General features: G+C 43.0%; 3 protein-coding genes across 4 annotated transcripts; 1 reads left to right on the top strand and 2 right to left on the bottom strand.

Moving 5' to 3' along the window:
* Nucleotides 1–7,843: 7,843 nt before the first annotated feature.
* Nucleotides 7,844–13,215, bottom strand: snrpe (small nuclear ribonucleoprotein polypeptide E). Its single transcript, NM_001140694.2, has 5 exons — nucleotides 13,040–13,215; nucleotides 12,722–12,748; nucleotides 12,483–12,545; nucleotides 12,282–12,360; nucleotides 7,844–7,956 (listed from the first exon to the last, which is right to left on the bottom strand). Exons 1-5 carry the CDS (start codon nucleotides 13,091–13,093, stop codon nucleotides 7,901–7,903), a joined length of 279 nt encoding a protein of 92 aa, NP_001134166.1. The 5' UTR covers nucleotides 13,094–13,215; the 3' UTR covers nucleotides 7,844–7,900.
* A 19,228-nt stretch (nucleotides 13,216–32,443) lies between these two features.
* Nucleotides 32,444–84,829, top strand: cdc42 (cell division cycle 42). 2 transcript variants are annotated; one of them, XM_014166955.2, is made up of 6 exons: nucleotides 32,444–32,526; nucleotides 73,046–73,186; nucleotides 73,270–73,342; nucleotides 73,748–73,857; nucleotides 73,967–74,164; nucleotides 82,735–84,829. In XM_014166955.2, exons 2-6 carry the CDS (start codon nucleotides 73,082–73,084, stop codon nucleotides 82,822–82,824), a joined length of 576 nt encoding a protein of 191 aa, XP_014022430.1. In that variant the 5' UTR covers nucleotides 32,444–32,526; nucleotides 73,046–73,081; the 3' UTR covers nucleotides 82,825–84,829. The 2 variants fall into 2 exon arrangements, with proteins under 2 accessions (XP_014022430.1, XP_014022431.1); XM_014166956.2 differs by lacking the exon at nucleotides 82,735–84,829 and adding an exon at nucleotides 79,639–81,820 and having other exon boundaries at nucleotides 32,445–32,526.
* An 11,680-nt stretch (nucleotides 84,830–96,509) lies between these two features.
* wnt4 (wingless-type MMTV integration site family, member 4) lies at nucleotides 96,510–121,172 on the bottom strand. Its single transcript, XM_014166957.2, has 6 exons — nucleotides 120,417–121,172; nucleotides 100,224–100,305; nucleotides 98,365–98,518; nucleotides 97,886–98,017; nucleotides 97,552–97,694; nucleotides 96,510–97,454 (listed from the first exon to the last, which is right to left on the bottom strand). The coding sequence occupies exons 1-6, from the start codon at nucleotides 120,491–120,493 to the stop codon at nucleotides 96,984–96,986; spliced, it is 1,059 nt and encodes a 352-aa protein (XP_014022432.1). The 5' UTR covers nucleotides 120,494–121,172; the 3' UTR covers nucleotides 96,510–96,983.
* Nucleotides 121,173–144,179: the final 23,007 nt, after the last annotated feature.

Raw genomic sequence — 144,179 nt, 5'->3', positions numbered from 1 at the left:
GACATTACAGAGTATTTTGTGTAGATCAGTGACAAAAAATGACAATTCAATCCATTTAAATCCCACTTTTTAACACAACAAAATTTGGAAAAAGTCAAAGTGTTATGAATAAAACCTGAAGCCTTCAAAATGACACAATACATTATTTACCATTCATTTCAATTGGGCACAAAATAATCTGAAACACAACCAAAACAAACAGCAAATGCATCCCAAAAAATCACTAACTTGATGTCGTCATTGCATGCTATGAATATGGGACCAAATACTTAACTTTTTACTACATTAATACACATATAATTTCAGTTTTATCCTACAGAAAAGATAGAACAAATATTACAACAAATGTTATGGTTAAACTCAAATATACTGATTAATAAAAAAACATTCTTAATGGATTTATTTTATTATATTTATTAATGATATTATGAATAGAAACAGAGTTGTCACATATGCAGCTGTCAAAAATATATGGGAATATCTGCTCAATCCAAATTTACAAGCAATTGATTGCAGCATTACCACAAAAATGGAGGCAAGTGGAAAAGGGAGAAGGTAGGGAACTTGTTTGCCTGCCATATTTTAAAGATACAAATTGGCTGAAAGGAATTGGCATAAATAGAAAAATCTACCAGTTTCATCTGAGGACAACAATGTTGACAGATGCGCCATACAGGTTGTAAAATAAATGGGAAGAGATTTTCTATGAACCGATTCCATGCCACATGGTTTATGAACTGGTTCAAAAAACACTTGATTCAACACGAGTTTTTCAATTTAAATTATTATATAAAATTCTTTCCACCAACAGAATGCTATATATGTGGGGCATACAACAATCTCAGCTCTGTAGATTGTGCTGCGAAGAAACAAAATCAATAGATAATTTATTCTAGTATTACCCTAAGTAGCTTGTTTCTAGTCACACGTTCAGGAATGGTTAAAAAAAAATCACACCACGCACTTACAATTAACCTAACAAAATAGAATTGCTGGGCGATTTGGAAAAACATAGTCGGTCAATAAATAATGTAATAATACTTGTAGCTCACAATATGTGGATACTATATGATTAGAAAGGTAAAAAAAAATTGGTAAAGCATCACAGGTCAATTGAAAAATATATGGCTCATGGAAACCAAATGTAGCAGAAAAGCTGTAAAAAAATATATATATATATATTTGTCCTCCAAAGAGGGGGGGATGGGTTAAAACATTTTCTTTATTTTTCATTAAAACATTTTAAAAAAAATACATACAAGTGAATTAGTCCCAATACTTTTGGTCCCCTAAAATGGGGGGACTACGTACAAAAAGTGCTGTCATTTCTAAATGGCTCACCCGATATGGATCAAAATACCCTCAAATTAAAGCTGACAGTCTGCACTTTAACATCATAGTCATTGTTTGATTTCAAATCCACACCTCCAGAGTATAGAGACAAAAGAAGAAAAAAATACTTCACTGACCCAATAATTACGGAGGCACTGTATATAAAAGTCGAGGGCCCCCTCCCCACGACTTGTGGGAGCTGTGAGGGTGTGTGTTACGCCAGCGATAGGGGGGCAGGAGGGGTACAGTCTCTCGGCAGGGATGAGGGGGATGGTGGGGTTGAGGGGAGGTGAGTACGGCACTGCCCCATACAAAGGCAGCCCTGAAATAGCCCCTCACACAATGAAACCTGCCACTCTGTCTATGAGATAATGTCTAATTGAAAACACTGCAGCCATTGTGCTCCTGTCACCGGCTTTATTGTCCAGATAGCCCTCCCCCACCTCTCTTTTTCCATTGACGCGGCACGATTGTTCCCTGCCATTGTGGCACCCGCACCCTACTCTCTTTCTCTTTCCCTCTCTCCGTATTGTTATAATTTCATTACTCTGCTTCTCCTTTCGCTCCCCTGCAGATCTTTTGTTCGACACATTTAGGCACTTCATTTGGAACCACTGCCAGTGTGTATGCGTGTGTGTATACAGTATGTGTGCTAAACAGCTGTCAGTTTCATGAGATAAAACAGGAAGTAAATCATCTGAAGAGATATGTCTCATTCTGTAACATCATGGGACGCTATAAAGCTATATATACCTGCAGATGTCAAGAGAAAATGTAGGAAATCCATTTTTTGTAATGAAACCACATGGTAGTTATGAAGAGATAAGTAGTAGAATCTATTCACAAGTGAATCAACAAACCTTGTTTGAACACAGTAAACCACATCAGTGGTCACCAACTCTGGTCCACTAACTCTGGTCCAGAAGAGCTACTGTGTCTGTGCTGCCCTTCATCCCAGCAAAGCACTAATACATGAGATTCAATAAAATATCAAGACCTTGATTAATTGATCATCAAGATTCGATAAAGCATCATAAGTAGCTGAATCAAGTAGCCTGTGTTAATATGATTCCTGCAGCCTATTTTCCCAAAACCCTGGGATGACTTTCCATCGCCTCTGGTACAGGTTTGGCCTCAACACCCTGCCACTGTAGATCAGATCCTGTGTGTTACAGCCAAAGAGTCACACAATGAAAAATTCCTGCACATTTCCTCATTTTCACAAACCCTATTTCAAACAAAAAGGCCTTACCGGACCTGCGTATTATTCACCGTGTTAATTGGGGGGAAAATAAGTGTTTATTGTGCATTGCAACAGCCCTGTGAAAACAAGATAAGAGCCTTATGAACAGGTCCAAGACGATGGCCATTCAATGGCTTGTTTGTTAGAAAGTGTGAACAAGTTGAAAACAGGTTATTTTCCCTTTTTGCTATGACCAAGTCTGTCTGCCTGAGGTGAACGGTCTGGAAGTTCCCCAGGTCTGTTCTGAGAGCTTCTCCTGGATGCTGTCAGAGATGGTGAGAGATGGCTGTTTGACACAAAACATCCCTGCATAGGTCAAAGGTCATACATATACCTGTACATTTGATTGACTTGACAGAGTCATCCAAGGTACAGTATTTACAAATTTTCTCAATTAATTATTGTCACTCCATCATGCTAAGCACTAGCTAATTGGATGTTGTTTAATGTTACAGACTTACACACATTCTCCCTTTCTCTCTCTCACACACACATACATGTGCATGCACATGCTCGCAAGCTAGCACACACACACCACAGATTTGTGTGAGGAATAACGCAGCCCCCCTGAAGACAGAGATGGCTGTCTCTTTCTGCTGAAACCGTCACCATGCAGTAACCAGACACAGTAAGCACTATTTGCATTACCACAAGCTATCGCTAGCTGCAGCTGCTGCTCCAGTTTGATTTAGGAATGGATAATAGCAGTCTGGTTAGATTCATTTTAATGCTTTATTTGTGAGGAACATATTATTCAATTTCCATTACGAAGACATACCAAAACATTTACTTCCTCTACTGTAGAGCCTTCCTACTTTCTTTTTTTGTTTCTGACACAGATTTAAAAAATGACTGCATGTGTTCACACAAACCCTCTGTATTTGGAAGGATTGTGGTGGAAGCATCATGTTATGGGTATGGTTGTCACCGGCATGGACTGGGGAGTTTGTCAGGACGGAAAGAAATATGAAAAGAGCAAAGCCCAGATAAAAAGTTAGAAGAAACCTTGCCTTAGTCTTCTGAATACATAACCTTGGGATAGAGTTGAATTATTTTTATGCCAAAAACACAGCAGAATGGCTTTCCAATAGGTGTTGAGTGGTCCTGAGTGGTCCAGTCTCAATCGGACTTAAATGTTCTTCCAACTAAGATTCTAAGTTGGTAGAATCTTATTAAAAATTATTCATAGCTGTAGGCTACCAAAGTAGCTTCCACCAAGTATTAACTCTGGCGTGTGAAAACATACGCAATAAAGACATCTTCGTAATCCCTTTTTACATTTAATTTGAAGGCAGCAAAATGTGAAGACTGTGCTAGGGGTGTGTACACATTGACTCGGTACCGGTACCCCTGTATATAGCCTCGTATCGTTACCTTCTTTTTACTTTACTTTACTTAGTAAATATTTTCTTAAATCTTATTTTTCTTAAAACGGCATTGTTGGTTAAGGGCTTGTAAATAAGCATTTCACGGTAAGGGCTACATGTGCACCTACATTCGGTGCATGTGACAAAATGTTATTTGATTTGGGTAGACTTTCAATAGGCACTGTATGTTCATACAGTAAGCTAAAGGCAAAAAAAAATTCAATTTCAATGTGTGCTTTTTTTGGGCCAGTGACTGATGTCATGAGGCTGACACATTTCTGTGTAATTGTTTTCCTTCCTTTTCCCCTTGTAAGTCCAAATACATAATACCACCCACCCACCCTATACACACATAAGCAATAAACACACAAAAACCCAAAGAAAGTACCCTGAACATTTTTTTTTAATAAACCAACCAACCAAACATCTCTGTTTTGAATAAACAAACAGGCCTATAATAACAATGTATCAAGTAGCTCTTGGTTCTATTCTTTCCTAGTCTCTCAGTCCAGGTCATGATATGATGCTATCAATGGGTGCTGGCTTTACAGGGACACAGACTAACAAACAAACTACCCTGAGATTCAGAATAGGTACCAAGGCCACCCAGAGTTTGAAATAACAATCCCATTAGAATACATCTGCCTTGATGTATTTGAACTTTTGGCATAACATGTATTCATGGAGTTTTGATACAGGCCACAGACAGAGCGGAGGTTGAAAGAAATAACCACACAAGAGTCTGTGCCCCAAAACATGTTCAATGAGGGCGCTATGAATAGACAGACAGAATGAGAGAGCGGGAGGTGGGCAGGATACAGACCCACACCTGGCAGAGCCAGGCCGAGGTAGGAGAGGGGTCAGGTGTCTTAGGGATGGTCAGACAGATGAGAAGGGGGAGAAAAGACAGACACACACACACACACAAACACAGCAACAGGAAGTGGTCTCTGGAGAGAGAGGGGGGTTGGTTATCTGACCCAGGCACTGTTTCCTTTGTCTGAAAGGGGGGAGACACAGGAAAGACTGGGGAAAGACGGATGAGATGTAGGCCTACGTATGTATGAGTGTGTGACTGTGTCTGGTGAAGACCTTTATTGTTGAAAGATCACCAAAAATAATTTCAATTGGCTTACTACGTAGAGAAATCCTCTAGTAAAACTTGTTTGCTAGAACCGCACCAGTGCGACGGTCAATTGCCAACGTCTGTAGTCTCACTGTTCTAAGTCGGACATAAGAATGTGTGGGAGGTGTGGCATTGAGTCAGCCCATTCCTCCTCATAGCACAATGAGGGTCATCGGGCACTTGACAACGATGCATGTTGCCACAAGCTGTGGCACCCCTTCCTTTTAAGATGAGGCGCAGGGTTCCCGTCCTGTAAGACGACACCTCAGCCCTCGCTGCCTAGGCTACTTGCTCCTTTTCTTTCTCCCACTTGTGGACTCCGGTCTGTCTTCGGCTGCTTGTTACCATCACACTTCCTCCACAGATAGCCGTGTTGTATGTTTATATTATTGTAAACTGCAAAATTAAAGGAAAGGCTCACACATCTGGAATGTTATATTGTTTTGTGCATCTATGAGTGATGTTCTATCTTTTACCTGGGTCATTTCGTATTTTCATATGCATCTGAGTTATTGGAGAAGAGCAGGCAGAAATCCGGCCGGTATGACGTAGCACTGTGATAAAGTCACCCACACTACACTGGAAGTTAATAGGAATACAACGTTTAGATCGTGAAAACGTCTAACATACATGTTAGATTTCAATACTGGTCGATGTCATTACTCGGGAAGATGTCTTCTCTCGAATGAGCCATTGATCATATTTTTGCGATAGTTCTACCTCGAGAAATGTGTCATTTAACAGAGGGTATAGCACATTTTTCCTACTTGTCTGCTTCTTTAGTCCAGGGTGCATTGCATGGTACTGTTGCCAGAGATATTATACAAAGGAGATAGGAAGCAAATGAATGACGGAACGTATAATGCCCCACCCAGCACACTGTGACCAATCGCTTTCACGTTGTCATGCTGCATCACGCGGTTGCTAAACTAATCGTCACGCAATCGCTTTCAATCAGTGTACATGTCTAGAAACGCGCCTATTTTCCTCAAAAGTACGTAATGTCACAATTCCAAAACTACATGGTATTACAGACAGCAAGATAATCTCACGCCACTGAAAAAAAATGTAATGTTGTACTTCTTGTTGATGAAATTTGTGCTAATGTTGGGTTTTTGAGCTAGCGCCCAATAGATTCCCATTCACTCCATGAAGGAGGGCGCTCCTGGTCCCAGAATTGCCCAGAATGCACCGCGATGCCCATTGACGTAACATGGGCAACGTTTCCCATCTCCTCAAAAGTATCTGCCGTTGTGAATGTCAGACTACACTCTGTGAGGCACATCGATCTGCAGGTTGAACATGGTGAAATTGTAGACTCCTAAATTGATAGTACAGTTTGTTTAGGCGATTTTACAGCTTTGCATGCTGATATTGTATTTGGGATTGTGTGTAGCTACGTTTGCTAGCTACCTAGTGAGCCCATAGAGTGCATTGAGGATTTTGTAGCTGCGACTTGAGCTGCAACAGATTTCCACAACGATGTTTCATCTTGCTACCAAAATGAAACATTTGTTCACAAATAATATTGTTGTCATATGTGTTATTTAACACTGTCAAAGGTTGGGTGGATTTTTCCTTTAAGGCTGGCCTTCCTGACCTACTTAAGATCATGTGTTACAGGTATATTGTACACAACAGTGAAATGGCCAAGTCGTGCTTTATATAATAGTCTATTAAAACCGTATGGGAATACTTTGGCCATTTATGGTAAGATGCGTGGAAATGATGTTTGACATAATGGCAGTCAGCACTGTTATGTTTCTCACGTTGCAAGCAACATTTCCTGGATTCTCAAAATGAAATGAGAAAAAGTATTGCATCCCTGTTGAAAAATGTATCCATACATTTATGCAAGTTTCATTGAAATACTGTATGGGCATATCACCTCCTGGTGGACCATCGATGTATTGTCACAGTCCAGAAATACACAGAGTGTACAAAACATTAGGAACACTTTCCTAATATTGAGTTGTACCCCCTTTTGCCCTGAGAAAAGTCTTCATTCATCGGGGCATGGACTCTAAGGTGTTGAAAGCATTCCATAGGGATGCTGGCCCATGTTGACTCCAATGCCTCCCACAGTTGACTGGATGTCCTTTGGGTGGTGGACCATTCTTGATACACACAGGAAACTGTGTAGCATGAAAAACACAGCAGCGTTGCAGTTGAGACACTCAAACCGGTGTGCCTGGTACCAACTACCATACCCCATTCAAAGGCACTTAAATGTTTTCTCTTGCTCATTCAACCTCTGAACGGCTCACATTCCCACAGCATATCTCAAGGCTTAAAAATAATTATTCAACCCATCTCCTCCCCTTCATCTACACTGATTGAAGTGGATTTAACAAGTGACATTAATAAGTGATCACAGCTTTCACCTGGATTTTTCTGGTCAATTTAAATCATGGAAAGAGCAGGTGTTCCTAATTTTTTTTGTACACTCAGTGTATGTGGCTATGAACGTCAATATTGATGGAGAAGAAAATACACCTAGAAGCATATCAGTAGCCCATGCAACCCAACAGCTGCACTCATTTCTATTTGTTGTTTTTTGCAATTCTTAAAAAGTTACAGGTAACCATGTTCCCACTGAGAAACTAAAGAGTAATTGGGTTGAGTAGATATTTCAGATAACAAAACATTTATTACAGAGGAATAGTTGGCAAAAATAAACAATTACATTATTCATGTAACACGAACACCATTGAGCTTCAATATTGTTAGCAAAAAATCTAACGTAAAAAAAAACCTACCAAAAAGGGGAAAAAATATCCTAGAAAATGTATGTCGGCTGGAGATGGATGGACTTGGTCCTGTTGGGTTGAGTTAGGTGGCTACACTCTGTAGCAGGGTGATGTTATCTCCTTTCAGCATGATCCTCCCTGAGAGAGATGGATGGAGAGATACAGGGAGGAATTGAGAGTAGTGGTCGACCGATTAATCGGAACAGCCGATTAATTAGGGCCGATTTCAAGTTTTCATAACAATCGGTAATCGGTATTTTTGGCCACCGATTTGCTTTTTTTTTTACACCTTTATTTAACTAGGCAAGTCAGATTAAGAACACATTCTTATTTTCAATGACGGCCTAGGAACGGGGGTTAACTGCCTTGTTCAGGGGGGATTTGGGGATTCGTTTTTGCAACCTTCCGGTTACTAGTCCAACGCTCTAACCACCTGCCTTACATTGCACTCCACGAGGAGCCTGCATGGCAGGCTGACTACCTGTTACGCGAGGGCAGCAAGAAGTCAAGGTAAGTTGCTTGCTAGCATTATACTTATCAATCTTAACATAATCACTAGTTAACTACACATGGTTGATGATATTACTAGTTTATCTAACGTGTCCTGCATTGCATATAATCGATGCGGTGCCTGTTAATTTCTCATTGAATCACACCCTACTTCGACAAACGGGTGATGATTTAACAAGCGCATTTGCGAAAAAAGCACTGTCGTTGCACCAATGTACCTAACCATAAACATCAATGCCTTTCTTTAAAACCAATACAAAGGTATATATTTTTTAAACCTGCATAACATGAAATTGTCACTTATCTTGGGTTCATTGCACGCAGTCAAGGTATATGCAACAGTTTGGGCCGCCTGGCTCGTTGCGAACTAATGTGCCAGAATTTTACGTAATTATGACATAACATTGAAGGTTGTGCAATGTAACAGGAATATTTAGACTTAGGGATGCCACCCGTTAGATAAAATACGGAACGGTTCCGTATTTCACTGAAAGAAAAACCTTTTGTTTTCGAGATGATAGTTTCCAGATTCGACTATATTAATGACCTAAGGCTCGTATTTCTGTGTGTCATTATATTATATTAAGTCTATGATTTGATATTTGATAGAGCAGTCTGACTGAGCGGTGGTAGGCACCAGCAGGCTCGTAAGCATTCATTCAAACAGCACTTTCGTGCGTTTTGCCAGCAGCTCTTCGCTGTGCTTCAAGCTGTTTATGACTTCAAGCCGGGTGGGTATAATTTGTGGAACGTTCCAACAGGAATCTATTCCAAAAACTTCGTAAATAAGGTTGCCAAAAAACAACGCATACAAAGTTGTATAGCGGCAGAATAAGATACCGGGTAGGGAGTGGTCTATTTCATTGTGTTTTTCACTCATCACGTTTATTTCAAAAAATGTCTGTCCTCACTCTGGTTGCCTATGGACAAACATTAAGAATAAGCTACGTGGTGAGTTGATGCCTATTCGGCAGCTAGTTAGCTAGGTTTGTATGCGTTGCTACTTTGTATGCGTTGTTGGTTGGCAACCTTTTACTTTACGTTTGTTGGAACGTTCCACAAATTATACCCACCCCTTCAAGCCTATCAACTCCCAAGATTAGGCTGGTGTAACTGATGTGAAATGGCTAGCTAGTTAGCGGGGTGCGCGCTAATAGCGTTTCAAACGTCACTCGCTCTGAGACTTGGAGTAGTTGTTCCCCTTGCTCTGCATGGGTAACGCTGCTTCGAGGGTGGCTGTTGTCGATGTGTTCCTGGTTCGAACCCAGGTAGGAGCGAGGAGAGGGACGGAAGCTATACTGTTACACTGGCAATACTAAAGTGCCTATAAGAACATCCAATAGTCAAAGGTATATGAAATACAAATCGTATAGAGAGAAATAGTCCTAAAATTCCTATAATAACTACAACCTAAAACTTCTTACCTAGGATTATTGAAGACTCATGTTAAAAGGAACCACCAGCTTTCATATGTTCCCATGTTCTGAGCAAGGCACTTAAATGTTAGCTTTCTTACATGGCACATAATGCACTTTTACTTTCTTCTCCAACACTTTGTTTTGCATTATTTAAACCAAATTGAACATTTTTCATTATTTATGACACTAAATTGATTTTATTGATGTATTATATTAAGTTAAAATAAGTGTTGATTCAGTATTGTTGTAATTGTCATTATTACAAATAATAAAAAAACATCTATAATTATATATATATATATAGTAAAAAAATGGTTTATTAAATCGGTCGATTAATCGGTATCGGCTTTTTTTGGGGGGTCCTCCAATAATCGGCATCGGCGTTGAAAAATCATAATCGGTCGACCTCTAATTGAGAGAAGTGAGGATAGATGAAGAGACTGGTGATAAGCCTACAGTAAGTGACACTTCCGCCAGCAGTCATGATGACCAGACTGGTTGAAAGGACACACTTGCTCAGACTACCAACAAAGGAAAGTTGTATGATCATCATCAACATATGAGAAGTAACTAGAGAAAAGAGAAAAGTGTTTAAAAAAAAGAAAGTATACAGCTTTTTTATTAAGTCCTTACTCAACTAGTGGTTTTTGTCAATCCGATGGCATTAATAATAGGCCCTATAAGACAAGCGTCACCTATCTGGTATGGAGTGTCAACAACAGCATGCTATTACTCCAAGGTGCAGGACAGGGCTGCTTACCATGAGTTGGTCACAGACTAGTCTTAAGGGCTATCCTTCCTAAACTTATCTCGTTGACTTCAATATTGAATAATGCATTTTAATGGCAGTGCTGTCTGTTAAACACCTGCATTTGATTGGCTCTGGGCAATGACGTAGATATTGCGTTTCCCCTCAGAAGAGGCATTTGCTTGTTTTGTCCGCATCCCTTTTCTTAAGGCGGGTCGGCCAGCGTTTTAGTAGCCCATCTTACACCACCTAGCTGGTTCCAAGTCGGAAAAATGTCCAGGATCCGGTTTCCCAGAAGCACCGAGGCCAAATTCCCCAAACTATAATTATTAAACGTGCATTTGAAAATGATCTAAATCTAACGCCTAAAATATAAATACAGTAGGCTATAGGCCCATTTCAATCATATTGAAATACATTTCATGTTCAATAAATGTAGATATATTTTTCTACTTTTAGGCTACCGTCTGTAGTTTGTCTCAATATATTTCATGTGTAGCCTAACGTGCGCAATCATGTGCCAAATGAGTAATTTAGTGCATTTTTAATCGGGTAAGCATTAGAATAAGCCGCCTCTATTTGCAGCTGTAGGTGGAAATACCGCTCTAAGAGCTGATCCATCGTCAGTATTTTGAAATAATTATAATGTTAAGGCAAGATTTGAATTGGAAACACTGATCCGAGGGCAGCACTGCCTTTCTTTTGATCCTATAAGTATTGACACACGCTCCAACAAAGCACTTAGTGACTGTTCTCCCGTGTGGTGTTTTGGGAAACACATGTTACATATTTGGCCTTTGTAGGAAAGATGCATCATTAAAACTCATGTTTTTCAGTCACATGCAAAAGTACAGTGAAATGCTTTTGTTGCAAGCTCTAAACTCAACAATGCAGTAATCATTAACAATGAAATACAAAAAAATAACAAGGTAGAACAAAAACCAAAAAATAAACCTAAGTTATATTGGGAAACTGGGCCCAGAAACAACCCGTTTGGAAAAATCCACTTGAACGTCCCTCCAATTGGTAATAACTAGTGGGACACTCGCCTATAGTCGCTGAGCTCCGACTTCTCCCACATGCTGAACTCTGACTTCACAGACTAGTTCCTCGATTCCACCGACAGCATTATTGCATTTTGGTACACCAGAAGTACATTCATTTCCAAAGGAATGCTGCGTTGGCCTTGCAACACTGCAGAGGCAGTTGCAGTGTGCTGTGTGGTGCATACGTTGGATTTATCAAATGTATGCGTAAAACTGTATGCGTAGACAGCTTGACAAAAATAGTAGCAGAAGGCGAATGAACTTTTGTTGCACACATATCCAGATGATGCTGCGTACCATTTTGACTAATGACGCTGTAGGTATGATCGAGGCATAAGGCAATGAACTCAATAACAGCATTTACATTTTATTTATTTAACTAGGCAAGTCAGTTAAGAACAAATTCTTATTTACAATGACGGCCTATCCCAGCCAAACCCTCCCCTAACCCGGACAACGCTGGTCCAATTGTGCGCCGCCCTATGGGACTCCCAATCACGACCGGTTGTGATAGAGCCCGGGATTGAACCCAGATCTGTAGTGACGCCTCTAGCACTGCAGTGCCTTAGACCGCTGAGCCACTCGGGAGGCAACAAAACATTTATTAATATGGTTTTTGAAAACGATCATTTGTTTTCAAAATACACACAACTTCTTCCCAGCTTACAAGTAGTATTTTCCAAGTTTCCCACTTGTTATGAATGCAGCATCACAACCACTTGCGCACACACACTGACTTACCCAAGGGCTTCCTGTTCTTGGTCTTCATGTGAACCTCCTCAGCATCATCCAGAACCAGGTTCATGTATTCATCAAAGCCCTGAGAGAGAGAGGTTTGTTGCTTTCAACTACACATCTTGCTAGGTGTCAGCAGCCCTGGTGTAGTTTCAGGTGCTTTGGCTAAGAGAATAAAGGAGGAAATACCGAAGGATGATCACTTACGATGATGCAGCCTTCTATCCGCATGTTCACCTGTTCATACAGCCACACCTGGATACGAGAGCGCTGCAGGGAGAAGAGGGAGAGAGGCTGTGATTATATTTGAGGAGAGATTGCTAGCTAGCTAACTTGGCTAGGCAATGTATTGTAAAAGCATAAAGTCTATCACATTTGCAACTCGCAAGAACCACGACCATCAGATCATGTGACAAATGCAGAAAATATGAAAGGATTAAACTTACGTTCTGTAGATACCTGAAAATAAGGTTCTGGTGGACATAGGGTCAAGGAAATGTGTCAAACATTTAGTTAGCAAACTGGCTGATTTGACTGCACATGTTTTCTTGAGTTACTGCATCATGGGTTACACTATTTGTGTTCCTGGACACGCTAACCGCTTTCGGAAATATGCAATTAACGTTAATCAAACCAATGTTTAGCGGCAGAAAAGTAATAGTAGGTAGCTAACTACTACTAATAGTAGGTAACGTTAGTTAACGATGAATTAAACGTTGCCTAGGGCAAAATATTGTACTAAGTATTTCATCAAGAAAGGATACAATTGGCTGCACCATAACCTTCTGGACTTTCTGTCCTTGTCCTCTGTACGCCATCCTCGTTATGGGTTTACGCTTTGTTGTCCTAAAAACAATTGTCAAAACGTTTCACTCGAAGGAAGACAAGGAACTCGAAATCTTCACGTTGTGGTTCTTCAATGGCGCGCTTCCTCCTTTCCGCGTGCGCAAGCAAAGAGGTGACTCTCCTCAAAGTTGCAGCGCCCCTATAGGCGGGAGGCAGAACTGTGTTGGAGGAGAACGTTACACCTCCCCTGGTTCATTAGGAATGTATTGCCACCTTTTCTTCCTCAGGAGGCTCAATAGATGTTGCATGGACCCACAGATCCTCAAGAGGTTCTACAGTTGCACCATCGAAAGTATATTGACTGGCTACGTCTGGTACGGCAACTGCACCACCCTTGACTGCAAAGCTCTGCAGAGGGTGGTGCGAACAACTCAGTATATCACTGGGGCGTGCTTCCTGCCATCCAGGAAGTCTATATCAGGCGGTGTCAGAGGAAGGCTCGGAATATTTCCAGACTTCAGCCACCCAAACCATGGAATTTTCTCTCTGTTAACGTCTGGCAAGTGGTACCGGAGCATCAGGTTCCAACAGGCTCCGAGACAGCTTCTGTCCCCAAGCCATAGGACTACTGAATAATCAAATGGCAAACTGGACGATCTGCACTAACTCTGCAAACTCACAGGACTATCCACACACTCACAAACACGGACTCTGGATTAAAACCGAATTACAATAAAGTGCATCATTTTATGTATTGGATCTAAAAAAAAAAAAAACGTTTAGTTTACCAATAGAATGGTCCAAAGGTGAAGTCGACATACTCAGTATTCATATCATGAAAGAAAGAAATTCTCACTACAATACATTTAAATAGAATGTTAGCCAAATTACATGAAAAATGTTGCTATCATGGAAAAGACAACACCTGTCTATTTGTGGAAAAATCACCCTGATTAATTATTTAGTAATATCCCAGTTTACCTATTTTCTTATGGCCCTGCCTAAACCTAACGACTTGTTTTTTAAATTATATGAGCACCAATATTCCACTATTTGGAGCAGCAAACCAGACAAAATTTAACGGTCCTATTTATATAATGAGTATTGAATTCAGACGGCAGAAATGATTAAATATTAAAGCGTTGGACCTCTCACTAAAGGCTTCAGTCATACAAAAACGATTAGTAAGAATGGTTCACCCCGTGTTCAAGAATGGTCTTTTTCCCTTCATTCAGATTACAACCTCTCACTTTCAGTTACAGTGCCTTCAGAAAGTATTCAGTCCCCTTGACTTTTTCCACATTTTGTTACGTTACAGCCTTATTCTAAAATTGATTAAATAAAAAAATGTCCTCAGCAATCTCATCACAATACCCCATAATACCAAAATTAAAACAGGTTTTAGAAAATGTTGTAAATGTATTAAAATAAAATACAGAAATACCTTTATTTACACAAGTATTCAGCCCCTTTGCTATGAGTCTCGAAATTGAGCTCACGTGGATCCTGCTTCCACTGATCATCCTTGAGCTGTTCCTACAACTTGATTGGAGTCCACCTATTGATTGGACATGATTTGGAAAGGCACACACCTGTCTGTATAAGGTCCCACAGTTGACAGTGTATGTCAGAGCAAAAACCAAGCCATGAGGTCAAAGGAATTGTCTGTAGAGTGCTGAGACAGGATTGTGCTGAGGCACAGATTTGGGGAAGGGTACCAAAACATTTCTGCAGCATTGAAAGTCCCCAAGAACACAGTGGCCTCCATCATTCTTAAATGGAAGATGTTTGGAACCACCAAGGCTCTTCCTAGAGCTGGCCGTCCAGCCAAACTGAGCAATTGGGGTCAGGGAGGTGATCAAGAACATGATGGTCACCTTGACAGAGCTCTAGAGTTGCTCTGTGGAAATGGGAGAATCTTCCAGAAGGACAACCATCTCTGCAGCACTCCACCAATTAGGCCATTATGGTAGAGTTGCCAGATGGAAGCCACTCCTCAGTAAAAGGCACATGACAGCCTGCTTGGAGTTTACCAAAAGGCACCTAAAGACTCAGACAATGCGAAACAAGATTGTCTGGTCTGATGAATCCAAGATTGAACTCTTTGGCCTGAATGCCAAGCATAATGTCTGGAGGAAACCTGGTGCCATCCCTACGGTGAAGCAAGGTGGTGGCAGCATCACGCTGTGCAGATGTTTTTCAGGGACTGGGAGTCAGGATTGAGGCAAAGATGAACGCCGCAATCTACAGAGAGATCCTTGATGAATACCTGTTCCAGGACTTCCGACTGGGGTGTAGGCTCCACTTCCAACAGGCCAATGACCCTAAGGACACAGCCAATACAACACAGAAGTGGCTTTGGGACAAGTTTCTGAACGTTTTTGAGTGGCCCAGCCAGAGCCCGGACTTGAACCTGATCAAACATCTCTGGAGAGACCTGAAAATAGCTGTGCAGCAATTCTCCCCATCTAACCTTACAACGATTGAAAGGATCTTCAGAGAAGTATGTGAGAAACTCCCCAAATACAGGTGCGCCAAGCTTGTTGCGTCATACCCAAGAAGACTTGATGCTTTAATCGCTACCAAAGGTACTTCAACAAAGTACTGAGTAAAGGGTATTCATACTTATGTAAATGTGATTTCAGTTAAAAAATTTTATAAATGAGAAAATATTCATAAACTTATTTTTGCCTTGTCATTATGAGGTAGTGTGTGTGGGGGGGGTTGATGAGGGGAAAACATTATTTAATACATTTTAGAATAATGCTGTAACATAACAAAATTCAAGGGGTCTGAATACTTTCTGGAGGCACTGTATTTGAAAATGATATCATCTCCGAAATATTGCAATAGAAAGCTAGTTGCAATTTCACTTTAATCCACCAGAAATTACAGAACAAATATTATGGTTAAAATCAAATGTACTAATTGATAAAAAAATAAGTTATATATTTTTTTACTGTTGTCTTTGTAAATGATATCAGTAGGACTGGTGGAGTTAACAAAAATATGGAAATGCCTGCTCTGTCAAATTACAACCAACTGATTGCAGAATTACTGCAAAAATGGAGGCAAGGGGAAGGTAAGAAATCCTGCATTAAAGACCAATTGGTTAATGAAAATTGTGATAAAGTATTCCAGTTTAATTTAAGGACCAAAAAACAGACTGCTGTGCCATACAGGTTGCAAAATAGTTGGGAGGAGATTTCCCATGTACCGATTCCATGGCACATGGTTTATGAACTGATACATAAAATGACGCCGGATTCAAAACGTACGTTTTTCAATTGAAATCATTATGTAAAAATAATTGCAACCAATATGTTATATATGGGGATACAACCATCCTCTGCAGATTTTGCTGCGTAGAGACAGAATCATGAGATCACTTGTTTTGGTACTGCCCATATGTAGCTTATTTTTTTGTATTAGGTTCAAGAATGGCCAATAAATGCAATATTTACATGGAGCTAACTCTACAAATAGCAATGCTGGGTGATTTTTTTGAAAAGTCATAGTCAAATCAATCAATAAAATTTGTGCTAAGAGTTATCTCAGATAAAGATGAAATTAAAAAAACTTTAATGTACAATATGTAGAGACTATAAGAATAGAAAGGTTCAGAACTTTTGTGGAACTGCACAGTGGGAGAAATATGTCAGATTGAACTCAACTGGATGGTCTTCAGAAATAGATGGGATGGGTTGAGGATAGCTGAAGGCTGGGACTAAAAACAAACAAAAGACAACTCATGTAACATATACTCTTTGTAAAATGTATATAGTATGTACAGTACCAGTCAAGTTTGGACACCTACTCATTCAAGGGTTTTTATTTTTACTATTTTCAACATTGTAGAATAATGGTGAAGACATCAAATCTATGAAATAACACATATGGAATCATGTAGTACATAAAGTGATAAACAAACCTATATCTATTTTAGATTCTTCAAAGTAGCCACCCTTTGCCTTTGACAGCTTTGCACACTCTTGGCCTTCTCTCAACCAGCTTCGTGAGGAATGCTTTTCCAACAGTCTTGAGGGAGTTCCCACATATGCTGAGCACTTGTTGGCTGCTTTTCCTTTTCTCTGGGGCCCAAACCATCTCAATTGGGTTGAGGTCGGGTGATTGTGGAGGCCAGGTCATCTGATGCAGCACTCCATCACTCTCCTTCTTGGTCAAATAGCCCTTACACAGCCTGGAGGTGTGTTTTGGGTCATTGTCCTGTTGAAAAACAAATGATAGTCCCACTAAGCACAAAACAGATGGGATGGAGTATCGCTGCAGAATGCGGTGGTAGCCATGCTGGTTAACTGTGCCTTGAATTCTAAATAAATCACAGACAGTCACCAGCAAAGCACCCCGACACCATCACATCTCCTCCTCCATGCTTCACGGTGGGAACCACGCATGCGGAGATCATCCATTCACCTACTCTGCATCTCACAAAGACACACGGTTGGACCAACAATCTCAAATTTGGACTCATCAGACCTGACCTTCAAGTCTAAAGTAATAATGGACTGTCATTTATCTTTGCTTATTTGAGCTGTTCTTTAAATAATATGGACTTGGTCTTTTACCAAATAGGGCTATCTTCTGTATACCACCCCTACCTTGTCACAACACAACTGATTAGGTCAAATGCATTAAAAAGGAAAGAAATTCCACAAATTAACTTTAAACATGGCACACCTGTTAATTGAAATGCATTCCAGGTGACTACCTCAAAGCTGGTTGCGGGAATGCCAGTGTGTAAAGCTTGTCATCAAGGCAAATGGTGGCTACTTTGAAGAATTTCAAATATAAAATATATTTTGATTTGTTTAACACTTTTTTGTTACTACATGATTCCATGTGTGTTATTTCATAGTTTTGGTGTCTTCACTATTATTCTACAATGTAGAAAATAGTGAAAATAAAGAAAAACCCTTGAATGAATAGGTGTCCAAACTTTTGACTGGTACTGTATATAGTATGTATAAGCTGGAAGTAGAAGCCTAAGTATTGTTGTCCATTAGTTTACTCCAATTAGGGGAGGGTTAGGGGAAAATAATAAAGAAGGAAAATATATAAAAAATGATGTATATATTTACAAAAACAATATGGGTGATTGCAATGTGTGCAGACAATTACATTGATAGAATCCACAATCTGCAAAAATAAAGCTGATGTTTTGGCAATGAGAAGATAAGAATTCCAGAGTTCGGTACCAAAAATAATTTACCGTTGAAAACACTGGTGCAGATCAAGTTCTCACAGAGATACTTTACTATTTAGTGACACTTGAATACACCAAAAGGACACAAGAATAAGAAAATAGACAATTCTTTACACAGACAAGCACTTTGGGTTCACATGTTGCAGCATTATGAAAGATTGGCAAAATGTCTGCATTCAGGCTAGGGTCCCAATTTGGTTCATGCAAGACTTGTCAGTAGTTTGCACTCATTGGAGATAAGAGAACACTTACCACACATTTTCACATATCATATGTATTTTAGATCAGTGTTTCCCAAACTCAGTTTGTGCAATACTGCCACCTAGCGTGTTAGGTTCACGCTAAGTCAAATAATGCCTTGGATTGATTTACTGTGTGGAGCTCAAGTTTAAGTGGTGGCCAAGGCAACACAGATTTGTTAACCTCTACTGTATTCTATTAGGACCAAATAAAACCAAGCTGCACACCGTATCTGTAGGAGTAGCAGACAATGTATGTATGTGGAGGGATGGGTAGGCTGCTTGTCAGGCTTCGTGTGGTCCCATGGCCAGGTCACATACACAATTCCAGTAGTTAAATTAATAAGAATCTGAAAATACTAAACTATCATAATTGTCCATATTGTTTGCGTGACTTGTGTGTTGGCAGATTGTAAGTGTTGGTTGGGTCTTGCATTTCAATGGTCCATGACATACTTTAGTGTGTAAGAATGTGGCTGCAAGCGCTCTGAGCAGTTAACTCATTCATTAATGGCAACACTTTCCTTGACACCCAGCATCATAACACTTTATGACACTGTCATAACCATATCATAATGTCATAACCCCTGACATAACTTGTCATAACCTGTCAAAATATGGTCATAACACTGTCATGACAAATATATTTACACCTGTTGGGACTTACAGTATATTGCGTTATTTTATGGTTGATTATGACACCTACATAAGGGCAAAACCTACCACACAAGGTTAAACATTCCATTACACCATAGCCTACTTGTCAACAGTATGTTTATGGTGTAATGGAATGTTTTACCTTCTGTGGTAGGTTTTGCCACTCTTATGTAGGTGTCATAACCAGCCATAAAATAACGCAATATATTTCACAAGTCTAAATATGTGTCATGACAGTGTTATGACCATATTATGACAAGTTATGTCAGCTGTTATGATATCAAGTAAAGTGTTACCGAATTGGTAAACTAATTCAACTTGTGCTCAGACTCAATTATTTAAATGTTTGTACAAACTATGTAAACAAATACAGTCTTCACTTCTCTTCAACTAATTAACTTTCATTTCATACAAAGCCTGATACAATACATCACAATTTGTGTTTGGAACATCCTTCCATTAAAGCAACTTGAGAAATAGACCACATATAAGTAAGTTAGCTAGTAACACAAAAGTCGACACAAATACACAGATATACACATATACACATATTTTTTTCCCCAGTGTGACTGAACTGATGGTGTTTTAGATCACCATTTAATGTAAAACATTTCCCACACAATATGCACTTACACGATTTCTCCCCTGTGTGGGTCATTATATCCTTTGCCAGAGTTTAATTCCAGATGAAGCGTTTGACACATTCTTTGCATGGATGTGCTTTCTCCTGTGTGAATCGTTTGCCACATTATTTGCAACAATATGGTCTCTCTCCTGTGTGAACAGTCACATGCTTTTTCAGGTATGCCTTATTATGGAAGGTATCCCTTACTAGTTCGGTTTCTTCGCAGCATGGACTCTTTGATGCTTTTGTAAAAGACTTGCTTCCATAAAGCATTTACTGCATACAGGACGTGTGTGTGTGGTCCCTCCCTTGAACAGTCTGGAATTACTGCAGGAATTTGGGGCTGAGAGTCAGTAATTAGTTTTGATTCCCCATTGGACTCTCCATAGTGTTCTGTTTTGATTTGCACAGTTATGTTAGTGGGTAGAGTCCCTCTTTCTGTTCTCCACAGTTTAAGTTAGGTAAAGACGCAATGGGCTGGGGTGGATTCCTTTTCACACAGGGAGGAGTGAATATGAATTCTATTATATTAGACACTAGTCCTTGAAGCTGCTTTTCCTCCCGACTGGTTCTGAGCTCATGTTCCTCTGGTTCTGACTGGTTCTGAGCTCATGTTCCTCCTCAGGCGCTCTATGCTGGGCTCTGGGTCCTGCTGCCCTTGTCATGGGTCTCCAGTTCTGCTCACGGTGCTGCTGCTCAGGAGGAACAGCCTCAACTTCAGGGACACTCTGTCTAGGGTAATGTAGAGAGTGAAAATAGATAGCTAATATGCTTTCAGAAGATGTGCAATAATAATGTTAGGTCTGTTGACAATACAATAGCAAACAGCTAACTATTACACATATGGGCTAGTATTTGGAAGCTACATTTGGAAGTTCAAGAATGCACATCCTGATGGGCACCAATTTCTCTCCTAGCAGGGAGAGGGGAGTTTTATTTGTAGGTGGGTTATATGTGTCACGTCCTGACCAGTAAAGGGGTTATTTGTTATTGTAGTTTGGTCAGGAAGTGGCAGGGGGTGTTTGTTTTATGTGGTTCAGGGTTTGTTGGGCTATGTACTTAGGTAAGAGGGGTGTTTCTTTTATGTGTTCCGGGGTTTTTGGTTTATGTTCTATGTTAGTATATTTCTATGTTCTAGTCTAGTCCTTCTAGTTCTATGTTTAGGGTTTTGATTGACCTTCAATTGGAGGCAGCTGTTCCTCGTTGCCTCTGATTGAAGGTCCTATGTATAGGGGTGTTTTTGTATTGGGATTTGTGGGTAGTTGTCTCCTGTTTAGTGTCTGAGCACATGATAGGACTGTTAGTGTTGTTCGTTTGTTTTTCCGTCTTCACATTAAAAAGAAGATGAGTATACACGTTCCCGCTGCGTTTTGGTCTGATCATTACGACACCCGTGACAATATGTGGGTTCTTTTGGATAAAATGTGTGTGTGTGTATACACATAAAGAGGTAACAATACATCACAATACGTAATACAAAGTCAACAAAACTGACATTCATGTGCACAATCACTCATTCTTAAAGGCAGTTCGCTATACGAAAAGATGACAGAGGCACAAATGGTCTGTGTATTATTTCATAATAAAGATAACCTCCAGGTTCGAAATACACTCATAGCTGTCTGTTGGAAACAGCTCTATACACTCATAGCTGTCTGTTAGAAACAGCTCTATACACTCATAGCTGTCTGTTAGAAACAGCTCTATACACTCATAGCTGTCTGTTAGAAACAGCTCTATACACTCATAGCTGTCTGTTGGAAACAGCTCTATACACTCATAGCTGTCTGTTGGAAACAGCTCTATACACTCATAGCTGTCTGTTAGAAACAGCTCTATACACTCATAGCTGTCTGTTAGAAACAGCTCTATACACTCATAGCTGTCTGTTAGAAACAGCTCTATACACTCATAGCTGTCTGTTAGAAACAGCTCTATACACTCATAGCTGTCTGTTGGAAACAGCTCTATACACTCATAGCTGTCTGTTGGAAACAGCTCTATACACTCATAGCTGTCTGTTAGAAACAGCTCTATACACTCATAGCTGTCTGTTGGAAACAGCTCTATACACTCATAGCTGTCTGTTAGAAACAGCTCTATACACTCATAGCTGTCTGTTGGAAACAGCTCTATACACTCATAGCTGTCTGTTAGAAACAGCTCTATACACTCATAGCTGTCTGTTGGAAACAGCTCTATACACTCATAGCTGTCTGTTAGGCACTGTGGGTTTTCTACAATACTCTATGTCGTTTGTTCATAACTTGTACCTTATTCAACCAAAAGGGTATGTCCTTCTAATGGTGTCAGTTACCCTGTCTTAATATCTCCTGACTGAAGCATGTGCCTCACAGAGCACTATTATGTTTCTCCCTGTGTCTCCTTACATGAGCTGCCATTGTCCTCTTAATAGTGAATCCTTTGCCACAAACACAACAAATATATAATTTTTTTCCCCAGTGTGGGTGAACTGATGGCTTTTTAGTTAGAGCATTTTTTGGATCCTCATATGCATTGTCAAGGTGCCCTTGTGGGTCATGCATTTTCCACGTTCTTTGCACTGATATGATTTCTCTCCAGTGTGCATTCACTGGTGATCTTTTCATTCACCTTTTGTTAGAAAGACATTTCCAAAAATATAGTCCTTATGTGGTCTTTCCCCTTTGTGAATCATCATATGCAATGTCAGGCTCTCATTTGAGGTATTTACCACATTCTTCATACATATGGCTTTTCTACAGTATGAAGTCGCTGGTGGGACGCTTGTTTATTGGTTGATTTAAAGCATTTTCCACACAATGTGCACTTGTATGGTCTCTGCCCTGTGTGTCTCCTCATATGCATTATTAGGCTTGGATGTTGAGTAAAGCTTTGGCCACATACTTCACACTGATATGGTTTCTCTCTAGTGTGAGTTCTCTGGTGGATGATTGGTTGAGCATGTGCACTTAAATTATTTCCAACTGTGTGTCTTCATATGCCACTCCAAATGTGATTTTGGTTGAAACATTTGCCACAATCATTGCATCTATTTCATTTCTCCCCTGTGTGAATCATTATGTGTGTTTTTAAGCATCATTGTTGTCTGAAGCATTTGCCACATTCTTTGCACCGATATGATCTATTTCATGTTAATCAACATATGCTTTTGCAGGTTTCCTGTGTTGTGGAAGCATTTGCCACAAACATTGCATTGGTTTTGTTTCTTTCCAGCATTTATCCTTTTATACTTTTGTAAAAGACTTGCTTGCACAAAGCATTTACTGTATACAGGACATCTGTGCAATCCCTCCCCTGTGTATGCCCAGAATGGTACTTTAGGCCTACTGTCACGACTTCCGCCGAAGTCGGTCCCTCTCCTTGTTCAGGCGGCGTTCGGTGGTCGACGTCGCCAACCTTCTAGCCATCGCCGATCCACTTCTCATTTTCCATTGGTTTTGTCTTCCATCACACCTGGTTCCAATTCCATCAATTACATGTTGTGTATTTAACCCTCTGTTCCCCCCCCATGTCCTTGTCCGTAATTGTTTGTTGTCAGTGCTTGTGCACGTTATGTTCGGGTGTGCGTCGGGTTATGTACCCATTTATTTCATTGTTCTGTATCCAATGGGTTTTGATGATTAAACTGAGCCGTTGGAAACACAGTTTTGCTCTCCTGCGTCTGACTTCTCTGCTGCCAGTACGCACCACTGAAAGAATTATGGACCACTACGATGGAGTCAGCAGGAGCAGGTGAAGGAGCACGTCCAGGAGCACGCAGCAATGCTCCAACATCTTGGCACCGCCATGGACCGCGTTGTCCAGACAATGGACCGCTGGGAGAGACAGGGAGTTCTTCCAACGCCTCCACCAGCACAACCGGGGTCTCCACTGAGTGCCCCTCTTCATCCTGGTTCCAATGGGATTCGTCTCCCTCTGCCCCAGAAATATGATGGGAAAGCTGCGAACTGCCAGGGGTTCCTTCTCCAACTGGACCTATACCTGGCCACCATCCACCCTGCTCTGTCGGGTCGTGAGAGGGTGTCCGCCCTCATCTCGTGCCTCACCGGGAAAGCCCTGGAGTGGGCCAACGCCGTATGGAGAGAGGGAGATGCGGCGTTGGACCAGTTTGAGGAGTTCACCCACCGTTTCCGGGCAGTCTTCGACCATCCGCCCGAGGGTCGAGCGGCAGGTGAGCGCCTCTTCCATCTGAGGCAGGAGACGAGGAGCGCCCAGGAGTTCACCCTGGAGTTTAGAACCCTGGCTGCCGGCGCGGGATGGAACGACAGGGCCCTGATCGACCATTACCGCTGCAGTCTGTGCGAGGACGTCCGTCGGGAGTTGGCCTGCAGAGACACCACCCTTACGTTTGAGCAGCTGGTGGACCTGTCCATCCGGCTGGACAACCTGCTGGCTACCCACGGACGTAGCCAGCAGACAACCTGCTGGCTACCCCCCGCACCCCCTCTCCGATACCTATGGAGCTGGAAGGGGCAGTGCGCAGGGAGACCGGAGGGGGTTCCAGCTCATGCACCATCTGTGTGCAGAGGTCACACTGCCGGTCGGTGCCGGGTTGGTTCCTCTGGGGATCGAGGTAACAGACAGGGCGCTCTGGTGTCACCCCAGGTGAGCCGGCACTATTCTCACCCAGAGTCCTCTGTTGCTCATATGTTTGTCTATGTTACCTTTTCTGAGTTTTCCCCGCAATCCCAGCATTAGGCGCTTGTCGATTCAGGCGCAGCTGGGAACTTTATAGATAGAGCGTTCGCCTATAGTTTAGGGATCACCATTGTTCCCGTGGCTGTGCCCTTCCCTGTTCACACCTTAGATAGTTGACCATTAGGGTCAGGTTTGATCAGGGAGGCCACCGGTCCTCTGGGCATGGTGACGCAGGGGGGGCACAAGGTAAGAATTAGTCTCTACCTTATTGACTCTCCTACATTTCCCGTGGTGCTAGGCCTACCCTGGTTAGCTTGTCATGACCCCACTGTTTAATGGCAATGGAGGGCTCTCACGGGGTGGTCGCGGGAGTGCTCGGGGAGGTGTTTAGCGGTTTCCGTTGGTGCTACTATGGCGGAGAGTCCAGACCAGGTCTCCACTGTGCGCATTCCCCCTGAATATGCCGATTTGGCTTTCGCCTTCTCTAAAAAGAAGGCGACTCAATTACCACCCCATCGACGGGGCGATTGTGCGATAAATCTCCTGGTAGACGCTGCACTTCCCAGGAGTCACGTGTGTCCCCTGTCACAGGTGGAGACAGTGACTATGGAAACATATGTCTCCGAATGTAACAGTTGTCTTCGTCGTCCGAAGAGGAGGAATCATCGGACCAAAACGCAGCGTGGTAAGTGTTCATGCTTTATTGATAAACTCAACACTAAAACAAAAATAACAAAGAGAATAACTGAAACAGTTCCGTAAGGTGCAAAACACTAAACAGAAATGAACTACCCACAAAAACCCTGTGGGAAAAGGCTACCTAAGTATGGCTCCCAATCAGAGACAACGATAGACAGCTGTCCCTGATTGAGAACCATACCCGGCCAAAACAAAGAAATACACAAAACATAGAAAAGGGCACATAGAATGCCCACCCTAGTCACACCCTGGCCTAACCAAAATAGAGAACAAAACCCTCTCTATGGCCAGGGCGTGACACCGAATCCCTGCGTCAGGAGTACATTCGGTCCTCCACTTCACCCGCCTCCTCAAATTACTTTTTTGTGAAGAAGGAGGGAGGTCTATGCCTGTGTATTGACTATCGGGGTCTGAATCATATCACTGAGGTATAGCTACCCGCTACCACTCATAGCTACAGCGATTGAGTCAATGCACGGGGTGCGCTTCTTCACCAAACTAGATCTCACAACCTGGTGCGTATCCGAGAGGGAGATGAGTGGAAGACGGCTTTCAGTACCACCTCAGGGCACTATGAGTATCTCGTCATGCCGTACAGGTTGATGAATGCGCCATCAGTCTTCCAAGCCTTTGTAGACGAGATTTTCTGGGACCTGCACAGGCAGGGTGTAGTGGTGTACATTGATGACATTCTGATATACTCCGCTACACACGCCGAGCATGTGTCCCTGGTGCGCAGGGTGCTTGGTCGCCTGTTGGAGCATGACCTGTACGTCAAGGCTGAGAAAGGCTTGTTTTTCCAGCAATCCGTCTCCTTCCTAGGGTACCGCATTTCCACCTCAGGGGTGGAGATGGAGAGTGACTGCATTTTAGCCATGCGTAATTGGCCGACTCCCACCACGGCAAAGGAGGTGCAGCAGTTCTTAGGGTTTTCCAAACTACTACCGGAGGTTTATCCGAGGTTTTGGTCAGGTAGCGGCTCCCATTACCTCAGTGCTGAAGGGGGGCCCGGTGCGTTTGCAGTGGTCAGTTGAGGCGGACAGGGCTTTTAGTCACCTGAGGGCTCTGTTTACATTACATTTACGTCATTTAGCAGACCCTCTTATCCAGAGCGACTTACAAATTGGTGCATTCACCTTATGATATCCAGTCAAACAACCACTTTACAATGGTACATCTATATCTTTTTTGGGGGGAGGGTGGGGGGGAGGGTTCAGGTGTCTCCGGAAGGTGGTGATTGACTCCGCTGTCCTGGCGTCGTGACGGAGCTTGTTCCACCATTGGGGTGCCAGAGAAGCGAACAGTTTTGACTGGGCTTTGCGGGAATTGTCCTTCCACAGAGGTAGGGAGGCGAGCAGGCCAGAGGTGGATGAACGCAGTGCCCTTCTTTGGGTGTAGGGACTGATCAGAGCCTGAAGGTACGGAGGTGCCGTTCCCCTCACAGCTCCGTAGGCAAGCACCATGGTCTTGTAGCAGATCCGAGCTTCAACTGGAAGCCAGTGGAGTGTGCGGAGGAGCGGGGTGACGTGAGAGAACTTGGGAAGGTTGAACACCAGACGGGCTGTGGCGTTCTGGATGAGTTGTAGGGGTTTAATGGCACAGGCAGGGAGCCCCGCCAACAGCGAGTTGCAGTAATCCAGACGGGAGATGACAAGTGCCTGGATTAGGACCTGCGCCGCTTCCTGTGTAAGGCAGGGTTGTACTCTGTGAATGTTGTAGAGCATGAACCTACAGGATCGGGTCACCGCCTTGATGTTAGCGGAGAACGACAGGGTGTTGTCCAGGGTCACGCCAAGGCTCTTAGCACTCTGGGAGGAGGACACAATGGAGTTGTCAACCGTGATGGCGAGATCATGGAAAGGGCAGTCCTTCCCCGGGAGGAAGAGCAGCTCCGTCTTGCCGAGGTTCAGCTTGAGGTGGTGATCCGTCATCCACACTGATATGTCTACCAGACATGCAGAGATGCGATTTGCCACCTGGTTATCAGAAGGGGGAAAGGAGAAGATTAATTGTGTTTTGTCTGCGTAGCAATGATAGGAGAGACCATGTGAGGATATGACAGAGCCAAGTGACTTGGTGTATAGCGAGAATAGGAGAGGGCCTAGAACTGAGCCCTGGGGGACACCAGTGGTGAGAGCACGTGGTGCGGAGACGGATTCTCGCCACGCCATCTGGTAGGAGCGACCTGTCAGGTAGGACGCAATCCAAGAGTGAGCCGCGCCGGAGATGCCCAACTCGGAGAGGGTGGAGAGGAGGATCTGATGGTTCACAGTATCAAAGGCAGCAGATAGGTCTAGAAGGATGAGAGCAGAGACGAGAGAGTTAGCTTTAGCAGTGCGGAGAGCCTCCGTGACACAGAGAAGAGCAGTCTCAGTTGAATGACCAGTCTTGAAACCTGACTGATTTGGATCAACAAGGTCATTTTGAGAGAGATAGCAAGAGAGCTGGCCAAGGACGGCACGCTCAAGATTTTTGGAGAGAAAAGAAAGAAGGGATACTGGTCTGTAGTTGTTGACATCAGAGGGATCGAGTGTAGGTTTTTTGAGAAGGGGTGCAACTCTCGCTCTCTTGAAGACGGAAGGGACGTAGCCAGCGGTCAAGGATGAGTTGATGAGCGAGGTGAGGTAAGGGAGAAGGTCTCCGGAAATGGTCTGGAGAAGAGAGGAGGCGATAGTGTCAATCGAGCAGGTTGTTGGCCGGCCGGCCGTCAGAAGTCGCAAGATTTCATCTGGAGAGAAAGGGGAGAAAGAGGTCAAAGCATAGGGTAGGGCAATGTGAGCAGGACCAGCGGTTTCGTTTGACTTAACAAACAAGGATCGGATGTCGTCGACCTTCTTTTGAAAATGGTTGACAAAGTCATCGGCAGAGAGGGAGGAGGGGGCGGGGGGGGGGATTCAGGAGGGAGGAGAAGGTGGCAAAGAGCTTCCTAGGGTTAGAGGCAGATGCTTGGAATTTAGAGTGGTAGAAAGTGGCTTTAGCAGCAGAAACAGAGGAAGAAATCCGAGGCTGGGATAGGAGCGGTGCTCTCTCAGTGCTCGGGTACGCCACCGAAGCTCCGCCCCTGTGCCTTCTTCTCGAAGAAGCTCAGCCCGGTAGAGCGAAACTATGACGTGGGGAACCAGGAGCTGTTGGCTGTCGTCAAGGCCTTGAAGGCGTGGAGACACTGGTTTAAGGGGGCTAGACACCCTTTTCTTATCTGGACTGACCACCACAATCTGGAGTACATCCGGGCAGCGAGGAGACTGAACCCTCGCCAAGCAAGGTGGGCCATGTTTTTCACCCGTTTTGTGTTTATCCTGTCCTACAGACCAGGCTCCCAGAATGTGAAGGCAGACGCATTGTCCCGGCTGTATGACACAGAGGAGCGGCCCATGGATCCAACTCCCATACTTCCTGCCTGGTGGTGCCGGTAGTGTGGGAGCTGGACACGGACATTGAGCAGGCGTTACATGCAGAGCCCGCTCCCGTCCAGTGTCCCGCTGGGCGTCTGTACGTCCCGTCTGCTGTTCGGTTGATCTATTGGGCCCACATGTCACCCTCTGGTCATCCTGGGATCGGTCGGACAGTGTGCTTTTTGAGCGGGAGGTGCTGGTGGCCTACCTTGGCTAAGGACGTGAGGGTTTATGATTCCTCCTGCTCGGTGTGCGCCCAGTGTAGTGGTCCCGTGTGGCTCAGTTGGTAGAGCATGGTGTTTGCAACACCAGGGTTGTGGGTTCGATTCCCACCGGGGATCAGTACGGAGAGAAAAATTATGAAATGTATGCATTCACTACTGTAAGTCGCTCTGTTCCACAGTGGCCTTGGTCGCACCTGTCGGTGGATTTTCTAACTGATCTTCCACTCTCACAGGGTAACACCGCGATCCTGGTCATTGTGGATTGTTTCTCCAAGTCCTGTCGTCTCCTTCCTCTGCCCGGTCTCCCTACGGCCCTACAAACTGCGGAAGCCCTGTTTACACGTCTTCCGGCACTACGGGGTGCCGGAAGACATAGTATCTGATCGGGGTCCCCAGTTCACGTCTAGGGTTTGGAAGGCGTTCATGGAGCGTCTGGGGGTCACGATCAGCCTTACTTCAGGTTTTCACCCTGAGAGTAGTGGGCAGGTGGAGAGAGTGAACCAGGATGTGGGTAGGTTTCTGCGGTCCTATTGCCAGGACCGGCCGGGGGAGTGGGCGGCGTACGTGCCCTGGGCTGAGATGGCACAGAACTCACTCCACACTCCTCCACTAACCTCTCTCCCTTCCAGTGCGTACTGGGGTACCAGCCGGTTCTGGCACCTTGGCATCAGGGTCAGACCGAGGTTCCTGCGGTGGACGACTGGTTCAGGCGTGCGGAGGAGACATGGGAAGCCGTCCGTGTCCCCCTTCAACAGGCCGTGACGTGCCAAAAGAAAAACGCAGATCGCCACCGCAGTGAGACCCCGGTGTTCGCACCGGGGGACCGGGTCTGGCTCTCGACCCGAAACCTGCCCCTCAGCCTGCCCTGCTGGAAGCTGGGCCCGCGGTTTGTGGGGCCATTTAAAGTCCTGAGGAGAGTGAACGAGGTTTGTTATAGGTTATAGCTTCCACCCAATTACCATATTAACCCCTCATTCCATGTGTCTCTCCTCAGGCCGGTGGTAGCTGGCCCGCTCCAGGAGTCTGAGGTGCGGGAGGTTCCATCGCCCCCTCTGTCTCCGAATCCCTGCGTCAGGAGTACACACTGCTCTATGGTGTCAGACTCCAGTTCTTAAAGCTGCTCTTCCTCCTGACTGGTCCTGAGCTCCCGTTCCTTTTTAATCTATATGGGCTCTGGGTCCTCCTGCCCCAGACTGGGGCTCCACTACTGCTCACAGTGCTGCTGCTCAGGGGAAACCTCCTCTGCAGGCAGAGCGCAACTGAGCTGCTGAGGGTCTGGAAGGAAAATATGGAATAGATAACTATGAAGACACATGTACAATAATTTATTCTAAATCACTGTAGGCTTGTGGTTTGATACTAGTTAAGATGTATGCAAAATAACAGATAGCCATAGTGACACGTGTGCCAGGCCTAATTTATCCAATAAGAAAGCAAGCAACCAATGGTACACAGAAACAAACTAATCTGTAGTGTTGCTTCACTGTTTCATCAACCATACACAAACCCTTCACATGCTTGCTAACCAAATATATTATAATGACAAGTTCAATGTACAATGTCATCGAAGCAACCGAGAAAACACCACTTCTTCTTTCCTAATCTGACCCTTGAATCTTCGTCCACCAACCTTTCTTTGGAGGGCATATAAATGCCGGCCCTTGCGCTCGGAGTCCTATCTCTTCTGCCACGCATCAATCATAATTGCACTAATCTTACATTTGGCCTCACCTATACCCAATGGAGCACGAATATAAATTATATCTCGTTTTAAAGCCCTTTTGGCTAACTGGTCTACTATTTCATTCCCGAATGGGCTGAGACCCAGCATAATCTCATTCACTACTACAGCCTCTTTCGATTCTTGCGGAATTTCCAAACAACCACTGCGGTATGGGGTTCGTCAATAGTTACCACAGCCACAAAGTCATAAAACCCGCCTAATTCTACAATTGGTCGTAAAATAAAATGTTATTTGAAACCCAACCCTAACCTTAACCTCACTGCTAAAATTAACCCTAACCTTAAATTAAGACCAAAAAGCATATTTTTGTTTTCATTAACTTTTACAACATCATAGACTATTTTGACTTTGTGGCTGTGCTATCTAGTGGAAACCCTTGGTATGTGTGGTCAAAGAGGAAGAAACGAAGCGAGATGTTTCACTCTCGACTAAATCTGTCCAAAATAAACCCAATGCGTTTCTATGGTTTTATTTTGGACCTAAGCTTTTCTCCTGTCTTCCCGCCTTTGGGACAACGACTCAGGGAGGAGACATGAGCATCTCGTCATTATATGCTGATCTCTGATATGGTGCACAACATGTGGTGCAGATGTAAGCACCATAGAGAATGATAGAGGCATCCAGTGGCCAAAAGGCTAAATCAAAATGGGCAGCGCCATTGAGGGCTTCCCTTGTTTTAATGTAGTCAACTCTTCCAACTTCATTGGCTGATCCCTCCTGGTGACCATGTTGGAGTCTTGTCCAACCGGGTCATCAGGAGGGATCAGCCTATCTTGAAGAAGAAAATTGACTACTTGAAAATGGAGATAGCCTCAATGTCACAGACACTACAATGGTACAGCTGTCACAGACACTACAATGGTACAGCTGTCACAGACACTACAATGGTACAGATATAAAGATGAGTCCTCTATCTAACTATCAACAACACAGCGGCCTACTTCCGCTGTGTGACCGGAAAATTGCATTTCCACCAATTACTGGACTTATTTTATTTTACTTTTATTATGAAGGCACCTTTTGTCATAAAACATTTTAATAGCCAAATCAAACAGCATATGGAGATAAAATATAGATAAAAAATTATGTTATTTTTTTTTATTTCTCTCTCTGTCTCTCTATCTCTTTCTGGCAGTCTCTCTCTCTAGCTCTCGCTCGGTGTTTTGAGTGTTGGCTGAGTAATAGACCTCTGTCAATCAAGCAGTATCAGAAGAACTATCAAGAGAGACACTGTAAACATCAACAGTATAACTTTACACAATAGTTTATGTTGCAGTCATTGTGTCCCAGATTGTAGAAGTGTTGGTTGGATATTGGTCAGGTAACCGGTTTGAGGACATAGTCCTGAGAGGGGAGACAGTGTTAGAATGCGTTTTGCATCTTATTCAAGGAACTCAGTCAGAGCTATGTGTTTTATGTAGCTGACACAAAACCATATTCTATAGGATCTTTTGGTTACAATTCCGTGCTTATCTGTCCATATGGCAGACACTGATTAAATGGTCAATAGATTTTTTGATGACACTTCACAGCAAAGACACAATCAGTTTTTAAACCACTATATTGATTATCTTTGACATAGTACTCTGCCATCTAACGGTATGCTACTGTATTGCAGCCCTTTGAGTAGTGGAGTAGTGGAGTAAAAATAATAATGACATTGTGTGAATGCAATATTACTGTAAAAACAGCTGTCCGTATTCTCCCAATCACTATAGCAGGTGATTGCGAAAAGTGGGAAAAGTCAGGTTTTCTCATAAAAAAAAAAGAATGTTCATTACCACAGAGTAAGATAATTCCAGTATTGTACTGCACTATTCTTACTAGGAATTATATATTCATGTTCACTGTTACTTAAATGTAAATAATTTGGAGTCAATCAATCAATTTTGTTATAAGTGATTTTTTATTAACATGTCACGCATTACGTTCTACGCACGTGCCCCTGCACTTTTGACTAGAAAGCCCCTAGCGTGAACCTGCCAACGCCCGCCGCAGAGACACAAATAAAGAGGATACGGTACGGAAAATGACTATTTTTATAAATTCTTTCTTCCCGTGTAGTAGCTAGTTACTATCGGTGTTATAACTAACATGTCACTATCAACGTATGTATCTGGTTGTTTACTTCATTCGAGATAAAATGTTTGATTTTGTCATCTCATTCAACAACAGCATCCGTTTGGTAGCCAATCTAACGTCTTTTACTACGGTAGCTACTGCAAACTAGCGAAAGGAAGCTGCTAGCCAAACTAACTAGCTAAATCAACGCTAATCAGACTTTTTCAATTAAATGATAGCTAACGTTATCTAAATGAGCTAGGGGATTAACATACTTTACTTAAAGCAGTCGATCTGACGGGGTTTGTATGAAAACAATTAAATAACGTTAATCTGTGTTTCTTCATCGTTGCTTGACACTGTTACTACTAGCTGTTAGCTAGCCAGGTTGCTAGCTAGCTAGAATGGCGATGGTCGCTCACTGCTTAAAACCGCCTGGGAGGGTAGTTAACGTTACTGCTAGGAGGAAGCCAGGAGGAATGCTTGAACGATGGTAGCCAGCACACAGAATGGTCCATTATTTCACGACAACGTAGTGTGTAATGTTACCTAGTCAGGTGTGTTATTTTGATTGTTGACCATTTCCCTACCATTGTTTTAGAATTGTCTGACAGATAGATTAGGCCATCGAATAGTAGCTACGAGCCATCTTTAATTAGCTAGCTGGTTAGCTCATGGTTAGTTAATAAATGGATAGCGGTACATCGGGTATATGGTTGTGTAGAGCTGATTTTCCCCCTTCCACAGTGCCATTCAGTCAGTGCTGATAGAAAAGCAATTCAACCAAACTCTGACTTTGTGGTATATTGATTTCATTTGTTTGGTGTACTGTACTTATTGACAGACTTCGTTACACTCAGAAAAAGGCATAGACCTTTGAATGGAGTATGGTTATGTGGGTTGGCTAGCAGTACGTGAGTCAGTGTGTTTTCTACATAGGCTGTAGGAAGGAAACAGGGAGGCTGTGAAAGATCACTAAAGCCTTTCAGAGTGAGTAAAACTGGTGTAATACCAGACACCGCCTTGCAGATCGAGCTGCTTTTGGTAGTCTATACTGCACAGCATTGTACTGTAAACCCAGACAGGAAAGTCCCTGAAAGTCATTGCATAGCTGCATTGTGTGTCCCCCTACCCCTTCTGCAAAAGTGTCCTAGTTGTGAGAACACCTGCATCTGCAAAGGGGTGGGATAGTGAATCTTAGTAGCTAGCATTAGTTCAACATTAGACACCTGTGTGTGTTTGGAGATGGAGACAACACTTTACTGTTGTGATAATGATTGCATCAGCCTTAATCCACTCATTTGTGTTTGTAGGCCAGCCAGCGCTCTGAAACAAGGCCAACCAGGGCAGTGAAAGTAGCTGACTGACAGAGCGGTGTAATCTGAGTCCACATTAGAGGTCGACCGATTATGATTTTTCAACGCCGATACCGATTATTGGAGGGCCAAAAAAAGTCGATACCGATTTTTTTCCCCCCCATTATTTGTAATAATGACAATTACAACAATACTGAATGAACACTTATTTTAACTAAATATAGTACATCAATAAAATCAATTAAGTCTCAAATAAATAATGAAACATGTTCAATATGGTTTAAATAATGCAAAAACAAAGTGTTGGAGAAGAAAGTAAAAGTGCAATATGTGCCATGTAAGAAAGCTAAAGTTTAAGTTCCTTGCTCAGAACATGAGAACACATGAAAGCTGGTGGTTCCTTTTAACATGAGTCTTCATTATTCCCAGGTAAGAAGTTTTAGGTTGTAGTTATTATAGGAATTATAGGACTCTTTCTCTCTATACGATTTGTATTTCATATACATTTGACTATTGGATGTTCTTATAGGTACTTTAGTATTGCCAGTGTAACAGTATAGCTTCCGTCCCTCTCCTCGCTCCTACCTGGGCTTGAACCAGGAACACATCGACAACAGCCACCCTCGAAGCAGCGTTACCCATGCAGAGCAAGGGGGAACTACTCCTCCGTCTCAGAGCGAGTGACGTTTGAAACGCTATTAGCGCGCACCCCGCTAACTAGCTAGCCATTTCACATCGGTTACACCAGCCTAATCTTGGGAGTTGATAGGCTTGAAGTCAAAAACAGCGCAATGAAGAGCTGCTGGCAAAACGCACGAAAGTGCTGTTTGAATGAATGCTTACAAGCCTGCTGGTGCCTACCACCGCTCAGTCAGACTGCTCTATCAAATCATAGACTAATAAACACACAGAAATACGAACCTTAGTTTCTGGATTCGACCATATTAATGACCTATCATCTCGAAAACAATACGTTTATTCTTTCAGTGAAATACGGAACCGTTCGGTATTTTATCTAACGGGTGGCATCCCTAAGTCTAAATATTCCTTTTACATTGCACAACCTTCAATGTTATGTCATAATTACGTAAAATTCTGGCAAATTAGTTCGCAACGAGCCAGGCGGCCCAAACTGCTGCATATACCCTGACACATTTTCCCTAGTTAAAATAAATTAATGTTAGCAGGCAATATTAACTAAATATGCAGGTTTAAAAATGTATACTTGTGTATTGATTTTAAGAAAGACATTTCTGGTTAGGTACACGTTGGAGTAACGACAGTCCTTTTTCACGAATGCGCACCGCATCGATTATATGCAACGCAGGACAAGCTAGATAAACTAGTAATATCATCAACCATGTGTAGTTAACTAGTGATTATGATTGATTGTTTTTTATAAGATAAGTTTAATGCTAGCTAGCAACTTACCTTGGCTTCTTACTGCATTCTCGTAACAGGCAGGCTCCTCGTGGAGTGCAATGTAAAGCAGGTGGTTAGAGCGTTGGACTTGTTAACCATAAGTTTGCGAGATTGAATACCCGAGCTGGCGAGGTAAAAATCTGTCGTTCTGCCCCTGAACAAGGCAGTTAACCCACCATTCCTAGGCCGTCATTGAAAATAAGAATGTGTTCTTAGCTGACTTGCCTAGTTAAATAAAGGTGTAAAAAAAAAAAAAAAATGGTGTCCAAAAATACCGATTACTGATTGTTATGAAAACGTGAAATCGGCCCTAATTAATCAGCCATTCCGATTAATCGGTCGACCTCTAGTCCACATAGGCGATACGTCCACATTGCTAGGTATTGGTTGGCAACTATTGAAGTTGTTTCCTTTTAACAGGCCAGAGGCCTACAGAAAATGATGACATTTTGGAGAGGTGTGTGTAACATATCTGGTGTGACCAGCTCTATCGGGATGTGATTCCATGTTCTCATGGGCCTACATGCAAGAAAGGTGGTGGCTGTTTAATTGAAAACCATGAGATCTGGGTTTGTCATGATGCTATTGGGAAGCATTATATTGCAGTAGGCATTAACCGTGTTGAGTCACACATAGTGAGAAGTTGAGACACCATTTTAGACCCAGCAAGCTGTTGGTTGAACATGCTCATTACTCTAGCAGTGGGTAGCAGTAGGCTTGGAGGGGCTGGATGTGGCAACTTTTGGAACACTGTCTGTTCTTGTCAGGCAGATGACCTAAACAGTGCTCTCTATCACGCTTTAACTTTGTCTCAGCATCACCCCAGCCAGTGTCCAGCTGCTTGGAGCCAGTGTAGGAGGAAAACACCCTGATCAGGCTGGTGTGTGTGTTGGAACAGAGGGAGGGTCAGCCCCTCATCCTCAGGTTGTTGGAGTGTGGAAGGAAGATGTCCATCTGTGCATTAGTTTATATTCACTCCCTCTCCCGTTCACCCTCTTGCTCACTTTGCAATATGATGCTGTCTTGCTTTCTCTCACTCCCCCTCGCTCTCTTTCTCCCTTACACTCGTCGCTCATCCTCTTGTCCTCATTGCTACAGAGCTCTGCGGAGGCTCCACACATACCCATCCAGTGTCCCTCTGCCCCCTTTGCCAGCCCGCCACTCCCTTTCCTGGGTAAGCAGTGGCCTAACCTCTGTTGAATAGGGCTGCAATGAGGGGTTCTGGAACTCGTGGTGATATGAAATATATGCGATATTACTATGCAACTTAGACATTCTATTTTTATTACCGAGATTGCACGTAGAGTCTAACAGATCACGTGACTTGTCTGTTACAGACCGCAATGCTGTATGGAATAATTTGTTTAACCCCCTAACTCTGGTATGTACACCGTCTTGTACCCTTGATGATATTTTCCTCATATCAGTTTTTGTAGTCCTTTCCAGTCATAGCCCCTGTCATCCCTTATACAGGTTGAAAATAGCAGATTTTGTCATTGATAAGTGCCTAAATTGGAACGTAGTGGCTGTACAGTAACATGCTATACATGTCAGAGCTCAGGTTCTCCGCTTCACAGCGCTTTAGGTTTTGACTGACTGCCGTTCTGAACTTGAGCACCGCGTGTGGCAAGATGACAACGCCCCCCATCCCTCCCGCTAATTGGGCTGCTTTTGCACATTTATTGTTGTCTGGGTGAGGGAAATGCTGTAAATTGAGAGGACTCTGTGTTCTGAAAGATGAGATGTTGAGGATTATAAATACTGCTTTGATGTCATACAAGCTAACCACACACCTATGAGTCAAAATGTGCATTTCACATTTCCATATTTGAAAAGTCATCTAATTTAGTGTCGAAGTTTATTATCGTTTAGTTTGTTCCACAGTTACAAGGAAGGCGTGTTATACCCCTGTTTGTCCTAAACAGAATTAACCTGTTTGTCGTATTGTGAAGAAAATTTGCCAAGGAACGCACACTTGAATGCACTCATCACTCTATGTGCACCAAAATCTGTTTGTCTGAAGTGCCTTTTTGTAAGCCCAACAGTGGAAGATTGTATTTTATAACTTAGTTAGCCATGTTGGCAGTAGAATAAGCTTTAAATTATGCCCGCCTGACCCAGATTGCGATTTATAATGGAACGTTTTTGTGTAGTGTAAACACCAGTAATTGTGTTATGGTGGGGATGCAGGGCTGTGTTCCAAACACACAACGACAAGTGTGCTTCCTTCAGTTCCTCAATGGCAAAGCTAGGAAAGCTATTAAAAAACAAACACCTTTTTAATCGTTTAGTCGCTAAAAATACATTTGACCGGTCATGCTTATCGGTCTAAAGGTTCATTTGCATAATTTAGTGGAATTAAATTGTTGTGTGGGTATTTTCATTAGTCATCTCATTTATCACACTCGCACAGCATACAGAGCCTTGTTTGTGGAGCAGAATAGCTATCACCTGTCAGACAGAGCGAGAGCACCTCCTCAAAAAGCTGGTACTGGAGTGAAATGTGTGTTTGTAAGCCCAGTCATTGCGCAACAAATAATTCTAAATTCATCCTGTGTTAACTGTTTTGATTTCTCCTGTTCTATTGGTTTTCAAATCAACTTTCTTTCCTTGTCCAGAAACCGAAGGCACACTCTTAGTCATTATTATCGTCCTAGTTATTGCTATTAGATTCCACCTCTTTCTAAGTTTTCTAACAGATTTATATCTCACATATGGAATCACTCACATTAGGTGCAGTGTTTAGAGCAGTACTTTCCTGCTAATTGTATTTTGGCAAATATTTGAAAATGTGGTTTTATTAGCTGCTTCATTACCAGAGCTGCATGTTCAATAATAGACTATAGCCTTTTGACTGTAAGATTATGTTTCCATTAAGTTTTTAATAAAGAATCTGTTTGTATGGATGCATAGTAAATTCTGTTGGTCATTTAATCTTACTGTATAGAATGTTTTACCATTTGTTCACCCGTTAATGAGGGTTTCTTAGTCGGCAGCAAAATGGACCGAAATGTCCATTCCTACACCTTATAGTTGATGGCGCTTTCCTTGAGACATAAAAAACACATTGATATTGCTTATTGACTGCAGTTTGGAGAGGTGTGGTCACTTGGAGACACCAGTTAGACCTCTCACGCAAACCCTTGTAATAGTTCTTTCTTATCTTGCACCTAGTCCAACATTTCTGTGAATATTGTTGTTACTGAATGTATTTTCAGATTTTTTTATTGACAAGTCCTGTGAAAAGTAAAACAAACATAAGTGTAATGTTTGGATTCAGTCTTGTGAGGTGAACTCTTGTCCTCACCTTTGGTCTGATTTTCCCATCTTCTCCAAAGTGTTCTCTTTCAATGGCTACCATGGTCATTTAATTTAACTTTTATAGTTCTGGTAGGGCCAAATTGAAATGTTTATATTTACACTGAACAAAACTATGCAACATGTCAAAAGTTGGCTTCATGAGCTGAAATAAAATACTCCAAAAACGTATTCCTCACAAATTGTGTGCACAATTTACACAGGTGCACCTTGTGCAGGGGACAATAAAAGGCAACTCGAAAATGTGCAGTTTTGGCACACAACACAATAGATATCTCAAGTTGAGGGAGTGGGCAATTGGCATGCCGACTGCAGGAATGTCCACCAGAGCAGATACCGGAAAATGTAATGGTCAAATCTCTACCATAAGCTGCCACCAATGTCTTTTTAGGTAATTTGGCAGTACGTCCTACCGGCCTCGCAACCACAGACCACGTGTATGGAGTCATGAGGGCGAGCAGTTTGCTGATGTCAACTTTGTCAATAGATTGCCCCATGGTGGTGGGGCATGGGCAGGCATAAGCTATCAAATTTTGTCACATAAACATGTTTAGCAGATTTTATTGCGAGTGTAGCAAAATGCTTGTTTCTAGCTCCAACAGTGCAGTAATATCTAACAATTCACAACAATACACATAACCTAAAAGTAAAAAAATTGAATTAATGAATCTATAAATATTAGGATGAGAAATATCGGAGTTGCATATACTAAAACACAGTCGAATAGAGTACAGTATATACGTCTGAGTAAAGCAAAATGATGTAAACATTATTAGTGGCCAGTGATATCAAGTCTATGTACAGTTGAAGTCAGAAGTTTACATACACCATAGCCAAATACATTTAAACTCAGTTTTTCACAATTCCTGACATTTAATCCTAGTAAAATTCCCTGTCTTAGGTCAGTTAGGATCACCACTTCATTTTAAGAATGTGAAATGTCAGATTAATAGTAGTGATTTTATTTCAGCTTTTGTTTATTTCATCACATTTCCAGTGGGTCAGAAGTTTACATACACTCAATTAGTATCTGGTGCGTTTAAATTGTTTAACTTGGGTCAAACGTTTTGGGTAGCCTTCCACAAGCTTCCAACAATAGGTTGGGTGAATTTTGGCCCATTCCTCCTTACGGAGCTGGTGTAACTGAGTCAGGTTTGTAGGCCTCCTTGCCTGCACTTTTTTCAGTTCTGCCCACAAATATTCTATAGGATTGAGGTCAGTGCTTTGTGATGGCCACTCCAATACCTTGACGTTGTTGTCCTTATGCCATTTTGCCACAACTTTGGAAGTATGCTTGGGGTCATTGTCCATTTGGAAGACCCATTTGCGACCAAGCTTTAACTTCCTGACTGATGTCTTGAGATGTTGCTTCAATATCTCATATCTCACATAATTTTCCATCCTCATGATGCCATCTATTTTGTGAAGTGTACCAGTCCCTCCTGCAGCAAAGCACCCCCACAACATGATGCTGCCACCCCCGTGCTTCACGGTTGGGATGGTGTTCTTCGGCTTGCAAGCCTCCCCCTTTTTCCTCCAAACATAATGATGGTCATTATGGCCAAACAGTTCTATTTTTGTTTCATCAGACCAGAGGACATTATTCCAAAAAGTATGATCTTTGTCCCCATGTGCAGTTGCAAACCGTAGTCTGGCTTTTTTATGGCGGTTTTGGAGCAGTGGCTTCTTCCTTGCCGAGCGGCCTTTCAGGTTATGTCGATTATAGCACTCCTTTTACTGATACTTTTGTACCTGTTTTCTCCAGCATCTTCACAAGGCCCCTTGCTGCTGTTCTGGGATTGATCTGCACTTTTCACACCAAAGTATGTTCATCTCTAGGAGCGATAACTCGTCTCCTTCCTGAGCGGTATGGCGGCTGTGTGGTCCCATGGTGTTTATACTTGCGTACTATTGTTTGTACAGATGAACGTGGTACCTTCAGGCATTTGAAAATGGCTCCCAAGGATGAACCAGACTTGTGGAGGTCTACAATTTTTTTTTCCTGAGGTGTTGGCTGATTTCTTGATTTTCCCTCCCCCCCCCCCATGATTTCAAGCAAAGATGAGCTGAGTTTGAAGGTATGCCATGAAATTAGAGGTTGACCGATTATGATTTTTCAACGCCGATACCGATTATTGGAGGCCCAAAAAAAGCCGATACCGATTTTAATCGGCAGAATTTTGTCCCGTCCCTCTCCTCGCTCCTACCTGGGCTCGAACCAGGAACACAACGACAACAGCCACCCTCGAAGCAGCATTACCCATGCAGAGCAAGGGGAACAACTACTCCAAGTCTCAGAGCGAGTGACGTTTGAAACGCTATTAGCGCGCACCCCGCTAACTAGCTAGCCATTTCACATCGGTTACACCAGCCTAATCTTGGGAGTTGATAGGCTTGAAGGGGTGGGTGTAATTTGTGGAACGTTCCAACAGGAATCTGTTCCAAAAAACGTAAAGTAAAAGGTTGCCAACCAACAACACATACAAAGTAGCAACGCATACAAACCTAGCTAACTAGCTGCCAAATAGGCATCAACTCACCACGTAGCTTATTCTTAATGTTTGTCCATAGGCAACCAGAGTGAGGACAGACATTTTTCGGAATAAACGTGATGAGTGAAAAAACGCAATGAAATAGACCACTCCCTACCCGGTATCTTATTTTGCCGCTATACAACTTTGTATGCGTTGTTTTTTGGCAACCTTGTTATTTACGATGTTTTTTGGAATAGATTCCCATTGGAACTCTGATCAGGCCCTACACCCAAACAAGGGCACTGCGTTCATCCACCTCTGGCCTGCTGGCCCCCCTACCTCTGAGGAAGCACATGTCCCGCTCAGCCCAGTCAAAACTGTTCGCTGCTCTGGCACCCCTATGGTGGAACAAGCTCCCTCACGACGCCAGGACAGCGGAGTCAATCACCACCTTCCGGAGACACCTGAAACCCCACCTCTTTAAGGAATACCTGGGATAGGATAAAGTAATCCTTCTAACCCCCCCTTAAAAGATTTAGATGCACTATTGTAAAGTGGTTGTTCCACTGGATATCATAAGGTGAATGCACCAATTTGTAAGTCGCTCTGGATAAGAGCGTCTGCTAAATGACGTAAATGTAAACGTTCCACAAATTATACCCACCCGGCTTGAAGTCATAAACAGCTTGAAGCACAGCGAAGAGCTGCTGGCAAAACGCACGAAAGTGCTGTTTGAATGAATGCTTACGAGCCTGCTGGTGCCTACCACCGCTCAGTCAGACTGCTCTATCAAATATCAAATCATAGACTTAATTATAATATAATAACACACAGAAATACGAGCCGTAGGTCATTTAATATGGTTGAATCCGGAAACTATCATCTCGAAAACAAAAGGTTTTTCTTTCAGTGAAATACGGAACCGTTCCGTATTTTATCTAACGGGTGGCATCCCTAAGTCTAAATATTCCTGTTACATTGCACAACCTTCAATGTTATGTCATAATTACGTAAAATTCTGGCAAATTAGTTTGCAACGAGCCAGGCGGCCCAAACTGTTGCATATACCCTGACTGCGTGCAATGAACGCAAGATGAGTGACACAATTTCATGTTAGCAGGCAATATTAACTAAACATGAAGGTTTAAAAATATGTACTTGTGTATTGGTTTTAAAGAAAGGCATTGATGTTTATGGTTAGGTACATTGGTGCAACGACAGTTCTTTTTTCGCAAATACGCTTGTTAACCTCTTACATCTAGACGTTCCGCTAGCGGAACACCTGCTCCAATATTCAATGATAGGCGTGGCGCGAATTACAAATTCCTCAAAAATACAAAAACTTCAATTTTTCAAACATATTACTATTTTACAGCATTTTAAAGACAACTCTCCTTTATCTAACCACACTGTCCGATTTCAAAAAGGCTTTTCAGCGAAAGCAAAACATTAGATTTCAGCAGAGTACCCAGCCAGAAATAATCAGACACCCATTTTTCAAGCTAGCATATAATGTCACAAAAAACAAAACCACAGCTAAATGCAGCACTAACCTTTGATCTTCATCAGATGACACACCTAGGACATTATGTTATACAATACATGCATGTTTTGTGTAATCAAGTTCATATTTATATCAAAAACCAGCTTTTTACATTAACATGTGACGTTCAGAACTAGCATACCCCCCGCAAACCTCCAGTGAATTTACTAAATTACTCACGATAAACGTTCACAAAAAACATAACAATTATTTTAAGAATTATAGATACAGATCTCCTTTGTGCAATCGAGGTGTCCGATTTTAAAATAGCTTTTCGGTGAAAGCACATTTTGCAATATTCTGAGTAGATAGCCCAGCCATCACGGCTAGCTATTTAGACACCCACCAAGTTTAGCCCTGACCAAACTCCGATTTACTATTAGAAAAGTTTGATTACCTTTGGTGTTCTTCGTCAGAATGCACTCCCAGGACTGCTACTTCAATAACAAATGTTGGTTTGGTCCCAAATAATCCATTGTTATATCCAAATAGCGGCGTTTTGTTCGTGCGTTCAAGACACTATCCGAAGTGTAAATAAGGGTCACGCGCACGACGCATTTCGTGACAAAAAAATTCTAAATATTCCATTACCGTACTTCGAAGCATGTCAACCGCTGTTTAAAATCAATTTTTACGACATTTTTCTCTTAGAAAAGCGATAATATTCCGACAGGGAATCTCCTTTTCGGCAAACAGAGGAAAAAATCCCAAAGGCGGGGGCGGTCGGGTCACGAGCGTAAGCCCAGTGTCCCTTGATCGGCCACTTGAGAAAGGCGATAATGTGTTTCAGCCTGGGGCTGGAATGACGACATTCTGTTTTTTCCCGGGCTCTGAGCGCCTATGGACGACGTGGGAAGTGTCACGTTAGAGCAGAGATCCTTAGTAAATGATAGAGATGGAAAAGAAGTTCAAGAAATGGTCAGACAGGCCACTTCCTGTAAAGGAATCTCTCAGGTTTTGACCTGCCATTTGAGTTCTGTTATACTCACAGACACCATTCAAACAGTTTTAGAAAATGTAGGGTGTTTTCTATCCATATGTAATAAGTATATGCATATTCTAGTTACTGGGTAGGAGTGGTAACCAGATTAAATCGGGTATGTTTTTTATCCAGCCGTGTCAATACTGCCCCCTATCCTAAACAGGTTAAAATCAATTTTTATGCCATTTTTCTCGTAAAAAAGCGATAATATTCCGACCGGGAAAGCGTGTTTACGTACAAAAGAGAGAAAATAAAAGCATGGGATCCCCTCGTGCACGAGCCTGAGTCTCATAGTACTGTGACTGGCCACTATCCAAACGCGCTAATGTTTTTCAGCCAGGGGCTGCCTCGATATCATTCAGCTTTTTGCCGCCTTCTGAGAGCCCATGGGAGCCGTAGGAAGTGTCACGTAACAGCAGAGATCCCCTGTATTGGATAGAGATAATCAAGAAGGCCAAGAAATGGTCAGACAGGGTACTTCCTGTACAGAATCTTCTCAGGTTTTGGCCTGCCAAATGAGTTCTGTTATACTCAGACACCATTCAAACAGTTTTAGAAACTTTGGAGTGTTTTCTATCCAAAGCTAATAATTATATGCATATTCTAGTTTCTGGGCAGGAGTAATAATCAGATTAAATTGGGTACGTTTTTTATCCGGCCATGAAAATACTGCCCCCTAGCCATAACAGGTTAAATCATCACCCGTTTGTCGAAGTAGGCTATGATTTAATGAGAAATTAACAGGCACCGCATCGATTATATGCAACGCAGGACATGTTAGATAAACTAGTAATATCATCAACCATGTGTAGTTAACTAGTAGTTAACGAGTGATTATGTTAAGATTGATAGTTTTTTTATAAGATAAGTTTAATGCTAGCTAGTAACTTAGCTTCTTGCTGCCCTCGCGTAACAGGTAGTCAGCCTGCCATGCAGGCTACTCGTGGAGTGCAATGCAAGGCAGGTGGTTAGAGCATTGGACTAGTAACCGGAAGGTTGCAAAAACAAATCCCCCCTGAACAAGGCAGTTACCCCCTGTTCCTAGGCCATAATTGAAAATAAGAATGTGTTCTTAATCTGACTTGCCTAGTTAAATAAAGGTCTAAAATATATATAATTTTTAAAAAAGGGGAAAAAATGAAAATCGGCAAATCGGTGTCCATAAATACCGATTGTTATGAAAACTTGAAATCGGCCCTAATTAATCGGCCATTCTGATTAATCGGTCGACCTCTACTTGAAATGCGTCCACAGGTACACCTCCAATTTACTCAAATGATGTCAATTAGCCTATCGGAAGCATCTATAGCCATGACATTGTCTGGAATTTTCCAAGCTGTTTAATGGCACAGTCAACTTAGTGTATGTACATTTCTCCCCCACTGGAATTGTGATACAGTAAATTATAAGTGAAATAATCTGTCTTTAAACAATAACCTAAAAGTGTATGTAAACTTCCGCCTTCAACTGTATATGAGGCCAGCAGCCTCTAGGTACAGGGTTACGTAACCGGGTGGAAGCTGGCTAGTGATGGCTATTTAAGTCTGATGTCCTTGAGAGAGAAGCTGTTTTTCAGTCTCTTGGTCCAAACTTTGATGCACCTGTACTGACCTCGCCTTCTGGATGGTAGCAGGGTGAACAGGCAGTGGCTCAGGTGGTTGATGCTCTTTATCTTTTTGGCCTTCTCGTGATATTGGGTGCTGTAGGTGTCCTGGAGGTCAGGCAGTGTGCCCCCGGTGATGCGTTGAACAGACTGTGCCACCCTCTTGAGAGCCCTGCGGTTGCGGGCGGTGCAGTTGCCGTACCAAGTGGTGATAGAGCCCGACAGGATGCTCTCAATTGTGCATCTGTAAAAGTTTGAGGGTTTTAGGGGCCAAGCCAAATTTCCTCAGCCTGCTGAGGTTGAAGAGGCACTGTTGTGCCTTCACACTGTCTGTGTGGGTGGACCATTTCACATTGTCAGTGATGTGTACGACGAGGATCTTGAAGCTTTCCACTTGCTCTACTGCGGTTTTGTCAATGTGGATAGCGGCGTGCTCCCTCTGCTGTTTCCTGGAATCCATGATCAGCTGCTTTTTGTCAACATTGAGTGAGAGGTTATTTTTCTGGCACCACACTCCCAGGGCCCTCCTCTCTGTAGGCTGTCTCGTTGTTGTTGGTATTCAGGCCTACTTCTGTTGTCATCTGCAAACTGGATTGAGTTGGAGGTGTGTGTGGCGGACAAACACAATTGCACTTTTTCTATAGGAATTTGAATGTACAGAGATACTGTGACGAGATTCTGAGGCCCGTTGTCGTGCCGCTCATCCGCCGCCATCACCTCATGTTTCAGCATGATAATGCACAGTCCCATGTCGTAAGGATCTGTACACAATTCCGGGAAGCTGAAAATGTCCCAGTTCTTCCATGGCCTACATAGCTTGACATGTCTGGTGACTATCTGTAACCAACAGATGCATATCTGTACCCAGTCATCAATTCCATAGCTTACGGTCTAATTTATTTCAATAGACTGATGTCCTTATATGAACTGTAACTCAGTAAACATCTTAAATTGTTGCGCTAGATTTTGTCTGTGGATATAGGCCATTTTCTAAGAGTGTAAGGGATTAAAGTGACGTCTAACTTTTGAATTAATTGTTTACCCCAGAGACTTTTGTAGCTATTCAATGTTTGGAACTATGATAACCAGCATGTTGAAGTTTGTATGCTAAAAATGAATGGCCGTGTCAGTTCCTGGAAGTGGAACCATAACCATGGAGAGAGGGCCACTGCCTGTTGCAGCCCTATTGAAGCCTGGGGCCTTCTACCCTCACAGGGAATTGTGGCTTCTCTGTTAGGACTGTGATGGTCATGGAAATTTGGATGACTGTTATTGGCCAGCCAAATGACCTCTGTCAATGTTATAATAAACGTTTGAATAGCAAAAAATACATTTTTTTTTTTTAACATTTTCTCCTATGCTCCTGGCTGCATGTAGGCAATTTCAGTGTTATGGATCTGACATTTGCACACAAAATGAGAAACAAAATGTCTCACAGAATTGACTTATCAAGCATAAATGTTAATGTTTTTAATTACATTTTGTAACCTTTTTTATAGGTGAAGTGTAGACACAATTACCAAGTTCTAAGTAATACCACTTTGAAGTAACGGATAATGGATGTCGTGTAAATTGACAGGCATTTTTTGGAGAACAGACACATCGGCAAAAGTCAATCTCAGTCTTAGGGTAAAATATTACTAGACACTTTAAAAGGAAGGCGTGGCTACGCACAAACAATGGATGTGACGCTCTGCAAATTGAGTTGTTATTTTAAAGATTTCTTCACCAAACTAGAAGTTATCTGAAAATACAGTGTACCTAGGGCCCTATGAAATCCGTTAAAAGAAAATCTGAATTCTGTTTTACCATTTAGACATTTTATCATCGGTGTCTAATGTGAAGTTATAAAACGTCAACAATTTAAGATATAACAGTAAATTTGTAATGATGCAACACATTGCACTATTTTTTTAATCAAGGCAAGTTTTTCAATACAGAGTTCTAAGTGTTTCATTATAAATGAAAAAGTAATGTGGTAATCTAGGCAACAATGCAGCAAGCAATAGGCAAAACTTAGTTCTACTTACGTAAAAAAACAAAATGATACATTCATTGTTTTTTTGTAAAAGAAAGTGCTTCACTAGGCAAATTATGCAGCAATAGGCGAAATCTATGGAACTACCTTATGAGCTCCTATGTCTGTCCATTTCGAAGTTTTCCATCTATCACAGACATCTCCATTTGAAGTACATGATTATCAACCTCTTTGTGTTGAGCTCGGTGAGTGCCTCTCGCTTGTCTGTGAGTGGAGTTGTGTATTTGCTGATACTCCTGAGTCCACTGAGCTGACTGGGAAGTAGATGTAGGGCACTGCAACTCTTGGGAATCTCGGCGTCATGCTCCTCCAGTAATCATCAAGCTCCAAAGCAGGTGAGGGCTCCCTGGACACAGAGCTGATAGGCAATCCATTCTTCACTGAGCTCTGTTGATGGGCTTGCCATGGGCTTCAGTTGTGTGTAGGCTTCAATCTGTTTTTCCATGGCTGGAGCCTGCCTAGGATCGAACACCCTAGCCAGCCTGGAGACCTCTGTGGCTGGATGTGTGTCCCAGTGCTTTGAGAACTTTGCGAAGGCCAAGTGGAATGCATCATGGAGATGGTCAAGCACCTCCCTCCTGTCTCCAATCCCTGTCTTTCTCAATAGCTCATCTGTCTTGGCACCATACCCACATGTTTTTGCCATTCCATTCACTAGGTAAGAATCTCGATCCTCCATGGCGTTGTATGCAGACACTGCTGTGGGACGGTGGGTTCCTTCCAGGATTGACAGAGCCGTCATCAGTGAGGCCGTCATCAGTGAGGGCCTGCACCACCTCCTCTGTTTCCAGCTGGCTGAGGATGTTTGTGACTGCCTGGGATGATGACTTTTCTGCCAATGAAAATTCTCTGTAGAGATGAACATGCTCTGCATGGTACTTCACTGCCTTAAACCAGCTATTCCATCTGGAGCTCACTGCTTCAGGAGGAGCTTTGGCCTGCACAAACTCCTTCGTAATGAGGAAGCTCACCCATCTTCTCTTTCTGCCAGGCTTCTTAAAGAAGACATAAGATCTGTGTCACAAGTGATGCAACTTCAGAGAAGTATTTGTAGTGCTGCCAGGTCTCACCCACCAGATTGATGACATGATGGAGACAGGTTACATGGACACTGTTGGGCATCACTCCTTTCAGAACCTCCTTGTATGTCTTCAGGCAGTTGGAGGCATTATCTGTGACCACTGCCCAGGCATCTTTCAGGTTCAGATGGTTGCTGTGGAGGGAGGCGTGGAGTAGTTGCATCTGTCCATGAAAATGACATCCACCAGAAAGTACTGGTTTTCAACACGCGCAATGAAAGATAAGGAAACATTTTGTTAACCCCTGTGCGGCCTCGGGACGGACATCCAGCGGAAACTCATATCGCCATTAGCATAACAATTTTTTTTTTTTTTACATCAATTTTTATTTCAAATTATATCGTTACACCTCTCCTGAATTGAACCACATTGGCCGATTTTCAAAAAGGCTTTACAGCAAAAGCAAAACATTAGATTATGTTAGAGGAGTATATCGTAAAAGTAGCCACATAGCCATTTTCCGACCAACCACATGCATCACAAATAACCAAAAAACAGCTAAATGCAGCACTAACCTTTGACAATCTTCATCAGATGACACACCTAGGACATCATGTTACACAATACATGCATTCTTTTGTTCGATAAAGTTCATATTTATATATAAAAACAGCATTTTACATCGGTGCGTAACGTTGACTAACTATTTTCCCTCAAATGCATCCGATGAAACAGAGCTACAATTTACTAAATTACTATTCAAAAACATTTTTAAAATGTAATATTGTCATTCTAAGATTTATAGATGAATATCTCTTGAAAGCACCTGTAATGCCAGATTTAAAAATAACTTTACTGGGTAATCATACTTTGCGATGAAAGGGGATGCGATACTCTGAAAAATAGGCTAACGTTACAGGGCAGCGCCATCTTGGAACAATCGCATATCACATCTAGTCTTGTATACTATTGTCAATAATCCCTTACCTTTGGTTGTCTTCATCAGAAAGTACTTCCAGGAATCCCAGGTCCACAACAAATGTATTTTCGTTCGAAAAAATTACTCCTTTATGTTCCAAGAGCTTGTTCTTGTTAGCGCGTCTAAAGGCTGATCCAATTGCTCCGTCGGCCGCGGGACAGCCATTTCGAGAAAATGCATTTTTTTCCCCATTTAGGTTCGTTCAAACATGTCAAACGTTGTATAACATAAATCTTCAGGGCGTTTTTCAACAAGAGAGCCAATAAGATTCGAGGGGGACGATTGCATTGTGTTTCAAAACGTTTCGAAAGGGGAGGGTAACCAGGGGCGCCGGCGTCATAATGGTGATGGCCCTCTCCGTGTGACCACGTTCCACAGCGTCTCATTCATTCAGTTTTAACAGTAGGAGACTCAAACCACTTTGTAAAGACTGGGGACATCTAGTGGAAGCAATAGGAAGTGCTCAATGACCCATAGCTCACGGTGTGATTAATAGGCAACGTGATGAAGTTGAGTTCGCAATTCAGAATTCCACTTCCTGTTTCGATCTGTCTCGGGGTTTTGACTGCCATATGAGTTCTGTTATACTTAAACTTTAGGGTGTTTTCTATCCACAAGTATTAATTATATGCATATCCTAGCTTCTGAGTTTGAGTAGGAGGCCGTTTAAAATGGGCACAAATTGTTTTCAAAATGCGCTGTGGCGCCCCCTATCCTAGGCGACCGTCAAGAGGTTAACCTCTCTAGGGCAGGCGGGACGAATTCGTCCCACCTACGTAACAGCCAGTTGAATCCTGTGGCGCGATTTTCAAAACCTTAAAAATCCTATTACTTCAATTTCTCAAACATATGACTATTTTACAGCTATTTAAAGACAAGACTCTCGTTAATCTAACCACACTGTCCGATTTTCAAAAAGGCTTTACAACGAAAGCAAAACATTAGATTATGTCAGAGTACCCAGCCAGAAATAATCAGACACCCATTTTTCAAGCTAGCATATAATGTCATAAAAACCCAGAAGACAGCTAAATGCAGCACTAACCTTTGATGATCTTCATCAGATGACAACCCTAGGACATTATGTTATACAATACATGCATGTTTTGTTCAATCAAGTTCATATTTATATCAAAAAACAGCTTTTTACATTAGCATGTGACGTTCAGAACTAGCATACCCCCCCGCAAACTTCCGGGGAATTTACTAACAATTTACTAAATTACTCACGATAAACGTTCACAAAAAGCATAACAATTTTTTAAAGAATTATAGATACAGAGCTCCTCTATGCACTCGATATGTCCGATTTTAAAATAGCTTTTTGGTGAAAGCACATTTTGCAATATTCTAAGTACATAGCCCAGCCATCACGGGCTAGCTATTTAGACACCCGGCAAGTTTAGCCTTCACCAAAATCAGATTTACTATTATAAAAGTTTGATTACCTTTTGTTGTCTTCGTCAGAATGCACTCCCAGGACTGCTACTTCAATAACAAATGTTGGTTTGGTCCAAAATAATCCATCGTTATATCCGAATAGCGGCGTTCGTCCGTCCCAGACACTATCCGAAATGGTAAATCAGGGTCGCGCGCAATTTGTGACAAAAAAATTCTAAATATTCCAATACCGTACCTCGAAGCACGTCAACCGCTGTTTAAAATAAATTTTTATGCAATTTATCTCGTAAAAAAGCGATAATATTCCGACCGGGAATCTCCTTTTCGGCAAACAGAGGAAAAAACACAAAGACGGGGGCGGCCAGTGCACGCGCCTAAGCCCACAGTCCCTTGATCGGCCACTTGAGAAAGGCGATAATGTGTTTCAGCCTGGGGCTGGAATGACGACATTCAGGTTTTTCCCGGGCTCTGAGAGCCTATTGGAGCCGTGGGAAGTGTCACGTTACCGCAGAGATCCTTTGTAATTGAATGAGATGTCAAAGAAAGACAATAAATGGTCAGACATGCCACTTCCTGTAAAGGAATCTCTCAGGTTTTGGCCTGCCATAGGAGTTCTGTTATACTCACAGACACCATTCAAACAGTTTTAGAAACTTTGGAGTGTTTTCTATCCAAAGCCAATAATTATATGCATATTCTAGTTACTGGGCAGGAGTAGTAACCAGATTAAATCGGGTACGTTTTTTTATCCAGCCGTGTCAATACTGCCCCCTAGCCCTAACAGGTTAACCTAAAATAATATTGACTAAGTGTTAATTAAATTAAGTGTAAACGCAATATAGATACAGCGATAGTTAGCTAGATGGAGAGGCAGACAGTTGCAGCTGCTTTGTTGTCCTCCATCTCTGATGGTTGCTGCATCCCTCATCCCTGGTGCCTGTCTCTGGAGATGTCATCTCTAATATAAAACCCCTTTACTGAGTATTTATGTTTTGCTGGAGAGTTCAGTGTTAGTGGTTTTCTCAGCCACGCTCAAGGTCCTAAACGATATAACTGCCATCGATAAAAGACAATACTGTGCAGCCGTCTTCATCGACCTGGCCAAGGCTTTTGACTCTGTCAATCACCGCATTCTTATTGTCAGACTCAACAGCCTTGGTTTCTCAAATGATTCTCGCCTGGCTCACCAACTACTTCTCCGACAGAGTTCAGTGTGTCAAATCGGAGGGCCTGTTGTCCGGACCTCTGGCAGTCTCTATGGGGGTGCCACAGGGTTCAATTCGCGGGCCAATTTATTCATTTAAAAAAAAAAATCTCAATACATCAATGATGTCAGTCTTGCTGTTGGTGATTCTCTGATCCACCTCTATGCAGACGACACCATCCTCTATACTTCTGGCCCTTCTTTGGACACCGTGTTAACTTCTTATGGCTCAAATCCTGTTAACGGGAAGGATTTGACAACATCCGGTGAAATGGCAGAGCGCCAAATTCCCCCAAATTATTACAAATATTTAACTTTCATACATTCACAAGTGCAATACACCAAATTATAGCTGAACTTCTTGTTAATCTAGCCACCGTGTCAGATTTCAAAAAGGCTTTACGGCGAAAGCAAACCATGCTATTATCTGAGGACAGCACCCCATCAAACAAACACAGACAATCATATTTCATCCCGCCAGGCGCGACACAAAACTCAGAAATAAGAATATAATTCATGCCTTACCTTTGACGAGCTTCTTCTGTTGGCACTCCAATATGTCCCATAAATGTCACAAATGGTCCTTTTGTTCGATTAATTCCGTCGTTATATATCCAAAATGTACATTTTTTTTTGGCGCGTTTGATCCAGAAAACACCGGTTCCAACTCGCGCAACATGACTACAAAATATCTCATAAGTTACCTGTAATCTTTGTCCAAACATTTCAAACAACTTTCCTAATACAACTTTAGGTCTTTTTTTTTTTTTTGCGTAAATAATTGATACAATTTAAGAAGGGATAAACTGCGTTCAATACCGGAGGAAAACAAAGTAGAGCGTGCTTTTCAGGTCACGCGCCTCTATCAAACAGTACACTTCACTCGACCCTCGTTCTGAACAGGGCTACTTCATTACACAAAGGAAAAACATCAACCAATTTCTAAAGACTGTTGACATCCAGTGGTAGCGATAGGAACTGCAAGCAACTGCCTTAGAATTCTAGATTCCCATTGAAAGGAGTGACCTAAAAAAAAAAAATCCTGGATGGTTTGTCCTCAGGGTTTCGCATGCCAAATAAGTTCTGTTATACTCGGACATCATTCAAACAGTTTTAAAAACTTTTGAGTGTTTTCAATCCAAATCTACCAATTATATGCATATCCTAGCTTCTGGGCCTGAGTAGCAGGCAGTTTACTTTGGGCACACTTTTCATCCGGACGTGAAATAGCGCCCCCTAGCCATAAGAAGTTAAGACAGTAGGCAAGTTAAGGTCACAGTTATGAAAACTTAGGACACTAAAGAGGCCTTTGTACTGACTCTGAAAAAGAAAGATGCCCAGGGTCCCTGCTCATCTGCGTGAATGTGCCTTGGGCATGCTGCAAGGAGGCATGAGGACTGCAGATATGGCCAGGGCAATAAATTGAAATATCCGTACAGTGAGACGCCTAAGACAGCGCTACAGGGAGACGGGACGGACAGCTGATCGTCCTCGCAGTGGCAGACCTTGTATAACAACACCTGCACAGGATCGGTACATCCGAACATCACACCTGCGGAAAAGGTACTGGATTGCAACAACAACTGCCCGAGTTACACCAGGAATGCACAATCCCTCCATCAGTGCTCAGACTGTCTGCAATAGGCTGAGAGTCTGGATTGAGGGCTTGTTGGCCTGTTGTAAGGCAGGTCCTCACCAGACATCACCGGCAACAATGTCGCCTCTGGGCACAAATCTACCGTCCCTGGACCAGACGGGACTGGCAAAAAGTGCTCTTCACTGACGAGTCGCGTTTTTTCCTCATCAGGAGTGATGGTCGGATTCGCATTTATCGTCGAAAGAATGAGCGTTACACCGAGGCCTGTACTATGGAGCGGGATCAATTTGGAGGTGGAGGGTCGGTCATGGTCTGGGGCGGTGTGTCACAGCATCATCTGCCTGCAATGACAACAAGCTCAGCCCTGTAACGCACAGCGTTGAGATGGAAAGACATCCTCCTCCCTTATGTGGTACCCTTCCTGCAGGGTCATCCTGACATGACCCTCCAGCATGACATTGCCACCACGCACAGAACGAGCAGTATGGCTGATTTCCTGCAAGACAGGAATGTCAGTGTTCTGCCATGGCCAGCGAAGAGCCTGGATCTCAATCCCATTGAGCACGTCTGGGACCTGTTGGATCGGAGGGTGAGGGCTAGGGCCCCCCAGAAATGTCCGGGAACTTGCAGGTGCCTTGGTGGAAGAGTGGGGCTAACATCTCACAGCAAGAACTGGCAAATCTGGTGCAGTCCATGAGGAGGAGATGCACTGCAGTACTTAATGCAGCTGGTGGCCACACCAGATACTGACTTATTTTGATTTTGACCACCCCTTTGTTCAGGGACACATTATTCCATTTCTGTTGGTCACATGTCTGTGGAACTTGTTCAGTTTGTCTCAGTTGTTGAATCTTATGTTCATACAAATATTTACACATGTTAAGTTTGCTGAAAATAAACGCAGTTGACTGTGAGAGGACGTTTTCTGTTTTTGTTGAGTTTAGCTGTTATTGGCAGAGAGGATTCGAGCTCACTTACAGGTCTAACTAATTTAGCACCAGAACAGGCTGAAATGTTAGGTCTTTTCAAACAGCTTTTACACTAAAAGGGATTATAATTTTCACAAAGAGGAAATATAGCCTATACAGTTACTTCAGAAAGTATTCCTACCCCTTGACTAATTCCACATTTTGTTGTTAGAGCCTGAATTCGAAATGGATTACATTTTTTTCCCCTCATCCATCTACACACAATACCCTATAAGTGAAAGCATGTTTTTAGAAATGTAATGAAATAAAGAAATATCTCATTTACATAAGTATTCACACCCCTGAGTCAATGCATGTTAGAATCACATTTTGCCACGATAACAGCTGTGTAAGTTTCTTTAAGAGCTCTGCACACCTGGGTTGTACAATATGTGCAGTTTTTAATGTTCTTCAAGCTCTGTCAAGTTGATTTGTTTATCATTGCTACACATGCATTTTCAAGTCTTGCCAAAGATTTAAGTCAACTGTAACTAGGCCATTTTAGGAACATTCAATGTCATCTTGCTAATCAACTCGTGTAGATTTGGCCTTGTTTTAGGGTATTGTCTTGCTGAAAGGTACATCTGTCTCCCAGTGTCTGTTGGAAAGCAGACTGAACCATGTTTTCCTATAGGATTTTACCCGTGCTTAGTTCTAATAAGTTTATTTTTATCCTAAACTTCCTAGTCCTTGCCATTGACAAGCATACCCATATCATGATGCAGCCACCACAATGCTTGAAAATAGAGGTCGACTGATTGATTTTTCAACGCCGATACCGATTATTGGAGGACCAAAAAAAGCTGATACCGATAAATCGGCCGGTATTTTTATTATTTTTTTTACGTTTATTTATTTGTAATAATGACAAATTACAACAATACTGAATGAACACTTATTTTAACTAAATATAGTACATCAATAAAATCAATTAAGCCTCAAATAAATAATGAAACATGTTCAATTTGTTTTAAATAATGCAAAAACAAAGTGTTGGAGAAGAAAGTAAAAGTGCAATATGTGCCATGTAAGAAAGCTAACGTTTAAGTTCCTTGCTCAGAACATGAGAACATATGAAAGCTGGTGGTTCCTTTTAACATGAGTCTTCAATATTCCCAGGTAAGATGTTTTAGGTTGTAGTTATTATAGGACTATTTCTCTCAATACGATTTGTATTTCATATACCTTTGACTATTGGATGTTCTTATAGGTACTTTAGTATTGCCAGTGTAACAGTATAGCTTCTGTCCCTCTCCTCGCTCCTACCTGGGCTTGAACCAGGAATACATCGACAACAGCCACCCTCGAAGCAGCGTTACCCATGTAGAGTAAGGGAAACAACTACTCCAAGTCTCAGAGCGAGTGACGTTTGAAACGCTATTAGCGCGCACCCGGCTAACTAGCTAGCCATTTCACATCGGTTACACCAGCCTAATCTCAGGAGTAGATAGGCTTGAAGTCATAAACGGCACAATGCATTGCCAAGGGCTGCTGGCAAAACGCACGAAAGTGCTGTTTGAATGAATGCTTACGAGCCTGCTGCTGCCTGCCACCGCTCAGACTGCTCTATCAAATCATAGACTTAATTATAACATAATAACACACAGAAACACGAGCCTTAGGTCATTAATATGGTCGAAAATGGAAAATCAAACGTTATTCCTGTTACATTGCACAATCTTCAATGTTATGTCATAATTATGTAACATTCTGGCAAATTAGTTCGCAACGAGCCAGGCGGCCCAAACTGTTGCATATAACTGCGTGCAATAAACACAAAATGACACAATTTCACCTGGTTAATATTGCCTGCTAACCTGGATTTTTTTTTAGCTAAATATGCAGGTTTAAAAATATATACTTCTGTGTATTGATTTTAAGAAAGGCATTGATGTTTATGGTTGGGTACAGTCGTGCAACGATTGTGCTTTTTTTCACAAATGCGCTTTTGTTAACCTCTATGGGCTAGGTGGGACGCTAGCGTCCCCCCCGTGGTGCACTCCATCAACAGCAGGTGCATTTCAAGAGCGGCAAATTTGAATCCAAATAAATGTCAAAATTCAAATTTTTCAAACATACAACTATTTTACACCCTTTGAAAGATAAACATCTCCTTAATCTAACCACGTTTTACGATTTCAAAAAGGTTTTACGGCGAAAGCATAAATTTAGAGTATGTTAGGACAGTACATTTACAAGAGTTGTGTGTAATGTTTTGTCAATTCAAAGACAGGGTCACCAAAACCATAAAACCAGCTAAAATGATGCACTAACCTTTTACAATCTCCATCAGATGACACTCCTAGGACATTATGTTAGACAATGCATGCATTTTTAGTTCTATCAAGTTCATATTTATATCCAAAAACAGCGTTTTACTATGGCATTGATGTTGAGGAAATCGTTTCCCTCCAATAACCGGCAGTCAAGTCAACACCACAAATTAAATAATTAAAATTAGAAAACATTGGTAAAATATTATATTGTCATTTAAAGAATTATAGATTTACATCTCTTGAACGCAATCAACTTGCCAGATTTAAAAATAACCTTACTGGGAAATCACACTTTGCAATAATCTGAGCACTGCGCCCAGAAAAATACGCGTTGCGATACAGACTAGACGTCATGTTGGGGAGATCTAAAATCGAAAATACTATGTAAATAATCCATTACCTTTGATTCTCTTCATCAGATGTCACTTCCAGGTATCACAGGTCCATAACGATTGTAGTTTTGTTCAAAAAAGCTCATCATTTATGTCCAAAAATCTCCGTCTTGTTAGCACATGATCTAAGCCAGCCGGACTTCTCGTCATGAACGAGGGGGAAAAATATGTTTACGTTCGTTCAAACATGTCAAATGTTGTATAGCATAAATCATTAGGGCCTTTTTTAACCAGAACATGAATAATATTCAAGGTGGACGAATGCATACTCTTTTATAACGTATTGGAACGAGGGTACCCAACATGAACTCGCGCGCCAGGTGTCTAATGGGCCATCATCGTTCCATGGCTCTTGTTCGGTCAGATCTCCCTCCAGAAGACTCAAAACACTTTGTAAAGGCTGGTGACATCTAGTGGAAGCAATAGGAAGTGCCAAAATATTCCTCAGCCCCTGTGTTTTTCTATGGGATAGGTTTAAAGGTAATACAACACATCAGGTATCCACTTCCTGTCAGAAAATGTCTCAGGGTTTTGCCTGCCAAATGAGTTCTGTTATACTCACAGACACCATTCAAACAGTTTTAGAAACTTTAGTGTTTTCTATCCATATATAATAAGTATATGCACATTCTAGTTACTGGGTAGGATTAGTAACCAGATTAAATCGGGTACATTTTTTTTATCCAGCCGTGCAAATACTGCCCCCTAGCCCTAACAGGTTAAATCATCCCTGTTTGGCGAAGTCGGCTGTCTTTGTTAGGAAGAAATAGTCTTCACAGTTCAACGAGCCAGGAGGCCCAAACTGATGCATATACCCTGACTCTGTTTGCACGCAATATTAACTAAATATGCAGGTTTAAAAATATATACTTGTGTATTGATTTTAAGAAAGGCATTGATGTTTATGGCTGGAGCGACATGTCCCTAAGCGATTATGTGCAACGCAGGACAGGCTAGATAAACTAGTAATATCATCAACCATGTGTAGTTAACTAGTGATAATGATTGATTGATTTTTTTATAAGATAAGTTTAATGCTAGCTAGCAACTTACCTTGGCTTCTTACTGCATTCGCGTAACCTCATGGAGTGCAATGTAAAGCAGGTGGTTAGAGCATTGGACTAGTTAACCGTAAGGTTGCAAGATTGAATCCCCGAGCTGAAAAGGTAAAAATCTGTCGTTCTGCCCCTGAACAAGGCAGTTAACCCCCGTTCCTAGGCCGTCATTAAAAATAAGAATGTGTTCTTAACTGACTTGCCTAGTCAAATAAAGGCCTAATTTTTTATTTATTTAAATAGGCCAAATCGGCATCCAAAAATACAGATTTCCGATTGTTATGAAAACTTGAAATCGACCCTAATTAATCGGCCATTCCGATTAATCGGTCGGCCTCTACTTGAAAATATGAGGTGGTACTCAGTGATGTATTCAGGACATGAAGGTAATTTCTTTGCCACTTTTTTGCAGTTTATTGCCAACATGATGCATGTTTTGGAAGATTTTTTTGATATAATAACATAATTCCACTTTGACATTATGGGTGGGGTATTGTCTCACTAGCATAGACACAATTTCAATTTAATCAATTTTAAAAAGCACTGTTTAAAAACACTTACCATATTTTTACATTTGAATCATTCAGCAGACTCGTATACAGAGCCACTTACAGGAGCAATTAGGGTTAAGTGCCTTGCTCAAAGGCACATTGACAGATTTTTCACCTAGTCTGCTCGGGGATTTGAACCAGTGACCTTTCGGTTACTGGCCCAACACTCTTAACCACTAGACTACCTACTGCCAAGAAAATCATGTTTGTATCTGCACTAGGCCTTTAAGAGTCCATGTTACTGCAGAAATGAACTACAATGCCTGGCAATTCTGTCAGCTGTTCGTTCCACCCATTTGTATTTTTGTTCCCTAATCATTATGACAGTTATCTTAATTTCATGACTGTCTTCATCATAACCATCTGTTACACGATTATATGGTCATTGTGGCAGTGTCTGTTATGACCTGCTGCTGGGTACTCTGAATCACTTTTGTGAGTTGTCAGTGAGTGGGTTTGAGTTCTACGCTGTGCGTTGCTGTGATCTAGCTGTGTGTGCTGACTGAGCTGTGCTGTGCGTTGTTGTGATCTAGCTGTGTGTGCTGGCTGTGCTATGATGTGCAGCGCTTCTAAACCGATGACGTTATGCCTCAGCTTAAAGCCGCAGTGACCCACTGTCTGCACGGAGAGGGGGAGGCTGGCTGGTCAGAGGGCGGATGGAGGGCGAGCAATAGTACGCAGGGTGGGTGTAAATGGTCGTCTGTCACACTAATGCAACTTGGCTGAGGATTCAGCCTGTTTCCCTGGGCTAGAGGACAGCCTGGCTCTCAAAGGGAGAGAACAAGAATTTAGGCTAATTCAAATGTGTTGTGCCAATGACCTCTGACAGTCTAGTTTTCTGTGAGTGTGTAAATATGACAAATGATTTGCTTCCAGATGTTAGTGTGCATCATCTTGGTCTACCTGCCATCAATGTCCAACGTTCAGTTTGAGCCTGTTTTTTTTTTTTTCTCAAAGAAAACGGTCTGTCGTTGCTTACTGGTTTCTTTCCCGTTCCTCTCTGTGCTTACTGATTTTCCCCCACCCCTCCCAGTAAAACAGAAAATGTCAGCAATGTTGTGACCTTGGTCTTGTTCAGTCTATAGGTACAGAGTAGATGGATAAACTACTAAGATCAATGTTTTTTTCTCTAGCCTCACAAAACCCTGTGTTCTCCATCTCACTGACAGAGCCCATTTATCTATGCCAGCAGCCCAGCTCTGCTGTATGTGTGACCCTGCACAGCCCTGCCGTGTATGTGTGAAGAACACTACTCTATTTAAATGACCCAAATGTCCTTCCCTCAGTTCTCTCCATTAGGAGAGAGGGTGGAGGCGTGATATATAGTTACAGTACAGGCCCCTGTCCCTTCCCATCACCCAGATCTATCAGATGAATGGATAAGCAATATTCCTGAGCTACATTCAACCCATTTGAATGCTATTGAAGCCATCCCCATAATGCAGAAGAGTTTGTCCTGGGCAAGGGGTTGTTTTACAGACCGGGCCTGCCTCGGCTATTGAACAGAATCTCTGGGTGTTAGGCATCCAATAGTCACTGTTGCACTTCTGTTGCACTTCTTAACCGTTATTTCTAACTGTACTGAGATGTGGTGTCCGTGGCTAGATAAAGAGGATGAGAGTGGGACAGAGGGAGTGTGTAATGAGTAAGGTGTGTATGTGTAATGAGAGATGGGGAGTGTATTCAGTGAGGTGTTTGAGGGTAGCGAAATAGAGGGAGATGGTGTGCATTGTTATGAGAGGTAGGTAGGTTGTATGTAAGTAGTAGTTCAGAAGCCAATTGGGGGGGGTGGTGGTGTTGTATAATATAGGCTTGGGTGGTATCCAGATTGTTATATCTTCATACCAGGATACCCCACTCCGCCTTTGTAACACAAAGGTTAGCAATGCTAACAAGTACATGTAAAATCCCATAGAGCTTGCTAATTAAATGCTAAAAAGCAAGGCTCTTGATCCGGGAGGGGTTTCTCTGCTGTCATCATGTGAAGCTTGATTTTTGGAAGAAGCTAACCACTTAGCTAGATGGCTAACTAGCTACTAAATTAGCAAACCAAATGCACCACTACAGAGAATTTAGCACATTTTTAGACTAACTTAATAGTTAAGATATCTAGCTGGCGAACATTTGGTTGTGAATTCCATACTGTAACTAGATCACCTGGTGCGTGCTGAATAAAAGTAACTCGCTCACAAGGCACTGGTCTCTCGTCATTGTCCTTGTAAACAAACACCTTACGACTGAGAACTACCAGTAAGTGTCATGATGTGAAGGGTGAAATGAAGAACGCAGTCCTTATCTCCTAACGTGTATTGCAGAAGTTGACTTAAGATATTTACTTAAAGTAGCTACAAATATTCAAATTGATTAAAAAAAAAACTGTATTGATAAACCATCCTGTGGCTCCTTCCAAATACCCCGGTATACTGCCAAAGCTTAGTTGAATTGTGACTGGCAGGAAGGGATGGGTGTTTGAAACAATTTGACTATTCAAATAGTATCAGGACTTTTTGTCAGATTTTTTTAAAAATAATTTAACCTGAGCACTACTACGCGAAGGGGAGGCTTGTGCGCTATTGCTACAGCTGCGGAGGGTATTGGTTGGCATGTGTGGCGAGCAGACTGAGGGAGAGAGAGACTCTAAGGGAACTTGGCTACAGCAAAACTAGAACACTTGTAGCAACCACATTTGTTGTTTATCATCCCATATAACCATGCCTGTCTTGAGTGGAGTAGCCTAGAGAAGCTAGCTAGCTGGCTAGGCTAATTGAGGGCACATGCTCTGCTTTCTTCCCAATGCCATTCAGATAAAATAGCCTACCTGTTGGGTTGCTCATTGTAGCCTAGTCCTCATTTTGCTAACTTTTAATTCTGTAATTGTATTCCGTCTTGCATTGCATTAGTTAACTCACTCCACTTTCTACAGATTGAACCTCTTCCTCTTTGATTTGCTACACACGTGAAGGATACCGTTCTTTTTATGGGGCACGCGGTGCTCGTCATAACTACACTGAAAAGTTTTATGAAATTAATTCTAAATGACGGGCTATACCCTTATGTAACACATTTTTCACTAAAATGAATACTCCAAGTATTTGAATACTAACATCTGTTCGGATATTCAAATAACCGTGCACATCCAACTGGCAGGCAGACTGCAGAGCTCTGTCTCATCCTTTTAACTGGGTGAACTTCAGCATCTCAACCTGTCGTCTTCCTCAACTCTGGTTCTCGTGTTCATTTAGGGGACAGTACGCTGTCACTACCTCAGTCGCAGTCCAACCACAGTGCTTGGAATGAATGTGAATGAAGACGATTGACAGTGTTTTCCGCTAGCGCTGGCAGTTGGCTATACAGCAGGTTAGTCATTTTCAGCCGGGTACTTTTTCTACTTTTCAGTTCGTTAGTCTGAGAAAAGTATGCTGAGCCCTCTTCCGCTAGAATAAACGATATGCATCTTTGAGTGATCTGTTGATATGAGATGTGCCTTTCAGTCACAAAGTGAGTGATGCCAGGGAAACACTGCTGGTTTGTCTGTCTGTCCCACCTCTCGGTACCTGGGTGTGTGTTGTGTGCGCTGTGGTTGCAGTCAAATTTCTAAACTGAGGAAGAACGCATTAAACCTCTTAAGGATCCGGCCCTTTTTTCCCCCAAGATTTGGGTATGTCATTTTAGGCAAAAATAACTGCCTGTAGCTCAGGCCCTGAAGCAAGGATATGCATATTTTTGGTACCCTTTGAAAGGAAACACTTCACAGTTTGTGGGAATGGAAAGGAATGTAGAAGAATATAACACAATAGATCTGGTAAAGGATTTTTTTATAGTCTTTGAAATGCAAGAGAAATGCCGTAATGTATTATTCCAGCCCAGGTGCAATTTAGATTTTGGCCAGTAGATGGCAGCAGTGTATGTGCCACGTTTAAGACTGATCCAATGCACCACAGCATTTCTTTTCAAAATGTTGTATCAAGACTGCCCAAATGTGCCTCATTTGTTTATTAACCTGTTAGGGCTAGGGGGCAGTATTGACACGGCCGGATAAACGTACCCGATTTAATCTGGTTACTACTCCTGCCCAGTAACTAGAATATGCATATAATTATTGGCTTTGGATAGAAAACACCCTAAAGTTTCTAAAACTGTTTGAATGGTGTCTGTGAGTATAACAGAACTCAAATGGCCTGCCATATGAGTTCTGTTATACTCACAGACACCATTCAAACAGTTTTAGAAACTTTAGAGTGTATTCTATCCAAATCTACTAATTATATGCATCTTTTAGTTTCTGGGCAGGAGTAGTAACCAGATTAAATCGGGTATGTTTTTTTTTTATCCGGCCGTGAAAATACTGCCCCCTATCCCAAAGAAGTTAACAAGAACGTAAGCTTTGTGCCAATATCAGATATGTCTATGTCCTGGGAAATGTTCTTGTAATTTACAGCCTCATGCTAATCGCATTAGCCTACATTATCTCAACCGTCCTGTGGCGATGACACCGATCCCAAGTAAGTTTATGCACGTCCCATATAATGTCGTAAGAGTGAGTCGAAATCCACTTAGCCTATTGTTTTCTGGCACATTTTATTTTGTTTGCAGGATCCGGCATTAACGATGGCCAGTAAAAAGCATGGGGCCAGTAAAAGCATGACGGGACAGTGGATCTCGTCAGTCACTGGCCTGATAGGGAAAGTACTTTTTTTCTGTGGATTTTTGCATTCGTTTAATATTTACCTGGGCCCGTTTCAAATCTTACTGTAAAATTATTTAATAATATATGACGGCTCCGCTCCTAGATAGATTACAAATATTGACGCGGTTTATTCTAATCACCGATTTTGGCACATGTTAGGCTACACGTGAATATTGAGACAAATTAGACTGTAGCAAAAAATTACACATTTTATTGAACATTTAAATGTTTTTCAATATGATTGAAATAGGCCTATAGCCTAAATGGTTTATATTTTAATGCAGTCATCTCTGATTTTAATTTGAAGCGTCTTTTTATACGTCGCTTGTTTGTATCAATTGCAAAGCCATTCTCGACATTATATTTCAAGTCAACTTTATGAAGTTATCATGGCCATTTTGCCGCAACTTTGGAAGTATGTATGGGGTCGTTGTCCATGTGGAAGACCCATTTGCAACCAAGCTTTAACTTCCTGACTGATGTCTTGAGCTGTTGCTTCAATATATCCACATAATTGTCCTCCCTCGTGATGCCATCTATTTTGTGAAGTGCAACAGTCCCTCCTGCAGCAAAGCACCCCCACAACATGATGCTGCCACCTCCGTGCGTCACGGTTGGGATGATGTTCTTCGGCTTGCAAGCCTCCCCCTTTTTTCCTCCAAACATGACAATGGTCATTATGGCCAAACAGTTCTATTTTTGTTTCATCAGACCAGAGGACATTTCTTCAAAAAGTACCATCTTTGTCCCCATGTGCAGTTGCAAACCGTAGTCTGGCTTTTTTGTTTTATGGGGGTTTTGGAGCAGTGGCTTCTTCCTTGCTGAGCGGCCTCTCAGGTTATGTCGATATAGGACTATGTGGATATAGATACTTTTTTACCAGTTTCCTCCAGCATCTTCACAAGGTCCTTTGCTGTTGTTCTGGGATTGATTTGCACTTTTCACACCAAAGTACGTTCGTCTTTAGGAGACAAAACGCGTCTCCTTCCTGAGCGGTATGATGGCTGCGTGGTTCCATGGTGTTTATACTTGCGTACTATTGTTTGTACAGATGAACGTGGTACCATCAGGCATTTGGAAATTGTTCCCAAGTATGAACCAGACTTGTGGAGGTCTACACATTTTTTTTCTTAGGTCTTGGATGATTTCTTTAGATTTCCCATAATGTCAAGCAAAGAGGCACTGAGTTTGAAGGTAGGCCTTGAAATATATCCACAGGTACACCTCCAATTGACTCAAATGATGTCAATTAGCCGATCGGAAAATTCTAAAGCCATGGCATCATTTTCTGTAATTTTTCAAGCTGTTTAAAGGCAGTCAACTTAGTGTATGTAAACTTCTGACCCACTGGAATTGTGATGCAGTGAGTAAAAAGTGAAATAATCTGTCTGTAAACAATTGTTGAAGAAATTACTTGTCATGTACAAAGTAGATGTCCTAACCGACTTGCCAAAACTATATTTTGTTAACAAGACATTTGTGGAGTGGTTGAAAAATGAGTTTTAATGACTCCAACCTAAAAGTGTATGTAAACTTCTGACTTCAACTGTATATGTATTCAGACCCATTACTCAGTACTTTCTTGAAATATCTTTGGCAGTGATTACAGCCTTGAGTCTTCTTGGGTATGACGCTACAAGCTTGGCACACTTGTAGTTGGAGTGTTTCTCCCATTTCTTCTCTGTAAATCTTCTCAAGCTCTGTCCGGTTCAATGAGGAGCATTGCTGCACAGCTATTTTCAGGTCTCTTCAGAGATGTTTGATTGGGTTCAAGTCCGGGCTCTGGCTGGGCCACTCAAGGACATTCAGGGACTTGTCCCGAAGGCACTCCTGCGTTGTCTTGGCTGTGTGCTTAGGGTCGTTGTCCTGTTGGAAGGTGAACCTTCGCCCCCAGTCTGAGGTCCTGAGCACTCTTCAGCAGGTTTTCGTCAAGGATCTCTCTCTGTACTTTGCTCCGTTAATCTTTCCATCAATCCAGACTAGTCTCCCAGTCCCTGCTGCTGAAAAACATCCTCACAGCATGACGCTGACACCACCGTGCTTCACCTTAGGGATGGTGCCAGGTGTCCTCCAGACGTGACGCTTGGCATTCAGGCCAAAGAGTTAACTTGGTTTCATCAGACCAGAGAGTCTTGTTTCTCGTGGTCTGAGAGTCCTTTTTACCTAGGAGTGGCTTCCGTTTGGCCACTCTACCATAAAGGCCTGATTTGGTGGAGTGCTGTGGAGATGGTTGTCCTTCTGGAAGGTTCTCCCATCTCCACAGAGTAACCTTGACGTTCTGTCCGAGTGACCATCAGGTTCTTGGTCACCTCCTGACCAAGGCCCTTCTCCCCCGATTGCTCAGTTTGGCTGTGCGGCCAACTCTAGGAGGAGTCTTGGAGGTTGCAAACTTCTTCCATTTTAAGAATAATGGAGGCCACTGTGTTCTTGGGGACCTTCAATGCTGCAGATATTTTTTGGTATGCTTTCCCAGATCTGTGCCTCGACACAATCCGGTCCCTGAGCTCTACGGACAATTCCTTCAACCTCATTGCTTGGTTTTTGTTTTTACATGCACTGTCAACTGTGGGACCTTTATATAGACAGGTGTGTGCCTTTCCAAATCATGTCCAATCGATTGAATTTACCACAGGTGGACTCCAATCAAGTTGTAGAAACATCTCAAGGTTGATCAATGGAAACAGGATGCACCTGAGCTCAGTTTTGAGTCTCATAGCAAAGGGTCTGAATACTTAAGTAAATAAGGTATTAGTTTTATTTTTAATAGATTTGCTAATGTTTCTAAAAACCTGTTTTTGCTTTGTCATTGTGGGGTTTGTGTGGGTTGATGAGGGGACTTTAAAAAATAAATTTTAATAATGCTGTAACATAACAAAATGTGGAATAAGTCAAGTGGTCTGAATACTTTCCAAAGGCACTGTTCCTGAGAAAATGCTTCTTCAAAGGAAGCTTAAAGCCTGGTAAGTCAGCAGACTCCTACAGGATTCTTTAACCCCTCTGGGGTATGTGGGACACACTATTAAACAGACAGTGAAAAAGCAGGGCGGCAAATTCAAAACAACAAAAATCTCATTCAAATTTCTCAAACAACTATTATATCCCATTTTAACCCTTTCACACGTACAATCACACGGTGTGATCGTTCTACAGTGGTCCCTGAAGCGTACGATCACACCCCGCGTGATTAGAACACTCATTTAGAACGGCCAGTTTCGAATGACTCAACATTTGAGCTGGCCACACTTTTTTCAGAAACTATTTATACAAACACAGTCCTTACAAAGTTATGTCCAGAATGTGAGCAGTTTATTTTTGGATGCAATGTTCAGATATTCACAGAAGTATCTATAGCATAACACAATCATCCTAACCGGAAAAATGTAGGCTACATTTGTCCTAGCGCTGAGGAAAGATTGACGCAACACAAGCGGTCATATTTTCTAACTATCGGCTGACATAAACTACACTATGAATTAGCTAATGGCAATTACTATGTACAATTAATCACATCACAGGTGAGCTCACCGTTGATCAAAATAATTGAGTAAAACACTTTGTAGAAATCGAAAGTAATCCGACGATTAGTTTCAGCGCGCAGCCATGCTTTTTTACCTCACAGAAACCGAAGATAATAAGAGAAGACGAGATGAGTTGTTGAAGGGGTGTGGTCTACCATCATTCACATCCCACATTCACTTCCTGAAGTTCTCAAAAAATGAGTGAACTCTTACTCACCTCATTTTGTTATAGCATCTTTGGTCCGACAGACGATCAAGTGAAACCCAGAATGCATTGTATGTCAACAAACATGGCTCCATACACAAAGCTGGAATTAGCTTAGCTCATCATAATCAGTACAACCTTCAAAACATTATTTTACACACATACTATGCGCCCTTTACAATTTATGCAAAAATCGGAACGCATGATTTATCACGGGTAATTGAAAAACGTAAATAAAATAGTAAATATATCAATAATACCACACAAAACATTTTCTGATAGTGATTTATTGATACAAATTGCGCGTTTAGGCAGTCAATCACGGTAACCTCTCACTCCCACTCTGAGCCATTCAGTGTTCTTGTTTATGTAACAATCACATCCTGGAATGGAGAGAACGTTCGAACATCGCGTGCATAAAAAAAAACTCACGCTGGGGCGACCGTTAGAGATATTTGGAACTCACGCGTGAAAGGGTTAAAGATGCACTTCTCGTTAATCCAACCACATTGTCCGATTTCAAAAAGGCTTTACTGCGAAAGCATAACATTAGATTGTTAACTTCTATGGGCTAGGTGGGACGCTTGCGTCCCACCTACTCAACAGCCAGTGTAATCCCGTGGCGCGATATTCAAATACCTCAAATGCAAAAACTTCAATTTTTAGCTTTTACAGTGAAAGAATACCATGCTATTGTTTGACGAGAGTGCACAATTTTGAACATGAAGTTATTAACCTGTTAGGGCTAGGGGGCAGTATTGACACGGCTGGATAAAAAACGTACCCGATTTAATCTGGTTACTACTCCTGCCCAGTAACTAGAATATGCATATAATTATAGGCTTTGGATAGAAAACACTCCAAAGTTTCTAAACTGTTTGAATGGTGTCTGTGAGTATAACAGAACTCAAATGGCAGGTCAAAACCTGAGAGATTCCTTTACAGGAAGTGGCCTGTCTGACCATTTATTGTCTTTCTTTGACATCTCTTTCCAAAACTTAGGATCTCTGCGGTAACGTGACACTTCCCACGGCTCCAATAGGCTCTCAGAGCCCGGGAAAAACCTGAATGTCGTCATTCCAGCCCCAGGCTGAAACACATTATCGCCTTTCTCAAGTGGGCGATCAAGGGACAATGGGCTTAGGCGCGTGCACAGCTAAATGCAGCACTAACCTTTGATGATCTTCATCAGATGACAACCCTAGGACATTGTTATACAATACATGCATGTTTTGTTCAATCAAGTTCATATTTATATCAAAAAACAGCTTTTTACATTAGCATGTGACGCTCAGAACTAGCATACCCCCCGCAAACTTCCGGGGAATTTACTAACAATTTACTAAATTACTCACAATAAACGTTCACAAAAAACATAACAATTATTTTAAGAATTATAGATACAGAACTCCTCTATGCACTCTATGTCCGATTTTAAAATAGCTTTTTGGTGAAAGCACATTTTGCAATATTCTGAGTAGGTAGCCCGGCATCACAGGGCTAGCTATTTAGACAGCCAGCAAGTTTAGCACTCACCAAAGTCAGATTTACTATAAGAAAAATGTTATTACCTTTGCTGTTCTTCATCAGAATGCACTCCCAGGACTTCTACTTCAATAACAAATGTTGGTTTGGTCCCAAATAATCCATTGTTATATCCAAATAGCGGCGTTTTGTTCGTGCGTTCAAGACACTATCCGAAAGGGTAAATAAGGGTGACGAGCATGGCGCATTTCGTGACAAAAAAATTCTAAATATTCCATTACCGTACTTCGAAGCATGTCAACCGCTGTTTAAAATCAATTTTTATGCCATTTTTCTCGTAAAAAAGCAATAATATTCCGACCGGGAAAGCCTGTATACGTACAAAGAGAGAGAAAATAAATACATCTCGTGCACGAGCGTGAGTCTCAGAGTACTCTGACCAGCCACTATCCAAACGCGATAATGTGTTTCAGCCAGAGGCTGCCTCGATATCATTCAGCTTTTTCCCGGGTTCTGAGAGCCTATGGGAGCCGTAGGAAGTGTCACGTTACGGCAAAGATCCTCAGTCTTCAATAAAAAGAACCAAGATGAACAACAACTTGTCAGAGAGGGCGCTTCCTGTTTGGAATCTTCTCAGGTTTTTGCCTGCCATATGAGTTCTGTTATACTCACAGACACCATTAAAACAGTTTTAGAAACTTTAGGGTGTTTTCTATCCAAAGCCAATAATTATATGCATATTCTAGTTACTGGGCAGGAGTAGTAACCAGATTAAATCGGGTACGTTTTTAATCCGGCCGTGTCAATACTGCCCCCTAGCCCTAACAGGTTAAGACAGCGCTGAGACAAAAACCTCACAGCCATTTTCCAAGCAAGGAGAGGTGTCACAAAAACCAGAAATACAGCTAAAATGAATCGCTAACCTTTGACGATCTTCATCAGATGACACTCCCAGGACTCAATGTTACATACCGTAAATTCTGGACTATAAGCCGCAACTTTTTTCCCACGCTTTGAACCTTGCGGCTTAAACAATATATGGATTTTTCCCGCTTTCAAATTTGTGGGTCCTGACAGCGTGGAGCACTGTCAAAAAATTCACTATCATCAACGGGTTTCGAAAGGCTGGACTGCTGCGTGTTGAAGAGGGCTCAGCGGGGGATTTGTCTCCGGATGAAAGTGACGAGAGCGATAATGAAAACAATCCAATATCGGATGAAGCAATTCTGAGGCTATTCAACTCCGACACTGAAGGAGATGACTTCAGTGGTTTCAGTGCACAGGAGGAGGAAGATAGTGACCAATGACTTTCTTGGTTGTTTACTGCAAATTTTTTGTTACAAGCCGTGTTTCGTTAAAGCCTGTGTAAAGTTAATTTGTTTCAATGTACCGGTAGGCACCTGCGGCTTATAGACGTGCGGCTTATTTATGTTCAAAATAATATATTTTTAAATTCAGTGGGTGCGGCTTATATTCAGGTGCGCTCAATAGTCCGGAAATTACATGTATGTTTTGTTTGATAAAATTCATATTTATATCCCAAAAAACAATTTTACATTGGTGCGTGATGTTCAGAAAATGTTTTGCCTCCAAAACTCCGGTAAATGAGCACATCAATTTACAAAAATACTCATCATAAACGTTGATAAAATTTACAACAGTTATTGAAAGAATTATAGATACACTTCTCCTTAACCTCTTACATCTAGACGTTCCCCTAGCGGAACACCTGCTCCAATATCCAATGATAGGCGTGGCGCGAATTACAAATTCCTCAAAAATACAAAAACTTCAATTTTTCAAACATATGACTATTTCACAGAATTTTAAAGACAAGACTCTCCTTTATCTAACCACACTGTCCGATTTCAAAAAGGCTTTACAGCGAAAGCAAAACATTAGATTATGTCAGCAGAGTACCAAGCCAGAAATAATCACACCCATTTTTCAAGGTAGCATATAATGTCACAAAAACCCAGAAGACAGCTAAATGCAGCACTAACCTTTGATCTTCATCAGATGACACACCTAGGACATTATGTTATACAATACATGCATGTTTTGTTCAATCAAGTTCATATTTATATCAAAAAACAGCTTTTTACATTAGCATGTGACGTTCAGAACTAGCATACCCCCCGCAAACATCCGGTGAATTTACTAAATTACTCACGATAAACGTTCACAAAAAACATAACAATTATTTTAAGAATTATAGATACAGAACTCCTCTATGCACTCTATGTCCGATTTTAAAATAGCTTTTCGGTGAAAGCACATTTTGCAATATTCTCAGTAGATAGCCCAGCCATCACGGCTAGCCATTTAGACACCGACCAAGTTTAGCCCTGATCAAACTCCGATTTACTATTACAAAAGTTTCATTACCTTTGTTGTCTTCGTCAGAATGCACTCCCAGGACTGCTACTTCAATAACAAATGTTGGTTTGGTCCAAAATAATCCATCGTTATATCCGAATAGCGGCGTTTTGTTCGTGCATTCCAGACACTATCCGAAATGGTAAAGAAGGGTCGCACGCATGGCGCAATTCGTGACAAAAAAATTCTAAATATTCCATTACCCTACTTCGAAGCATTTCAACCGCTGTTTAAAATCAATTTTTATGCCATTTTTCTCGTAGAAAAGCGATAATATTCCGACCGGGAATCTCCTTTTCGGCAAACAGAGGAAAAAATCACAAAGACGGGGGCGGCCAGGTCACGCGCCTAAGCCCACAGTCCCTTGATCGGCCACTTGAGAAAGGCGATAATGTGTTTCAGCCTGGGGCTGGGATGACGACATTCAGGTTTTTCCCGGGCTCTGAGCGCCTATGGACGACGTAGGAAGTGTCACGTTAGAGCAGAGATCCTTAGTAATAGATAGATGGCAAAGAAGTTCCAGAAATGGTCAGACAGGCCACTTCCTGTAAAGGAATCTCTCAGGTTTTGACCTGCCATTTGAGTTCTGTTATACTCAGACACCATTCAAACAGTTTTAGAAACTTTAGGGTGTTTTTTATCCATATATAATAAGTATATGCATATTCTAGTTACTGGGTAGGATTAGTAACCAGATTAAATCGGGTACGTTTTTTATCCAGCCGTGAAAATACTGCCCCCTAGCCATAAGAGGTTAATGCAACCGCTGTGTCAGATTTCAAAATAGCTTTACGGCGAAAGCACATTGTTCAATATTCTGATTACAGAGCTCAGCCATCAAAGCAAGCTATACAGTTACCCGCCAAGTCCTGGAGTCAACAAAACTCAGAAATAGTATTATAAATCTTCACTTACCTTTGCTGATCTTCGTCGGAATGCACTCCCAGGACTCCCACTTCCACAAGAAATGTTCGTTTTGTTCGATAAACTCCATATTTATGTCCAAATACCTCCGTTTTGTTCGCACGTTCAGATCACTATTCCAAAGGCACAATGCGCGAGCGCAAAACCCTAGATGAAAAGTCAAAAAGTTCCATTACCGTTCTTAGAAACATGTCAAACGATGTTTACAATCAATCCTTAGGGTCTTTTTATCATAAATATTCTTTAATATTCCAACCGGACAATAGCGTATTCATTACAGAGGAAAAAGAAGGAACGGCATGCCTGCACCGTAAACAACTCATTGGCCTCAGGCAGTCCACTTGAGTCAGCTCTTATCCTCTCCCCAGTAACAGTAGAAGCATGAAACAAGGTTCTAAAGACTGTTGACATCTAGTGGAAGCCTTAGGAAGTGCAAAATGAACCCTAAGTCACTGTATAGGCAATCACTTGAAAAACTACAAACCTCAGGTTTCCACACTTCCTGGTTGGATTTCTCTCAGGTTTTTGCCTGCCATATGAGTTCTGTTATACTCAGACATCATTCAAACAGTTTTAGAAACGTCAGTGTTTTCTATCCAAATCTACTAATAATATGCATATCCTACCTTCTGAGTCTTGAGTAGCAGGCAGTTTTACTACGGGCATGCCTTTCATCCGGACGTCAAAATACTGCCCCCTACCCTAGAGAAGTTAAAGGCCCAGTGCAGCCAAAACAAATGTGTTTTTTATGTATTTTATATTGTAAAACAGCAGATGAAACTAACACTAAAGTGTGATTTATTTTTTATTTTTATCAGTGATATTTCTTGAGTTGCTGGTTGAAATACAATCTAGCATTTGAATGTACCAGAGGCTACCGAAATAGAGCTTGTTCGGTCAAAAAACGTAACTTCCCCCAGCCCCGGGAGCCTGGCTGGCTACTTTTTCTATTTGGCTGGCTGCTCCATGTGCTTGTGGAAAGCACCGCAATCGAATTTTCATTCAAGTTTAATCTTAGTTTAGAATAGTTTAAACAGGGTGCTCAGGAATGCTCATGTTAGCCTGTCGTTTTGACGCTACTAGCTACCACCACGGCTCTAAATCTGACCGTAACTATTCTTTCTCTCCCCTTCTCTCTCTAGATCTTGAATGAGTAAAGAGGATTCTAAAGCACAGCTATGCAGACGATCAAATGTGTTGTGGTGGGGGATGGAGCTGTGGGTAAAACCTGTCTGCTCATCTCCTACACCACAAACAAGTTCCCCTCTGAATACGTACCCACGGTAAGTAATTTATGCACACTGACACTGACACTGACACTCACACACTGTCTCTACCCCCCCCCCCCGCTCTCTCTCTGTTGCAGGTGTTTGACAACTATGCTGTAACTGTAATGATAGGAGGGGAGCCCTACACCCTGGGGTTGTTTGACACTGCAGGTAAAGTATGCTCCTCTTCAATGCCCTGTCTCATCGTGTGTGTCCTACTGATGACTAAGGGTAGCTAGGTTCACTAAGCTGTAGTAAAGGGACTGGTATTGTTATAGAAACAGCCTCCCATCAGCTGCATTCTACACGTGTGTGTGTGTGTGTGTGTGTGTGTGTGTGTGTGTGTGTGTGTGTGTGTGTGTGTGTGTGTGTGTGTGTGTGTGTGTGTGTGTGTGTGTGTGTGTCCTTGCTATTTTAGACTGGGGTTTGTCTTGGTTTCTATACAGTGGAGAGGTTTGACTCTGCCTCAGTCTGCTCAGAGACATACCCTGCCTTCTCTGGACAGCCTGAATACTGATGCTAAAGTCCCTTTGTGTGTGTAATCCCTTGTGTGTGTAATGTTTGTTTTCTCTCCAGGTCAGGAGGACTATGACAGGTTACGGCCTCTGAGTTACCCCCAGACAGACGTCTTCCTCGTCTGTTTCTCCGTCGTATCCCCCTCTTCCTTCGAAAACGTCAAAGAAAAGGTGGGTCTACTCTCCCCCTCTTCTTCCCATATCCTCCTTCTGCCTCTCTTCTAGTCTCTCCTCCTCCCCATATCACTCACACACACTAACCTGTGTGTGTGTGTTCCAGTGGGTTCCAGAGATCACCCATCACTGTCCAAAGACCCCGTTCCTGTTGGTGGGGACTCAGATAGATCTGCGAGACGACCCGTCCACCATAGAGAAGCTGGCCAAGAACAAGCAGAAGCCTATCACTCCTGAGACGGCAGAGAAACTGGCCAGAGACCTCAAGGCTGTCAAATACGTTGAGTGCTCAGCTCTCACGCAGGTAAGACCACACACTCGCATACAAACCCACACACACAATCCCCACACAGTGACGAGCAGAGAGACACGCGTACACAACACGCCCCCAGCCTAGCACATTCAAGTCACTTTCACATATGTACACACACACTACCGTTCAAAAGTTTGGGGTCACTTAGAAATGTCCTTGTTTTTGAAAGAAAAGCAATTATTTATTTTTTGTCCATTAAAATAATATCAAGTACACCTTGTTAATGTTGTAAATTACTATTGTAGCTGGAAACAGCAGATTTTCTTTAACTTCTTTTAGCGCTGATCCCGTAACCGGGATCAACATCCAGCGAAAAATCAGAGCGCCATATTCATAACCAAATCTAATAATTTCTGTTTTCTCAAACATATGACTATTTTACACCGTTTTATAGATACACTTCTCCTGAATCGAACCACGTTGTCAGAGTTCAAAAAGGCTTTACAGCGAAAGCAAAACATTAGATTATGTTAGGAGAGTACATCGTCAAAATAGCCACACCGCCATTTTCCGACCAACCACATGCATCACAAATAACCAAAACGCAGCTAAATGAAGCACTAACCTTTGACAATCTTCATCAGATGACACTCCTAGGACATCGTGTTACACAATACATGCATTCTTTTGTTCGATAAAGTTCTTATTTATATATAAAAACAGCATTTTACATCGGCGCGTGACGTTCAGAAAATATTTTCCCTCAAATGCATCCGGTGAATCAGCGCTACAATTTACTAAATTACTATTCGAAAACATTTTTAAAATGTAATATTGTCATTCAAAGAATTATAGATTAACATCTCGTGAATGCAACCGCATTGCCAGATTTAAAAATAACTTTACTGGGAAATCACACTTTGCAATAAACGAGGTGCTATGCTAAGAAAAATAGGCTAGGTGATACATGTTAGCGCCATCTTGGAACCATCTAAAATCAAATATACTATTGTAAATATTCCCTTACATTTGATTATCTTCATCAGAAGGCACTTCCAGGAATCCCAGGTCCACAACAAATGTAGTTTTGTTCGAAAAAGTTAATTTATGTCCCAATAGCTCCTTCTTGTTAGCGCGTTCCGAAGGCTACTCAAAATGTACTGAAGCCCGCGGGACTTGTCGTCACGAATGTGCAAAAAATATATATTTACGTTCGTTCAAACATGTCAAACATTGTATAACAAATCTTTAGGGCCTTTTTCAACCAGAGCTTCAATAATATTCAAGGGGGACGATTGCATTGTCTTACTAAACGTTTCGGAAGATGAGGCTACCCATGGGCACCCGCGTCATAGTAGTAATGGCCCTCCCTCTATGACCAACTTTCCAAGCCTCTCTTTCGGTCAGTTTCTACCATAGAAGACTCAAACCACTTTGTAAAGACTGTTGACATCTAGTGGAAGCCTTAGGAAGTGCTCAATGAATCCTAACTCACGGTGTGTTTCATAGGCAGTGTTTTATGGTGATTCCACAAATCAGATTTCCACTTCCTGTTAGGATCTGTCTCGGGGTTTTGACTGCCATATGAGTTCTGTTATACTCCGAGACCATTCAAACAGTTTTAGAAACTTTTGTGTTTTCTATCCAAATCTACTAATTATATGCATATCCTAGCTTCTGAGTTTGAGTAGGAGGCCGTTTAAAATGGGCACGTATTCTTTTCAAAATTCGCTGTAGCGCCCCCTATCCTTAAAGAGCTATAATTAATTGGAATATCTACAGAGGCCCAGTATCAGCAACCACCACTCCTGTGTTCCAATGACACGTTGTGTTAGCTAATCCAAGTTTATCATTTTAAAAGACTAATTGATCATTAGAAAACCCGTTTGCAATGTGAGCACAGCTGAAAACTGTTGTTCTGATTAAAGAAGCAATAAAACTGGCCTTCTTTAGGCTAGTTGAGTATCTGGAGCATCAGCATTTGTGGGTTCAATTACAGGCTCAAAACGGCCAGAAACAAATACTTTTTTTCTGAAACTCGTCAGTCTATTCTTGTTCTGAGAAATGAAGGCTATTTCATGCGAGAAGTTGACAAGAACATGAAGATATCAACAGTTTTCAGCTGTGCTAACATGATTGCAAAAAGGGTTTTCTAATGATCAATTAGCCTTTAAAAATGATAAACTTGGATAAGCTAACACAACGTGCCATTGGAACACAGGAGTGATGGTTGCTGATAATGGGCCTCTGTACGCTTATGTAGATATTCCATTTCCAGCTGCAATAGCCATTTACAACATTAACAATGTCTGCACTGTTATTGATGAATTTGATATTTTAATGGACAAAAGTTGCTTATCTTTCAAAAACAAGGACATTTCTAAGTGACCCCAAACATTTGAACGGTCGTGTACAGTTGAAGTCGGAAGTTTACATACACGTAGGTTGGAGTCATTAACTTGTTTTTCAACCACTCCACAAATTTCTTGTTAACAAACTATAGTTTTGGCAAGTCGATTAGGACATCTATCTTGTGCATGACACAAGTAATTTTTCCAACAACTGTTTACAGACAGATTATTTCACTTATAATTCACTGTATCACAATTCCAGTGGGTCAGAAGTTTACATACACTAAGTTAACTGTGCCTTTTAAACAGCTTGGACAATTCCAGAAAATGATGTCATTGCTTTAGAAGCTTCTGATTGACTAATTGACATAATTTGAGTCAACTGGAGGTGAACCTGTGGATGTATTTCAAGGCCTACCTTCAAACTCAGTGCCTCTTTACTTGACATCATGGGAAAATCAAAAGAAGTCAGCCAAGACCTCAGAAAAAAATAAAATGTAGACCTCCACAAGTCTGGTTCATCCTTGGGAGAAATTTCCAAACCCCTGAAGGTACCACGTTCATCTGTACAAACAATAGTTCGCAAGTATAAACACCATGGGACCACGCAGCCGTCATACCGCTCAGGAAGGAGACGCGTTCTGTCTCCTAGAGATGAACGGACTTTGGTGCGAAAAGTGCAAATCAATCCCAGGACAACAGCAAAGGACCTTGTGAAGATGCTGGAGGAAACTGGTACAAAAGTATCAATATCCACAGTAAAACGAGTCCTATATCGACATAACCTCAAAGGCCGCTCAACAAGGAAGAAGCCACTGCTCCAAAACCGCCATAAAAAAGCCAGACGACGGTTTACAACTGCACATAGGGACAAAGATTGTACTTTTTGGGAGAAATGTCCTCTGGTCTGATGATACAAAAATAGAACTGTTTGGGCATAATGACCATTGTCATGTTTGGAGGAAATAGGGGGGGAGGCTTGCAAGCCGAAGAACACCATCCCAACCGTGACGCACGGGGGTGGCAGCATCATGTTGTGTGGTTGCTTTGCTGCAGGATTGACTGGTGCACTTCACAAAATAGATGGCCTCATGAGGAAGGACAATTATGTGGATATATTAAAGCAACATTTCAAGACATCAGTCAAGAAGTTAAAGCTTGGTTGCAAATGGGTCTTCCAAATGGACAATGACCCCAAGCATACTTCCAAATTTGTGGCAAAATTGCTTAAGGACCACAAAGTCAAGGTATTGGAGTGGCCATGACCTCAATCCTATCGAAAATGTGTGGGCAGAACTGAAAAAGCGTGCAGGCAAGGAGGCCTACAAACCTGACTGTTACACCAGCTCTGTCAGGAGGAATGGGCCAAAATTCACCCAACTTATTGTGGGAAGCTTGTGGAAGACTACCCGAAAGGTTTGACCCAAGTTAAACAACTTCTAAGGGCAATGCTACCAAATACTAATTGAGTGTATGTAAACTTCTGACCCACTGGGAATATAAGGAAAGAAATAAAATCTGAACTATATAATTCTCTCTACTATTATTCTGACATTTCATATCCTTAAAATTAACTGGTGATCCTAACTGACGTAAAACAGGAAATGTTTACTAGGATTAAATGTCAGGAATTGTGAAAAACTGAGTTGAAATGTATTTGGCTAAGGTGTATGTAAACTTCCAACTTCAACTGTATACACACAAAAAAACATCGTCTTCACCGAGGTAAGACAGCCTGAGACTCTCCCACACATCTTCACTCAATCTTGAAATTACACAGGCCACCTGCAGGTTAGTGTTCTCTCTGCTCTGAATAGATGCCCTATATCATCTGTCACTGCTCAAAGAAACAGTGGGGTAGACTGCATGCTCTGGTCTGTGTATTCATCTGATACATTGTTTGATCTACCCAGACCTTTTGTGGCAAAAGAGGTACTAGTACCCTGGAACCACATGGTCTCTGGTTCACGTCCCACTCTGGCTGTTCCCTTTGAATCGCTACAGTAGTAGAAACAGTGGTGAAATCGGTCAATATGCATATTGTTTTACGATAAGTATAGATAGACCTATATTGCATAGCCCTGCTCTAAAGTGTTTAGCAGCTGCTGTCTGCAGTCTCAGTTGTTGGCCTCATTCAGGAAGGCGCAGTATTTTTAGTTGCAGATAAAAAGTTGGTCTGATGAAGTTGTTTGTAGGTGTTGATATATTTTTTTTTTTACACCCAAAATTCAACATTTCCATCAGCTTGTGGTACAGGGGTGTGCTTGAGCTGCACCAATGGCACATATAACTCTTGGTAGTCACAAAGCGTATTGGCAAACAGTCTATTATATTAACAGGCTGTCCTTTTTAGATGTAAAAATATTGTCCTCATTATCACCCTATTGTGCTTATCAGAGATGTCCATTTCTAAGATGGAAAGAGGTCTGCAGCTATCACCACCATCTCATACGGCCATCTTGTCTGATGGTGTTACTCTGTGGGAGTTGGGCTGTACTGTGGCTGGAAACAATGGGTCCCAGTGGATGTGAGCTGTGACCCAGTTTAGTTTAGGTCCCCTCTCTCTCCCCATCGTGTCTGTGTCTCTCTCCTACACTGGCCTGGCGTCTTGCCGCCTTCCTTCCTCTCTAGACCAGCTTCCACTGGCGTAACAGATGCTGATGCAATATCCTGTTTCCTGTGTCACTAACTGGCTCCCCAGTAGGCAGAACAGAAGTTGCCCCTAGCCATTGGACCTGGGTCAGATGTTTTATCCACATGATGGTGAAGGATGTAATGGGGGGTATAGGGTAATCTGATCCTAGATCTGTTGGTCACGGAAAGTTCTATCTCAAGCTCATCAGCTCCTATTTCGCAGGGCGGTATCTCTCTAGAGGCTTCCTCATCTCTACCAACTTTGTTTTACAGTAGATCCATCTTCTAGTCCTCGCTCTAGTCTCCTAATGCTCTGTCCTTACGTTTTCTACACAATGTTGCCTGCACTCTTTCTCCTAACCTCACTCGCCCTCATCTGTATTTTGCCATTTCAATTTCTTCTTGCCTCTACTGCTAACTCTCCTCCACTGCCTCTTCCGCTCTCCTCTTTTCTTGTCGTCTCTCTGCTCATCTCCCCTCTTTCTCTGTTTGCTGTGCTAACTGTGCTGTCATTTTCTCCCTTCTCCTTTGTCGTTATAGCGAGGGCTGAAGAATGTATTTGATGAAGCTATCCTAGCCGCCCTAGAGCCACCAGAGACGCAAAGAAAGAGGAAGTGCTGTATATTCTAAAGTCCGTTCCTCCTTTCTCTCCAATTGTTTGCTGCTTACTTTTAGGTTAAACCTGTCGTTGTTTTACCCAACCAGCCTAGAACCTCCTTAAAGCAATCCCCTGTATCCACTCCCTCTTTACGACAGTGCTACTTTCTATTGTGTCCCATTGCTCTTCCTTCCCTTCTCTTTTTGTTTACTTGTCCTCATGGGCCTTACTGTGCCTGAAGGACTGTTTTGGTTTGGTTAATCCCATCACTTATCCTCCCTGGGCGAATCTCAAATGACATCCTGTTACCATAGAGTGGACAAAGTAGTGTACTTTGTGGGAGTTTGGATGTGATTTGAGACACAGCCCTGTCTCTCTTCTCCTTTGGTTAGTGTTTCTCCTCCTCCCCATGCTATATTATTTGGAGAGTCCAGCGTTAAGGGAGTGTCCTTATTTACTTGGCTCCACAGCATTGTGATTTAAGCACCAATTCTACGAGCCTCCATGATTCCTAATATTCATGTGTTTTTTGTACTACTGCTGATGTATGACAAGCCTGCGGTCTGACCATTTACATTTAGGTCTGTGCCAGAGCAACATAGAGAGTTTGGCCATCACGGTTTCAACCAAGAAGCATTACAATAATGCTCTTTGATGATATCACGGCAGCCATGTTGGAACCTTTTGGGCAGTACTGACCCATGGCAGACCACGGATTTAAAAACTTTAAAGCAAAACTGACATAGGCAACCATTTAGAGCTAGAACCCAAATAGTAGGGGTGTAACGGTACATGTATTCATACCTAACCGTTTGGCATGGGAACCAAGATTCGGTCCGCACTGTGAACCTGAATTAATACATAACGTATATTTACAAAATAAAACACTAGGCCTATAGGCTATGTCTATGCTACGTTGAAGGCATATGCCTCTTCAGGGCATCTGGTAGGAGCGTTGGTCCAGTAACCGAAAGGTTGCTGGATCTAATCCCCGAGCTGACAAGGTAAAAATCTGTTCTGGCTCTGAGCAAGGCAGTTAACCCACTGTTCCCTGGGCGCAGAAGACTTGGATGTCGATTAAATCAGAGGTGCGGAGGGCTGTCAGGTTAAATGCGGGAGATGTGTTGTTGTACAAAACTAGGCATCTCCCTTTCCTTTAAGTGAATCTGAGCTGAAAAAACATTTGTCTTCCATTAAATCAACTAAAGCTGATGCACGTGTTGTAATCCGAATTTGAATCCTAATTGGCACATTTCAAACTTTCCTTTTGTGAGGCACAGCCGGGAACAAATTAGGTATGATCAGCACCCACTTCTCCCACATGGTGACCTCTGATGTCACCTACTATGGAAATGGCCTCTAACCACAGTTAAAAGCATTTTTTATAAAAGGCAATCTATTAATGTGGTTTTTGACCTTCATAATCTGTTTACAAGCATGATAGCTGTAATTTTAGTTTTGGTTGACACAGCTTATTGGCCATAAGCCAATCGGCGTTTCTCAATGAGTTCAAATCACATGCATTTACGACTTCACAACTGGTCAATTCCTACCTCCCACATGGTTACAAATGCAGCATTAGTGGAAACGTGAAACGCCCAACAAAACAATCTAAATCAAATTGTATTGGTCACATACATGTGTTTAGCAGATGTTATTGCGGGTGTAGTGAAATGCTTGTCTTTCTAGCTCCGACAGTGCAGTAATATCTAACAAGTAATACCTAACAATTTCACAACATATACCCGATGCACACAAATCTAAGTAAAGAAATTGAATTAAGAATATATATAAATATATGGATGAGCAATGTCTGAACGCTGGGAATGGCATTTCATTTTGCCGTTGTACCGTGCCCCCCCCCAAAAAAACGACACTATGTACTGAACTATGGGTTTAATGAACCGTTACACCCCTACCAAATAGTCATCCTGAATGGAATCCTCCAAGGCAGCACTATGGCGTCCAGCTCTAAAACTGGCCAAACTTTCTATGTACCACTCTGTAATGTGCCATTTGCTGCAGTTCATATCTAGCCGCCTTGGGAGTAAAAATAATTAAAAAGCTAATCTAATCATGTGAAATTATTTGTGACATGAATTAATAAAGGACAACTGAAATTGCTATCCTTTTTCTCCGCCTGTCTTTTCCTCCATCTACGGGGACAGCTGGATAGCAGCTCAATAGTGCTACGTCGTATTGCTACATAGCCTCCTAGACTCATTTTTAATAGTTTGTTCCATATATAGAGCCTGATCTCTGGGTAAAACATGTCTTGCTATAGTTTGTTTCTACAGGGTTCCTTGAGTTTCCTTAAACAGAGGGATACAGGGGTTTCCTGCTCTGCTCATAGAGCTGTGTTGTACCACTCTCCCGTTACATGACATGGCTTGAGGTCATCCTTCCTATCCTAAGCTGCTCTACCAACAAACAGTGAGCGCAGAAACATGCTGCTCCAACTAATTACATGTTAATCAGCAAAAGCCAAGGGAAGTTCCAGCTAACAGTAGGCTCTTTAGTGATCTGGTGAAACTGTTTGTTTGAGTGGTCTGGCTTGGTGTAGTTGTTTAATTTGACTTCCCTTCCCACTGTGTGTGTATGTGTGTTGCGGAGTGTCTCTCTCAGAACCCATGTTCTCTCGTACCTCCACTTTCTTGTTTGCCCAGCCTTTGTTTTGAACGCTCTTCACTTTGATATGAATGAATTCAGGTTGATTATATCCCCAACTGCTCTTGACTTCATTTTCACATCTGTCTGTGAAGATGAAGTATCCTGGGTTTTCATTTCTGCCAGTGCTATGTATTTGTTTGCACTTGATCATTTAACCCTTTGTTTTTTTTGTTTAATACCTTTCTGTATTCATGCTATTGTGTGTTTCCCTTTCATGTGTGTGTCTGTGTTACCCCTTCATTGATCATTAAATTTTTTAGTTTAGTGATTTAGCAGACGCTCTTATCCAGCGGATGCACTCGTGGGTCATGTGTGTGTGTGTGTATGCTGCCCCTTCATTGAGCCTGTGTGTTTGTTTGTATCCACAGAAAGGCCTAAAGAATGTGTTTGATGAGGCGATACTGGCTGCGCTGGAGCCTCCCGAGCCCAAGAAGAAACGCAAATGTGTGCTGCTATGAGTGACCCCAACCCTCACACACATGTACACACACCCTCCCACTTCACACACACACACTCCCCTCACCCGCCCATCCCATCCCTTGCTCTGCTAAGGCTGATTGACAGCCATTTACTCTGAAGCGAAGTATAGAAACAAACCAGTTTCCGATTAGACTGCAATAAACCAGCGGGCCGACGGATGGAGAGACAGAAGTGAACCTAACCCAGCTTGTAACCGTGACTACCATAGCCACACTCCCATTCCAGTTAGAACAGTAAGTAAGAGCCTTTAGATGTGTGACAGACAGCCCAGTCCTGCGTAATCAGTGCATCTCAGTAGGCTAAAGTGGCTTCCTCATCTTCATCTACACTGATCTCACAGTAAAGTTAGTGAAAGCAATATGATGGATGCCCACTGAGCATTGACTTTCAACATCAGGGCAGGAGACAAGGAGAGGCAGTAACTATAGACTATTGAGATTCAGCCCTGCACTCAAGGGAAGGCCAAGACCATGTCCCTTTTTACTATTCAAGGGGTTTGAACCATGCCGGCAACACACAGGTGACATAGGCTCTCATAAGTGTCATCTCTTATTGGTGATTTAGGAAATCGGGCTAATTTAAACTTTGACTTTTAAACTGTCTTTGACAGCTTGTCCTGTCAGTGATGTCGATTGGCTCTTAGTCACCCATCTTCTTTGTAGCTGTTGGCCAGTTAACCGTTCTGAAAGACCTATGCTCCACCCCCAAATGAAATGGCTGCCTGAGTGACAGCTAGTCACGCTGCTGCATTATTAAGCCCCACCCCTCTTGATGAGCACGTCAAGTGCCCAATCCTGCTGCTCCACCTTCAAAACCACCTGAAGAAGTGCTGAGTAGCCATTTTCTTGTTTTCTTTGCCAACTTCTCCCCTCCACGTGACAGAACAGAAGTCTCATCATAGAAGTTTCTATCTCAAATCTGCCCCTACCCCTGGGGCACTTTTGTAGATCTTAATAAACTGGTTAGGGAAACATTTTATTACCATATTGCTTATACCTATCCAATCCTTTCAGAACTGTACTGTAGGGGAAGAGGCTAGGTGTAAATTAGGGACTGGCATTACTAAAGATCTAAACTAAAGGCATCCCGTAGCAATGGGTCTTGATGCAGGAATTGACCTTTTGAAGCAGGGAACATAAACAGTGTTAGCAGAACAAGTGGTGTGTGCTTAATGTGTTGCTAAGGTCCAACATTGTCAAAACGTTATGATAACCATAGAATTAGAATTAGTAGAGCTGACATGCCCTGTTCAAAGCAACGTTCTATAGTAGGTACACCTGCGGCCATATTTTATGACCTATTTGGATTGTAAATTAATTGATGCTTATTGCATCAGAATTCTGTGCCACATCAGAATTCTGTGCCTTTCTCAGTGTTCCATACTGTCATGCTGCAATGGCAATTCTGTGGTGCCGCCGAGGTATGTGTACCTCAAAAAAATCTGTGGTCAGGGATTTGTCTGTTCGATTACTTTTTAATTCTATGGTGTTAACGTTGTCGAAATGTTGTTGAACCTGGTGGTGATGCATGTAGATGAGCCCCTGGTCTCTGAGATGATTGGTTAACAGATTTAATAATGTAAGCTGGCACATGTCGATATAGGCTCCAGATATTTTTACCAAAATCTTTTTTTTTCTTCTTTTCAGTTGTGCGGTTTTTGATTTTATAAAAAGGTTACTTCCTCTCCTTTTACATTTTAGGGGCTGGAACTCAGCTGAACTCTGACCCACCAGCTAGAAACACTCATTGGAGTTAATTTAAACCTTCCAATGACAGAAGAATGTCTGTCAAACCTGGATCGTGATTGGTTGATTTGACTGGTGGCTCAGAGTTGGGTTGACATCCAGCCCAAGTCATTTATTATATTGTTATTATTATAACCTGTCGTTGTTTTGGTGCAAAACCAAATGCTTTGTCTGACGTCTGTTCTTTGTATATGCATTCTTTAAAAAAAATATTAAACTTATACCTTAATTGCCTTTACTCATTTTTCCTTGGCCATTCTTATCAGGCAGTTTACAGAATCAAGGTGGTGCTCAAGGGTCAAATACCTATTACTGCTCTGTGTGGTTTGCATAGACAAAGGTATACTACCCTCATCTCGCAGTCCAACCATGATATAGGAGATATCCATTCACTTGTAGAGGAAAATGGAAGTTCATTTAAAAGTATTACTTTATAAAAAGAATTATAGCCTAAAGGGTACGCTGAGAGTGCAGGAGGTAAATGTGTGGGGCATGTCAACACATCTCTGGTGGAGTGACTTAACTACCACATCACGTGACACTGTATCCTGCCCCATGGATACTAGATAGAAGGGAAGCTGCAGGCATGAGTACAGTCACAAGTGAAGAAGAAATTAATCAACTCTTGGACCGTTTATATTAAGATATTAAATACTCTGGCTGATTTTACGAAACCAGCCCAATTCTGATCTTGTTGGTCTTTTGATCAATCAGATCACCTCTGGAAAATGATCTGGTTGGTCAAAAGACCAATTAGTGGAAAAAAGATCAGCTGCCTGTCTAAACACAGCCCAAAAGTTGAATTTCCTCTTCACTTCAGTTTGCTCCTCAATTCATGCACCTTGGTTGGAGAGTGAGGTAGCGTGTCTTCCCTTCAGCCAGATGCCATATTTCTTTTAGCGTGTGTAGGATATTCCTTTAACCACCAGGGAGCGCTGTTTGATTATGGATGCATACGTCTAATAAATTGAAATACTTACGTATCAGGTTCTATGTTCTTGGTGATACACACACTCATTCACAGACGCACATGGATCTGAGGGGTGTGTAGGGGTGGATCTGAGGGGTGTTGAAATATGCTCCTTACACACACCTCTACCCCTGCGAGGCCTTCACACATTCTGTGCGTTTCTGGAGTGCTATCTGTCGGTGCCTTACACTAAAGAGCTGCTGAGACCCATTAATTATCCCACAGGCTGAACTAAGGGCATTCCTGTGTGTGTTAGCTAGGGGTAACCACCTGCAGAAGAGAGATTCAGCTAACACTGTCACTATTCAAGCTTTTCCATACAAGCACACAGCTTAGTGGGCAAATGGCTGTACAGTGGTGATAGCAAAATCTGCTGATATGCACACTAGCTCCTGTGCTGTTTTTCTAGGTCCAGGCCTGTTACACTTCACATTGCACAACCAAACTAGAAAAATAAGTATTTTCTTCATTACTCTCTATGATATGCTGTGGACTGTTTGCCAGCACAAGTATCTACTCTCTAACTCTCCCATAAGTCATAAGATCAGAGCCCCATGGGCACCATTACTCCACATCCGGATTAAAGCTGAGCTGGTGATCTGTCTGAGCCTGGCTCTCTGTTAGTGCGGTATGTGTCTGTAGGGAGAGAGCTTAGAAACTATCTAAAGAGAGAGAGTATTCAGCACTCTTAATATAAAGTTGAGTGGAAAGTCCCACTAGATTCCATCGCTTCTCATTGACAGACAGGTTTAAGTATCTCCTCTGGGAAAGCCAATCAAGATCAAGCCTGTTTAATTGTCCCCTTAGGGACAGCCAATCACTATCGAGCATGTTTAAACATCTCTGGGACAACCAATCATAGCTGAGAAGTAACTGAGGAAGCACAAAAGGAACCCTTCAACATGGGGGACACACACACTATATATACAAAAGTATGTGGACACCCCTTCAAATTAGTGGATTCGGCTATTTCAGCCACACTTGTTCCTGGCAGATGTATAAAATTGAGCACACAGCCATGCAATCTCCATAGACAAACATTGGCAGTAGAATGGCCATACTGAGGAGCTCAGTGATTTTAAACATGGCACCGTCATAGGATGCCACCTTTCCAACAAGTCAGTTTGTCAAATGTCTGCCCGTGTAGAGCTGTCCCAGTCAAGTGCTGTTATTGTGAAGTGGAAATGTCTAGGAGCGTAAAAATCCTCTCCTCGGTTGCAACACTCACTACCGAGTTCCAAACTGCCTCTGAAAGAAAAGTCAGTACAAGAACTGTTTGTCGGGAGCTTCATGTAATTGGTTTCCATGGCTGAGCAGCCACACACAAGTCTAAGATCACCAAGCACAATGCCAAGCATCGGCTGGAGTGGTATAAAGCGCCATTGGACTCTGGAGCAGTGGAAACGTGTTCTCTGGAGTGATGAATCACGCATCACCATCTGGCAGTCCGACGGATTAATCTTTTGTTTTGACGGATGCTAGTAGAACGTACATAAATGGTTTGTCGAGATCGATGTGGAAGAACTTAAATGGCCTGCACAGAGCCCTGACCTCAACCCCATCGAACACCTTTAGGATGAATTGTAATGCAGACTGCGAGCCAGGCCTAATCGCCCAACATCAGTGCCCAACCTCACGAATGCTCTTGTGGCTAAATGGAAACAAGTCCCCGCAGCAATGTTCCAACATCTAGTGGAAAGGCTTCCCAGAAGAGTGGAGGCTGTTATAGCAGCAAAGGGGAGACCAACTCCATATTAATGCCCATGATTTTGCACTGAGATGTTCAACGAGCAGTTGTCCACATACTTTTGGTCATGTAGTGTACACCCACACACACAGCTGGTGGAGAGCCATGTCCCAGGAGAGAAGTGCAGTGGTGAACACTGGAACTGCGTGTGCTATGCAGCGTTATATGACCCGAGCGTTTTATGATGATCTCCACAGAAGATGACTTACGATGAAAAGCACAGTCAAGGTTTTAGCAGTTTATTAAAGCAATACAGTAAATCACTCTACCGATGTCTAGGAGATGCGTGGGCATGCCAGGCCAAACTTGTGACGTGTGTGTGTGATGTGTGTATGCGTGCGCGACTGCTTATTTATCTCTCTGCCTGTCTGTCTCTATTGCGTTAATTGCCTGTCATTAAACAATTCCACGTCACATCTGAGCCTCTGGGTGTCAGGGTTAGTCACTTAGCCATTATGGCATTCAGCCCTCTATCTTTGCACTGTCTTTTGCCAGACACTCCTGTCAACATATGGAAGACAATGTGTTTTTCATCAGGGAAGAGAGGGGGGGGGTAGAAACATGCGTGTAGGTATGCTGACTGTGATGTCTAGGTGCGTGCACTGCCCGTGTAGCCATGGTAAAGATGGCCGCAGGGATGGCAAAGGGAAAGGAACGATTCTGAGTTATGACGCTATATTTCATCTGGAGGCTGAATCCTTTTACAATCCTTCTTTGCTTGCTTGAAGTAATCACATCTCATAATCTCACTATCTCACAGGTCAGTGACCACCTCAACGAAGGGAGGGAGGAAGGGAGTATTGAAGTATTTGAACAGGGCCAGCATGTCTCTGTATATCGATATTTCTGCATATTGGTTCTCTTTGACTTTCAGGAAAATAAATATACCAAGGCAAAACATCCCCACCACACTTGATGTCATTTTCTATCAATTCCATTACTAACTCAGAATTTTGGTAATATTTATTTGTTTGCATTTGCGAGAGAGATATGTGGCTGAGATGTGGGTTGGAGAGGCTATTTGACAGCTTGGAGACCATGGATACTGCGCTCCTGTCAAAGCACATCTTGTTGTGACACTGTAAGTCGCCACCGGCTAACAGATTCATGTAACACACTCATGGTACGTCTCCCCTCAGCTGTACCACACACACACCAACAAAAACACACACAGTCCGTCTCCCCTCACCTGCCACACCACAGATTCATTCCCACAGGTGCTAGCACTGTCCAGGTGTGAGGAAAATCTCACACGTCTCTCCTCCCCCGTATGATGTGTCGACAGACCGTCCTGCCTGAGGTGGTCGTCACAAATTCACTGTCCACAGCTGTGTGTGTGTGAGGGAGAGGGGGAAAGACAGGTGGTGGGCGTCATGCAGGCCAAGGGGAACCAACACTGAGTCCAAACCCCCATAGATAGATCTACCAGCATCAAGAGAGCTAGTGCAGCTGAACCAAAATAAACAGTGCTGGCCAAGCCAACAGCCGGCAGCCCACATGAACACAGTGCCTGGAACGCTCTGGACCACCACACTCCTGTCACTTTCACTCCCTATCTGATCCACGCTGTTCACCTTATCGGATTTATCCACTCAGGGATGAGATGATGTTATCAGTGAGGTCACTCACCATCTGCCACACTGATGCAGTATCTGTCCTCTCTCGCTCTCTTTTCTTCTCCTCTCTTGCTCTCCTCTCATGTCCTGGCTGATTCCCTGAGTTCATGGAAAGAGTGAGGTCAGCAGTGCTGTCCCTTTAGAACGTCTGTTCCCTAACGTACAGGGGCTGTGACCCATTTAAAGCCCTCTAGAGTTTCTTGAGGCCCACCAAATAGACAGAATCATGTTTCTCACTAACCCAACAGGGACTCGTTACAATCCAAAATCCATGATCTACAATGAGCCATCAATTTGTCCATGCAACCTCGGCCTCAGACTTTCTCCTGTTTATCATAGCAATGTGTGTGTATCCAGAGGGGTTTACTAGGTTAGGCCAGGAATGCAGGCTCTAAGATGCTGTGGGTCACGCACCTACGTCACATCCCGCATGCTTCGTGGTAGGAGCTAGGTGGAGCTATTGCTTATGCATGTATAGATCAGTGAAGCTGGAATGAACAAGGGCATAGGGATTGAAACTCAGCCCATCACTCTCCAACCTGTTGGTCCAGACAAGAGTATAGCCTTCTCTCTAAATGGAATTAGTATGTCTCTTTACCCCTGGATCTAGAGCAGTAGAATTAGGTCAGAGCAACAGCTGTAGGTCTCAGGCTGTAGAGGGGGACATCCTAACCCAGCCGTAGCCTCAGAGGGTACAGTACAACACAAAGCAGACTACCAGGAACTTTAGAGCATTGCTAGGCTACTACCTTCTATGATAAGAAGAGACAATATGGTGGTGTGTGTATTTACATTTATCCATCATTGGTGGCAGACCTGATCATTTTTATTTGATTTTAATTTATTAGAACATTATTTATAGTTCTTGTAAAGGTACTGTACTATAAATATATAATCAATGGACAACGTTTTGTGTGACTTCTTACATACAGTGGTTCGTCCTTTAAAAGTTGCAGTGAACTGCAGCACATCTTGCGTAGTGCCGCAGAATCTTGCGTGGTGCCAAACACTGGTACCATTAATGCTAGTTAGTGCTAGTTTGACCACCAGAGGGCGTCTTTCAGAAACATTTGATAGCCTTCAATAGTGGCTGTACTAGAGAATTTAAAACCTTTTTTTTAGAACATAGCATATGAGACTGATTTTAAGAAATGTTGCTTAATTAATTTGATTAATATTATGGTGTTTCTTTTCCAAGAAAAAGTGAAACCCTCTGGATTTCCGTTAGGATGGAATGGAAAATATGGCGCTGTACAACGTGATGGTTGGGAGTAGGCTACAGTACTGGGCTAGTTAGCTAAAGAATCCCCGTGTCGTGCGGGCACACGGGAGACCGGGGTTCAATTCCCCGATGGGGAGGAAGGAGTAGGCTGTCTTGTAAATAAGAATTTGTTCTTAAGTGACTTGCCTAGTTAAATAAAGGTTACACTAAGAGCATAACATTTCTACACCTTAATTGTAGTGTAACCAATACCTAAACGGAGATTCAGTGAAAATAAAAATCTCATTGATTTATCAAGACCAGTACCCATGCTTGTCTCAGAGCAGTGCGAAACGGTGCTAAAATAGGTGTAGACTATTGCTTCAAATCCTATTGCTTCTAACTTCAATATGCTCTTTAAATAAATAAGACCTACACCACTTGTAACAGCACATTATTCAACACTAGTGAGACTCATGTCGCCTACGGTAGGCCTACAGTACATCGAAAAATATGACGTGACTCTCCGCCAATAATTACATATGGAGGATTGGAGGATTCTAAATTAAATCCAAAAACCGCCTCATGGGTCTCCCAGTGGCGGCCAGCATGGGTATCGAACATGCATCTGTAGCAACACATTTTGCACTGCGGGAGCCCCCATCCACTCTGGAGCCCCCATCCACAAAGTATCAAAATACGGAGAGGAGTTGGTAAAGGTATATTGTCCGGCTAATAGCCCATAATGGGCTATTATAATACTGTACATGGTGTCCAGGTCAGGATAACCAAAACATTTCTTTATTAAAGACTATCAGAAAGAATGTTGGTACTTATATATTTTGATCCAAAGCCATGAATGAGTGAGTCACTCAGCTTAATGTAGGTGCCGCTACATGACTTTGCCATCAACTTGATAATATTTAATGATATTTTGGAGGTTATTTTGTTTTTTTAAAATTAAGTGAGCGATTGTAATCTGAATAAAGACCAAAATAATATTTGTAAAGGCCAAAATAATATTTGTAAAGGCCAAAACATTTATTTCTGTTTTTAGAGGGAGAGAAATGCTGGGCCAATTGTGCGCCGCCCTATGGGACTCCCAATCACAGTCGGATGTGATACATAATAATAGTTTTTGATGTATTATTTGTTTTGTCTTTTCTGGTGGACTAAACTGAAATTGCAACCAATCATGGCCGGTTGTGATACAGCCAACCTAACTTAGAATGACATTTGATGATACAATTCTCCCCCTACCTTCCTTCCAGGCAAGTCTATTGTCCAGCTACGCTAATAGCCATAACATAGCTGTACAATGTGACCGTGTGTTTTGAAAGAGTATTTTCCACGAAGCAACAATTTGTTTACGTTCATTAGACAACTTTGTTCCAATATTTCTGTAATTCAGTGATATTTATTCCCATAGTAATTTATTATGGATCCATAACTAAATAAACATTTGCATTTTGAAATAATATTTTTATCATCATTTTATTAACGAAAGCGTAAAGATGTTGATGAAGAAATACTGTACTGCTGTTTTGAGTTAGAAATGTAACACTTCAGAGTACTTAAGCATCGAATACATTGCAGGAAGGGGGATGTTCACACCTACAGTAGCCGGGCTATTGAGAGTCTATTGTCCTGCTAAATGGGCTACAAGTGTTTGAAAACCTGTTTTCAAAATGCCACCAGCTGTCCATCACTACTGTAAATAATAACACAGCATCTTGTTTACATTCTTTATTGTAACCACAATGTCACAAATAATTTGTATCTACCTTTCCAATGACTTTTAGAGTTTGGGATTCATTTGATTAATATTATGGTGTTTCTATTCCAAGAAAATATTTAGCGTTCCATCCTAACTGAAACAGAGTTTTTTTTGGAATTGAAACACCTTAACCAGTCAAAAGTATGGACACAGCTACTCATTCCAGGGTTTTTCTTTATTTTTACTATTTTCTACATTGTAGATTAATAGTGAATACATCACAACTATGAAATAACACTTATGGAAATTCTTATTTACAAGGACAGTCTACTCCTTCCTCCCTGTCGGGAAATTGAACCCCGGTCTCTCGCGTGCCCGCACAACACAGGGATTCTTTAGCTAAATAGCCCAGCACTGCAGCCTACTCCTGCCCATCACGTTGTAAAGCGCCATATTTTCCATTCCATCCTAACGGAAACCCAGAGGGTTGCAAATCAATTTATAACATTTTTGACATGCGTTTTTCTGGATTTTGTTGTTGTTATTCTGTCTCTCACTGTTCAAATAAACCTACCATTAAAATTATAGACTGATCCTTTCTTTGTCAGTGTGCAAACATACAAAATCAGCAGGGGATCAAATACTTTTTTTCCTCACTGTAGTTTACTACACAAATAGAAGAATTGAAATACAAATACAGAGAGAGAGCTTGTAAATCTATCAGCCAGTACAGGTCTGCTAGGTGTTGCATCCTCGGGGTGTGGTGTGGGGTTCAGCGCTGGGTTTTTGTCAGTCTCTGTGTGTTGCACAACTTGGCGCTCCTCAAACCCAAAAAATTGCAACTGTCATCACAAACAAGAACCATCTGTCTCATTTGTGTAACTTGTTTTCTTTTAATATGAGAAGTATGCTGGTAAGATGTGAGTTAGAGAGAGGTCTGGGAGGTCAGGGCTGAGAACTAAAGCCTCCATACTCTCTTTCTCACTCATATAGCATGGCTTTTGCCTGGTTATCCCCCAAACCTAACCTGTTAACCCCGCACGCACGCACGCACACACACACACACACACACGCACACGCACACACACACACTCACGCACGCACGCACGCACGCACACACACACACGTACTCACGCACGCACACACACACACACACACTCACGCACGCACGCACGCACACACACGTACTCACGCACGCATGCACACGGGTGTATGTGTGTGAGACCTAGGCACAGAGAAACAGGTGAAAGAGAAAAGGGCTGTATCCTAAACATGCACATCTCCAATTGAAATCTGTCCATGATTTATGTGACAGGTTGGGTGATTTATGTGTGATTTAGCCCTGAGTGTACAGTAGTATGTATTCTTGTTACTCCTGTCGTTCACACTGCTAACTTCTAATGCGCCAAAAGGCAACATTCCAATGATGTATCCGGTATAGCAGGTTAACCTATAACTGTGTAGCTCTAAACTTTCTGGGCTGATCCAATAGATGCTGTAGTGTCCACTCGAGTGCCCAGGTTAGTCGCTAGACTGCCATGCTGGAGTGGACCAAACAGCTCAGATCCCAGGTTAGTCACTAGATGGCCATGCTGAAGTGGACCAAACAGCTCAGATCCCAGGTTAGTTGCTAGACTGCCATGCCGGAGTGGACCAAACAGCTCAGATCCCAGGTTAGTCACTAGACTGCCATGCCGGAGTGGACCAAACAGCTCAGATCCCAGGTTAGTCACTAGACTGCCATGTTGAAGAGGACCAGGTGCCCAGGGCTTGCCGGCCGCCATATTAAGCCCAGCTGAAAGCCGGAACCTCCCACCTGTAAACTCAGAGCCCTCTCACTGGCATGGGGTCCATGGTTACGTTATTTCCCAGAGAAGCCTTTCAAAATGTGAAATTGCAGGCAAGTATTTTCATCAGGCAGGCGGTGACAGAGAAGCATTTGTCCCTAGGAACATTGTTGGAACGCTGTGGGAACACCAACCCACTCATCTTGCAACACCGGAATATTTACTGGAATATTTTCACACCTCAGATGGTTCTCAGATGTGACCAGGGGGCTTCCTGAACCCTCACAGAGTCACACAGGTATGCTGAGCAAGTACTACTAGAACCAGCCAAGTCCTAAACTGTTTCTCTCTTCACCATTGCTCTGCTCCTCCACACAATACACACACACACAAGCACAAGTGCCCTAGTGAACACAGCACTAAAGCTCTTAGGCATCAATATCTCTGCCTCCGCAAACACAGGAAGGAGAGGTTTTACTGATACCCCTCTCCTCCCCTCTCTTCCCCCTTTTCCCCCTAGCTGACTGTGTACGGACAGGAGCCCTAAGAAATGCCCCAGTTTCAATATGAGGAATATTATCAGCCAATCCCTGTAGCGACCCACTCCCCTCTCTCCACATCATCTGGGACATCAGAGGGCCTTATTGGGGGCAGACAAGAGAAAGATATCAGTGATGCCATGTGGTCTGCATTTCAGGGTAATCCCTGCTCTCTGGTATATTGGCCTTCTTACCGTCTGATTTGAGAAGAATCAGAGAAGCAGTAAAACATGAACCTCTGTGCTGTTTCTTCCCAAACCCACTGTGACTGCTCCCATGGCCAGGGGATATGTACCCTGATATCTGGAGTGATAGATGTGTTGATCTATGGCACATACATGTGATTATATGTGTCAGTGGTGGAGGGAAGACCCTGGGGGTGTAATGTACCTAACACACACACACGGACAGTTTCCATAGAAATGTGTGTCCTGTGGTGACGTGTGTGTATGTTGTATGTGTGTGTGTGTGGGTGGAGGGTGAGGGGTGTCAGACTGCAGGGAGGGTCACGTTGGCTTATCTCTGGATTTCCAGTGACAGTAAAGACAAAAACTCATTGTATTGATTAGATGCCCCCAAGTACTAGCCTTCTCTTTTCTACACATGTAGGTTTAATGTATCTGTTCTGTTCCATGTATACTATATCTCTGTATTTCTCACAAACTGATAAGGTAAAGTCTCCATATAAATGTTACTTAGCATTTACTCCATACCTGTATTTTCTTTCCTCTTTAGTACTTCTAGTCTATATATTTGACAACATGGAAATCAACACAGAGAAGCTCTCCCAGACTGTGGCAGGACTCTGTAGGCCTCCCTGGTGAACGAACCGTCTACACATGAGGGCAGCCAGCCCCTGGTCCCTGGACCCTGGTCCATGCCATTCATCCTGCCTGCCTGCCACTACTAAACACATACCTGGAAGGAATCAGGCCTGGGTTTGGCTTCATGGCACAACTAAATGGACTCAGGATATTGACAGGATATTATTTTTTTATTATGTTGGTACCTAGTCAGCTGCAATGTTTGTTATTTTAATGAATGATATTAAGCCAACAAATACGCTCCGTCTCTTGCACCCACGTGCACACACACACACACACACACACACACACACACACACACACACACACACACACACACACACACACACACACACACACACACACACACACACACACACACACACACACACACACACACACAAACACAAACACACAAAATAAATATGACAAACAAGAGTATAATCTTTGACACAGCATATATTTCATTTTAATATACATTCATACTCAGAATAGTCTTCTTCAGTGTATAAGTCTTTACAGATCTATGTTTCTATAATGAATAGCATGTTACTATAGAAAAGCTTGGGTTTATGTGGTTGTACATGATAGCCATACATAGGTCAGTCCCTGTGCCTTGGCAGTAGCGTATGGTATGCTGTGTGTGGAATATGGTGCCGTATGTGTGTGGCTAGTGTGTGTTGTACGTTATCTATTTAGTGTGTGTGTGTGGTGTATGATTTGTGTGTGTTGGCGTCTTTATGTTTGGTAAGGTGTATGGACGGTGGTGTGTGGTAATTGCATTTTGTGTAATAAGCTGTAGGGACCGTTGTGTGTGTAGACTTCGTTGTATGTGGTAAGCTGTAGGGACGGTGGTTTGTGGTGTGGTATGTGCGGTCGGAGAGAAAAGTGCTTAAGTCATCTTGCACAGCATCCCTGCTCTACCCAGCCCTGTCTGTCTGTCTGTATCTGTATGGGCAAACTCCCCCTTGGTCTGACACAGACTAATGATGGGATTCAATCCAATTTCTGATTGAGCCGACATATGCAGCGTTTACCATGAATTGGATCTTTGCGAACATGGGAACATTGCCTTTAAAAGCCGCAATGCCTATAACTGGTGATTAGATGGAATCCCGGCCTGTGAGTGATTCTGTGAGTGCTGAGTAATTATTTGACTCGGTGAGTAATCCTGTGAATCTGTGACTAATTTGATGAGTGGAGCAGTATCAGGGCTGTACAGGGACAAATGGCCACACAACTAAACCGCTACTCAACCCCAACACAACACGGTCATGTACACCTGGACCGCAAATAATAATGTCTGTCTGTCTGTCTGTCTGTCGGTCAGCGTTCCTCCTCTGGGCGGTTCTCTCAGACCGACAGACAGGCGTGTCTCTCCCTTTACATCCAGCACTCTAGATGAGTCCCTAAAGCAGCAGCAAAGACAGAGGGCAAACTCAGCCCCCCCCCCTAAACTCCACCCCCCTATCCCCACTACGCCATCCCACTTTCCCCAGGTCCAATATACCCCACCCTCAGTCCCCCTCTCCCCTGCAGTCCACTCTCCCCTCACCGAACCCACCCCCGATTCTCTCACAACAATGTCAAATAAGTTAAAAAACAAAATGAAAAGAAAATGAATAAAAGATATAACAAAAGCAACCAAAACAATGAGAATCAACTGAGAGTGAGACAAGAGGAAGAGAGGGAAAATACTCTGTTGGGATATATATATATATATATATATATATATATATGTCTTTTTAGTTCTATACATCCCGTGCATGTTTATCATTTTCTTTAACATTGTATGAACTGACTGGGAACGCCCATGTCCTCTATCCACCTCTGTCTGTCTGTTCCCGGGGTCTTTTGTAAAAGGAATAGGGATGGTTTTGAAACGGGGAAAAGGTAAACCACAAACACCATCCCCCTCTCCCTCACTCCCACCCTTCTGTGCAGGTGAGAAGGAAGAGAGTGGGGTGTGATGGGACATTTGTTTGGGTCTCCATTGGGGATTTCCATGGTGATCACCGGCAGGTGTGCATCTCCACCATCTTGCGGCACTGTTTGCACTTGACGTAGCAGCACCAGTGGAACTTACAGCTGCACCTGTCCACCACCTCCACCTTCTCTGTCTGGAAGCCCCGGCCGCAGCACATCAGCTCACAGCCATCGATGGCCTTCGATGTACGGTTACACTGCCGCCCTGCCGTACCCAGCATGCCTGGTGTGCGCGGGTCGTGGTCACAGAAGTCGGGGCTGGGGTCAAGGTAGACCAGGTCTTCGTCTGTGTGAGGTTTGAACTGGGAGTTCCGTGGGACCAGGACCTTGGTGGTGCCCACCTTGCGCTGCTCCACCTCTGTGGCGCCGTCAAATTTCTCCTTGATGGCGTTGCCCACCTTGCGGAATGGGGGCATGGCCTTCCAGCAGGTCTTCACCTCACAGGACCCTGACACGCCATGACACTTACACTCCACACGCATGTGGCTCAGAATGGCCTGCAAGGAGACAGAAAGAATGCATGTTTTTATCTCCTGTCTTTTTCTTTGCTGTTGACTTTGCTATGACAGAGTTGTTGGTTGTGATATGTCATACCTTCCTCCCGGACTCATTGTTGTGTAGGTTCATGAGTGCTCTGCTGGGGGACTGTCCTTTACTCCTCTCCCTCACATCAACAAAGGATTGAGAGAAGGCCACTCCATACGCAATGTTATCACTACAGCCTGACCACTGGAACCCTGGGAGGGAGAGAGAGAGAGAAAGAGAGAGAGAGAGAGGGGAGGAGGGGAGAGAGTTAGCAGTCAAACAGTGTGTGCCTACTGTGTGTGTGTGTGTGTGTGTGTGTGTGTGTGTGTGTGTGTGTGTGTGTGTGTGTGTGTGTGTGTGTGTGTGTGTGTGTGTGTGTGTGTGTGTGTGTGTGTGTGTGTACCTTCTGGACTGACTCCGTGGACGTTGTGGTCGCAGCCACATTTCTCCAGCTCTCCGCTGCTGCAGGCCCGGGTCACAGCGAACGCCACACTGGCTGCTGAGATGGCATAAACAAAGGCTGCCTCCCGAGTGCCTGTCAAGAACATACACACACAGGCCAACGTTAAACAGGGCCTCCCTGTGGCTCAGTTGGTAGAGCATGGTGTTTGCAACGCCAGCATGGTGTGTGCAACGCCAGCATGGAGTGTGCAACGCCAGGGTTGTGGGTTCGATTCCCACAGGGGGCCAGTACAAAAAAAAAAATGCATGAAATGTATGCATTCACTACTGTAAATCGCTCTGGATAAGAGCGTCTGCTAAATGACTAAAATGTAAAATGTAAATGTAAACACACACCTACAACTGAAATGGCAATGTTTTTATCCTGAGAAGTTCATAAGTATATTTATTCTAAAATAAGTTATTGATACTGAGGCGTACCCTGTGTGACAACCTTGCCGAAGACGGGCATGGTTTCCAGTGTGGAGCAGTTCCATCGACGGTTCCTGAACTGAAACTGGCACTCGTCTATGGCTAGCTGAGCCCCGTGCCGAACAGCATCCATCACCTCCACACTGCGCTTACAGATCTGCACCTGGTTAGAATAATGATCATAACATTACAGATCTGCACCTGGTTAGAATAATGATCATAACATTACAGATCTCCACCTGGTTAGAATAATGATCATAACATTACAGATCTGCACCTGGTTAGAATAATGATCATAATATTACAGATCTGCTCCTGGTTAGAATAATGATCATAACATTACAGATCTGCTCCTGGTTAGAATAATGATCATAACATTACAGATCTGCACCTGGTTAGAATAATGATCATAACATTACAGATCTGTATCTGGTTAGAATAATGATCATAACATTACAGTTCTGCACCTGGTACAAGGTCAATTACTATGGCTTGTATCTTGAATTTAAAGACTTGGACATACACTACTGTTCAAAAGTTTGGGGTCACTTAGAAATGTCCTTGTTTTTGAAGGAAAAGCAATTTTTTGTCCATTAAAATAACATAATTGATCAGAAATACAGTGTAGACATGGTTAATGTTGTAAATGACTATTGTAGCTAGAAACGGCAGACTTTTTATGGAATATCTACATAGGTGTACAGAGGCCCATTATCAGCAACCATCACTCCTGTGTTCCAATGGCACGTTGTGTTAGCTAATCCAAGTTTATCATTTTAAATAGCTAATTGATCATTAGAAAACCCTTTTGCAATTATGTTAGCACAGCTGAAACATGTTGTGACGATTAAAGAAGCAATAAAACTGGCTTTCTTTAGGCTAGTTGAGTATCTGGAGCATCAGCATTTGTGGTTTCGATTACAGGCTCAAAATGTCCAGAAACAAAGGCCTTTCTTCTGAAACTCGTCAGTCTATTCTTGTTCGGAGAAATGAAGGCTATCCCATGCGAGAAATTGCCAAGAAACTGAAGCTCTCATACAATGCTGTGTACTACTGCCTTCATAGGAGTCAACAGTGAAGAGGCGACTCAGGTATACTGGCCTTCTAGGCAGAGTTCCTCTGTCCAGTGTCTGTATTCTTTTGCCCATTTGAATCTTTTCTTTTTATTGGCCAGTGTGAGATATGGCTTTTTCTTTGCAACTCTGCCTAGAAGGCCAGCATCCCGGAGTCGCGTCTTCACTGTTGACATTGAGACTGGTGTTTTGCGGGTACTATTTAATGAAGCAGCCAGTTGAGGACTTGTGAGGCGTCTGTTTCTTAAACTAGACACTCTAATGTACTTGTCCTTTTGCTCAGTTGTGCACCGGCGCCTCCCACTCCTCTTTCTATTCTGGTTAGAGCCAGTTTGCGCTGTTCTATGAAGGGAGTAGTACACAGCGTTGTACGAGATCTTCAGTTTCTTGGCAATTTCTCGCATGGAATAGCCTTCATTTCAGAACAAGAATAGACTGACGAGTTTCAGAAGAAAGGTCTTTGTTTCTGGACATTTTGAGCCTGTAATTGATCCCATAAATGCTGATGATCCAGATACACAACTAGTCTAAAGAAGGTCAGTTGTATTGCTTCTTTAATCAGGACAACAGTTTTCAGCTGTGCTAACATAATTGCAAAAGGGTTTTCTAATGATCAATTAGTCTTTTAAAATGATAAACTTGGTTTAGGTTTTCTTTCATAAACAAGGACATTTCTAAGTGACTCCAAACTTTTGAACGGTAGTGTAACTTTTATAACATATGTACCATCCTGTCATACCCTGCCAACCTTGAAACCTGAAAATATTGCCACTGTTTGTCATGGTAGATGTGTACCTGTTTATGGATGAGTCCTCGCAGACGTTCACACGTCTCCTCATCACTGATACTGCCCACCGACGACAGTTTAGCCAGGTACCTGACGGAGACACAAAGAAGGGGGGGCTTAATATTAAATATGCAACTAGACAAATAACAACACAATGACCCCTCCAATAACAATGATGAGAGATGAAAGTGACAGACACAGATGCCTCAGTATGGGCTCGGTGCAGATTTAGTTCTACATCATGTTGAGAAGAGGGAAATAGTTGTATCATCTAAACCACCTCCAGGGCACACAGGTCACTCCTCACCCCTTCAGTCCCATATCTCTTTGGCTAAAAGCACCTTACAGAAATAGACCCATCTCATACGCTCATCACAGACATACTCTTCACCAGAACATTCGACAGAGGGGCTGTCTGGATCTTGTCTGTGGCCCTCCCTCACCTCTCTCTCCTTCCCTCTCTCCCTTCCTTTCTCTCTCTCTCTTTATCTGTCCCTCACCTCACTCTCTTCCCCCTCTCTCTCTCCCTCTCTCTGTCAGTCTCCCTGTACTTCTCTCCCTCTGATGTTGACAGGGTATCATTAGGTAAGGTTGACTGGGGTCTCTCCCAGGGCTGATTGTCCACACACCTCCTTCTAGCCTTCTTCCCTCACCGCCTTTCCTCTACAGCCCAGATAACCTCTCTCTCTATCTCGCTCTATCTCTGTCTCTCTCTCTTTCGCTCTCTCTATCTCTCTCTCACACAGTCACCTCCTCTTCTCTATGCAGATAACACCCTCTCTCCCTTTCTCTCTCAACACACACACACACACACACTCTCTCTCTCTCTCTCTCTCTCTCTCTCTCTCTCTCCTTCTCTCTCATGGTCATCTCCTCTCCACTCAATAGTCAGATAACCTCGACCATGACCACTCGACCACATCCTCCCTCCGACAGTCTTGTCTATACAGCAGGGGACCTCACTATCAGAGCACTGCTGCCTTCCTCCCTCAGTCTGTCTGAATGCTTATCTGACAATAACAATCAATCACTTTTTATGAATGAAATGGTACAGGCTCAGTTCACAACCAACTGTCTTCACCAACAGATAAAATGGTAAATACTGAAGATATACTGTATAATCTGAACATATACTGTATAATCTAAACGTATACTGTATAATCTGAACAGATACTGTATAATCTGAACAGATACTGTATAATCTGAAATGATACTGTATAATCTGAACATATACTGTATAATCTGAACATATACTGTATAATCTGAACATATACTGTATAATCTGAACATATACTGTATAATCTGAACAGATACTGTATTAACTTGTTTCTCTTTACTGTTTTTTCATGCACCTCAGAATCATGGATGCATTATTCTCTTCATTTTAAATTTGATCGATTTTCAGTTAAATAATTATCCTTCCTCAATTTGTACATACGCATCTTCCCCTCAATAAAATACATTGAAGTTCAAATACAGCTATACAAGAACAAGACCTAGGACCTGGAGCTGTGTGTTCTGTCTGTTTGGGTACACAGTCTGCACACATCCAGCTGTGATAGTCTCAAGGTGACTTCATCACACTATCAGGCCTCTTCTGAACACTGGAGAACCACTGTCTGTCTGCACTGCAGCTGGTGAGACTCAGCATCTCTCCTATCGCATAAACCTGTCCCCCTCAGCATTCCCCCCCCACACACACACACACACGCATGTATGCGCACAGGGACGCACACACTAACACACACAGAGATGAAAGTACTCATAAAGCACCAGTTGCTGTTGCTGGCATGCCACTGGCCCAGCCCTGACCCTGGAAACATTTAATAAACATTGGATAAAGCACATGGGAAGGACAGATAAGCTCTACGCAGGTGTAGTTCTGTCTATGTGTTTGTGAAACGCTCCTGCATGGGAAAAGACTAGCCCAGACATTTGGGGAGTGTGTGCATGTGTGTTAGTGAATGTTGGTGTGTGTTAGTGTGTGTGTGTGTTTGTGTATTCAGTGCTTCCATCTTTATCTCTTTATTTGGCTGTGTACCCTCTGTTTCCACTCTTTCCCCTTGCTCTCATTCTTCTTCCTCTCTCCCACACTCACACCATCTCTCTCACTCTCTCTCTCTGGGAGGTATAGTCAGAGGGTTCGTGGGCGCATTCCACCTGGAGTGTGGTTTGTTCGCCGGCTACTGTGTGTTTGTGTTGCATTACGCATCACAGCCCTGACAACACTGCTGGCTCCAACAAGCTTAGCCCAGCGCAACTTAGCACGCAACCACTCCACTACAGTTCTACCGCAGAAACAGAAACACAGACAGTTACCACTACAGCCCTACCGCAGAAACAGAAACACAGACAGTTACCACTACAGCCCTACCGCAGAAACAGAAACACAGACAGTTACCACTACAGTTCTACATAGAGAGAGAGAGGGAGCGAGAGAGAGAGCAAGAGAGAGAGAGAGAGAAAGAGAGAGGGTATCTGGGCTGTAGAGGAAGGGTGGTGAGGATGGAGTGGAGACTGAGAGAATGGAGGAGAGATAGATAGGTGAGAGAAACCCCCCCCGGCTAAACAAGTGTGATGCTCTAAAGATGCCATGCTGTACACCATATCTGAGGTAGATAGGTCTGTATCTGAGCTCTGGCTATAGCAACTACCCCTTCCTCTGAGGACAGATGAATCTCTACTAACACAGAGGAGGACCTCACAGATACCAGCCCTCACACACTCTTACAGACACCTCTCTCTGTCTCTGTCTCTCCCAGGGTATTTATATCAGTTGCTTACCTTTCCTCTGCTGAGTACACAGGAGAGGTAAACAGGTGGAGGTATATATAGGTTTCACAGTAACAGATACTGTTTATCTGTGTTCACTGCAATATTCAGCTATAGTTTTATCCTATAGTAAGTTATCATTGCTTCACTGTGCATGAAATGTAAGTAAAATGTTTTTTTTTTCTGACGACACAGCTAGTGGAGGACAAAGTTTAGCCAGCCAACAGGACAACCACAGACATTCTGGAAGCATGATTGGGAAAGTAAGTGGAAAGGTTTGTGGCAAGGCACACGCGCAGATACTCAAACACACACAAATAGCAGTGAGGGGTCTGTAGAGATTACCAGTTCTAAATTGCAATCTTTGGATTCCTGCATACTGTGGTATGCCCCAGCACATTGATGAACCCCTCACCTAGATATATGGCCACATAAAATATAGCAAATAATTGTACCTATGGTGCTGCACCGCGGCTGACCCTGGCTGGCTACCAACCTCTCTCTCTGTGCGTGTGCGTGTGCGTGCGTGTGTTTCTCGTGGGGTTGGGTTGAAAGCAAAATATGCATTTCCAAATATGCATTTCCAAGAAAACTTACAATACATGATTATTCTTGTCTAGAGAAACTCCAGGCCCATGTATATACCAGCAGCATGGATGACTCTGTACCACCACTTTCTGAGCTAGTATGATATGATGACCTGGGATAACCTCTGCTGGACTGGAGTCAGATCAGCAGACACACTTGCAGAACCCAGTGTGGCCTGCAGAGGGCAGCCTGATCTCAGTCTCTTCTCAGGAGTCTCTCCTGAGGCACAGAGCAGCACAGCCCAAGGCCCAGACCATCAACAGCCAGACAGAAAAAGTTTATCCTTTCAGGTTTCAACCAAGAGGCTTAGGCTGCTCTTAGACATAGACAACATCACATCATTTCTTGGCAGCCATGTTAGTGCCTTCCAGGAAATGTTCTTAAAGGACTGACTCTGACAAAAACAAACTCACGGTCTGCACCCGACAGCAAATGTGTATCTTCAGAAAACTATGTCAACATTTTACGGAAAGGGGCAAGGATACATTTGACAAGCAATAATTTTGAGCCTGATTGTCAGTAGAGAAAATGGGTGCATCTCAATAATGTAGTGGTTTTCTCTCCTCATCTCCTTTCTTCAGTTTGCATTGAAATTTAAAAACAGGTTCTGGTTGGCTTCTTTCATGATGGCTTAACTTTTCTTTTGTTATCAGACTATTTTGACTATTGAGATGTACTCCATAGGAGTCTATGGGATCTGTGCAGCTGTTGTGGCTACAGTATATTACAATACTGTCAAATTAAATATACAGCAAGGACATATTTCAATAGTAATTGAAATGACCATCATAACAATCTCAGCAATATGATGCAGATGAGGAGGAAAAGGTCAAGGAAAGGAAAGAGGAGGAGGAGGAGATAGGAGTGTGATGCTGTTTACTGTTTTCTTTTTTGCAGTTATATATTCATTTTGAAGGGGGATTGCCCTTTCTTGCTTTGAGATTGACTATTTGTCTTGAACTGTTCTTGGATTGGATTTTGACTTCCTTATTAACATTGGACATTGAGACTTTGGTTAGGATTATATATGAACTTTATTTTGAGACTATCAATGAAGGAAGGTGAATTGTTTATTTTGATTTAAATCTAATTGGCTACAATTTACTCATCTTTGCTCACATCCTATCAATGTGTCTGCTTTGCTTTGGTTGCTCTCATACTGACACAGTATTTATTTGAACTTTCAAATGGTATCTTAGTTTGTGATCCAAGCTGATTGTTGCAGGAGGATGCATAAAGAAGAGCTGGTTGCTGCAGGAGGAGGGCATAAAGAAGAGCTGGTTGCTGCAGGAGGAGGACATAAAGAAGAGCTGGTTGCTGCAGGAGGAGGGCATAAAGAAGAGCTGGTTGCTGCAGGAGGAGGACATAAAGAAGAGCTGGTTGCTGCAGGAGGAGGGCATAAAGAAGAGCTGGTTGCTGCAGGAGGAGGACATAAAGATTAGCTGGTTGCTGCAGGAGGAGGGCATAAAGAAGAGCTGGTTGCTGCAGGAGGAGGGCATAAAGAAGAGCTGGTTGCTGCAGGAGGAGGACATAAAGATTAGCTGGTTGCTGCAGGAGGAGGGCATAAAGATTAGCTGGTTGCTGCAGAAGGAGGCATAAAGAAGAGCTGGTTGTTGCAGAAGGAGGCATAAAGAAGAGCTGGTTGTTGCAGAAGGAGGCATAAAGAAGAGCTGGTTGTTGCAGAAGGAGGCATAAAGAAGAGCTGGTTGTTGCAGGGGGAGGCATAAAGAAGAGCTAGTTGTTGCAGGGGGAGAGTATAAAGAAGAGCTGGTTGCTGCAGGGGGAGGCATAAAGAAGAGCTAGTTGTTGCAGGGGGAGGCATAAAGAAGAGCTGGTTGTTGCAGGGGGAGGCATAAAGAAGAGCTAGTTGTTGCAGAAGGAGGCATAAAGAAGAGCTGGTTGTTGCAGAAGGAGGCATAAAGAAGAGCTGGTTGTTGCAGGGGGAGGTATAAAGAAGAGCTGGTTGTTGCAGGAAGAGGCATAAAGAAGAGCTGGTTGCTGCAGAAGGAGGCATAACGAAGAGCTGGTTGTTGCAGGAGGAGGCATAACGAAGAGCTGGTTGTTGCAGGTGGAGAGTATAAAGAGGAGCTGGTTGTTGCAGGAGGAGGCATAACGAAGAGCTGGTTGTTGCAGGAGGAGGCATAACGAAGAGCTGGTTGTTGCAGGGGGAGGCATAAAGAAGAGCTGGTTGTTGCAGGAGGAGGCATAAAGAAGAGCTGGTTGTTGCAGGGGGAGGCATAAAGAAGAGCTGGTTGTTGCAGGGGGAGGCATAAAGAAGAGCTGGTTTTTGCAGGTGGAGAGTATAAAGAAGAGCTGGTTGTTGCAGGGGGAGGCATAAAGAAGAGCTGGTTGTTGCAGGGGGAGGCATAAAGAAGAGCTGGTTGTTGCAGGGGGAGGCATAAAGAAGAGCTGGTTGTTGCAGGGGGAGAGTATAAAGAAGAGCTGGTTGTTGGAGGAGGAGGGTATAAAAATATGGAAAAGGAAGAGGGAGAGGGAGACAAGGTGGATGAGGAGATTAGTTGAGGGAGGAAAGTAGAAGTAGGAGGGATAGAAAAGAGGAAGGAAAGGAGGGAGAGGAGATAGTTGGATAGATGCAGAGGAGATGGGCTGAACTGAGGAGAGGAGATAAGGAAGAGGAAAAAAAGAGAGGCGAGAGGAGGTGGGGGAATGAGGAGTGAGACAGAGAAGGAGAGAGAGGAAAGAGGAAGTTCTTCCAGTCAGAACATAAACTCTCTCAGCCCAGTAGTCGGGTCAAACCAACAAGCAGCAACACTCACTCAGACTGACCCTACAAGTGAACTCTAACCTTAACACCTGAACCCTGGCCTTCACTCTCGGCTGCTGATGTTTGTATACACAGTCTGACTTAAGCTAAACCCAGAACCCATTATGGCTCCTGTGAAGCAGGGAAATTGTGTACAGTGGGGTCCGGAATTATTGACACCCTTGATAAAGATGAGCAAAAATGACTGAATGACTGTATAAAATAAATCATTCAAATGCTGAGGTAAATTATATACCAAAAAAATGGGGGAATTATAGTATTTTCTACTACTACAATTGCTCAGAGAAATATATTTTGTTTAAACACTAATACTGTTTTTTCTTATAATTATTGACGTTTCTTTCCAGTACCATTTAATACCTAATCCTGTGACGATAACAGCACTGAGCCATTTCTAAAATGTTTTACGAATTGTGGAACACATTGGGAGGGATCTTAGGCCATTCCTCCATACAGAATCCTTGATATCTTTAATGGGTTTTGAGTCTGGAGACTGAGACGGTCATTGCAAAATGTTGATTTTGTGGCCAATTTCTTTGTGGATTTTGATGTGTGTTTGGGTTATTGTCTTGCGGCCAAGTTTCAGTGTCCTGGCACAGGTATGCGCTGACCAGAGGACAAGTGTCTTTACTAACATTTTCAACCTCTCCCTGACCCAGTCTGAATTACCTGCACGTTTCAAGCAAACCACCATCGTCCCTGTGTCCAAGAACACCAAGGCAACCTGTCTAAATGGTTACCGCCCAGTAGCACTTATATCTGTAGCAATGAAGTGCTTTTGAAAGACTGGTAATGGCTGACATCAACACCATCATCACAGAAACCCTGGATCAACTCAAATTTGCATACCGCCCCAACAGATCCACAGATGACGCAATCTCTATTGCACTCCATACTGCCCTTTCCCTCCTGGACAAAAGGAACACCTACGTGAAAATGCTATTCATTGACTACTGCTCAGCATTCAACACCATAGCGCCCTCCAAGCTCACCACTAAGCTAAGAACCCTGGGACTGAACACCTCCCTCAGCAACTGGATCCTGGACTTGAAGGGCACCTCAGGGGTGCATGCTCAGTCGTGCGTGGCCGCACACGACTCCAACACCATCATTAAGTTTGCCGACGCCACAATGGTGGTAGGCCTGAACACTAACAATGATGAAAAAGCCTATAGGGAGAAGGTCAAAGACCTGGCAGTGTGGTGCCAGGACGACAACCTCGCCGTCAACGTCAACAAAACAAAGGAGCTGATCGTGGACTACAGGAAACGGAGGGCCGAACTATCATGGTCCAAACACACCTCCTCAGGGGGCTGAAAGGATTTGGCTTGGGCCCTCAGATCCTCAAAAGGTTCTACAGTTGCACCATTGAGAGCATCTTGACTGGCTGCATCACTGCTTGGTACTGTATGGCAACTGTTCGTCATCCGACCGTAAGGTGCTACAGAGGGTAGTGCGTACAGCCCAGTACATCACTGGGGCGTAACTCCCTGCTATCCAGGACCTCTATACCAGGAGGTGTCAGAGGAAGCACTAAAAATTGTCAAGGGCTCCAGCCACTCAAGTCATTGACTGTTCTCTCTGCTATCGCAACTACCTCAACTACCTTGTAACCCTGTATATAGCCTCGTAGTTGTTATTTTATTGTGTTACTATTTCCTTTTTTATTCAGCGAATATTTTCCTTACATTTTAAAGTGGCAATACAGCGCCTTTGGAAAGCATTCAGACCACTTGACTTTTTCCACATTTTATTACGTTACAGCCTTATTCAAAAATGTATTAAATTCAAAAGGTAAACTGTTTTTTATTTATGTAAGTATTCATACCCTTTGCGTTGAAACTCAAAGTTGAGCTCAGGTGCATCCTGTTAACATTGATCTTCCTTGAGGTGTTTCTACAACTTGATTGGAGTCCTCCTGTGCTAAATTCAATTGATTGGTCATGATTTGGAAATGCACACGTCTGTCTATACAAAGTTCCACAGTTGACAGTGCATGTCAGATCAAAAACCAAGCCATGAGGTTGAAGGAATTGCCCGTAGAGCTCCGAGACAGGATTGTGTCGAGGCACAGATCTGGGGAAGGGTACAAAAACATGTCTGCAGCATTGAAAATCCCCAAGAACACAATGGCCTCCATTATTCTTAAATGGAAGAAGTTTGGAACCACCAAGGCTCTTCCTATAGCTGGCTTCCCGGCCAAACTGAGCAATCGGGGAGAAGGGCCTTGGTCAGGGAGGTGACCAAGAACACAATAGTCACTCTGACAGAGCTTAAGAGTTCCTCTGTGGGGATGGGAGAAATTTCCAGAAGGACAACCATCTCTGCAGCACTCCACCAATCAGGCCCTTATGGTAGAGTGGCCAGACGGAAGCCACTACTCAGTAAAAGGCACATGACAGCCCGCTTGGAGTTTGCCAAAAGGCACCTAAAGACTCTCAGACCATGAGAAACAAGATTCTCTGGTCTAATGAAACCAAGATTGAACTCTTTGGCCTGAATGTGAAGCGTCACGTCTGGAGGAAACCTGACACCGTCCCTACTCTGAAGCATGGTGGTGACAGTGTCATGCTGTGGGGATGTTTTCAGCGACAGGGACGGGGAGACTAGTCAGGATTGAGGCAAAGATGAACGGAGCAAAGTACAGAGAGATCCTTGATGAAAACCTGCTCCTGATCGCTTAGGACATCAGACTGGGCGAAGGTTTACTCTGGATGGCTCTGACTTAGAATACATGGACAACTACAAATACCTAGGTGTCTGGTTAGACTATAAACTCTCCTTCCAGACTCACATTAAGCATCTCCAATCCAAAATTAAATCTAGAATTGGTTTCCTATATCGCAACAAAGCATCCTTCACTCATGCTGCCAAACATACCCTCGTAAAACTGACCATCCTACCGATCCTCGACTTTGGCGATGTCATCTATAAAATAGCCTCCAACACTCTACACAACAAATTGGATGCAGTCTATCACAGTGCCATCCGTTTTGTCACCAAAGCCCCATACACTACCCACCACTGCGACCTGTACGTTCTCGTTGGTTGGCCCTCGCTTCATACTCGTCGCCAAACCCACTGGCTACAGGTTATCTACAAGTCTCTGCTAGGTAAAGCCCCACCTTATCTCAGCTCACTGGTCACCATAGCAGCACCCACTCGTAGCACGCGCTCCTGCAGGTATATCTCACTGGTCACCCCCAAAGCCAATTCCTCCTTTGGTCGTCTTTCCTTCCAGTTCTCTGCTGCCAATGACTGGAACGAACTGCAAAAATCACTGAAGCTGGAGACTCATATCTCCCTCACTAGCTTTAAGCACCAGCTGTCAGAGCAGCTCACAGATCACTGCACCTGTACATAGCCCATCTGTAAACAGCCCATCTATCTACCTCATCCCCATACTGAATTTATTTTATTTATCTTGCTCCTTTGCACCCCAGTATCTCTACTTGCACATTCATCTTCTGCACATCTACCAGTCCAGTGTTTAATTGCTATATTGTAATTACTTCGCCACCATGGCCTATTTATTGCCTTATCTCCCTTATCTTACCTCATTTGCACTCACTGTATATAGACTTTTTGTTTTCATTTTTCTACTGTATTATTGACTGTATGTTTTGTTTATTCTATGTGTAACTCTGTGTTGTTGTATGTGTCGAATTGCTATGCTTTATCTTGGCCAGGTCGCAGTTGCAAATGAGAACTTGTTCTCATCTAGCCTACCTGGTTAAATAAATGTGAACATTTTTTATTTTAAATTTTAAAAAATATGTGTTGCCAGAACATGAGTTTAGTCTGTCCAGATATAACTTACTGGTCCGTTTGCAAAAACAAACCCATCCTGTTTCAAACAACATCTGAAATATGGTCAATATACATTGCATTCAGAAAGTATTCATACCCCTTGACTTATTCTACATTTTGTTGTGTTACAGCCTGAACGCAAAATGGATTAAATATGTATTTTTTCTCACCCATCCACAAACAATACCCCATAATGATGAAGTGAAAACATGTTTTTAGAAATGTTTGCAAATGTATTAAAAATGAAATACAGAAATATCTCATTTACATAAGTATTCACACCCCCGAGTCAATACTTTGTAGATGCACCTTTGGCAGCGATTACAGCTGTGAGTCTTTCTGGGTAAGTCTCTAAGAGCTTTCCACACCTGGAGTGCACAACTTTTGTCCATTATTATTTTCAAAACTCTTCAAACTCTGTCAAATTGGTTGTTGTACATTGCTAGACAACCATTTTCGGATCTTGACAAAGATTTTCAAGTAGATTTAAGTCAAAACTGTAACTCGGCCACTCAGGAACATTCACTGTCTTCTCGGTTACCTACTCCAGTGTATATTTGGCCTTGTGTTCTAGGTTATTGTCCTGTTAAAAGGGGAATTAATCTCCCAGTGTCTGTTGGAAAGCAGAGTGAACCAGGTTTTCCTCTATATTTTTTGACTATACTTAGCTCCATTCCGTTTCTTTTTTAACCTGAAAAAATCCCCAGTCCTTAATGATGACAAGCACACCCATAACATGATGTAGCCACCACAATGCTTGAAAATATGGAGAGTGGTAGTCAGCAATTTGTTGTAATGGATTTGTCCCAAACATAACACTTTGTATTCAGGACAAAACGTTAATTGCTTTGCCACATTTTTTGGAGTATTACTTTAGTGCCTTGTTGCAAACAGGATGCATCTTTTGGAATATTTTGTATTATGTACAGGCTTCCTTCTTTTCACTCTGTCAATTAGGTTAGTATTGTGGAGTTACTGCAATGTTGTTGTTGATCCATCCTTAGTTTTCACCTATCACAGCTATTAAACTCTGAGTTAAGAAGGAAGCCTGTATTTTTGTAGTGACTAGGTGTATTGATACCCCATCCAAAGTGTAATTAATAACTTCACCATACTCAAAGAGATATTCAATGTCTGCTTTTCATTTTGTTTTACCCATCTATCAATAGGTGCCCTTTTTGGCGAGGGATTGGAAAACATCCCTGGTCTTTGTGGTTGAATCTGTGTTTGAAATTCACTGCTCGACTGAGGGACCTTACAGATAACTGTATGTGTGGGGCACAGAGATGAGGTAGTGAAGTTATTTATAATAAGGGTTACATGGAGAAAATAGGACCTCTCTGAAATGAAAATGGATGGCCCTCCCTTCAGCAAAATATATTTGACCTAAATCCTCCCTGAATGCTTAAAAAAAGTGACCCTTCCCTATACCTAAAATAATATACCAGAGCCTTAGATATGCAGTTTTAGAAATAGTTATTTGTCCTGTAAGCGCTACATGTCAACGCGGGAATTTTGATAGTGCACAGGGCTGCGGGCCAGAAGGCTGTGGGTTTGCAGACCACCATGGACAAGAGTAGGCTTGGCAAGATCGCTTTTATAGTAAAATCATTGCATGAATCTAGTATCATATTTGCAGGTCCGAGAAAAAATGGCCTTTTATAACACATTTCATGCAATTCTATGTAATTTTACATATTAGCTGAATATTTTCTTAATACCACACAAATTACTGAAATTACAGGCTAAGAATGGACAGAGAGATAGGCCTGTGTTCATATTATCATATTTCTCCAATGCCAAGTCAGTGTGTCTTGTTTGCAATGAAACTGTCCCAAATAATTAAATCTGAGATGCCATTAGGAATCTGAGCATGGTACTTTCAAAAGTTAGGCCTACCTTTCCACTCCAGACAGAGTAGACCTACCTTTCCACTCCAGACAGAGTAGACCTACCTTTCCACTCCAGACAGAGTAGGCCTACCTTTCCACTCCAGACAGAGTAGACCTACCTTTCCACTCCAGACAGAGTAGGCCTACCTTTCCACTCCAGACAGGGTAGGCCTACCTTTCCACTCCAGACAGGGTAGGCCTACCTTTCCACTCCAGACAGAGTAGGCCTACCTTTCCACTCCAGACAGAGTAGGCCTACCTTTCCACTCCAGACAGAGTAGACCTACCTTTCCACTCCAGACAGAGTAGACCTACCTTTCCACTCCAGACAGAGTAGACCTACCTTTCCACTCCAGACAGAGTAGGCCTACCTTTCCACTCCAGACAGAGTAGACCTACCTTTCCACTCCAGACAGAGTAGACCTACCTTTCCACTCCAGACAGAGTAGACCTACCTTTCCACTCCAGAAAGAGTAGGCCTACCTTTCCACTCCAGACAGAGTAGGCCTACCTTTCCACTCCAGACAGAGTAGGCCTACCTTTCCACTCCAGACAGAGTAGACCTACCTTTCCACTCCAGACAGAGTAGGCCTACCTTTCCACTCCAGACAGAGTAGGCCTACCTTTCCACTCCAGACAGAGTAGGCCTACCTTTCCACTCCAGACAGAGTAGTCCTACCTTTCCACTCCAGACAGAGTAGGCCTACCTTTCCACTCCAGACAGAGTAGGGCTACTGACGAAAATGTCAGCTCTAACTGCTGGCTACTCTTCTACCGTGGCTTAACCTAACAAGAGAAGGTCACAGGTGTTTCCCTAAAAGCTGTCTGGGTTTAAACATCTTCTATTGTACAGAAAGTAAATAGCTTAATACATTGATAGTGACAGAATTAGATTACCTCCCAAGCAAAGTCAGCCTCTGAATGTCAAAGAAACTAAACAATGATAACCCCATATGCACCGGTCATGTCTTTCCCAGGTATTTCACAGCTTGTTTCTAGCATAAAGCATCGCGGACCAAAGCGCTGTTATGGCCTAGACCACTTCATATAATCGGATCAGTTTTACTTTCTTCAAAATCTTAAACTAATATGGGGTAGGTCTGTGCTTTTTGCCATTTTCTTTAATAAAAGGTAGGCCTATGGTATACTCTCTCATACCCCTCAATTTGAGTCTTGGTTTTAAAGGAAAACTCCACCCAAAAACTATCTTTTAGTGTTTGTTTCATTAGTCCATTGTTGACATAGTCCCAAAATGTTTTGCATGTTATCAATCAAGTTTTCAAGATATGTAACTTTCGAAATACAGCAATTGGCCAATATGATGCATTTTACATCATATGATGCGTTTTGCATCATAAAATGCAAAATGCATCATACGGCCAGATTTCCTGAAAACTTAAATGCTGACATGCAAAACATTTTGGGACTACAGCCTATCAACAATGGACTAATTAAAAAAATATCCTAATATATTATTGGGGTTGGGTTTTTCTTTAACTTAACAGTCTTTCACTGACACGGAGGTAGGCTATTTAAATAATGCATGGTGGGTGGAGGAATTGATCAATCTATGGATATAGCATCCTATAGCCCAATTTCCTCTGTCAAACAGGTAAGCCTACCTCTGACTTCTTAAATAGGAAGAAACCTTTGATTCTCCTCCTGAACTGCCACTGTAGCTCTACACAGCACAGCCATTGGTTAAGCAGCACACAACAACGTTTTGGATCATCAAGAGCAGAGCAGGCCGGGGCTCAGGGTTGGAATATCAATTGCAGTGTGTAATGCAATCTAGTTTTATTTACCTCATCCTAGCAGCTATCTTAGAAATATAACTTTTCTCTGTGCTTCTCTGAGCAAGCACTTCATAGCCTATCACCTATTTATCTGTGATGCATGATATCACCTATAGGCTATGGATAAAACAGTTTGAGACCACACTAAGTAGCCTATAGGCGCAATTAATATTGAGCGCCCAGCGGAGAATCAGAGATGAGGTGTGGCATCGGGCCCACATCGATATATAGCATAATAAGTAACGAATTCTAAAACAATGAGAAATATTGATATTTAATCAATTACAAATTACATGACCCTCCCTTGGACTACATTAAAAAAATACTAAACCCTCCCCTTGACTGAAATTGAAAAAGCATGACCCTCCCCCAGGTAACGATTCTGTACATTTTTATCCGTCCCTAATTACTGCATTATTTGACGTTTGTCCAAATTGGATTTTATCTTTGACAGAATCGTCGATTTATGACTTAGGAGTCATTTGTTCTATTCTATTCTTCTCCCTGGCAGGAACAGAACTCTATTCTAGTGCAGCATTGGATGCATGGTGAGATCCATGATCCTTTTACTTAATTAAACCATACAGAGCGAGCAGCAGGGAGGCGACAGTCTATTGTTTAAGTCCCTATCTAAATTTGTGACGAATAATGCTCAAAATAGCTCTCATGCATTTAACCACACCACGTTCCAAGCTAGCCCCTTATTGCAAAAGTCTATGATGCATGATGCAGACAAGCACACACACACACACACACACACACACACACACACACACACACACACACACACACACACACACACACACAGACAGACAGACAGACAGACAGACAGACAGACAGACAGACAGACAGACAGACAGACAGACAGACAGACAGACAGACAGACAGACAGACAGACAGACAGACAGACAGACAGACAGACAGACAGACACGTACGTACACGCACAGAAAGAGAGACAAAGAAAGAAAGCATGCTAAAGAGGGTAAGAATGACCCTAATTGCTAATGAGGGCTGGGGTTTGGTGGACAGACAGACAGACAGACAGACAGACAGACAGACAGACAGACAGACAGACAGACAGACAGACAGACAGACAGACAGACAGACAGACAGACAGACAGACAGACAGACAGACAGACAGACAGACAGACAGACAGACAGATAGACACGTACGTACACGCACAGAAAGAGAGACAAAGAAAGAAAGCATGCTAAAGAGGGTAAGAATGACCCTAATTGCTAATGAGGGCTGGGGTTTGGTGGTCTAATGTGCAACCAGGTCACCCATGATACAAGTCAGTATTCGACGATAATCCATGTCTGAGGATGTCGGGAGATGACGTGGAAACTGGCCACTAGGGGCAACAGTGAGTGCTGTTACCTTCAAGTAGGTTTCGGTTCTGCTAGGGCATTCTGGATGGGAATGGTCGAGGGGCGTTAGCATCTGCCTCTGATTCCAAAGGTTGCAAGTCCAAATCCAGTGATAGTTTTAAGCTTATCCAAAACCTTAATGCTTACCTTAACCATTCAGGGGTCAATGCCTAACCATAACATTTTGGAGTTAATGCCTAAACTTAACCATAACCGTAAAAATGTGGCGTTAATGCTTAAACTTAAACACTTTTAAATTTGAAATTTGGAAGAACTTCGGAATTTGATGTTTGAGAAACATGGATCAACGTCTAATTCTGACGTGAGACTGTGAGAGCTAGTTGCTAATGTATGTGCATTATTGCCTGTGCTTGTGTGTGTGTGTGTTTGTGTGTGTGTGGATGTGTGTATGTGTTAGCGATGGGGTCATGGTGTTGGCAGTCTGTTATTTTTAGGGTGAAATGTGCTCTAGATAACGCATAAAAATACACTCACAAACTCAGTACACTCACCAACACATGCATATTAACACAAACACACACACACAGAGAGAGAGAGAGAGAGAGAGAGAGAGAGAGAGAGAGAGAGAGGGAAGAGGCAATACAAGCCACCTCCCACCAGGTGCGGTAATCCTCTGGCCCCAACAGGTCAAGACCACTTTGTGTATGTGTTTCATCAGACATCCATCTTCCGCCATTTCCCTTTCTATTCTTTCCTCTTCTCATCTCGCTCTCTAATTTTCTCTTCTCTCTCTCTCTCTCCCTCTCCTCCTCCCTCCTTTGTTTTTTAGTCAATGCAGTTGTGCTTTTCCTCAGGTATCTATGTTAGCCTGTGCTAGCCGTAGTGTATTAGTGTGAGCAGGAGGGGGTCTGGGGACAGGACGCTGACAGGAGGACATGAATGTGACAACCTGACTACAGCTTCATCACCACTTCGTCACTGCTGGTATTTGTGTTTGCAGTGTGTGTGTGGTGTGTGTGTGTGTGTTTGCAGTGTGTGTGTGTTTGCAGTGTGTGTGTGTTTGCAGTGTGTGTGTGTGTGTGTGTGTGTGTTTGCAGTGTGTGTGTGTTTGAAGTGTGTGTGTGGTGTGTGTGTGTGTTTGCAGTGTGTGTGTGTTTGCAGTGTGTGTGTGGTGTGTGTGTGTGTTTGCAGTGTGTGTGTGTTTGCAGTGCAAGGCGCCACAGTGTAGCGCAACGCCAAGGTCCCTGCTTTCTCTGGTTACTCATCAGCTGTCATCTCTTTATCGCCTGCCTGACACACTGACCATGCCTGTAGTCTATTTAATACACACACCACTGTTGCTCCAAGCCTCGAAACCCTTGGCAGACATGCTAGAGCATCCTGAACAGTTTTGTCATTTGACAGAGTGAATATTGGTGGTGCAAAGTAAAATAAAAACATATTTTTTTTATCATAACAGACTAAGTTCAATATTTATTTGTCTTTGAATGTATAAGTGCGTATCAATATATCAGCTTTAACAGACAACTGTATATTCTCATTTGTTTTTATGACAGCACATCATTTCAAATACATTTATAAAAATGAGCAGGTTCATGGTCCACATGGATCAATGATCACTGACATTGGTCCTCAAAGGCTAATGCGCTTTACTCAGTTAATGTGTAGCTAGGCCATTAAAAGTATGGGGTCCTGTCAAGCAATTGTCTATGAAAACACTGTATGGGTATTAAAAAAACAATCATAAACTGGTGGTTCAAGCCCTGAATGCTGATTGGCTGACAGCCGTGGTATATCAGATCCTATACCACATGTATGACGAAACATTTATTTTTAGTGCTCTGATTAGGTTGGTAACCAGTTTATAATAGCAATAAGGCACGAGGATGTGTGGTATATGGCCTATATTCAACGGCTAAGGGCTGTATCCTCGCGTTGCGTTGTGCGTAAGAACAGCCCTTAGCCGTTGAATATAGGCCATATACCACACATCTTCGTGCCTTATTGCTTAATTATTCAACGGGCTTGACGTTTCAAATTCAATGAGCAATCTAAAACAAATAGGCGAGGATTATAATATTCTCCCCAGGGCCAATTCACGGGGTTTATGTTGAGTAAATAAATGAAACTGAAGCAACAAACCAACACATGTAGGCCGAACCCCTGCGTTCCCTTTGACAAACGCCACAATTCTGTCAATTAGGCTACACACACACACACACACACACACACACACACACACAACCTTTCTGTCTCTCTCTCTCTCTCTCTCTCTCACACACACACACACACACACACACAGGATCCAGCTGTTAACCGGCCCGGAGCTGGAATCCTTCGAGCCGAGCGCAGGTGCAACAGGGAAATCTCTCGCGCCATAGGATAGGAGAAAGAGAACGAGAGGAGGGCGAAAAGAAGGTGTTGACCGACAAACTAATGAACAGTAGTAGTCTACTGCAGGCCTGTCAGCCCCGATTCTAGAGAGGCATTAGGAGTATGACTCAGCGCTCAGTAGCCGATGAGTGGTTTAGAGAGGGAAATCGAAATTCACACGGGATATTAGGCAATAAGAAAATGATTTAGGGTAAAAACAAATAGTTCACTCAACAGTGTTCCCGTAGAACTGGGAATTGCATCATCGCTTATCCAAAATTCTATAGCTCATTTTAAACATTCATGAGATTTGGCAGGCGTATTATAGCCTAAACGAATTGTATACTAAATTGTAATTAGCTGATCCCCCCCCCCATGTTTTTCATGGTGCTATGTTGTTTAATGAACCAAAAAGGAAAAGGCATGCAATAAGGTTATAGGCTACCTATCCAAAAATAGTGTTCAATAGATGTTCAATAGAATGACAATGTTAGAATAGCCTATATTGCAAATAATTGGCTGACACCTGTGATGAAATGAATCAGCATAGCTAAAAACAGAAACACGTTGATATACTTGGAAATCGTGATGACGTTAGACCAGTTATGCAGCAGAACATTATGCATTTTGCCGTAGCATTACACAGCTGATTCCAAAAACAAACTAATCATCGAGGTTTCATCATTTGAATCAGCTGTGTAGTGTTAGGGCAAAAATCAAAACGGGCACCCCTTGGGGTCCTGAGGACCGAGTTTGGTCAACGCTGTATTAGACCATTCTATAATATATCGCCTGTAATTGACTACAGGCCTTTTCGATTTCAGCAAAGAACAAGACGAGTATTGAAAAGATAATTCAAATCACCATGAGAAAAATGCTCTGCGTTAGAAGACACAATTTGGAGATAAATAGGCCTATGCGGTGAGCAATAACAAGTTGAACATGTTTCAGAAAAAAACTAAATTAAACTGGAAGTCTACTACAAAATTTGGTAACATAATCTAAATCGACCATTTTATCGAAAACATCTGTTTTTCGTTAAATAATGGCTAAATATGATGTTCTTATTCAACGAACCTGCATACCAGACATTGATACGAATATAACTCCTTGGAAAATAACGATTCCAGCATTATGCTCAGTAGCTCAATATAATCTATACGATCATATTCGATTCATTCATTAGATATGGATAGTTTTGTGTGAATACAGATCCATAAAATTATATGCCCATGATACTGATGCCAAAATTTGATTATTACCTTCGAATTGAAAAACTAATAAAATCTATAGATTATTGAACATATACTTTCAAAATCTACTTGACCTATCAAATATTTGCAATATAGGATAGGCCTATAAACTTGCTTTTTAAAAACATTTATCTTCAGTGAATTTTCACATGATCTGACCTACAGAGAATTTTCCTCTGCAGTATTTGTTCTGAGCCCTGTTTCCCCTCTCGTTTACTTGTGCTGCTCCCAGCTGACAGGTCTCCTATACCGGTGCCGGGAGAATGGAGAGGGGGCCAGGGGGTTGAGGCTGCTTGGTTCAGGGCTGAGGGGGAGAAGTGCACATGCTCCTGGTCGATCCCGCACACAGAATAATCATATTTAGCAGACTAGCAGAGAGGGTTTTCACTGCGCGTGGAACGTGTCTGCACACGCCCGCGTTCTGCTCTCTCGCCACACCTTGAGTCCAAAAACACGAGCTGCCATCAAACCCTATAGCACAATTTATAATCAACTATCTATGTTAAACATAATAATACAGGTTCAATGTATGTATAATTTGATGACATTGTAATGCATTTGGCTACTAAATGCACTCATCAATGTATTAGCAATTTATCAATGCATAATGCAAGATTGAATGGTGGCTTATGCTATATAAACTCTAATAATCATAATCATTTGATAAGGCTATCCTCATGTTCACAGAGCCCATTTCTGTCAACATATACGATATTATATTCACCGTTGTATCATACGATACAAACACTAATCATTGAAATAAAAATGCTAGTCACACGGTATTTAAATCATAAAAATAAGGACAGTAAAACCCAGAGCTGTTGCTTAGCTCTCTCTCTCTCTCTCTCGGTCTCCCTTGAGGTATGCAGACCCACCAAACCACCTCCCACCTCTGAGAGCAAGCACGCACTTGTGACCGAACAGCGAGGCTCGTGCAGCGGGGAGAAATGGGCAATAATGTGCAATGTGCTCATAGTGTAGTTAGTCTGGCCCTAGTCACTTACTCAGTGTAGGCTACCCTGCACATTGCAGGTCCCAGGGGACAACTGAGACTGACAACTAATGTTGTTTTTACCTTGACAAACCAGCCTATAACGGGATTGGGCCTTGCACACTCAGATGCACTGACACTGGCAGCTTCATCGAGGTAACAGGCAAGGTGAGATATTATTCTTATTTGACTGACAGGTGCAGAAGACCAATTATAACATTGTTATAAAATTGTTAGCCTATAGCCTAACAGTCGAGTGGATGAGTGGAGTGGTTGGGTTAACAGCGACAGGGCATTGAGCTGTGACACTACGGACACACAGAGATCACAGACACAGGGACAGGCAGAGACAGAGAAAGGGACAGACACAGGGACAGCGTCGTGATAATGACAGGAACAGGGGAAATGTGAGGTTTGGGATGGTTTGAAGAGAGATGGAGGAAGATATTTTGGGAAGAATGGAGAGAGTAGTGAAAGTGCAGACTGGCCAGGTTTAGGGATGGGGTGGTGGAGGCGAGGGAGAGGAGGTGGGCAGAGAGTGGAGGGAGGCAGAGAGGGGAAGATGAAGAGAGGTGAGAGAGGAGTTGGAGTCCGTAAACTTCACTTACAGCCAGTTACTGGCGTTGGCCGAGAGCAGTGCGAGGAAGAGCATCAGCAGGGACCGTAAAACATATTCCGCGGTCATCGCGAGTGCTACCAGGAGAGAAAAATCCCAAAGAGAGTTGAAGTAATCCACAGAAGGTATGGCAGGGATCTCTGCCACGCGCTCCCAGGGGGAGGGACGAGAACTGGCGGCGGTGGTCTAGTGAAGTACCGGAGATACGTGGGACCCCGTTAAATACAGTTAATCCATCATCACACATCCACAGAGATCAACCGGAGAGGCGTGAGACTCGCAGCTGTGTCACCCGGTCCGTTCGTCTCCTGCTCTCTCTCCACACAGAGAGAGAGGAAAAGATGGGAGGATAGGGAAAAGAGAGGATGCTAAAAATACACAGAAATTATTTTTTTCTGTGTCACGGCGCCAAACTCGGGAAGGCTGGGACTGAATTGGAACCTTCTTATTTCAAGTGTTTACTCTCGTTCCTGTTTTCGCGTTAACACCACCGGGCGCGCAATGAGAGGGGCAGTAAAAACCTTAACGACTTCTTCGCGAGTTAGAGTTGTAATCCCTCAGGTGCTCTCGAGACGCTCCTCGATTGCGGTGTTATTGCTGCTGTGGTCCATTCCAACTGATGGGCTTTGGTTCTCTCCACGTTGTCACACACACATTCACGAAACACACTCTTCACACAATCGTTCACAGCCTGCCACTGTGCGTTAGCTCTGTGGATGGCACTGAGAGGGGAGAGAGGGTGAAAGCTGACTTTAGTGGAGGGGCGGCGCGAGGCTGAGGGGAGGTATGGGAGTGAGTTTGGAGATGAAGGCGGGTTCAGTGCGTTATGAAGGTATAGTGTATGTCTCTCTCTCTCTCTCTCTCTCTCTCTCTCTCTCTCTCTGTGTGTGTATTCTGCGCCGTTTTAGAGCTCTCCTGGGAGGATGCAATAGCGCAGCCATTCACCGCTCTCCACACACACACACACACACACACACACACACTTCTTGGCAAAGTATTGCTCAACCCTGTCCCATGCCAAATATTCTGTGGTCAGAAGGCTATTTAAAGCCTCACTGAAAATCACTGTATTTTAGACTGCCGTAATAATGGTGATAATGGTACAAATAGTAAGCCTGAAAGGTATAATATTACTATGACTACTACTAGGCCTACTGCTACTACTATTACTAATAATATCAACACAAATATGAATAATACAAATAGTAATAGGGCATTGTTTAATAGGCCTAATGATGTCCGGAGCAGAAATGTCCATGTAAAAAGCAACATGTTCATTTGCAGACATTAGTCTTCAAGGAAAATTCCAACCCCAATTTTTTTTTTGTATATGTTTCATTAGTCCACTGCTGATACATTCCCCAAATGTTAACATGTAGGCAATCAAGTTTTCAAGATACAGTGGCTTGCAAAAGCAAAAGTATTCACCCCCCTTGGCATTTTTCCAATTTTGTTGCCTTACAACCTGTAATTAAAATAGATTTTTTGGGGGGTTTGTATCATTTCATTTACACAAAATGCCACCACTTTGAAGATGCAAAAAAACTGAAGACTTGAGCATGCATAAGTATACACCCCCCCAAAGTAAATACTTTGTACAGCCACCTTTTGCAGCAATTACAGTCTCTTGGGGTATATCGCTATAAGCTTGGCACATCTAGCCACTGGGATTTTTGCCCATTCTTCAAGGCAAACTGCTCCAGCTCCTTCAAGTTGGATGGGTTCCGCTGGTGTACAGCAATCTTTAAGTCATACCACAGATTCTCAATTGGATTGAGGTCTGGGCTTTGACTAGACCATTCCAAGACATTTAAATGTTTCCCCTTAAACCACTAGAGTGTTGCTTTAGCAGTATGCTTTGGGTCACTGTCCTGCTGGACGGCGAACCTCCGTCCCAGTCTCAAATCTCTGGAAGACTGAAACAGGTTTCCCTCAAGAATTTCCCTGTATTTAGCGCCATCCATCATTCTTTCAATTCTGACCAGTTTCCCAGTCCCTGCCGATGAAAAACATCCCCACAGCATGATGCTGCCACCACCATGCTTCACTTTGGGGATGTGGTTCTCGGGCTGATGAGAGGTTTTGGGTTTGCACCAGACTTAGCATTTTCCTTGATGGCCAAACAGCTCAATTTTAGTCTCATCTGACCAGAGTAGCTTCTTCCATATGTTTTGGGAGTCTCCCACATGTCTTTTGGCGAACACCAAATGTATTTGCTTATTTTTTTCTTTAAGCAATGGATTTTTTTGGCCACTCTTCCGTAAAGCTCAGCTCTGTGGAGTGTACAGCTTAAAGTGGTCCTATGGACAGATACTCCAATCTCCGCTGTGGAGCTTTGCAGCTCCTTCAGGGTTATCTTTGGTCTCTTTGTTGCCTCTCTGATTAATGCCCTCCTAGCCTGGTCTGTGAGTTTTGGTGTGCGGCCCTCTCTTGGCAGGTTTGTTGTGGTGCCATATTCTTTCAATTTTTTAATAATGGACTTAATGGTGCTCCGTGGGATGTTCAAAGTTTCTGATATTATTTTATAACCCAACCCTGATCTGTACTTCTCCACAACTTTGTCCCTGACCTGTTTGGAGAGCTCCTTGGTCTTCATGGTGTCGCTTGCTTGGTGGTATCCCTTGCTTAGTGGTGTTGCAGACTCTGGGGCCTTTCAGAGCAGGTGTATATATATACTGAGATCATGTGACAGATCATGTTACACTTAGATTGCACACAGGTGGACTTTATTTAACTAATTATGTGACTTCTGAAGGTAATTGGTTGCCTCCAGATCATATTTAGGGGCTTCATAGCAAAGGGGGTGAATACATATGCACGCACCACTTTTCTATTTTAAAACATTACGAACACCTGCTCTTTCCGTGACATAGACTGACCATGTGAATCCAGGTGAAAGATATGATCCCTTATTGATGGCACCTGTTAAATCCACTTCAATCAATGTAGATTAAGTGGAGGAGACAGGTTAAAGATGGAGTTTTAAGCTATGACCCAATTGAGACATGGATGTGTGCCATTCAGAGGGTGAATGGACAAGACAAAAGATTTAAGTGCCTTTGAACGGGGTATGGTAGTAGGTGCCAGGCGCACTACTTGACACAACTGTGGAAGAATTGGAGTCAACATGGGCCAGCATCCCTGTGGAACGCTTTTGACACCTTGTAGAGTCCATGCCCCCACAAATTGAGGTTGTTCTGAGGGCAAAAGGGTGTGCAAGTCAATATTAGGAAAGTGTGCTTAATGTTTTGTACACTCAGTGTACATCCTATAGGGTTCAGGAGTTTTTCCTGATCAGGTTACATTGTTAGAAAAAACTCAAACCCATGTGCAGCACCTGGGACGTGAGAAGGTGCAGTAAATGAGTCAGACTGAAAGATCATCATTGAGCTTCTGAACAGACTGGCCAACAGAGGGGGACAGTGAGTAATGTTGGGAGGTTGCGTGAAGATCAGGATCGGAACATGGACTGGAGGACACACACACACACACACACACACTCACTCACTCAGCTACCCAGAGTTCTATTGCGCTGAACTGATTTACTGGTCTTTGGCCGTGGGACAATCCCACAATCCCACAGGAACAATACACATGTGATTGGTTTTCCTGCAGACGTCAGGGATGAGGTGTGTTTGTGAAAGTGTCTGTGTGTGTGTTATTTATCCCCTCTTCTAGTAGGCTATCAACCAGAGTCAAAACGTACAACTATCCACTATGGTACATTCTTATTGCTATTCTAACGAGGACATAACTGTCTCTGGAACATTGGTGCCAACATGGCTTCCATGAAAACTGTAAAACCCAAACAGTACAGTACCATTAGGCCTAGGGATACTCTACCCAAGATAACTCAAGTGTGTGTGTGTCCTTGTGTCCCTCCGATGCCCCCTGGGGTGTTTCCAGACAGCCCATTACCCTTAAATCACCTCCCCTCCAGTACTCTGTGTGTGATTGTGTCTATGTACAGTACATGGGTAAGTATGTTGTAAGTGGCTGCCAGTCTCCTGCTGTGTGTTTAAGTGAAAATAAACCATTATCCTCTAAGGACCCTCACTATACGCAGCATGCTGCCAGCCCACACACTCACATGTCTCTCTGTGTGCGTGCGTGTATGAGAGAAAGAGACAGAGCGAGCAGAGAGAGAGAGAGAAAGATAGAGGAAGCGAGAGACTCGGAGACAAAGCAAATGTGTGTGTGATGAAGCTGAGGGAGTCCTGGGAGAAAGTTCTGAGTCAGGACAGCATTTCTCCATAGCAACATGAGCTGGCTCATCCGTCTGTCACAAAGGTACTCTGGGAGGACAGGTTTTATATGGTCTCGGCCCACACACCTGGCCCGTTACCCTGGAAACAACAATGCCACAGGACCCCCAGAACATTTACCCCTGGGCGTCACACACACAGCTGATGAGTCTTCCCTGTGGCTCAGTGGTAGAGCATGGTGTTTGCAACGCCAGCATGGTGTGTGCAACGCCAGGGTTGTGGGTTCGATTCCCACGGGGGGCCACAACAACAAGAAATGTATGAAATGTATGCATTCACTACTGTAAGTCGCTCTGGATAAGAGCGTCTGCTAAATGAATAAAATGGAAATGTAAATGAGTAACCAGAGAAAGCAGGGACCTTGGCGTTGCGCTACACTGTGGCGCCTTGCACTGCAAACACAACACACACACACACTGCAAACACACACTGCAAACACACACACACTGCAAACACACACACACACACACACCACACACACACACACACTGCAAACACACACACGAACACACACACATACATAACACATCACACACATTTTAAATACTTTATTTGAATCCACCAATCACATTTACAAAAAAGGATCCAAACATTTAAAATGTCCCTGTATGCATGGCACTCAAGGGTACAGAATCAACACCTTCTCCAAACAGCTAGGCTGCCTGTGACAACTGAAACAGAGCAGTACCAAAGCCAATTGCTTTGCCCTAGTTTTTGTCAGGCCCGGAATCTGGAGGCCACGCACTGCAAGCCTGTGTACGTGGCTGAGACTGCCGAATATCAGCGCCATCATCTTGCACCTCCACCCGAGGATGTCCCAGCGTGCCACAAGGGACTGGTACTTAAGCAGCTTCTAGGCAAAGGCCTGCTCCATGTAGCCATCCAATGAGCAGCCCACTTCCAAAATCAGCTCCTCCCCCTGGCCTCCCTCCACAACAACAATACAGTATCTGGTGTATTTGACACACAGGAAAACACATCATCATCAACATCAAACCAGCTTCCCCTTACAGAAGAATGTTTATGCATATGTGCTGTTGGTGAGACCACTTGTCTCACTTTGCTGGCTATCTGGTCACCAAGGCGGCCATGTCTATTAATGAACAGCAGCCATTCACAACATGGGCAATGGACTCCATTACATTTGATTCATGTAGAATACAGAATGGGTCACGGTATGCAGGGTAGCAGAGTGCTAGATTATATGTTGTTGGTAGAACTTGCAGCCTCGACTTAACAGTAAAGGTGAGAATGTCCTCGCCAATGGCAGCATTCTGGTACATGGAATGGGAGACAGAGTGATCAGCACAGCCCAGAGCAGCGAGTTTCCCCTGCAGCCTCAGGCCATTCCAGTGTTGCAGTAGCTGCATCTATCTGATACCAAGGAGTGTTGTCCTGGATGTAGGATGAGATCTTCCATCATGGGTGACACAAGCCTCAGAGGCAGTCACTGGCTCAGTTTGCATATCAGTCAGTGTCTACCTGAGCTCTGCTCCAGTCCTATTGCACAGGTCGTTGTCCTCAGTGACCCTGGCCACTGGAACCTTCACAAACACACACACACACACACACACACACACACACACACACACACACACACACACACACACACACACACACACACACACACACACACACACACACACACACACACACACACACACACACACTACAATACTCTGGACATCCAGCGCAATAAACTTCCCCCTGTCTGAGTTATGATTATAGAAGCCTCAGTTTCTCATGCACTTTCTTTCTTTCTTTCTTTCTTTCTTTCTTTCTTTCTTTCTTTCTTTCTTTCTTTCTTTCTTTCTTTCTTTCTTTCTTTCTTTCTTTCTTTCTTTCTTTCTTTCTTTCTTTCTTTCTTATTCTCGCTCTCTCTTCTTTCTCACTCTCTTTTTTCTGTCTCATAGCCTCACACTTGCAACACCTGCTGCCTAAAGAAAGCGAGAAAGGAGGATGAGAACGGTAGGGCAAGAAACAGGTGAGGAGGAGAAAACAGGTATTTATTGATTATTTCTCTGGAATCAGTCTCTGTTTCTTTTCCAGCCTTTGTATGGGGTGTGCTGTTTTCCGGTTGATTCACTTTGAGCTAGACACAAACACAGGCCCCCACAGACACACATCCCTAAACACACACAGGACCACGAGGGAAAGTGTCTTTCTCTTATCTAAGATCACATCAGGTTAAGTGGGCATTCTCCCCTCCGCACACACACACACACACACACACACACACACACACACACACACACACACACACACACACACACACACACACACACACACACACACACACACACACACACACACACACACACACACTCACACTCGCACAAACTTTCAAACTTGCAAATATTGACCGTGCTAGATTCAGTGGTGGAAAAAGGACCCAATTGTCATACTTGCGTAAAAGTAAAGATGCCTTAATAGAAAAGGACTCAAGTAAAGGTGAAAGTCACCCAGTAAAATACTTCTTTAGTAAAAGTCTAAAAGTATTTGGTTGAAATATATTTAAGTATCAAAAGTAAATGTAATTGCTAAAATATTCTTAAACATAAATCATTTCAAATTCCTTATATTAATCAAACCCGACGGCACCATTTTCTAGTTTAGTTTATTTACGGATAACCAGGAGCACACTCCAACACTCAGACATCATTTACAGATAACCAGGAGCACACTCCAACACTCAGACATCATTTACAGATAACCAGGAGCACACTCCAACACTCAGACATCATTTACAGATAACCAGGAGCACACTCCAACACTCAGACATCATTTACAGATAACCAGGAGCACACTCCAACACTCAGACATCATTTACAGATAACCAGGAGCACACTCCAACACTCAGACATAATTTACAAACCAAGCATGTGTGTTTAGTGAGTCTGTCAGATCAGAGGCTGTAAGGATTACCAGGGATGTTCTCTTGATAAGTGCTTGAATTGGACCATTTTCCTGTCCTGCTAAGCATTCAAAATGTAACAAGTGCTTTTGTTTGTCAGGGGAAATGTATGGAGTAAAAAGTACATTGTTTCTTTAGGAATGTAGTGAAGTAAAAGTAAAAGCTGTCAAAAATATAAATAGTAAAGTAGAGTACAGATACCCCAAAAAACTACTTAAGTAGTACTTTAAAGGATTTTTACTTAAGTACTTTACAACTGGCTAGATTTGTGGATGTTTCTTTCTGTCTCAGGGCAGTGTGTGTGGTATAGTAGTTGTTTGGGTGTCAGGTTGCAACTTGCATGGTTCTGGACTGGATGCTATATCTTGACATGACCGTCACAACCACATGACCATGACCTAGCTCAACTGTGCCTCCACCGCATCTGCACAGGATTTCTTCACATACTATGTGAGCAGAATTCTCTCTCTCTCTCTCTCTCTCTCTCCACTGCCTGTTGAAGGTGGTTGGTTACACAGTAACAGCGGTTTCTGTCTCCCCCTGACCCTTCTGTGCCCCAGCCAAGAGGTCAACCCCCTCCCCCTCCCCCTCTCCCTCTCTCTGACCGTATCCCTGTACTCATCCCTCCTTCTCTTCTCTGTGTGGGGGCAGCTTGGCCACTTCCTATGTTCTGTCCAGAGATCAGACTAACAACAACGTCCTGATCTGCGGTGGAAAACATCATCACTGGAGCTGTGTAAAAAGTTGGTATGGCTCTGTATCTGGAGGCGTATATCTACAGAAGAGGAATCAGGTATTGGGATGAAGTGATGATGGTGTCCAGGAGTTTAGTGTGGTGAGCTGGATGGAGCAAGTGGAGAGGGTGAAGGAGCGTAGAGGGGTGTCATGAGAGGGGTGTCAGGGGTTAGGCCCGTAAATGAACAGCTGAGTGCTGTGATTTAGTTGGTATAAAAGCGGCCCAACTGTCATAACAAAGGGCCCTGACAGAGAGGAGGGGCCCGCAGACAAAGGGGAGTCAGTCAGTGGACCCCCAGAGGCCCATAGAGACACACACACACACAGTGCCCTGATGGCAGACAAAGGGGAGTCAGTACCTGACTGGGCTCTGAGGGCTGTCCCTCTGTAACCTTTCCAGAATATTCTGAGTCCTCTTCCCCCGTATGTCCGTCAGTCCTCCTCCTAAAGCCCTCTGAAGCCTTTCATAAGGGCTGAGTGTTGGTCCTATTGGTCTCAGATTAATCAGTCTTTTCTTCAGGGCCGGGGGGGCGTGATGATGGGACTACACTGAGCCCCCCTGACCCAGCCTCCTCTCCCTGCTGGGGCATTGTGAAGGGGATTGGAGCAGCTTTGGCTTATTTCAGCCAGCCAACACTCTTATCCATCCATCCAACCATCCACTATCTATGTGCCAACATCACTAATACAATCACAGACACACACCCTTTAAAAACCAACAAGATCTCACAGTCTCGTAAACATCTATGGGTGAAGTGAAAGTAGGTAAGGGTTAAGGTTGTTAAAACAGGAATAACTTGATGGTTAAGCATAAAACACTAAATTCTTAAGTTTAGGCATTCATTCCGACTGGTTAAGGTAAGGGTTAAGAATTGGGATAAGGTTAAAACATAAAACATAAAAATGAGTGAACCCACGAGATTGAACCCACGATCCTCCGAGCCGAAGCGAGCGGTTCATGGTAATACGTCCTCACAATTCCCCTATTGGACAGTGTTGAATGCATCTTCTGACGTCTTGGGGACCTGGACAAACGTTGAATACTGAAGTCTATCTGGTGTGATCTTGCAGCTAAAAACACTCACAAAGAGTTACTAAAAATTTGTCCACAGATGCACTAAATGCATTTCACAGAGTTTCAGGAAAAGTTTTCCTTGAAGGCTATCGTGCATGATCTGTGCTCAACCCCCTCATCCAACCCCCCCATTCCCTCCCTCCCCTCCTCTTTTGCCCAGGTCCAGGTCTACTAGGGTGTAATAGGATTGTGTGTAGCTCTGACCCTGCTCTTTGTGCTGCTGTCTCTTTCTGCTCTTTCAGTGTTCTTGATCCTGATCCCCAGACCCTCACAACACACAGGTGCTTTCACCAGGGTTTCCCAACCTTTAAGAACCAGGGTCCGGCTGGTTATGGTTCTCTATCTAAGGGACTGGTCAGCAACTGGATAGCAGCATATAGGTATAAAACATGAGTACATAACTTGGATGATAGGGATGGTCCCACAGTCACCGTGGAGGCGGGGTTTCAATCTCTCTCTCACAGTTTCACACAAACATTCATTCATTATTAAATGGAGGTCACCACCCCATTCCACTCACCCACACACACACACACACACACACACACACACACACACACACACACACACACACACACACACACACACACACACACACACACACACACACACACACACACACACACACACACACACACACACACACACACACACACACACACACACACACACCTCCCCCCCAGCCGCTGCTTTAGGTCTCTGACACAGAGGGGGAGAAGAGAAGCCTTTCACTTCCTGAGTCACTCTCCCTGGTGACCCCACTCTCCAAAGGTCAAATCTGGTTATTTAACAACAAGATGAAGAGAAGGTGGAGCAAGGAAAAAGTGGATAGTAGAAAATGAGGGTTGGATTAAAGGTATTAAACAACCCTTTTCTCAACAAGAACTCTCAGGCTCTGCATTCTCTATCTCTCTCTTTCTCTCTCTCTCTCATTCTTCTCTCTCTCTCTTGCTTCTCTCTCTCTCTCTCTCTCGCTCTCCATCTCTCTCGCTCTCCCTCTCTCTCTTTCCCCTTCTCTCTCCACTTTTACTGGCCATGACTCTGTTACAGTAATGATATAGGCCACAGGTATGTGTTTAGACTATAGCTGTAGATATACAGTACCAGTCAAAAGTTTGGACACACCTACTTATTCAAGGGCTTTTCTTTATTTTTACTATTTTCTACATTCTACATTCTACAATAGTGAAGACATCAAAACTATTAAATAACACATATGTAATCATGTACCAACCAAAAAAGTGTTAAACAAATCAAAATATATTTTAGATTTGAGATTCTTCAAAGTAGCCACCCTTTGCCTTGATGACAGCTTTGCTTTCTCTCAACCAGCTTCACCTGGAATGCTTTTCCAACAATCTTGAAGGAGTTTCCACATATGCTGAGCACTTGCTGGCTACTTTTCCTTAACTCTGCAGTCCAACTCATCCCAAATAATCTCAATTGGGTTGAGGTCGGGTGATTGTGGAGGCCAGGTCAGCTGATGCAGCACTCCATCACTCTCCTTCTTGGTCAAATAGCACTTACACAGCCTGGAGGTGTGTTGGGTCATTGTCCTGTTGAAAAACAAATGATTGTCTCACTAAGCGCAAACCAGATGGGATGGTGTATCGCTGCAGAATGCTGTGGTAGCCATGCTGGTTAAGTGTGCCTCGAATTCTAAATAAATCAGACAGTGTCACCAGCAAAGCACCCCACACCATCACACCTCCTCCTCCATGCTTCACGGTGGGAACCACACATGCAGAGATCATCCATTCACCTACTCTTCGTCTCACAAAGACACAGCGGTTGGAACCAAAAATCTCAAATTTGGACTCATCAGACCAAAGGACAGATTTCCACCGGTCTAATGTCCATTGCTCATGTTTCTAGGCCCAATCAAGTCTCTTGTTCTTATTGGTGTCCTTTAGTAGTGGTTTCTTTGCAGCAATTCAACCATGAAGGCCTGATTCACGCAGTCTCCTCTGAACAGTTGATGTTGAGATGTGTCTGTTACTTGAACTCTGTGAAGCATTTATCTGGGCTGCAATCTGAGGTGCAGTTAATTGCTGATTTCTGAGGCTTGTAACTCTAATGAACTCATCCTCTGTAGCAGAGGTAACTCTGGGTCTTCCTTTCCTGTGGCGGTCCTCATGAGAGCCAGTTTCATCATAGCGCTTGATGGTTTTTGCAACTGCACTTGAAGAAACTTTCAAAGTTCTTTACATTTTCCGGATTGACTGACCTTCATATCTTAAAGTAATGATGGACTGTCATTTCTCTTTGCTTATTTGATCTGTTCTTGCCATAATATGGACTTGGTCTTTTACCAAATAGGGCTATCTTCTGTATACAAACCCTACCTTGTCACAACACAACTGATTCTCTCAAACGCATTAATAAGGAAAGAAATTCCGTTGCTGAGTAGGTGTGTCCAAACTTTTGACTGGAACTGTACGGAGTTCAAAAGGTTCAGCAAACACAGTGTTTAACATACAACATTTCAATGGGAGCCATGTTGGCACCAAATGTTCAATGGAAAAGTTCCAGTGGGATGCAAATGAGAACATTATAGTCATGTGACATCTGGTGCCAACATGGAGGATAAATACTGTAGTATCTATGATTTGGCATCATCCCAAAGACAATAGTCCTTATACTATATAGTGTTGACTCCTCCTGACTATACAGAACAGCCACCTATCAGAAGCTTATCTCATGGAGAGGAAATCACAAAGTTGTCTCCAGCTGTGAAGGTTAGCACAAGTATTCTCGGCATGAACCACAGTCAGCGTAAAAACAACAACACAAGCCGAGCTCCAGCCAGCCTGGCCTCCCTCGCTGTGTTTCTCTGGTCCAAGCCAGCATCACTGGGCCTGTTTGGAGAGCTATCTGCTACACACACACACACAAGCAGACGCAGAAGCACAAACACAAACACACACAGGCAGACACAGGCAAAAATGTACACACACACACACACACACACACACACACACACACACACACACACACACACACACACACACACACACACACACACACACACACACACACACACACACACACACACACACACACACTGCATGCACACACTGAATACACACACAGCTGGATTCAATTTGGTTTATTCCCCTGTTTTCTGGGGGCACTGAACCGCGTCACCCCTCACTGTCACTGCAGCTCAATCAGACGGATTTACGGCGGACATCTCCCTGGCCGCACGCACACACAAACACACGCACACGCACGCACGTACATACATACACAAACACACACACGCTCTCTCTCTCACACACACACACACACACACACACACACACACACACACACACACACACACACACACACACACACACACACACACACACACACACACACACACACACACACACACACACACACACACACACACACACGCATGCACACACCCAGGGCCGGACATCAGGGACTTGCATGAGTGGCAGTGTGAGTGGAGAGTAGGAATGAGTGGAGAGCAGGAATGAGAGAGGATGTCTTTAAGAGTCCTGTGGTGAGGCTTTTCCCTCTCCAGCCTCCCAGCCTCATAGCCTCCCAGCCACACTAGAACAACAAGGTCGCACAGTTTTACCAATTTGACTTCAGATTCTGACGTTTATCCACATTTATCCAAACGTCAAATTTCAAAGTTAAGGGTTAAGTTTGTGGATAGGGTTAAAACATTATGTTTAGGCATTCATTCCGAATGGTTAAGTTAAGGGTTAATGAGTGTCTACCACTGTTATTGAACACATGACCTTCGGATCCAGAGCCATTGGATTACGCCTATTCGCCTCCCCCGTCCACAGCGCCCTAGCAAAACCCAAGCCTACTTGATGGTAATATCGTTTACTGTTACCCCTAGTGGCTGGTTTTATAGGCATTTCCTGACATCCTCAGGACATGGACAGATGTTCAATTTCGAAGTCAATCTTGAGCGATCTGCCTGTTCTAGAATGTTTTATATTTACACTCTGCCCTTATTAATGTGGTGTTTGTGTGTGTTTGTAGTAGCCTGAGAGAGAAAAAGAGAGAAATTATAGACACAGCACAAGTAAGATTTAGAATGAGAGGAGTGACTAAGTCAAATCAAATCAAATCAAATTTATTTTTATATAGCCCTTCGTACATCAGCTGATATTCTCAAAGTGCTGTACAGAAACCCAGCCTAAAACCCCAAACAGCAAGCAAAGCATGTGAAAGAAGCACGGTGGCTAGGAAAAACTCCCTAGGAAAAACTCCCTAGAAAGGCCAAAAACCTAGGAAGAAACCTAGAGAGGAACCAGGCTATGAGGGGTGGCCAGTCCTCTTCTGGCTGTGCAGGGTGGATATTATAACAGAACATGGTCAAAATGTTAAAATGTTAAAATGTTCATAAATGACCAGCATGGTCAAATAATAATAATCATAGTAGTTGTCGAGGGTGCAACAAGCACGTCCGGTGAACAGGTCAGGGTTCCATAGCCGCAGGCAGAACAGTTGAAACTGGAGCAGCAGCACGGCCAGGTGGACTGGGGACAGCAAGGAGTCATCATACCAGGTAGTCCTGAGGCATGGTCCTAGGGCTCAGGTCCTCCGAGAGAAAGACAGAAAGAGAGAAAGAGAGAATTAGAGAGAGCATATTTAAATACACACAGGACACCGGATAAGACAAGAGAAATACTCCAGATGTAACAGACTGACCCTAGCCCCCGACACATAAACTACTGCAGCATAAATACTGGAGGCTGAGACAGGAGGGATCAGAAGACACTGTGGCCCCATCCGATGATACCCCGGACAGGGCCAAACAGGCAGGATATAACCCCACCCACTTTGCCAAAGCACAGCCCCCACACCACTAGAGGGATGTCTCCAACCACCAACTTACCGTCCTAAGACAAGGCCGAGTATAGCCCACAACGATCTCCGCCATGGCACAACCCAAGGGGGGGGGCCAACCCAGACAGGAAGACCACGTCAGTGACTCAACCCACTCAAGTGACGCACCGCTCCCATGGACGGCATGGAAGAACACCAGTAGGCCAGTGACTCAGCCTCTGTAAAAGGGTTAGAGGCAGAGAATCCCAGTGGAAAGAGGGGAACCGGCAAGGCAGAGACAGCAAGGGCGGTTCGTTGCTCCAGCCTTTCCGTTCACCTTCACACTCCTGGGCCAGACTATACTTAATCATAGGACCTACTGAAGAGATAAGTCTTCAGTAAAGACTTAAAGGTTGAGACTGAGTCTGCGTCTCTCACATTGGTAGGCAGACCATTCCATAAAAATGGAGCTCTATAGGAGAAAGCCCTACCTCCAGCCGTTTGCTTAGAAATTCTAGGCACAATTAGGAGGCCTGCGTCTTGTGACCGTAGCGTACGTGTAGGTATGTACGGCAGGACCAAATCGGAAAGATAGGTAGGAGCAAGCCCATGTAATGCTTTGTAGGTTAGCAGTAAAACCTTGAAATCAGCCCTTGCCTTAACAGGAAGCCAGTGTAGGGAGGCTAACACTGGAGTAATATGATCAAATTTTTTGGTTCTAGTCAGGATTCTAGCAGCCGTATTTAGCACTAACTGAAGTTTATTTAGTGCTTTATCCGGGTAGCCGGAAAGTAGAGCATTGCAGTAGTCCAGCCTAGAAGTAACAAAAGCATGGATTAATTTTTCTGCGTCATTTTTGGACAGAAAATTTCTGATTTTTGCAATGTTACGTAGATGGAAAAAAGCTGTCCTTGAAACAGTCTTGATATGTTCTTCAAAAGAGAGATCAGGGTCCAGAGTAACGCCGAGGTCCTTCACAGTTTTATTTGAGACGACTGTACAACCATCCAGATTAATTGTCAGATTCAACAGAAGATCTCTTTGTTTCTTAGGACCTAGAACAAGCATCTCTGTTTTGTCCGAGTTTAAAAGTAGAAAGTTTGCAGCCATCCACTTCTTTATGTCTGAAACACAGGCTTCTAGCGAGGGCAATTTTGGGGCTTCACCATGTTTCATTGAAATGTACAGCTGTGTGTCGTCTGCATAGCAGTGAAATTTAACATTATGTTTTCGAATGACATCCCCAAGAGGTAAAATATATAGTGAAAACAATAGTGGTCCTAAAACGGAACCTTGAGGAACACCGAAATTTACAATTGATTTGTCAGAGGACAAACCATTCACAGAGACAAACTGATATCTTTCCGACAGATAAGATCTAAACCAGGCCAGAACTTGTCCATGTAGACCAATTTGGGTTTCCAATCTCTCCAAAAGAATGTGGTGATCGATGGTATCAAAAGCGGCACTAAGATCTAGGAGCACGAGGACAGATGCAGAGCCTCGGTCTGACGTCATTAAAAGGTCATTTACCACCTTCACAAGTGCAGTCTCAGTGCTATGATGGGGTCTAAAACCAGACTGAAGCGTTTCGTATACATTGTTTGTCTTCAGGAAGGCAGTCAGTTGCTGTGCAACAGCTTTTTCTAAAATTTTGGAGAGGAATGGAAGATTCGATATAGGCCGATAGTTTTTATAATTTCTGGATCAAGATTCGGCTTTTTCAAGAGAGGCTTTATTACTGCCACTTTTAGTGAGCTTGGTACACATCCGGTGGATAGAGAGCCGTTTATTATGTTCAACATAGGAGGGCCAAGCACAGGAAGCAGCTCTTTCAGTAGTTTAGTTGGAATAGGGTCCAGTATGCAGCTTGAGGGTTTGGAGGCCATGATTATTTTCATCATTGCGTCAAGAGATATAGTACTAAAACACTTTAGTATCTCCCTTGATCCTAGGTCCTGGCAGAGTTGTGCAGACTCAGGACAATGGAGCTTTGGAGGAATACCCAGATTTAAAGAGGAGTCTGTAATTTGCTTTCTAATGATCATGATCTTTTCCTCAAAGAAGTTCATAAATTTATTACTGCTGAAGTGGAAGCCATCCTCCATTTGCGAAGGCTGCTTTTTAGTTAGCTTTGCGACAGTATCAAAAAGAAATTTCGGATTGTTCTTATTTTCCTCAATTAAGTTGGAAAAATAGGATGATCGAGCAGCAGTAAGGGCTCTTCGATACTGCACGGTACTGTCTTTCCAAGCTAGTCGGAAGACTTCCAGTTTGGTGTGGCGCCATTTCCGTTCCAATTTTCTGGAAGCTTGCTTCAGAGCTCGTGTATTTTCTGTATACCAGGGAGCTAGTTTCTTATGACAGATGTTTTTAGTTTTTAGGGGTGCAACTGCATCTAGGGTATTGCGCAAGGTTAAATTGAGTTCCTCGGTTAGGTGGTTAACTGATTTTTGTCCTCTGACGTCCTTGGGTAGGCAGAGGCAGTCTGGAAGGGCATCAAGGAATCTTTGGGTTGTCTGAGAATTTATAGCACGACTTTTAATGCTCCTTGGTTGGGGTCTGAGCAGATTATTTGTTGCAATTGCAAACGTAATAAAATGGTGGTCCGATAGTCCAGGATTATGAGGAAAAACATTTAGATCCACAACATTTATTCCATGGGACAAAACTAGGTCCAGAGTATGACTGTGGCAGTGAGTAGGTCCAGAGACATGTTGGACAAAACCCACTGAGTCGATGATGGCTCCGAAAGCCTTTTGGAGTGGGTCTGTGGACTTTTCCATGTGAATGTTAAAGTCACCAAAAATTAGAATATTATCTGCTATGACTACAAGATCCGATAGGAATTCAGGGAACTCAGTGAGGAACACTGCATATGGCCCAGGAGGCCTATAAACAGTAGCTATAAAAAGTGAGTGAGTAGGCTGCATAGATTTCATGACTAGAAGCTCAAAAGACGAAAACGTCATTGTTGTTTTTTTTTTGTAAATTGAAATTTGCTATCGTAAATGTTAGCAACACCTCCGCCTTTGCCGGATGCACGGGGGTATGGTCACTAGTGTAACCTGGGGGTGAGGCCTCATTTAACACAGTAAATTCATCAGGCTTAAGCCATGTTTCAGTCAGGCCAATCACATCAAGATTATTATCAGTGATTAGTTCATTGACTATAACTGCCTTGGAAGTGAGGGATCTAACATTAAGTAACCCAATTTTGAGATGTGAGGTATCACAATCTCTTTCAATAATGGCAGGAATGGAGGAGGTCTTTATACTAGTGAGATTGCTAAAGCGAACACCGCCATTTTTAATTTTGCCCAACCTAGATCGAGGCACAGACACGGTCTCAATGGGGAAAGCTGAGCTGACTACACTGACTGTGCTAGTGGCAGACTCCACTAAGCTGGCAGGCTGGCTAACAGCCTGCTGCCTGGCCTGCACCCTATTTCAAGTGAAAGTTCTCCCTTTCTCTGGTGTGACACATTTTCTCTCTCTTTCTCTCTGTCTCCCCACTCTCTTATTTATTTTTGGTCACATGTCAGACATAGGGGATAGAGAGGGATATCTGCAGTGTGAGGCCACAGCTCTGGTATTCCCATTGGACTGGGACTTTTAGGAAAAACCACAGTGCTCCGATCCAGCCAGCCATCCCTAATTACCAGCAGCACCCTGGGACTGAGGGCCTGCCTGCCTCCAGCCTAGCAGAGAACAGGGAGAGACCTCACACATACACACCATCCTATATCCACTCCACTGCAGGACTGAAAGAGGTGTATGACGCTTGGTCAGTATCTCCTAGGGAGAGGAGTGGGCGAGGGAGGGGAAGGGGTAAAGGTGAGTAGGGCGGAGTTGGAAGGAGAACAGTAGAAGTGTGAGAGAAGAGAAAGGATGAAGTGAGGATGAGAGTGGGTGAGGAGGTGGAAGAGGAATGGATGAGTAGGAGGGAGACTGGTCATGGGGTCAACATAAAAATGTTAGTGTAATATAAAACTGCTGTCTCCAGGTAACCATGAGAAGAACACAGACAGGCCCACCCACTCAGGGCTAGGATCAGAGACCAGGGTAGTGGTGACTGGTAGGGTTACAAAGAGGGGGAATATTACTGGAAAATGTATACATTTACCTGTAAACTACCAGAATAGTGTTATCTTTCAAGGATTTTAAAGACGTCTAGTGGCCCTTTTGGGTAGATCAGATTATCACAGTTGTCTGTGATTATCTCAAGGCCCTCCATGTGGCCCTATAACATGTAAAATACACTGTGTATTATTATGTTGCATTATTGTCTCATTCACTTCTCCTTAACCTGCACTGTTGGAGCTCGGCGCATGAGAATTTCACTGTACCCTGTGATTACATCTGCGACCCTGTGCATGTGACTAATAAACTTATATCTATCTATCTATCTATCTATCTATCTATCTATCTATCTATCTATCTATCTATCTATCTATCTATCTATCTATCTATCTATCTATCTATCTATCTATCTATCTATCTATCTATCTATCTATCTATCTATCTATCTATCTATCTATCTATCTATCTATCTATCTATCTATCTATCTATCTATCTATCGATCTATCACACGCAAAACGCAGCACACATGCATGCACGTACACACACACACACACACACACACACACACACACACACACACACACACACACACACACACACACACACACACACACACACACACACACACACACACACACACACACCTACACACACACACACACACACAGTACCAGTCAAAGTTTGGACACACCTGATATTTTATAAGTAGCCACCCTTTGCCTAGATGACAGCTTTGCACACTCTTGGCATTCTCTCTCAACCAGCTTCACCTGGAATGATTTTCCAAAAGGCTTGAAGGAGTTCCCACATATGCTGAGCACTTGTTGGCTCCTTTTCCTTCACTCTGCGGTCCAACTCATCCCAAAACATCTCAATTGAGTTGAGGTCGTGTCACGCCTGCTCCTGCTCCCCATCTCTGGCGCATCTCAGGCGCATCTCTGTCACCATCGTTATGCGCATCAGCGCTTCATGAGACTCACCTGGACTCTATTACCTTATTGATTGCCTCCACTATATCTGTCACTTCCTCAGTTTCTTCCCTGTGTCTGCATTAATTTTGTTTTATTCCCCTTGTCCAGACGCTGTCCTTGTTTTGTTTCATGTCCGTTATTTGTTAAATATTCACTCCCTGTACTTGCTTCTCATCTCCCAGCGTCTTTCCTCACAGGTCGGGTGATTGTGGAGGCCAGATCATCTGATGCAGCACTCCATCACTCTCCTTCTTGGTCATATAGCCCTTAGACAGCCTGGAGGTCTGTTGGGTCATTGTCCTGTTGAAAAACAAATAATAGTCCCACTAAGCGCAAACCAGATGGGATGGCATATCGCTGCAGAATGCTGTGGTAGCTATGCTGGCTAAGTGTGCCTTGAATTCCAAATAAATCACTGACAGTGTCAACAGCAAAGCACCCCCACACAATCACACCTCCTCTTCCATGCTTCATAGAGGGAACCACACATGTGGAGATCATCCGTTCACCTACTCTGCATCTCACAAAGACATGGCGGTTGGAACCAAAAATCTCAAATTTGGACTCATCAGACCAAAGGACAGATTTTCACCAGTCTAATGGGGCGGCAGGTAGACTAGTGGGGTGGCAGGTGGCCTAGTGGGGCAGCAGGTAGCCTAGTGGTTAGAGCGTTACGCCAGTAACCGAAAGGTTGCTAGATCCCTGAGCTGACAAGGTAAAAATCTGTCGTTCTGAACAAGGCAGTTAGCTCACTGTTCCCCGGTACGCCGTCATTGTAAAGCCCCGGTATGCCGTCATTGCCTTACCTCCCTTATCCTACCTCATTTGCACACACTGTATATAGACTTTTTCTACTGTATTATTGACTGTATGTTTGTTTATTCCATGTGTAACTCTATGTTGTTGTATGTGTCGAACTGCTTTGCTTTATCTTGGCCAGGTCGCAGTTGTAAATTAAAACTTGTTCTCAACTAGCCTACCTGGTTAAATAAAGGTAAAAGATAATAATAATATTTTTTTTTTAAAGAATTTGTTCTTAACTTGCCTAGTTAAATAAAGGTTACATTTAAAAAAAATAAAAAATAAAATGTCCTTTGCTCATGTTTCTAGGCCTCAGCAAGTCTCTTCTTATTGGTGTCCTTTAGTAGTGGTTTCTTTGCAGCAATTCGACCATGAAGGCCCGATTCACTCAGTCTCCTCTGAATAGTTGATGTTAAGATGTGTTTGTTACTTGAACTCTGTGAAGCATTTATTTGGGCTGCAATTTCTGAGGCTGGTAACTCTAATGAACTTATCCACTGCAGCAGAGGTGACTCTAAAATATATTTTATATTTGTTTAACACTTTTTTGGTTACTACATGATTCCATGTGTGTTATTTCATAGTTTTGATATCTTCACTATTATTCTACAATGTAGAAAATATTAAAAATAAAGAAAAACCCTAAAATGAGTGGATGTGTCCAAACTTTTGGCTGGTACTGTATGCTCACACAGCCTGTAAAACCACTGGGCTCCAGGGATAAAAACTTTGTCATGCTCTGGTGGGGTCTTGCTTCTAATCCACATGGCTTTAGGGGCCGCAGACAGTGGATAGACACACAGATAAACACAAACCATGGAAATACACACACAGATTGTAGACACACACACACACGGTGGTCACCCACAGACAGTGCTTGGGTGTTAAGCATGCTGCAGAGCTACGGGCGACAGGTTTCTAGAGGGGAGATGGCTCACTAAGCCTAATCACACAGGGGAATGCAGTCTGGGGCACCTGATCCCCAAACCCCTGTGTGTGTGTGTGAGGGTGTGGGTGTGTGTATGTGTGTCCGTGCGTGTTTGCACGTGTGTAGATGCGGGTGTAAGCATGTTTTTGCGTGTCTGTTTGTGTCTCCATTCTGGACAAGAGTGGTCATAATTGGGGCTTGAGGAGAGGTGCCAGGGCGGGATTCAGGACATCTGACATGTCAGAGGGGGGAGAGAGTGTGTGTGTGTGTTGAGAGGGGTTGGGGGGCAGAGAGACATGAGTCATCCCTATGCTTATAGACAGAGACATATGCTGCTGACGCACACTGATCAAAGATCAAACCCTCACACATATACTTGGACACATACTCACAGTAAATGATCTGTTTCATTCTTCCATAATCTCAAATACAAGATACTACTAAAAGGGTGCTTCGGCTGTCTCAAAAAGAGAACCCTTTGAAGAAACCTTTTTGGTTCCAGGTAGAACCCTTTTGGGTTCCAAGTACTGTAGAACCCTCTGTGAAAAGGGTTCTACATGGAACCCAAAATGGTTCTACCTGGAACCAGAAGGGCTCTACCTAAATCCAAAAAGGTTTATTCAAAGCATTATTCTATGGAAGAACCCATTTAGGTTCTAGATAGCACCTTTTTTCCAAGAGTGAAGATGAATACCTTAAACAGGTAGGTTAGAACCTGTTTAAGGTATTACATTTAATGCCTCCATGCAGTCTTTGTAATCATATTTTTAAATAATCACTGTATGTCTAATAAATCACTGTGTTTATTTAATGAAAATATCTGCAAAATATATTTTTTTACATTTATTTCCGTGAGCGTCCTTTGGCCCTTGAGATGCTCAGTCTGATCATGTGGCCATTAGGAAACAAATTTGAAGATATTTATATACACAGCCCTGATTGGCAAGAGCCCACCCCCTTACCCAAATGAACCGTCATTGGTCTATTATAATCAGATCACATCAATTTTTTTCAAACAGCTCTTACAGAAAAAGGGCATTATAATAATAATAATCAAGCTCATCACACTTTCACCACCGAGTGAAATTCTAATAAACTGCATGCTTTCCATCATAGTGGAAGACCACACACCATATCATCACGTGATTCCAACTTTACTTCGACATGATGGCTATTATATAAATATTGTTGTGTTTCCACTGCAATTTTACAGACACAAAAAGATCCCACCTGTCACACCCTGATCTGGATCACCTGTCCTTGTGATTGTCTCCACCCCCTCCAGGTGTCGCTTATTATCCCTGGTGTATCTATCCCTGTGTTTCCTGTCTCTCTGTGCCAGTTCGTATTGTTTGCCAAGTCAACCAGCGGTTTTCCTTGCTCCTATTTTTCCCCAGTCTCTGTTTGTTTCTAGTCCTCCTGGTGTCGAACCTTGCCTGTCCTGACTCCGAACCCGCCTGCCTGACCACTCTGCCTGTTCTGACTACCATCCTGCCTATCCCTTTGTACTGTTTTGGACTCGGATCTGGTTTCTGGCCCCTGCCTGGCCTGACCTCGAGACTGCCTATCGTCTGTTACAGTTTGGACTCTGACCTGGTTTATGAACTCTTGCCTGTCCCCGACCTGCCTTTGCCTACTCTCTTTGTTATAATAAATATCGAAGCTCTACCATCTGCCTCCTGTGTCTGCATTTGGATCTCCCCTTGTGCCCTGATAGTACGAACTGGCCATGACAGACCCAGCAGACTTGGACCAGCTCCGTCACATTGTCTCCCTGCAGGGAGCCTCCATTGGGAGGCATGAGGAGCTACTTTGGGACCTTTTGGAAGGACTTTTTTCCCTGACAGAACGCCATGACCAAGGGTTCAAGGCGATAATGGAGCAAATCAGTGAATTAGCTCATAGGCACGCCACATGTGAGACCTCCAACCACCCAGTAACCTTCCTACAAGTGGTGGATTGGTTCAACCTACCCCGGCTCCCCGAGAGCCCCGCATACCACCTCCGGAACGTAATGCAGACGATTCTGGTACCTACCATGCATTCCTTTCCCAGTGCTCTCTCATTTTCGAACTTCAGCCCTCTTCATTCCCATCGGATCGAGGATAGCGTATTTAGCGTATATCACGCTAAAGTCTGGAAGAGCGCTCTCCTGGGCAACAGCTGTGTGGGAGCAGCAATCTGCTGTGTGCCAGAGCTTGGAGGAATTCATGGCAGAAGTGAGGAAGGTTTTCGATTCTCCGGTGCCCGGAAGGGAGGAGGCTCAAACTACTGCAGGTGCATCAGAACTCCCGTAGTGTGGCAGATTACACAATAGATTTTCTCACATTGACAGCCGAGAGTTCCTGGAATCCGGAGGCTCTGTTCGACACCTTCCTCCACGGACTGTCAGAGGATAAAGGACGAGCTCGCAGGTCGGGAAATACCACTGGACCTTGATTCCCTTATCGCCCTTTTGATTAGGATTGATGGCCATCTACGAGAACGCCGGTGTGAGAGGTTGGGCCTCGGGAACACTCTTCTGATGATGGCACTCGTCCTAAGGAATCCGGACATCACCGAAAGGTGTATTTCCGAGGAGAGCCGAAAACACACGAGGTTCCCCGAGAATCATCAACGAGGGGTGAGTTGGATACTCCTGAGCCTATGCAACTGTGAAGAGCTAGGTTATCAGTTGGGGAACGCTCACGTAGGCAAGTTCAAACTGTTGTCTGTGCTGTGGAGGGGCAGGACATTATATAGTTACCTGCCCTGTTAGGAAACCCTTGACTCTAGAGGGTACAAGTACTCTGGTGAGCCAGACTGGGAGTTCCCTAATTCCCATCACCCGCACTCCTTTTTTTGTGCTTTTGCTGTGGGGAGACTCATCTGAGTGCTCATTGACTATGGTTTCTGAACTTGGTATTCCCACTCAACCCCTCTCTGTTCCCATGGATGCAAAGGCACTGGACGGCCGCTCAATTGGAAGAGTCACCCATAGTACAGTGCCCGTTCATATACGGGTTTCAGGAAACCACAGAGACACCACACAGTTCCTCCTCATTGCATCTGCCCATGTTCCTGGTGTCTTGGGATTTTTCTGGCTCCAAAATCACAACCCTGTTATTGACTGGACCATGAGCTCCATCCTTGGTTGGAGCCCATTTTGCCATTCCCACTGTCTTAAAGCAGCACAGCTGTCC

Source organism: Salmo salar, chromosome ssa22 (assembly GCF_905237065.1).
Source record: "Salmo salar chromosome ssa22, Ssal_v3.1, whole genome shotgun sequence".
Lineage (NCBI taxonomy): Eukaryota > Metazoa > Chordata > Actinopteri > Salmoniformes > Salmonidae > Salmo > Salmo salar.
Note: the sequence above shows the minus strand (reverse complement) of the source record. Positions and strands in the feature narration are given on the sequence as shown.

Bases quoted from the DNA above. Each gene is read 5' to 3' on its own strand.
- cdc42 (XM_014166955.2), top strand. From the start codon at position 73,082: ATGCAGACGATCAAATGTGTTGTGGTGGGGGATGGAGCTGTGGGTAAA. The intron at 73,343-73,747 runs GTAAAGTATGCT...TTTTCTCTCCAG, and splicing joins GGGGTTGTTTGACACTGCAG to GTCAGGAGGACTATGACAGG. The intron at 74,165-82,734 runs GTAAGACCACAC...TTGTATCCACAG, and splicing joins AGTGCTCAGCTCTCACGCAG to AAAGGCCTAAAGAATGTGTT.
- snrpe (NM_001140694.2), bottom strand. From the start codon at position 13,093: ATGGCGTACAGAGGACAAGGACAGAAAGTCCAGAAGGTTATGGTGCAG. The intron at 12,749-13,039 runs GTATCCTTTCTT...TATGTCCACCAG, and splicing joins AGGTTATGGTGCAGCCAATT to AACCTTATTTTCAGGTATCT. The intron at 12,546-12,721 runs GTAAGTTTAATC...TTCTCCCTGCAG, and splicing joins TTTTCAGGTATCTACAGAAC to CGCTCTCGTATCCAGGTGTG.
- wnt4 (XM_014166957.2), bottom strand. From the start codon at position 120,493: ATGACCGCGGAATATGTTTTACGGTCCCTGCTGATGCTCTTCCTCGCA. The intron at 100,306-120,416 runs GTAAGTGAAGTT...TGTCTCCGTCAG, and splicing joins GCCAACGCCAGTAACTGGCT to GTACCTGGCTAAACTGTCGT. The intron at 98,018-98,364 runs GTACGCCTCAGT...TGTTCTTGACAG, and splicing joins CGGCAAGGTTGTCACACAGG to GCACTCGGGAGGCAGCCTTT.